Here is a 121,178-nt window from a genome sequence, read left to right on the forward strand (position 1 = left end):
GTGTAAGGACACAAGTCTGGCTGGACCCAACAAGCTGAGCCAGTCTTCAATGCCAAGTGTTAGGATAGCAGTCACCATTAGGTCTCCATCAATAAGTGGCAAGATTAAGCTTTGTGGAATTGTGAATCCCAGCAGCAGCAGCTGCAGCAGACTCCAGTGTGTCACACGTAAAAGAGAGGCAAATCAGCAGAGGATGAAGCTCCACCACCGGAGAGCAAGGCCACCTAACCCACGAGATCAAAGAGAGCTGCTATCTGCCTGATCAGTCATCAGAATCCTGTGCTTTCAAGTCAGGTAGTCTGACAGCAGAGCTGTCCAGCGCACAGGGAATGTGGAAGGCTGAATGCTACTCCACCTTGCCCGTTTCTCTTATCTGATGCTGCTCATAGAGAGGAGCCCTGAACTACATGACTGCATGGCTTAGATCAAAGGGAACGCATTTCTGCTGGATTTATCTCAAACATAAACAACAGCTTGCTATGGGTATGCATTTATGAAACATCAAAGTTATCTTAACCAATGTATTCTTCTTTTTTGTTTCGATGCACTTTGTTTCAGTCATCCCATCCACTTTTTAAAACACGAGAGTTTGAAGGAACTTCAATCCCCAAGTCCATCTGGTACACCAGAGTGTGACCAGCAGCCTCCCCCCTTCGCAACAACTGAATGTCACCAAGTGTTAATAATGGGTGACTACGAACAGCCCACAACCGCCCCTAGGTGGCAACACGAGTCACTAATTGTTTTAAATAATTAAACATTTACTTTAATGGGATTGCTAATTTGGGCATACCGCCACCTGGTGACTGATACTGGAATTGCACCTCTGGTCGATACTTGTTGTAAAGGGAAAGACAAACTCAAATCTCTCACCGGGATATCTGTGAAGCATACTTTTCTAATGTGATTATTATATTTTATTTTTGTTATTGTGTCTGCAATACTCTGGGAAAGCAAAGTAAATGGGAACAGGCTATATGAGTTTTCTTCAGGGTATTATCGAGCCTGCGTCTGTGTTTCTACACAATGAAATCCTGTCACTGAACTCTAATAAGTTACAATGGACTGTGTGAATTCACTCTTAATGCAGGTGCTTTTGAATCCTAGGACACTCATTGAAGGGTGAGACTCTTGACTGGATAATGTCCACAGACCTGGAGGATATCTGGGAGACGCAGGCTCTTGGTTTTGAATCCTAGGACACTCATTGAAGGGTGAGACTCTTGACTGGATAATGTCCACAGAACTGGGGGATATCTGGGAGATGCAGGCTCTTGGTTTTGAATCCTAGGACACTCATTGAAGGGTGAGACTCTTGACTGGATAATGTCCACAGAACTGGGGGATATCTGGGAGATGCAGGCTCTTGGTTTTGAATCCTAGGACACTCATTGAAGGGTGAGACTCTTGACTGGATAATGTCCACAGACCTGGGGGATATCTGGGAGATGCAGGCTCTTGGTTTTGAATCCTAGGACACTCATTGAATGGTGAGACTCTTGACTGGATAATGTCCACAGACCTGGGGGATATCTGGGAGATGCAGGCTCTTGGTTTTGAATCCTAGGACACTCATTGAATGGTGAGACTCTTGACTGGATAATGTCCACAGACCTGGGGGATATCTGGGAGATGCAGGCTCTTGGTTTTGAATCCTAGGACACTCATTGAATGGTGAGACTCTTGACTGGATAATGTCCACAGACCTGGGGGATATCTGGGAGATGCAGGCTCTTGGTTTTGAATCCTAGGACACTCATTGAAGGGTGAGACTCTTGACTGGATAATGTCCACAGACCTGGGGGATATCTGGGAGACGCAGGCTCTTTGTTTGGCTGTAGTTCACATGCTACATGACCACAAGTCAATAAAGCATTCTTATTTAGCTAGATGAATTGGTCTGGTCATTTATGTGTTGGTGCCAGACTTTATTTTTATTATTATACTAGTAAAAGATGTGTGATTAAAATACAACATTGTAATGAAGTTAATGTAGCATAATGCATTATTAATATAATTTCATTTGGAGCAAAAAAAAGTCAATAGCCATAAAAGCAGATTAAGCATGTTTTGTTCTTTAAATGATAACCTGATTGTTATATTATTATTATTATTATTATTATTATTTTGTTTTTTTTATTAGATTCTCAGTATGACTTTTAGGAGATTGACATGCATAACAGTTAGAACACTGCAAATCAGACACTAACTTGAAAGATGCCAACAAATGGAATTTAAATTCATTCTTCCCTTCTTAAAAATAAATAAATAAATAAATAAATAAATAAATAAATAAATAAAGGAAATATAAAAGGAGAGTCCTGCTGGATTTGGACAATCATGTCGGGATTTGGAACACATTTCTATATGAGATGGTAATTCAAATTCCATAGGGAAAAAAGGGATACAACTTTCCCTATTACATTTGACTCGGGACTGCCTCCCTTTTGATTCATATCACACACTCATTACCTGGGGACGAGGTTATCACTCTCAATTATCACTCCATTAGCACGACTTGTCTTGGCATTGTCTCTTAACAATGAACCGTGCACTGCACTCTTAGGAATTCCGAATATGCAGGCTGCGCGTTAACGATATTGCCACCAGACACAACAAGCCTTCGGCAAGCAAAAACTTGTGCGCATTTTTAACCTGATCACAGATAAAAACAAAATTAAATAAAATGAAAAATAATATGCAATATTAAATAGATAAATAAACAAAAACACAGGATTCCAATGTCCAAAACGCCGTTTATACTTAATCTCATACTATATACAGTTACTTCTAAACTTACCATAACTGAAGAACTGTCTGCGCCGGTCATTTCCTTTAGTGCACTCTTGCAAACTTAAAGAAAGAAAAAAACACAGCCAAACAATAACTCCCTTTTCTTCAACTGTTTTTAACCAGCATCAGCCAAATTGTTGAGGAGTCTGGAGTGACTTGTATTGTATTAGCCTTGCATTGCTGTGCTTGCGGAGTTATGAGTGGGTTATTCTCCCAGCTGTTCGCTCCAGTGACCTGCCTGCAGCCTCGAAGCCGTCTCGCTGTCACTCGCCGCTGCTCACGGGATCTCTGCACGACTCTGTTCTCTCGCCCCGAGGCAGCGCTGAGATTTGGAATGTGAAACAGCTGTACGCCAGGTTGCGTGCCGCCGGGGCAGTAAAGGGCGTGTGTACTGTGACTGTTATTCAACTTGAGCTGGAGCTACTACAAACACTTTCTTACTGAATTTAAAAAAAAAAAAAAAAAAAAAAACCATTATATTTAATGTCAATTATGCCTTCAGCTTTTGCAGCCTAATGAGAATTGGGGGGTGGGGGTGGGGTGTGGGGGGTCTGTGGTCCAACAATGAGGATAAACTACAAGAAGTCACATGACTCACTAAGGTGTCCCCCTTTTCCTACGGGAACTAGAGCAAACTAGACCTAAACAGATGTCATGTGATATATGATCCTCCCGCCTAACTCATTGAGTTTCCACTGGGCAGGGAATCGGTTTTATGTGTCGCATAAAGGGGTATCTATGTAAAATCCTTCACCAGCCATTCCTAATGCATTCTTTTGTGGGCGGTCATAGGGTTCTGATTACACCATGGAGTTCCCATGAGCACAAGTCACATTAATTACCTAATGAATTAGTTCTTTAAAAAAAGAAAATCTACTCACACCTCAGAAATTGAATAATTAAAAAAAAAACATATAGGGTAACCTCATATGTTATTATTTTAACGAGACAAATACTATTCTACAAAGCTGCGATTTTTTTTTTTTTTTTTTTTTTTGCAGCCTATTATGGTTTCTCTATTTAAAAAAAAATAGCACCAACATGTCATGACGTCATTGTTCCCATCTGCGCAATTACTGAATAGGACAGTACATCATTACAGAGTAAGACTGACACGTTGGTAATTTACGAACTTATCAGGTCTTTTGGTGCAAAAAGACGGGCCAGGCTTTTCACCGCGGGACTAGCTGAGAGAATTCGAACACTTAGTTTACAATTTAAATAAGCCCTAACTCTAACCTAAAACCCCCATTTTAATTAAGGTTATGGTTAGGGTTAGGGCAAAGGTTCAAAGAGAACGTTTCATGTGTTCCAAGAATGTAGTTTGCTTTTACATTGTCCCGTCTTTCCTCACCAGGTAACGACCGCGGCCCGTCTGTCTGCACCTGTCAAAAACATTTTCGTTTGAAGTTTTTCGACTTGAGGTAGCTTTGGCTTTTTCTCAAAGCAACAAGTTCACATGGTGTTTAGCTGCAGCGTAATAGAATCTGAGGGAACACGACCGAGGCCTGCAGAGTGTGTCACACTTGCATTGTTTAAATGGATATAGTGAAGCACTGATTCAGTTCTGATGAAACTTGGTTTGGATATTCTTGTGCACAGTTTATTGATATTATTAGAATGTGGGGGTGTATATGGAAGTATCTGTCTGTATGTTCATTTGTACATATTACTGATAAGTGTAATGAGGGGGTGAGTCTGTCTGACGTGCTTCTTTTCTCATGTAAAGAGAATGGTGCAGTCCAGTGGATAATGTGCAGTACTATTACACTGTAGCTGTTTCGCTTCAGTGAAAATAAATACAGCACACTGTACACAATATAACTGGTAGAAATACCATAGTATACTGTATGCAATAAAATGTGTTTTTTAATAACACACTTTTAAAACAAATCACTCAACAACACTTACATAGATAGTTTTAAAATAATTTATTTGGCAAATTCACAAAATGTAATTTAACAATGCATGTGAAATTGATAGAAGCTACTCCGGTTCATAAATCATGTAGATTTAGACCAGCCATCTTGTGGTGCTTGGTTGTTAAAGTGTGCCACTGAAATCCACAGTGAGTGTTTTCATGAACACAATATATTGAGATTCTCTGCTAATCACTATTCTCCTCGTTTTTATTTACACTGCTGTTAAGACAGTGACCCCAAAACCTATTCTTAAAAACATAACCAAGCCCCCAATGTGCTCTATTAACAGGACTGCCCAGTCCCTGACCACATTCCGGCGCCTCCTTAAGACTCACCTCTTCAAACAGCACCTGTAGAACTCCTCTGTTGTATCCTGGGACACTATCACCCTTCATTTAAATATGCTTTATTTTGCTCTTATCTGCCCCCTATTTTACTGCATTTAATCCTGTACCTCAGAATATTGTAATCTCCCAAGTGTTTAATCTGTAGTATTTTGTACTTAATCATATCCTGATGTAACTATCACTACTTAATCATATCCTGATGTAACTTTCACTATTATCTGCTGTATTATTGAATTGTGGTTTGTCACACTTGAGAATTATTGTATTTCTTGTTCTTATTGTATGACTTATATTGTAACACTTGAATGTATTTGTATTTGCTTGCGATTGTAAGTCGCCCTGGATAAGGGCGTCTGCTAAGAAATAAATAATAATAATAATAATAATAATAATAATAATACATGTACAAGATAATCCAGTGCATGCAAGGGGTCTGGGGAAAGATCTTGACTTGTCTTCATATACAGTACATCTCACCTAAACACATTATTATTATTATTATTATTATTTATTTCTTAGCAGACGCCCTTATCCAGGGCAACTTACAATTGTTACAAGGTATCACATTATTTTTACATACAATTACTTTATTTTTTTACATACAATTAGGTAAAGTACCTTGCTCAAGGGTACAGCAGCAGTGTCCACCACCTGGGATTGAACCCACGACCCTCCAGTCAAGAGTCCAGAGCCCTAACCACTACTCCACACTGCTGCCCCGTTATCCAACTGGCAGCAAGATACTGGCGTTATTCAATACATACACATACACTGTGTATATATATATCTACAAGCTGTACATTATTTATAAAATACTTTGGTATATAAACAACACAGACAGTGTTGTCTTTCAAAATGTCTCCTAAAACAACGGTCTGAAGCGTTGAGACCCTGAGATAATTACCTTGTGATCTTGATGGAACTAATTCTGAGTCCTTTTCATTCTCAACCTCAATCAGCTGCCCTACAGTACAGATACACTCACTGTTCAATAGCTTACTGATGGATTTCCCTTCTCTTTGTTTAGTTTATAGATACATGTAATACATCTAAAATGACATATTTATCTTTACAAGGCATAGATTACAGTATTGTAGGTGCAATGCCAGCTGCCCATCTTTAGATATAAATGACTCACAGCCTCAGCTTGCCTTTTAACCCTTATACAGTCTATAGTGGCATGCTCTGCAACGTTTTAGTAAAAGTGGTACAAATTGCACTACAATTACACAAACTATCTAGTAAGATTGTAGTTGCTATTTAATTATCCATAACTTTAAAATGCTCAATTGGAATTCAAGGGTAAAACTATAACAACACAAATTCAAATAAGAAAGTTTCCGATAGTGCCCTTCCACTGTACTAGCTTGTCTACTTGACTTAGTTTCTTACAGTAGAACAGTTAAGTGAAAGTTTCTTGAAAGTTGGTAACGTTGTAGTAACTGTATAACTACATGTGTGTAATTACTTACTGCATAATAACAATGTACTGAGTGTTATAACGTGTTACTCTGCATCAAGTCTAAGTCCAACTGAGGCTGACTGGGTGGCCCCTGCATTGATCCCCATTTAGGACACGTTTAGATTATAAGTGCATAGCAATTAAAAAGATGAGCCTCATTCCTCAAAAAGAAGACCCTTCCACCCAGTCTCCTCCTGCCAGACAGAGTTGATGCTATCATGCATTTGATTGTTTGCAGTAGCAGCAGTGCTACCCAATGCATTCGCTGTGTGCATATCTTATATATATATGCAGTATTTTTAAAACAGCAGCAGATTCTCTCCAACCCTCCCTGCCAAGTTAAAATCAACGCCTGCCACAAAGTATCTGGGCAGAAAACAGATTTCTTCTTGAAACCACTCTTTTTGGATTCAGGCGTGGGTAAAGATTGTTGCGCATGCAAACAGTCCTCTTTGACAGACTAAAACGCCTCCCTGTTGCATAGCAGGCAGGGCTATTCCAGGCTTTACTTTGAGCTCGGACCACTGTGCTTGGAATCTGCTTTTCTAAATCATCTAAGACATGCTGCCGCTCTCACTAAACCCTGTAGGGGCTCCTCCTCCTGTACCTGCCTTGCAATGAGAACACCATTACCACCCCTGTAGTGGCTCAAGTATCCCACACAAATACATTTCAACACTGTTTTCAACCATTTGAAATGTGAAACTGGAGGACAGTATGACTGCAGCACTAAGTATGATATGAACAGCTGTTCAATTCCATCATTAAATTACAATAGTATACTCAGTGGAGTCAATACCTAGATGGAGTCAAAACCTTAACTCATCTATTATCACAAACATATATATATATATATATATATATATATATATATATATATATATATATATATATATAACAACTTGGACCCATTGGCAGCGTGTAACGTCATATCTTACAGATCATTTCGACAATCATGCTCCTCTATTCTTTATTAAAGAACAGCGTCAACTAGAATACAAATCAATTAATAAACAAACAAGCAACTAACGCAATACGCATTGCAGTAGCCTTTGCTGTACTTTCCATCCCTAAACGCGAAGCCTCGCAAAGGACTGTTCTCATGGAAAGGCTGGCTTGTATTTTAACCCTTGCACACCCAACTCTTTCTGTGGACACTGCAGAACCCAATTCAGAACTAAGACCGCAGATGTGTCCTTACTGCTGGTGCATGAAGATGGACCTTCACTCATCTGATGTTAGGGGTTGCTCTGTTACTGTATACAGTATCACCTGAGCAATGATTCTGCAGCAGACCATCACAATTCAGTCCTAAAGGAGTGCTGGCCAAGGCATAAACCACCTTGTCAGTGGTCACCTTTTTTTGGCATATTTGAGTCTTTCAATTTCATTATAACAGAAAAAGAATACGGGGCGATCTCAACACTATCTTCCAGCTAGTAGCGTCTCCTGCTGCGTTCCTAACAATGAGGGGCGAGTTGAAGCTCACTTCATGTAATGGCCTTGTCGGGAAGCAGCAGGTTGTTCAGCTTGATTACAGTCGTTGCAAAATCCACCAGTTCCACAAAGTCTGAAGTGATGATGTTGACCCCGTTCACTCCAGGCTTCTGCGCTTTCACCCAGGTCATAATCGTAGGGAGATTCCTACACAGGAACAGCAGAGGAAGAAAGACCCCTCATTATTATTATTATTATTATTATTATTATTATTATTATTATTATTATTATTATTATTATTATTATTATTATTATTATACTGGGCTATTAGTAGTACTGTATTAGTAGTGCTTTCCATCAGAGGGATTCACTGTTACGAGCTTAGCAACCACAAACTACAGGAGTTCACATACTTGCTATCAGTTGTTGCACAGCCCCTGTAAGATAAAAAGGCAAAGTGAGCGCCACCTGTGGCGGCTGATGAGTTAATAATACTGACATCAGGCATCACCGGGACCTGCCTCTCCACTGCACAGCTTGCTCTTTAGCTGAATGGTAAGACGCTGGTCTTTGAGCCGTATGGTTTGTGGTTACTTAACTTTTGCAATTAACAAAATTAGAGTAAGTTATCATGACACTACAGTTAAAGAGTATCAAAATAAATGAAATATCTGCACTCCTGATTAGTCCCATCAGAGGCGCGTAGGAGAGCGCATGTCAGAATGAGAAATACAACACTCTGCACACTGGATTGTTCCATATCTCACTTCTTTCATTCTTGAAAAGAAAATAGAAGCTAATGTTTCGGTCGTGCTCTGACGACGGTCTTACGACTGAAACGGTAGCTTCTATTTTCTAGGGTCTCATTAAACATTCTTCTATCACTGGGAAAAAAGCAGGTTCAGTGTTTTCCACAGCAGTCTCTGAGCAGTGAGTCACAAGGGAGTGCAACCTGCAAATCTCATTATAAACAGCATCCAATTAGGAAAGCAGAGGGCTATATAAGGATCACAAGAGGGCTCAGGCCACCTGCCGGGATGGTTAGCTGTATAACAGTGTGTGTGTGAACTGAATGTCAAGCAGGTTTGTACAAGATACAGCAGAACATATTAGAGGTGCGCTGATTCTCATACTCTTAAGCATTCATCAGCAGGTGTTCAATAATTCCATTCATAATGTGTTGATTTCAAAACAAGAAAACTGTCCTTCTCTCACCTTTACAACTGAGCACCAATCAATGGCAATTGAGTGTTTTAAAAGAATTTCCTTCTCGTCTGGGGTGCGGACATTTTTACTGCTGTATCGGTCCAAGAGGACCCTTCACAGATTCACAGCACTCAATATAATTACGACTATAAGCGCATGCTTGTTGCTTGTGTTCACAGATCGGGGTGTGTGTTTATATTGGCGGGTGGAAAACACTACTGTTTTTAGTGTGTTATTCAGGCTTTTGATTTGATTGACTCTACCGCACATAAGTGGGTATATTCAAAAGACCTAAAAAGCCCTTGAAAATAGGATTGTATATTCCTGATTGTAATACCGTGCTAAACCTCAAGGGGGCGCTGCCCTTTGTAACAGCGCGAGGCGGCGCATACCTTTCCACCAGGAAGTTCCTCAGGCCCTTGATCAGTCCTCTCACAATGGTCTTCACCCGGGGGGTCAGGATGGCCTGAGACACGTGGAAGGTCCCGCAGCGTGCCCGCTCCCCGAGGGTGGTCTCCAGGAACTGGATGAGTTTGCATGCGTCCGTGGTGTTCGCCCACGGGGCGGGGATCTTGGTACCGGGCCACATGAGGGGGCAGCTTTCTGCTGAGCTGTGATGATAAAACACAATAACCTGCGGGATAAAGAACATAACAGCACAGAAATCATGCCTGCTTTTCACATGTTTCTACTATGCATTCATCATAGTTTACCATGCCATGTTTATTAATATGCTTTACCAAACCTCTCTGGGCTTATGCTTATCTACCATGCTTTCACTATGCTTTAATACGCTTTGCTAGAACTTTACTATGGGAATCTTTTAGAAGGGATATTATACATTCTCTATTACAATAGACGCAGCAAGCACATGTTACGCTTACTTTAGCTGTAGACACAGTTACATCATCAGTATGGTAATGTGTAAACAGTGCTGAAGATGTTCCATTAAAAAATGATTTACTGTTACATTTGTGTTTGTCTGAACAGCCCCCAATGCTTTTAAAAGATTATAGCGAAGGCTATGGTTGACTGTATGCAATTCCAGTAGGCAGTACGGTACAGTGTTGTTTTTCAGAGGTGTGTCGTGTTGAATACAATAGCTGAATATCATAGTTCACTGGAGTTCACAGCATTCAAGACAAACAGATCAGATCTGAATACTGGAAACAATGCGTACAGAGTACTCCAGAGTACTCCACAGTACATGTAGTTTTTGTTTTACAATAAGGAAACTTAGGGACCAAATAAAGGTGCTTACATGGGCTGGATGTTGGAGGGATGGGTGGATGGATGGCGTGCACATGACTCATTTGTGTTGGCCTCGTTTTACGTAAACAGTCTCTCTCTAGCTGCTCATTTCCTGTGTGTGCCTCTCAATGATAATCATGTGATTAGGTCTGGCCAATGGCCTACTTTCTGGGCTTATTGCTTGCACGCATTCCCGCCCATGTGACTCCTATGAGATGGAATCCTGACAGCATGAGGGCTCTAAGGTCTGTCCTGTAATCTCATAAGAGACTGGAATCGCTGCTCAAGAGCGACTGATCTCAGCATTGTGGTCTGTGGACACGATTATGCACACGATGATGGACAGAGCCCCTGACTCTCCTCCTGCAGCACCAAAGTATGATGCAGTTTATCTCTACTGTATCCTAACCCTGGTCCTCAAGTACTCCCAGTGGTGCAGGTTGTTTTTGTTTCAACCAGTTCATGAATTTGTATAGGCCACTGTGGCAAAGTGCCCCCCCTGTGTATGTTATATGTTACGTGTTGTGTGTAAATGTTGGTGTATAGGCATTGGTACACGGGATATAAGCGGTCTGTGTTTCACGTGTGTGTGTAAATTGTATATTTGTATTTAGGCACGGGGATGGCACATCACATCACGTGCAAGTAAAAAGTAATATGTGAGCACGGGGAATTGCACTTTAATTAATTCACGTGCAGTTGTACCGAGATTCCAATTGAATGATTGACTAGCAATCGAATCTCGGTACAACTGCATAAAAGCTGCATGTTTCACTCACTGGGGGTTGGTGTTCGGTGAGTGGAGAACGGGTTAGGAGACGGAGGGTATGGTAAAAGTAATAATAGTAAAAGAAGCTCACCGTGTTTGTCTGTGTAGTTCGTTTTGTTTGTCTGTTTATTTTGGCTCAAGTGCCGTGTCCTGTGTTTTTGTTGCAAACCTTTTTATTTTCTGTATTAAATGCTGAGCGCAATCACGCGCTCAGCTCAACCAAAACCCAAATCTCTGTCTGTTTGTTACTTCCTGCATCTGGTCTGACGCCACCCACTCTGGCCGTCTTTGTGACACGTGGTGTCAGAACCGGGACGACAGCGCCTCCAGGGCTCAGGCCAGAGCGGGAACCGCAGTTTTTTTTGGGGAAAAAAAAAAAACAAAAAAAAAACAAAAGGAGAAGAAATGGGGAGAAGAGGCTGGAGAAGAGCACAGGAGGGCAAAGGGAGAAAGGCGGAAGCAGGGCTGTGGTGTTTCGACTGTGGCCAAACTAGCCACACCACCATACCCTGCTCCGTCCACAGGACCCTACAGGCAATGGCCCAAAGACTGGGATGGGGGGAGTGGTGCCCTGGCTGTGGGGCATATGGGCACCCGTTGGCCCTATGCCCCATGCAGGATGAAGAAGAGGAGCCCTTGCTGCCACGTCCTATGCCTGAGCGGGAGGAGCCTGAGCGTCCACAGCCCGAGTGGGAGGAGCCCGAACGTCCACAGCCCGAGTGGGAGGAGCCCGAACGTCCACAGCCCGAGTGGGAGGAGCCCGAACGTCCACAGCCCGAGTGGGAGGAGCCCGAACGTCCACAGCCCGAGTGGGAGGAGCCCGAACGTCCACAGCCCGAGTGGGAGGAGCCCGAACGTCCACAGCCCGAGTGGGAGGAGTCGGTGCGTCCACGGCCCGAGAGGGAGGAGTCGGTGCGTCCACGGCCCGAGAGGGAGGAGTCGGTGCGTCCACGGCCCGAGTGGGAGGAGTCGGTGCGTCCACGGCCCGAGTGGGAGGAGTCGGTGCGTCCACGGCCCGAGTGGGAGGAGTCGGTGCGTCCACGGCCCGAGTGGGAGGAGTCGGTGCGTCCACGGCCCGAGAGGGAGGAGTCGGTGCGTCCACGGCCCGAGAGGGAGGAGTCGGTGCGTCCACGGCCCGAGAGGGAGGAGTCGGTGCGTTCTAGGTCCGGAGGGGAGGAGCCGGTGCGTCCTGTGTCCGGAGGGGAGGAGCTGAAGGCCCAAACCCCTATTTTTTTTTGGGAGGGACGAGGGCGTGAAGCTCAGGCTCCACAGCAGCCGCTGTTTTTGCTGCTGAAGGGAGCCCAGCGGAGACGCCCGCCACCAGCTCTACCCCCGCTGTCGGAGGAGCCGGCAGCGCCACCAGCACCACCTGAGGGAGAGGAGCAGGAGCTGCCTCTGCCTCCACCACCTGAGGGAGAGGAGCAGGAGCTGCCTCTGCCTCCACCACCTGAGGGAGAGGAGCAGGAGCTGCCTCTGCCTCCACCACCTGAGGGAGAGGAGCAGGAGCTACCTCTGCCTCCACCACCTGAGGGAGAGGAGCAGGAGCTGCCTCTGCCTCCACCACCTGAGGGAGAGGAGCAGGAGCTGCCTCTGCCTCCACCACCACCACCACCTGAGGGAGAGGAGCAGGAGCTGCCTCTGCCTCCACCACCTGAGGGAGAGGAGCAGGAGCTGCCTCTGCCTCCACCACCTGAGGGAGAGGAGCAGGAGCTGCCTCTGCCTCCACCACCTGAGGGAGAGGAGCAGGAGCTGCCTCTGCCTCCACCACCACCACCACCTGAGGGAGAGGAGCAGGAGCTGCCTCTGCCTCCACCACCACCACCACCACCCGAGGGAGAGGAGCAGGAGCTGCCTCTGCCTCCACCTCCCGAGGGTCCGCTGCTGCTGCCGTCGCCTGGGGTCGCCAGGGATCCTGCTTCGCCTGGGGTCGCCAGGGATCCTGCTTCGCCTGAGGTCGTCGAGGGTCCTGCTTCGCCTGGGGTCGCCGGGGCCTCTGCTTTGCCTCGGGTCGCTACACTGTGGCCGGAGCTCCATGAAGGGGAGCTGCCGGCCATAAAGAAAGAGGGGGAGGTCAGGAGACCAGCTCCCCCAGCCGCATTTCCGTGGCAGGAAACACGGTGGCCGGAGCCCCACGGAGGGGAGCTGGCGGCCACAAGGAAGGGGTCAGGAGACCAGCTCCCCCAGCTGCACTTTCGCGGCAGCAGATAGTGTGGCTGAAGCCCCGGAAGAGGGAGCTGCCAGCCACGAAGAATTGGGGGGTGCCAGACATTCCACCATGGCCACCCCCAGAAACAACTTGCTTCCCCCTCTTCCGGGACTTTGGGACTGAGGGGGGAGGTGGCCATTGAGGCCATGTGTGCGCTGCACAAGGGGGGGTATATGTGGCAAAGTGCCCCCCCTGTGTATGTTATATGTTACGTGTTGTGTGTAAATGTTGGTGTATAGGCATTGGTACACGGGATATAAGCGGTCTGTGTTTCACGTGTGTGTGTAAATTGTATATTTGTATTTAGGCACGGGGATGGCACATCACATCACGTGCAAGTAAAAAGTAATATGTGAGCACGGGGAATTGCACTTTAATTAATTCACGTGCAGTTGTACCGAGATTCCAATTGAATGATTGACTAGCAATCGAATCTCGGTACAACTGCATAAAAGCTGCATGTTTTCACTCACTGGGGGTTGGTGTTCGGTGAGTGGAGAACGGGTTAGGAGACGGAGGGTATGGTAAAAGTAATAATAGTAAAAGAAGCTCACCGTGTTTGTCTGTGTAGTTCGTTTTGTTTGTCTGTTTATTTTGGCTCAAGTGCCGTGTCCTGTGTTTTTGTTGCAAACCTTTTTATTTTCTGTATTAAATGCTGAGCGCAATCACGCGCTCAGCTCAACCAAAACCCAAATCTCTGTCTGTTTGTTACTTCCTGCATCTGGTCTGACGCCACCCACTCTGGCCGTCTTTGTGACAGCCACTTATGTATAACTTACACCTATGGACAAAAGTTTTGCATCACCTAGAATTTTAGTATTAAGAAAAAATGAAAGAAAAAAACTATATGAACATAATTTAGATCTTTTATTTAACATCATGTAATCAAAGAAACTACAAAATGATATCGCAAAAGTCTACTGGAAGCCATAATAGTAGTACAGTATTTCATGTTAGACTTTGAAATGTCGCATTTTTCCATTTTTCGTGAAGTATATGAAAAACTACAAAGCGGTGTGTAATTCAATATGTTAGCGTAACATCATTCAGCAGGTTTCATTCGACTTTATGAAGCAACATTTGTTAATTCTATTGCAAATCTTCTGGCCATAGCTGTAGCTACACTGTTTCAGTTCTCAAACACTGTCTGGCTGCCTGTAAGTGTTGTTTAATTTGCACCAGAAAACAATGCATGTTTAGAACACAATTTGAAAAGTTGAAATCTCTACATCCTCACCTGCAGCTGTTAGAGATTCATCTTAACAAAGAGGGCAGTACAACAAGAAGCAGAGCTGACAGCCATGGCCATGGCCTTAAAGCACTCCTTTAAGAGGGCCTGTCTCCTCCAAGCATCCTGTCCTTGCCTGGATTAAAGCTTGTCACTGTGATTCACTCGCACCACTGCCTCCAGATAATCTACACACGTCTTTCCTGCAGACCTTTGCTCTGCCAAGCTGTCGGGATTAGCAGCAGAAATAGGCAAGGTTTATTTATTTCAGTGACACAGCTAATGAGCTTCTTGTCTTATCGATGAAGCGCTGCCAGGGTACCTGGGCAGCGGCATTTAGACTTTGAGTTTCAAAAGAAAATCAAACTAGCCTGACTGCAGGGCTTTGATGCAGTTCAGTTTTACACTGCACTCCCTTCACCCTTCTGTGCATTGAAATTTGTGGAAGAGACAGTTTATTTACATTCTCCATCAGTACTGTGCTTTTAATTGTAGAGACACATGCTTTCTCCACACCTGAAACCTACAGACATGTTCCTGCTGCTAAATGACATTATAACTCAGGAAGAAACTGAAATGTAAAACATGTTGTCTTCTCTGTGTGTTTAAAAGCTTAACAACCTACTTAAATAGCCTCACACCTCCGGAGAAGCTGGATATGAATCTGCAAGCTTGCTGGTCTCAACAGAAGCTCATATCATAAACTACCACACAATTTAGCAGAACTGGCACTGTTTGTGGGCTCGATTGCCTAGCGCCCAGCTGTACTGTGCCTGAAACACTCGCTGTTTGTCTTTTCCAGGGCGGCTCAATCCATACATTTGAGGATCATGACAGCACTGTACTGGCGGTCTTTTCCTCAGCCTATGACAGCTAATGAAACCTCAAGTGACGTTCTGCCCAAGGTCTCACCTGGTACTTCTTCTGCCACAAATACTCCAGAGTGATCTCCTCCTCACAGTCCCTTCTGCAGAGCTTGCGTCCAAAGACCTCCTGCAGCATGGAGAGCAGGTACGAGTGGTGCGCTTCGCCCATGGCGTAATGGTGGTTAAAATCCAAAAAGATCACCTCCTTGGAGTGAGCGCTGAGGAAGCTGTCGATTTCCATCAGTCCATCCCGCACTTTGTGGCCGAACAAGCCGTGGATGAAATAAATCTCGTGGCCACGCTCGCCGGGCTTGGAGGAGACGCGCAGGTCGAAGTAGCGGATGCCCGCCTCTAGCTGCTCCCTGAAGGTCAGGTTCTGGGTCATGGACCACTTCTTCATCACCTTCTTCCCCAGCGAGCGGAAGAACCCGGCGAGCCGCTTGACCACAGGAGCCTGGTCGGGTCCCACCGGAGCTTTCTCATCAACCCAGAAGCTGAAGGAGTCGTGAGATCCTGAACAAGCAACAACAAAACCCAGTGAGAGATCTCCATAGCCTGCTGAAAACTGACCAGAGCTTACACCAAAGGACAATTTGCTCCTTCTCAACGTTTATTTTTCAGGGGCTCACAAAATACAGTAATAAATCACTCACATTTTAGAGGACGTATTTGACTGGGGTTCTTCATTGGAACACCATGAAACTTGTTAATAACAAAACAGGTTTGGCCATTTCAGTTTATGAGTCGTTTCTGACCAGTTGAGCTGACGACACGCCTTGACCGAGTTGATCACCTGCCGGTCAAGGAAACAAGGAATTGACTGAAAATATCGCAGTAGGAAAGCCTCTGCAGACCTTTGCACAATTAATAGGTTTCATGAGTGATTTTATTATGGAACTCCCAAAATAACAAGCCAAGTTACAAAGCTAGTTAAAACACATTACAATTGCACCCCCTAGTGGCCACTTTACCAAAGAGAAGGAGAATGGTTGCAGCTAATGAAATAATTCCACATTCTTCTTTAAACATTGAACATTATAGACCTGCACAGTAAGATCTGCACAGTGAATATCATTAGAGACCTGCACAGTGAACACCATTAGAGACCTGCACAGTGAATACCATAAGAGACCTGCACAGTGAATACCATTAGAGACCTGCACAGTGAATACCATTAGAGACTTGCACAGTGAATATCATTAGAGATCTGCACAGTGAACACCATTAGAGACCTGCACAGTGAATACCATTAGAGACCTGCACAGTGAATACCATTAGAGACTTGCACAGTGAATATCATTAGAGACCTGCACAGTGAACACCATTAGAGACCTGCACAGTGAATACCATTAGAGACCTGCACAGTGAATACCATTAGAGACCTGCACAGTGAATATCATTAGAGACCTGCACAGTGAATATCATTAGAGACCTGCACAGTGAATATCATTAGAGACCTGCACAGTGAATACCATTAGAGACCTGCACAGTGAATACCATTAGAGACCTGCACAGTGAATATCATTAAAGACCTGCACAGTGAATACCATTAGAGACCTGCACAGTGAATACCAGTGCACAGACTTACAATGTGTGGAATTATTTAATTGGCTACATTAAACCCCTTTAAAACTTTACTCTGAATCAGCAGTTCTCAAACCTTGTCGAGTTGGGACCCCGTTATAGTGACTTTGGTCTGGTGCGCCCCCATATTGAATTATTTTCAAACTAATAAATGGTAGAAATATTTAAATCTAGATTTGTATTGAATAATCAGGATATATATGAATAATAAACCATCACAACCTTTCCAGCCAATCAGATTGCTCCGTTGCCGCTGCATAGGTCATGATACACTAGAGCTTTTGAGTTCTGTAGTGCATGACATTTAAGTAGTTTAAGCTGAGAGCTGGCTATTGTGTTTTTGTGTCTTCCACATGTCTCCTTATAAAGACTAAAAGGTTTTTTTTTATCCATCCCCATATGAGGTCTCCATGCATGAAAGGGTACAAAATAAATGATCGCCTAAGTATTCTTAATCTGACAAGAGTTTCAAAATACAAGGTCTGCTTTCTGTGTCAGACCTGCTACAATGCAGTAGAGCCAATGTGCACTGAACAGGTGTGCTTGTGTTGTGCTCTTTACAACCCACAGGATCCCCCAGTTTGAGAAGCACTAATCTGGTGACAGGGTCAGCACTGCCGAGATCAATACAGACCGCCAAAGATCTTCTGGTAAAAACCACAAATACAGCCACTCGAGAGCCCAGTATTCCAACAGCTACAAAAAGCCAAAAGACATTTATTGTCTTTATTTTTGCTGTAGGCTATCAATGTACTTTGCAATGAAAATAAAAAGCCAAACAAAGCGGGATCTATTCTGAATTGTGAGACGCCAGCACAAAGTGCTAGGTCTGTGACTGACAGTGCTTTTGAGAGGAGGCCCGCGGAGTGACTCGTCCCGTGCTGACATCGTTTCTGCTTCATGGGGTCTCAATGAGACTGCAGTGCTTTTGTTTGGTTGTTATTTCCATTGTATTTGGGAATGGTAAGTGGAGCAGGGAGGGCTCAGGTGGGTTTTTGGCCCCTGTATACCATGATCAGGTCTTCTTATTCCCGGGAATGAGTTCCTGACGGTTACCAAAGTCAAAGTGAAAGGAACAAGGTGAAGGCCATCGCTGCTCAGACACCATGTGGCATCAATACAGGATTAGCCCTGGTCTGCACTGGAGAGAGAGGACCCTGGAGAGGACTTGAGATCTGTTCCATGCATCAACCTGCCTTCCTCATTGAGTGTTAGTACACTGGGGGGTTGTTTCAGGGACGCTGATAGTTCAGAGTCTAAACAGTTCAAAATTAAGTCTTAAAATTTCAGAATTTTTCCTAAAGGCATCAAGTATGACAATATGTAGGTCAATAGATGCTTGCTGTAGTAGCTTTCAGTAAAAGGCTAAGCATGTGATAGCCCTCTATAAAAACATGTCTTTAAAGTCGACCAATTCTAACTGACAACCTATTAACTACAGTGTCACTTTACATTGCGTGTCTCTGTTGTGTATTTACATCATAGTTACTTACTAAATACATGTGTGCTTACACATCATTATGCATAGTTACAATGTACTTAATGTGCCATTTGTTTGCATAACCCTGACCCTTTTCTGATACAATTTACATATATCCTGCAAAAACATTTACACGTTAAGTACAGTCTCCACAGTGTGCTGATAGGAAGCCCCTGTTTTGAGAGCAGCGCTGCAGTTTAATATATAACTCAAGTCATAACTGTCATGTTGGCATCACTAGTCCATCCATATTACCACCCGATATTTCACAAGAGTGCATTTCCAAATAAAAAAAAACATCTGAACAAATCTCTGGTTCACTTTGCAGAAATGTTAGGGACTGTTTATAAATTACTGTATCCAACTGTAAGTCAAATTGATGGGCTTGCAATGCACATTTAAAAATATAGTACAGATTAGCCATTTAAAACCAAAAAAATAATAATAAATACAATGAAACTGCATTAAGTAACTATGAGAGTGTGTTATTTATTATATACCAACAAACATTAAAGAAATGAATAACTTCTTAGATAAAATGTAAATAAACGTAGGTTATTATTATTTCAGACAACATAATAATAATAATAATAATAATAATAATAATAATAATAATAATAATAATAATAATAATAATAATGTACATTAAGAGCTTCTTTTTGCCTTGTACTATTACTTTTTATTATTTAATTATTTCTTGTTTTCTTTCTTTTACAGATTCTAGTTCAGCGTGATAAATAGAGGATAGAAGGATTGAAAAGGAACGCATACCTGGCACAGCCAAGTGCTTGAGCGGCATGGATGATAAAGCCGGTGACAGGGACCCCATCCAGTCCGCGTTACAGACCGGGCTGGTTACTGCTGCCGTCTTCATGGCTCGTTTTCACAAATGTATAACATCTAGCTATCTCGTTACTCTGCAGCCCGCCGCTGTCCCGAAGAAGAGACCCGAGGGATCATTGTCTCGAGTGAACATCCTGTCCTGTGCTGTGCTGTGCTGTGCTGTGCTGCCCTGCTCCAGGTAATCTGTGTGTGCAGTCGACTGTGGGTAGGAACCGAAGCAACGCTTCGTTACTGTTTGTTAAATCCTCTTAAGTCTGAAATGACACTCCTTATCCCCCGCTACACATTTAGAAAGCTGTGTTCTAACACAGCGCAGGATCATCCGCCTCTGCGTCAGACGGACAGACCTGCTGCACTTCACCGACGTTATTAGGATGTGACTTTGTGCTCGTGCAGTGGCTGTGATGAGGATCTGGCAGGTCTTCACGTTTCACCTGGCGTGCTTGTCACCAGTGTACAATGCGCTTACACGTGTCGCTTTTATTTAGTCAAATAACCCAAAAAAAGAAGCCCTTGTTCTATAGACAAGAAACTCTACATTCTTCAAAAGTAAATAGTCTATACTCAAATCGAGTATTATTATTGTTAAGGAAACATGTCCGCCCTTTGTCTGTGTCTATTCAGAATCAAACGGATACAAGAGTGTGCTGTGTGCATGGAGTTGGGATCCTGACTCGAGATACCGGGGTGGGATCCGTATGTTACTCCTGTGAAAAACCCATTCTTTGTTCTTGCGAGCTCCGCTCATTTACAGCAATGAATAAAGCACTTAAACATGTCACAATGTCAAATCAGAAGTGTGTTTAGATACTAAGGGAAGGCTTGCTAAACATGTATGTATGCATGCATGCATGAATGTATGTATGTATGTATGTATGTATGTATGTATGTATGTATGTATGTATGTATGTATGTATGTATTATTATTATTATTATTATTATTATTATAAATTACCGAAGAGCTAACAATTAAAAGGTAGCATTATATTATGCAAGCCATCATCATACTACTACGACTACTACTACTACTACTACTACTACTACTACTACTACTACTACTAATAATAATAATAATAATAATAATAATAATAATAATAATAATAATAATAATAATTTGCATTGAGGTACAATGTGGGTTTCTTTGTTTTGCTGTGTGCTCCTCAAGCAGTATGTATGCGGCCCCTTTCTGCCATTCTGTAGTATTATATGATTTTTCTCCCCACCTGTGCCTCTTTTATTAACTGTTATTTATGTATTTTACTAAAACATGAATATTGTTCTGATAATGACATATTGCACTCGTGAGTTTCTGCCGTGCAGAATCTGGCCAGCAGATGGAGCCAGTGGTCCACTAACGCAGTGGTTCCCAAACCAGTCCTGGGGACCCCTTGTTTCTGCTGGTTGTCATTCTAACTGAGCTCTCAATTACTTAACTAGACCCTTAATTGAATTGACAATTTGCTGAATTAAACCTTTTTAATTGTTTTCAGCTCTTAACAGTTGCAGATTTCAATTAGCTGTACCATTCTATAAGTAACTTGAACTCTGCAATTGTTTGAGAGCTGAAAACAATTAAAAGGGTCTAATTAAGCAAATGATCAGTTCAATGAAGGGTCTAGTTCAGTAATTGAGAGCTCATTTTGAATGAAAATCAGCAGACACCGGGGGTCCCCAGGACCAGGACTGAGAACCACTGACCTAACGGAAGCAAAATAGTTTGACAAATATATATACTCATCATTTGACCACATGACGAAGCCCTCAAGAAGTGAAAGCCATGAAATGAATGAGTCTGAATAATGAGGTTTTCTCAATGCATTGCTGATATCCCATTGCAAACCCAGTTGCTGGCTGCATCAGTAAAAGTACATATATGGAAAGATAGATAGATACTGAAATATTAACATGCATTATCACATTTCAGTATCTTAAACAGATAGATACTGAAATATTAACATGCATTATCACATTTCAGTATCTTAAACAGATAGATACTGAAATATTAACATGCATTATCACATTTCAGTATCTTAAACAGATAGATACTGAAATATTAACATGTATTATCACATTTCAGTATCTTAAACAGATAGATACTGAAATATTAACATGCATTATCACATTTCAGTATCTTAAACAGATAGATACTGAAATATTAACATGTATTATCACATTTCAGTATCTTAAAGACAGACAGATACTGAAATATTAACATGTTTTATTACATTTCAGTATCTTGTCACAAATTAATCACCTTTTTTGAGAGAAAGGTGTATGCGGCAGAGATAGATGTCTCTTTGATAGAAACAGTTTAATTTATTTGAAGTCTTTCCACTGATGATGGGAATGAGAATGTAGAGATGGAAGCTCTGCTAACAAGATTTAAGTTTTTGCAGGTATCAGGCTTTTAAAGACACACCTGTGGTGGCTTTGACAGACTCACTGAGAGCAGAAACTGACCCAAGACTGTGACAGCTACTGGAAGCAGGCTGATCTTTGGAATGCAAATTGAACATTTGTGAAACTGCATGTGTGTTAAAATGTTGTAATAACTGTACTGTGTTTTAAAGAATATAAAGCCAGAAGAAATACTAAACACATTGTTAAAACACACTGTTCATTCAAAAAGTTATAATATGCTCTGTATTAACCTATAGCTATGCTAGAGCATTCTATATTCCTGTCTATTCTGTTATAACAGTAAAAATATTATTGTATCTTTGTAAGTCTGAGTAAAAAGGAAGCTAGGCTGGGGTCACGCTGACCAAAACACACCTGTGAAATGAGCTAAGCTTGTCCTTGTCTGAGCTACTGGTGCTAAGGTTTATAACCTTGAGGAGAAAGGCAGAAACGAGAATGTCATTTAATTAACTCAAATGTTCACAGTCAAGCATCTTATTTAGAGAAATAAGCTTGATCTGAAAGTAGTCTTATTAGTGTTTAAGCTAAACACAGGTATTGCTATAAGGTATATGACTTATGTTTTAGTCTATGAGATTGACATATAGGATGCTTTAGGACTTAACGGTGGGCGTTTTTAGTTTTATGCATGCGTAGCCTTAGGGCAAAACATGTTGTAACCATAAATGTATTGAAGTATTAATGCTAGTATATCTGTTAAGGCACTGGACCTCCCAGCTTGCGTGTCAGCTGGGATTCGACATAGTCTGTAACTACTCAATCCATTTTTAAGCACTTAATAAACCGAAGGGGTACTAATACTGCTCTGATTCATTAAAACTTCAAATCAAATGAGTCTGTGTGAGCTTCTTGATTATTAAAAGTCATCTGGATACGTTACAAGCCCAGTGCATGAATGATCTACTTACAGGAGTCTGAAATATCTTTATGTCCTCCTGAACGTCTCCCCTGAGTTTAAGAGTGTGCTTAGAGTATATATATATATATATATATATATATATATATATATATATATATATATATATATATAGTACATGTGAATCTGACAATCTTAAAGGCAGGTTTTCACAACTCTAGCTAAGAAAGTGACTAACACCCTAACATCGCCCCACCCCACCACACACACACACACACACACACACACACACACACACACACACACACACACACACACACACACACACACTCCAACCCCCGACCCTGTTACCACAGGTCTAAAAGTATCGGTTGACTGATTTCCTGTTTAAAACATTAAAATGAAAATGAATATGAAACAACTGCAGTATCCGAATCAGCCCCAGTAAAGCATGGACTCTCCTGTATATCACGGGAACATTGACAAAAAGACTTGTGAAGAACTGATGCTGAAAAAGGGAAAGGATGGGAGCTACTTGTTACGAGACAGCGAGACTATTGCAGGAGCATTCTGCCTCTGCGTTTAGTAAGTAAACCACACTGCACATTATTATTATTATTATTATTATTATTATTATTATTATTATTATTATTATTATTATTATTATTATAATAATAATAATAATAATAATAATAATAATAATAATAATAATAATAATAATAATAATAATAATAATAGTAGTAGTAGTAGTAGTACTGTAGTAATTACACTTTATCATAAGCACCATTAATAACATTGTAATTACGCTTTAACTAGACATGTTGTTGTGTTGTTACAATGTAGTTACTAGGAGTTAATTATGGCAGAAATACATTATCATAATGGAGTATTATGTTATGAGAACCAACGCAACAGTGTGTAATAGGTTCTCTAGGCGAATGGGCTAGCCAGAAACAGTTTAGCACTAACATGTTTGAGCTACAAAATAACACTCTTGTTTTTCTAAATCTTTGCTCTAATATGATCTTAATCTATATTCACTGGCTGGCTGCACTTCTCACCAGGGTATTGATTAGATAGATGAGAAAGAAAGGTCCTGGAGAAAATGAAGATGAACTGATCATGTAACTTAGCAAATAGCCAACGCCCCAACGTTTCGCTATGTTTAACATACAGGACCTTTGTCAAGGGAAGGTTGCTTTGAAAACAAACATTGGAGGCTTTGGATGGCATGGTAAATACACTCAATTATTCCTATTTAAATGTATTTGACAATGGTATGTTAAACATACCGGAACGATGGGAAGTTGGCTCTTTTGAGCAATAACTTATATATAAGGCCGCGGAAAATTCACGATTTCAAGGAAATCGTGTATTTGACTGCCTACCCTGAAAAATGCCAATATTGTTGATTTCTGGGTGAGGTATGAAATCAGATTTCGAAACATGGCAAAAATTGCACGCTGTTTTTTGTCAATTCCACCAAACTCTGTGGATGCAAAACGAGCAGTTTTGCATATGGACAGATATTTACACAACAAAGACAAACCATGAGTGTGGAAACTGCAACAAGATGCACAATTATTTGTATTTATTTTAGTACAGCAGCAGTGTCCTCCACCTGGGATTGAACCCACGAACCTCCGATCAAGAGTCCAGAACCCTAACCACTACTCCACACTGCTGCCCATCCTAGCCTTTAACAAATAACTAGTCTTCTGCTCACGGGTCAGATATTTTGTGTGCGTGTTTGTGGGTGTGTGTGTGGGTGTGTGTGTGTGTGCGTGTTTGTGAGTGTGTGCGTGCGTGTGTGTGTGTAACACGCGAGATGGATAAAAAGCCGCACACGATTTCTTCTCGTTTTTCCTGTTCTTAAGATTTTTTGTATAAGTTGATTCGCTCACGTAGCACGATGTTATGTTGTTTAAAACGTCATGTAATTTAGTGTGTGTGTAAAGAAAAACACAACGTTTCGGTTTTGTCACTTGCACTTAACCCTGTTTTTTAACATTTTGTTTTTCAAAGTCAGCATAACGCTATACAACACAGTCCGTTTAATTACTGTATGAACACAGTTTCAAATGTTTACAAAACTCGACAATGTTGCCGAATTTGTCATTCAAACTTGTTTTGTCTGCCTGTTAATTTTTACAGCCAACACATTTAAATGACCCTGTTTGTTACATTTTAAAAGATTGTTTTAAACGTTACAATGTAAATGTTGACTCAGTAGCTAAAATGTTTCTACCTCGGTGACTTTCTTTGGTGCGCTATTAATTTTAGTCAACTTGCAATAGAAACTTTTTTTTTTTTTTTTTTTTTTTTTTAATAAAATGGCACTTTCGTGACAATCCGTACAATGTATTTTTTATTTTTTTAATTATTATTATTGTCATTCGTGAATTTCTTTAAAAAGTACCGTGAATTTTCCGTGGCCCTACTTATGTGTAATGGAGATCTGTCTTTTTTGCAGCTTGAAGAAAGTGGTTTACACATATAGAATCTTAATGGACCACCGTGGATATTACACCTTACAGGTAAGTTCATTCTTCACTTGCTTATTCAGGACCCCTCTGTCTCTGGGGATGTTAAAAAAGTCACGAGTCGCTTCATTTGAAAACCAGGCGCAGAGCAAAAGTGTCCTGCAGATCAAATCAGCGTAAGAGGGTAAAAGAAAACCGTCTCTGCCCTAGTTTGAGTTTTATTTTTCTGGGTGGGGTTACGGGGAGACCACATGCGAAAAATGACGACCCAACAAAACTCTCTTTAAAGCATTTTAAAATGATGTGTACAGCTCTGCGATGCCCTGTTTGCACAACGCGCACGATATATTAGGAAGCAGTAACGTTTTAATAATGTGCATGGACAACACTCGTACATCTGCTTCAGTAAAGGCGGTATAGAAAAGTGTGAGTTGCCAGATTGGACTGGCACTACCGTACTTACCCTCAGATTGCATGTTTTGTTTTTCAGCTAGTTTTCACAGCTTGTACTTTGCACCTGCCCTACTGTGAAAACGACTGCATGGGTGGGCTTTTTCTTTTTTTGTACAGACGCTTGCTTGTTGGGTGCACGGTCGCTGATTTGCTCCCTCCTCTATCACGAGGATGCAAGTATTTCGATCACAATGTTTGTCTGCCTTTAAAAATATAACCGTGCATATACTGCAGCTGGGATGAGGAGCCTTCAGTTTCTTATCCTGTGGGAGAATGATCACATACTGCTTTGTGAGAGACAAGTAGCACACATGATATAAATAACATTATAACAAACATTTCTCAGAATAAATATTGTGTTTCTGCTTGCCACAGAACCCCCAGATAGATACGCTTTGAAGACGTATTGATTGCACGCTCTGATATACCACTCCGTTTCGTTACAGACTGCTGGCGGTGTTGAAGAAAAGTTCTTTCCGAACTTGAAGGACTTGATCGCGAATTATAAAAGACGAGGGCAAGGCTTGGCAACGCCACTTCGCCACCCTGTAAAGAAAACAGAGCCTGCAGGTGTATATCAAAACGTGAGACAAGAAAAAACGGATTATAGAGGTAGGTTCAAAGGAAATTCTCTTTGGCCAAACGTTTTGCATCACCTGGAATTTAATTATATATAGTAGCGATCCAGCCAGCAATATTCAAAATATATATTGTTTTACTTTATCAGAACTTTTACATATAAATACACACTATTTTACAGATGATTATGAAAATTTTATAATATCCCAAATTACACATCCCATTGTTTTGCTCAATATTTATGTCACATTGGTGAAATGCTAAATGCTAAATTCTTAATTTGTGGTATACGAAGCAGAAAGGTGCACCAGTGAAAGATCATGTTGTGCTAAATTCACAGCTTTGGAAATGCAACATTTTTAATAAACTTGACTTTCTTCCGGTCACAATTTTATAATTTAATTTTTGAAGATGAAATTGGATTTTGAAGTAACAATAAGTTCCCAGATGTTTATTAAACTGGTCTCTGTGTTTTTGAAGGGTGCTGAGTAGGTTTGGCAGTGCTGTGTAATAATGCTGGCTTTTACCTTGTTTATTAAACTGGTCTCTGTGTTTTTGAAGGGTGAGAGTAGGTTTGGCAGTGCTGTGTAATAATGCTGGCTTTTACCTTGTTTATTAAACTGGTCTCTGTGTTTTTGAAGGGTGCTGAGTAGGATTGGCAGTGCTGTGTAATAATGCTGGCTTTTACTTTTTTTGGAGCGGGTATATCCATGTCCTGTTGGTCAAAACCTGCAGGAAACAGAAGAGAGAGAAGAAGAGAAAAGCAAGAAGCTGCTTCCACAAGGGATGATGCTGATGAATATGAAGGTAGGTTTCAATTAAACAATAACAGTAATACCATGGGAATAACTGGGACACTGCGGTGGTTCCTACTACTGCATGGTAGCTACTGGGGGAATGCATGTGTAATTACACGATCATAGCATACCCTCTGTTATTACCATGTAATTACAACATGTAACAAGCTACACAAAAACAATGGTAACATTTTACATTAGGTATCTCTAATTACTGTTAGTAGCTACTTAGTAAATACATATGTACTCACAGAATTACATTCTTATGCATAGTTAGAATGTACTTAACATGTACATATTTTTACAGGATATATGTAAGTACACAATTGTATCAGAAAAGGGTTAGAGTTAGGGTTAGGGTTAAGGATAGGGGTAAGGATGGATTAGGATTAGGGTTATATCATGCAAACAAAACAAATTAAGTGCATTGTAACTCTGCATAATAACTTTGTAATTCTGTGTAAGCACACGCGTATTTAATAAGTAACTGCGGTGTAAATCCACAGTAATTAGAGACACTTCATGTAAAGGGTTACCCAAAGAAGATGGTTCTACTGCGTTCTGCATGAACCTTTAAATGAACCAAAAAAAGAGAAGAAAAGTTTAAAATGTAAATAAAGTGATTTAAGCAAAGTCCGGGATGTTTCGGACAATATGTTCTTCTTCAGGTGACAGCAGTGCAGTATGTGTGGATTTTCAAATGAGAATTGTGATGAATCATGGTGCCAGGGAATGCGGCTCACAAAGCCATTCCCTAACGGAGCATATGTTTTTTTGTGTAGCCAGCGCTATGAAATGATATGTGAACAGGCCACTGTTATGTTTTAGTATCGAGCATTTTAAAGAATGCATTTTCAAGTTTTTGTTTTCTTTTTCAGAAATACAAGATGAAGACTACGTGGTTGTCCTGCCCTCCTGAGAAACGCAAGGATTGAAACGTTTTTACAGAATGGACACCGCTGTCATTCTGAACCGAACTGAGATTCAGGATCCCATCACGCAGATTCATACTGCATTAGACAGACACTGTGTGAATCAGGGTTCCATCACGCAGATTCATACTGCATTAGACAGACACTGTGTGAATCAGGGTTCCATCACGCAGATTCGTACTGCATTAGACAGACACTGCATGAATCAGGGTTCCATCACGCAGATTCGTACTGCATTAGACAGACACTGCGTGAATCAGGGTTCCATCACGCAGATTCGTACTGCATTAGACAGACACTGCATGAATCAGGGTTCCATCACGCAGATTCGTACTGCATTAGACAGACACTGCGTGAATCAGGGTTCCATCACGCAGATTCGTACTGCATTAGACAGACACTGCGTGAATCAGGGTTCCATCACGCAGATTCATACTGCATTAGACAGACACTGCGTGAATCAGGGTTCCATCACGCAGATTCGTACTGTATTAGACAGACACTGTGAATGTACAAACACCTTTCAGATGTTATTGTAAATTTGCTAACAAAAGCAGATTATGGACTTCTACTGAAGATAAAAAGGTGCTGTATCAAAGAAAGTGACACGTTTGTTCGAGGAAGACTGTCTGACTGGTGGATGAAAGCTCTGCGGTTTACATTAGAAAATGCATGTGTGTATTTTTAGTTGAATAGAGACACAAGTATGCTGGATTTCTGTATTCCCAATTCCAGGTTTACATGTTCTTGAAAAAAACATTACACCAGTGAAAACGTGCTGTTTTTGCATATCCTTCATTTCCTGGTTGAAAACCAGTTTAGCATTTCAAGAAACTTGAAGAAAGTAGTTTCACTTTATAAATAACAAAGTTATGGGTGAAAACAGAGTTTACAAGACAACACGTCCCTGTTAATTGTTAATTCAATGTTAATTCAATGACCAGAATTTCAAATCAGAATTAATAGAAACAGAATTCCCCGTGCATTCTACATGTCATCACAGTATTTAACATACAGTGTGTATATATATATATATATATATATATATATATATATATATATATATATATATATATATATATATATATATATATATATATATATATATATATATATATTCTGCCTTATTCTCAAAGCTATTTAACCTTGATGGATTCAATAACATGTGGCATTTGTGAAACTGCTTACAATGGAAACTCTGCTTTGTAATGAAGCAAAGTGTCTGCAATGTTATTCCAGTGCTGCTCTTCCCTAACAAGACGGAACACATGACCTCGTTTGTAGCATATGCTGTAAACTACAAGATCATTTTTCAAATTGTATGTATGTATGTATTGTAGTTTCATGAACCACACACTTTAAATTATATATGGTTTCAAAAGTGAGACAGACTGTAATTTGTGACTTATTTTCTTCTATTTTTTTGGTGTAAGTGATCCTACACTTGAATATGATCCTTCTTAAGATTCTTTTTTGTATGTATATTATGAACTAAAGTGTGGTTGGTCACCTCTGAAAATAAAACTGTGCTTCAAAGAGTCTTTGCTGTGTACATGCTTAATAAATGCTGTAGATAAGTATAAACATGTGGAAGACATGTGAAACATCTGGTCACCTCGCTACAAAATAGATATTGCTGCTCTAGAAAGAGTGCAAAGAAAAGTGACCAGAATTATTGGCATGGCATATACAGACAGGCTAAAATAATTAAATCTATTCAGTCTTGAACAAAGAACACTACGCAGTGATCTGATTCAAGCCTTCAAAATCCTAAAAGGTATTGACAATGTTTACCCAGGGGACTTTTTCAACCTGAAAAAAGAAACCAGGGGTCATAAATGGAGATTAGATAAAGGGGCATTCAGAACAGAAAATAGGAGGCACTTTTTTACACAGAGAATTGTGAGAGTCTGGGACCAACTCCCCAGTAATGTTGTTGAAGCTGACACCCTGGGATCCTTCAAGAAGCTGCTTGATGAGATTCTGGGATCAATAAGCTACTAACAACCAAATGAGCAAGATGGTCCGAATGGCCTCCTCTTGTTTGTAAACTTTCTTATGTTCTTATGTTCTTAATAACTGTAGCCTCCAGTATTTGTGTGTTATGCTTTATATAAAAGACAATATGCAGCAACAATGAAAAACGCTGTATATATAAAAGTGCTATAAATACAGCACAACAAGCACGTGTAGCATGTCTACCAAACTTTCATCACGAGACGCACATTATTAAAGAATAATCTGAGTTTAACCCTTATATACATAGGCATATATATATATATATATATATATATATATATATATATATATATATATATACTGTATATGAACATTAGAACATAAGAAAGTTTACAAACGAGAGGAGGCCATTCGCTGGAAGACGAGTAGAGAACGGAACTGAAAAGCTGTATTCATTCTCTAACACCTTGACCTAAGCCTTGACCTCACAGAAACATGTCCAGCTGCACACTCGATGCGAACCTGTTTTCACAGCCACTGTGTAAGTGAAGTCACACTTATGTTTCAAAGTCCCCCTATCTGCCGTGTTTACTTGTTATGTCACAACAGTATTCTCAAAAGGCATCCGGGGCCCTGGTCAAGTGTGCATGCTGTTTTCTCTTCAGGGTAGACAGGAGAGGCCCGGTCTCACTTCAGCAATGTCCAATCAGAGATCAGGGCTGAACCTTAAGCATTCAAACGCCTAGGACATTTTGAAGAGTTCATTTTCTTAGAGTATTACTGTCCCCTTATCTTTCTATGAGGGTTGCAATCGTTTTGAGTGCAGTTTCTTCAGTCCGTGATATGTAGTATCTGTTAGCAGCTTGATACGTAGATGTTTTTATGCCTGTGTAAATATTTATAAATGTCTCGCGTGAGAGTGGCTGAGGCTTTCAAGCCCAACATCCTGGTTGAGGTGGAAAAGAGGCGCTAAAGAGCCGTGACCGTGCTGAATTTATTACAAACCATTTCCATTGTTTAAATGTTACAAAACCAACACGCAAACAGACCTGAGAGAGTGTTGAAAAGACACTGAATTACATGAGCTACCTTAGTTTGGTTCTAGTCCTGGGGAATTGTAGCAAGTACCACACATGTGCATTCCATGCATTTGTGAGATTTTAATTTCTATTCAAATTTTTAGTCTGTGGAACAATGTCACCAGTTCCATTCTATGAATCATATGCACCCTACAGTGGGTGTAGCCGTCGCAGAAATCCACCAGATTGCCTATCGACAGAAACAAGCTCTCTTAGAACCACATTCACAGATCCTAATCTGCACACACATGGTTTTTGCATGTCAACGATTCCATTAACAGGAGTTCATAAAGATCAGAGAAAATGCTTGGAAGATTTCCTCCTGCAAAATAAATTAAATGAAATTCAATTGAATTAAATGGATATGTCTTTCTTATTCTGGTCTTCGATTTCTGTATGTTGCTGATGAAGTGTGAACCACACACATGTTTTTATTGTGTGGTTTGTGCATTGTAATTGTCTTTTTATTGTTTTCCAGGACCCCTTTGTAAACAAGGCCTAGGCCTCAATGGATGAATCTCCTGGTTAAATAAATAAATAAATAAATAATATAGTAAATTAAATTAAAATGAATTCGGACCCCTAGCATTTAGGTGCTGGCTGGATAATATTTGAGATGTGTTTTGTTGGCTGTACCAGTGTTCTGTCTGGTAAGTTTTAGAAAGGGATGTTGAAAAATGTCCCGTTTCAGAGGATCTGCTCTGAAGAAGTACAGACTGGTAGGTTTTGCTGAAAACACCTTTCACAGAGATGCAGGAACCAACAAAGCAGAACGAGAAAGTGAAAAAAATGCACAAATCAAGAGGAAAATGGGCATTACATTTGTATCTAGAGATGACCTGGAAAGAGTGTGTCCTGGAAAGAAAGACACAATCACACTGAGGAAAACTCAGAAACGCAAGAGGCTCCAATGACAAAGCTCTTAAAGTTCAAGCAAGAAAACACAAAGACTAAATACCTCTTTCTTTTTATTTGATCAATTTTTAAAAGTAAAATGGAGTACAGACATACCGTTGTCTTCAACGACACAACAAGATCTTCACCAACATTTAAATGTCCAAACACTATTTATCACAAATCTGCTTTTTAATATGCAGAATGTCCAACTAACATGTTTGTAGTTGCATATGATTTGCTTAATTCTACCTCTTTATTATATATTTTTTGTATTTTATATTAACAATGCATTTCATATAAAAACATTTCCCTCACATTTTTAAATTGGCATGTTGGTTAGGACATAACCTTCTTAAAAAAAACAAGAAAAAGAGAAAGAAAGTGAAACTAATCAATCTATTTGTAAAGTGTACATAAAGAGAATCTGATTGAAGTCTGTTTCATCCATATACCTACTAAAATATGCAAAATCCTTTCATTTTAAAATGACGTGTCGGTGAGGACTTTTCACTCACTTTGCATTTCAAGGGTCCCTTTTTAAGAATATAACACTTAAGGTTGTGGTGATTATAAAAAGGTACTTATCTGAACAATTTCAGAAGAAAAACTGTTTTTTGGTCTTTGAATATCGGCATGTTAAATGAAAAATGCCCATTGATGCATTGTAAGTACACTATGTGAGTAATGGGTGTGCTATTACACTGTTAATACAATCTAGTTAGAGACTCTCAGAGTGGTGTTACTGTACCATTACTGTCCTTTACCTACTTCTCATGTTTGAATAGCAATAACTCAAATAGTGTGGTTTCTTAGCCTGTGTTAAGGTGCTTTCACTATATGTAGGCTAGATCAACCAAAGTGTCTTTATATTAGTGAGCGCAAGCGCCATCTAGTGCACAGCTAGTGTATTGTCAACAAAACTAAATGCATTTTGATCCACGGTGGCAGGACACTAGATGGAGCTGGCTCTAACATCTACAAGGCTTCTGAACACACGGTCAAACAGCTTCTCAACTTAACACAGACTGCTGTTAAAGATATTGCTGCAGCAGTGAGAAGCACGCAGGAAGAATGATTGAAAACGTCACAAGCAGGCAGTGATAGAATCAGAGGCTCTTTGAATGTGGTCAGCACTGTCTGGAACCTTGGTTTCCTTTCATCTCTGTGGCCACGCTCTCTTTGCTTCCGTACAGATAAGAGAGAAGAACAACCAAGAGCATTCTTTGGTGGCATGGTTTCCTTTATACAAAAAAAAAAAATTTTTTTTACTTTGCCTGCAAACAGATGGTGGTGCAGAAATGAGATATACAATTGATTTTAGACTTCAGTAAGGATATTAGATGTGTCCAAAAACTTTGAGAAGTAAGAAAGATCAAACGTTGGTAACTAGTTCCTTAGTGCACTTGCTCAACACCCCAACATTTCTAATAAGAAACATTGCTGCTAAAGATCGCTCTGTCCAGCACAAGAAGGGGACATTTCAGTGTCTGTTGTTAGTTTTACATTTATTATTATTATTATTATTATTATTATTATTATTATTATTATTATTATTTATTTATTTATTAGCAGATGCCCTTATCCAGGATTACTTTCAGTCGTAAACAAAAATACATTTCAAGAATCACAGTACAAGTACTACAATTAGGAGCAAGTTAAAAAATACAATGACTTTGGTTCTAGCAAGTACAAGTATAACAAAATACCATTTAATAACGGAGCAGATAACAGTGTCAGTGATAGTTACAACACTTGTGACAGATTACAGTACTCTAAAGTACAGGATTAAATGCAGTAAAATATGGGGCAGTTAAGAGCAAGTAAAGTGCATTTAAGGAAGAGTGATAAGTGTCCAGAGGAGAATATATATATATATATATATATATATATATATATATATATATATATATATATATATATATATATATATATATATATGTGTGTGTGTGTGTGTGTGTGTGTGTTTGTTTTTATTTTGTTTGATAATTCACTGACAGTGAAAACAGAATGTCTTTAAAAGGTGGACATAAAAAAAAAAATCTACAATTTATCATTGACTGTTTTTCGGGTAAGCATGGCAAGGAAACAAGGTCATGATTTTGGCCAATCAGAGAGCATTATAATACTATGCACATGCTCTTGCCTGCAAAGGAACCATATACTGTATCTGGAAGCAATGTGTCAGTTAACCCTTATATGCATGGCGACCTCATATGGGGATGGATGAACAAACTTCTTGTCTTTATAGGGAGACATATGGAAGACGAAATGTGCACAATGACCTCATCAGAGGATGCTATCAACTCCCCCACCCCACCCCCATATAAAGCAATGGAAAAAAGTGAAAGAATTTTCAGTGAAAAATATATTTATTATGTGTCCAAAACTACTTTTTTCAGCTATTTGCAATATTTCATACATTAAAGGGTTCAAAAGCCTTTCTTCTACCTTAAAAGTAACCACATGGTTTTCACAAAAAACAAACAAACAACTTAACAATTGCGTACCAGAAGCTGGCTTCTAATACTGAGAGCAACAGCACAGGAAGTGTGACGTATGCTTAGGCTGACCACTTTCCATGATGCAAACATGAAAAGGTGAAAGCAAGCGTCCACACTGAAAACCTCTAACTGGGGCTGTGTGTAAGAGGTGGAACACGGGGCTCATGGAACTGATGACTCAGGTCTGAGTGCAAAGCCGTCTTTTAAAGCAAGGCTGTTATTTAGAAAGACAATTTGTCATGTGAACATATAAAAAATATTGTAACTGCATTCACCAAAAGGGCAAGGTTTGGTAAGCTCCAATTTGTTTTAGTTTCACTTTAGATAAACCTGACTTTGGAGAAGTAGTGCAGGAGTCTTTCCGTCTGTGCAGACGTACAGGTACAACAATGCTGTATGATCCTACATGGCTTGCTTGTTATAAAGGGACCTGCAAGGCCAGTGAAAACCAGGAAGGTGTACACAGCCTGTGCATGCATTATACTATGGCACTGCTATACAGTAATAAGAATTTCCCCATTTTCAGTTTTAGGTTGAAATATGCAATTACCTTAACTTAAAGAGAATATGGTGACTGAACTGCTCCCTCACCCCAGGACAGGCTTGAGGAATGCTCCCTTATACAGCCCATCCCAAAAGAACTCCAGTAAGGTTCTCTGTATTTCAACAGAGACACAGGGGGGTCTGTGCCACAGCATTGAGGTGACCAGGTTATTGATTACTCTGCCCCTATAGCACAGTGTGGTGACGAGCCACTTCCAGCTCTGCAGTCTGCCCTTCATTGGGTAAACACATCCCATCTCAGTCACTGTCTGAACATTCCGATTATCAGTCACAGCTACAGCGATGTCATTTGCATAAGCCACCACTTTATTGGGTTCAATAATTAAATTGGGAATAGACAAACCAGTTGATAGTCTATGAATGAGGGGCTCAACGGAGGGAATATAACATTCCAGACTGGGAGCAGCCCTGCCGGATTCCTCTCTGCACTGGGAGCTCAATAAAAAAAAAAAAAAATTATTTCATTTTGGTGCCCTCCGAATTCTGCCTACTCTGCCTATCGCTAAGGCCGGGCCTGCATGTGGTCACTGTGAACTGGGAGAAGACCAGACAGAGATGCACTTTCTATTACACTGCAGTAAATAAGGGACACATTCTTTTAAAAAATTGCAATTTCTCTCCAGCAATTCCAGTAGAGAGAGGCAGTCCTGCTGGGGGAGGGACACACAGCCCCACGTTTTACATTCCTATCTCTTTATTTAATTATTCCTTTTCATTATTTACTTTTGATATTGATGTTCATAATGTACTTTTTATATTATATACTGTACTTCGTAACTGCTTTGGCAATACCAGTACCGCTAATATTGTCATGCCAATGAAGCACCTTTGAATTGAATAAATACAAATTTAGAAAAACTTCAAATCCCATTAACGCTTTAGGAGGCTCTGTTACACAAGTGGCAACCTCAGTGTCTGGCCTGGATAAAACTGCTCGACTTGCAGTTGTGAACACGGCCGGGTACTGCAGGTGAAGCAGATAGCAGAAATGCTGCTGCTGTACTATGCCACTAGAGACACCTAGTGGTGGACAGTAATATTGCATGACAGCTCAACCACCTCATTTACCATCCAATGAAACAAGACATCTGTAGCAAAAACATCCGTACATACTTAATCACAATTCTGTTTGTGTAAAAAATACATAATACCGTTTCCTGTAAAGGTTATCAGTGTAACAAAGACACAATGTACACCGTTCAACTAAAGACTGCCGCATCATTGGTCAATTCAGACACAGAAACCCGCCTTCCTACGTCGTTATTGGGCCACCATCAATCACTCAAAAACCGGACTTACAACCTTTGCGTCATTATGTCACACAGGAAAAACTGCAAAACCGAGGGGTGTGGAAAAAGAGAAAACAGTTGAATGATCTTGATTTATTAGATTAATGGCCCACATTACATCAAAATGTTCGTTACTTAGACGCAAACACATTTCTCTGAATTAGTTTAGAAAGGGTATTCCATCATAAAGTCTTATTTACATTGTCCAGATTTCCTCGGCCCTTCCTATTTCTGCAGTGGACTATACCATATTTCAAAACCAAAGCGGGGATTTATCATTCCGGTTAGGAAGTGAAACGGTTGTTTATTTCGGTTGAATTTGATCAATAACATTAGTGGAATTGGTGTAAAACTATTCATGAGAATTGCTTTAAATGTAAGTCATTTTTATTTTATTTTATAGTTTTTTTTTATGACTAGTAATATCGACCATTTATTATTCTTGGAAACATTTGTGTGAAAACTGTCTTTGTTATTCATTTCTAGAATGGATGCCACGTCGTGCTTGAAGTCTCTGTTACTGGCGATCAATCAGTATAAGAACAACAAGTCTGTGTCCAATGCAACGCAGCTTCAGAGACAACTGGATGTGAGGATTATTATTATTATTATTATTATTATTATTATTATTATTATTATTATTATTATTATTATTATTATTATTATTATCAACACCGGTCTGTAACTGCTTTGGTGTCAGCGTTACAGCGGTGTTAAATTTTGTACTGTAATTATTCTGCCAGATTATTTACGTGACGTGCTGGCCATGCTGTTGACAGTTTGAATTCAGAATGCTATTTCTGTTTCAGATTTTATGGCTGTCCTTGTCTTTGTTGTTGTTCGCGAGCTCAGATTGAATGAATTGCTATTCTCGAGCTGCAGGTGCGGTTTACACAGGTTTTTTTTTAATGATTTGTTTTAGGTTATTTCGGGACTGAAATCCACCAGACTGTTTTCATCAAACCAAGTTCTCCCAAGTGAATGTCTGAGCTGCCTCATTGAACTGGCTGGAGACCCGAACACCAACACTTCCTTAACTCTGAAAATCATTGGGCTGCTGTCTCATTTAGGTATGATATGCTTCTATTTTTCTATTAAAAACACATTTATTAAGCTGCAACGTCTGATCTCCCTCCTCTATAAAAGCTGCCCTTCAATGTTGTTCCTATAACAGGATTGGAAGTATGGAAGTTCAAGAAGGACTCTTTTTTTGGCACTAATATTAAACTGTTACAATACGTTTCCTCTTTTAATTTAGCATCAGAGGAGGAGACCAGAGAGGCCCTGCATACCAGCTACAGTCTCACCAGTGCACTAGCATCAGTCATTCATTGCAACAGTTCAACTCCCAGTGAGCCGGTTGTGTTGCAGGTATCCTGTGCTATTTTTTTCCCCTTATATTACTAGCTAACTAAAACTCCCCATTCCATGCCCACCCCGGCTTCAGCTGCAGCCAGGCTGTGAGTCGGAGACACAGATGTGGGTATTAATGCTGTTGTAAAGAAGATCCAGGATGAATTCCACAGGTTCTGCCAACCTGAGACTACTGGCATTGATTATTATTATTATTATTGTTATTGTTATTATATAGTCCCTGTGTTTAGTAAATCGACAGGCTGTGTGTTTGAAAGCTGTCTCTGTGTTTTAATGTCATTTTGTTTTTCCATGCAGTGTATTCAGCTCTTGCAGAGAATCACCTACAATGTAAGGGTCTTTCACTCAAGCGCGAACATCGATGAGCTGCTAACGTTTCTCATGTATCACATGTAAGTACAGCATCCTGCTGTTTTTACTTGTTCCCGAAAGCATTGGCAAAAAAATATAGGCTTCTATTCAGTAGGAATAATAAGTCTAGCAGGTCAAATTGTAGCAATGCATGAAGCATCATCAGATTAATTTACAAGCCCAAAGATAATATGCTGTTTACTGTCTGGAACGTGCATTGAAGAGTTTACACTGCCAGCATTTATGATGTCACTATTCTTAGCATGTCCTGTTGCCCACAAATTGGCAACTGGAGTTGGTTGTCATCTGCACTTAAAGTGCCGGAAGTTAACAGTACTCCTTTCCTGGTAGATGAGATTTGGGTAGTGTTGAAATGATACAGTTTGTAAAGAGGACCTGTGTTGGTAACTGTTTGTTTGTTTATTTATTTATCTGTTTGCTCCGTAGCCAGTCTCCTGATGATGAATTAACGATGCCTTGCCTTGGACTCATGGCAAACCTCTGCCGGCACAACATGTCTGTTCAAGCCCATATCAAGTCTTTGGTAAGAGTTGCTTTTGTTGTGGATATTTAGGATCAATAAGAAAAAAATAAAAATAGGAAGTGAAAGCCATTCAGTAAAATTACTTATCAAGTGCTTTCTGAAACTCGTGCCTGTATTTATTCATATTGAGGTCCAGTATGCACATTTTATTACCTGCAGCAAATGATTCATTGATTTTTTTTTTGTTATTGCCTCTGTTCCAGAATAACGTCAAAGGGTTCTATCGGACCCTGATCACTTTTTTGGCCCACAATAGGTTGACTGTGGTGGTGTTTGCACTTTCCATACTAACAAGCCTCACTATAAATGAAGAAGTTGGTGAAAAGGTAGGTGGTGCTTTCTTCGCCATGAACGTCTTTCTGTAAAGTTAGTGAGAAAGAGTCCATGTACAATCTCTTAAATTGTCTGCAGCAGTGTAAACAAAGTTTAAACACATTTAAATACATCTTTATTCAGTGTAAAAACAAATTGTGATATTTGTGATTTCTCATTGCAGCTTTTTCATGCAAAGAATATTCATCAAACCTTTCAGTTAATATTTAATATTATTGTGAATGGAGATGGGACGCTGACCAGGAAATATGCGGTTGACCTTCTGGTGGATCTTCTGAAGAATCCCAAGATTTCAGATTACCTGACCAGGTGCAGTGATACAGTGAAGGGGAAGCAGGCTTGTATAGTGTCTGTATTGCAAGTGTTAATGCCATGATTTCTGGGGTTTGCACCAGGGCAAAGTTTATCTGTCTTCTTTTTTAAACCAGTAAGATGAAACAGGTTTAGTGTTTTATTAGATTGAATCCACTCATGTATATTTACAGAGTAAAGCTGTGAGTAGTGTATTTTAATCATGTAACCTCTTTATTGCAGATATGAGCACTTTAATTTATGCCTCTCCCAGGTATTGGGTCTGCTTCATGGGAAGGACCCTGATTCTGCAGCAAAGGTAAACGAACATTTAAAATCTGATCTCACTGTATATGTATAGCTGTTTTAACCAAACTATCTTACTCCTCTGCGACGTTCTTGACTTATTTCACTAAAACCTTGGAATCCTCTTATCCTCGCATTATGTAATAGACAAAAGTGTACACAACCATTAGCATGAACATGTGAATTGATTTTGTGTAATTAGATCTTTTTGTCCTGTCATGTACAAATGTAAAGTAACTGTCCTAAAAGGGAGCACACACTTGGTGCAAGCAGTAACAGCAGTGCTGCTGTTTGTAACCGTTCCCGTGCTTTCTGTTGCAGGTTCTTGAGCTGCTGATTTCGTTTTGTTCCGTTGCGAGTCTTCGTAGGCTCCTCTGCCAGGCGCTGTTCACTCCCCCCTCTGTGCGAGCCCCAAGCAGTGGCAAGAACAACAAGACTCTGGAACCAGTCATTGCTCTGATACACTGCTCCAGCCTGCCACTAGAGGGCCCCGAGAACTCCACTCTGCAGGCACTGGAGCTGCTCAAGGAGATGCTGGAGGTGTGTTACGCAGTGTAGGAACTAACGATACCAGAGCATGTGAAGTACAAGCTTATTGAAAGCTTCATTTCCACTGTTTCTGCGACTGTGCTGGTCCCAGCGCTTCACAAAAACACATATAAAATGTATGGTAATGGTTTAAAAGTTTTACAGAAACAAAAATCTGTTTTGAACAACTGTGTGACAACACTGTAAAACCCAGGAGAATTACAGCAACTGAACGCCTAAAGTTTGATTAACTTTATAATGTGAAGATGCCTTTTTAAATTCGAAACCTGTTTCCATTCCGTCAGTGCCTGTATCTGGGCAATTGGAAGAATGTATTTCAACATTTCTTTCATTTCTATTTAAATGTAGGAAGCAATTGACTCGCCCTGTTGCAGTACGATGCATCAGTTTGTGGATCTTCTGTTGCCCGTTCTTCTGGATTTGCTGCAGACACCAGGGCAGATACTCGACGAGTCGCTTGCAAAAAAGAAATGTGCAAGAACAAGCAGAGCTATTGACATCCTGTTGGATATCCTTTCCATAGAGGTAGGGCCCTGCGAAATTCACAGGAGACTCAAAACGACAGGATTAACCTGTAATTCAGTCCTAAACCTCCAGGTGTCCGTGTAGCCACTCCAGCTAAACTGATCTAAAGAATAAATAAGAATCGACACATTCAATTCTGCATAATTAGAAAACACCCCCTAATCACGAGGGACAATTATGGCCATTCTAGAAATTGATGCATTTAAGAAAAAGCTAACCTCGAGACTTGCTGTTTTAGCAAAATCAAAAAGCATTGCTTTGAGAGATCGCACGCAGCAATATCACCGGGTGTCTCAACTCTCCCAGACTGCATTGCATGGTAAGGGGCTAATGGATCTGATACAGTGGGTTGAAAGCTGTAACTTTGAGTTCATCAAACATGTAATCAGGTTGCAGAGTTAATAAATACACACCAAGCACTCGCACAAGAGTTGCACAGCACAGATACCAGTATAAACAAAGTGTGTTAAAACTTTCCACAAAGTTGAAATAATATTGAAAAAAACTTCCTTTTAAAATCCTGTTATAGGTATTCACAGGGCTGTAAGGGGTTAAATGAATGTCAGTAGCCATCGGCAGCGTTCTGTTTATTAATCTGTTAATAAGTACTTTGTTGTAATGGGATGAGCAATTCAAATGGTTAATGTAATGGGATTGATTGCTCATTACATGGCTTACTGTGGAGGCTATAGCGACATCTTTGGGCTGTAGGACTAAATTACAGGTTAACAAACAAGTGAAAAATGCAGGGTGCTACATATAGTATATGATGTCTTTATTAACTTCACATTATCTGTTAAAAAGATCCACTTTTTGTACATTTCAAATAAACAAAATGTGACCTGTTTCATATTCCTGCAGATACAGTGGCTGAAAGAATTATTGTGCTGAACTAAATGCTAATTGTATCTTTAAAAGTAAAAGAAGTCAAGAACTGTTTTATGAATAGTAAACGTGTTGTGATATTTCCTTAATTCCTTTACTGCTCTGTGGAGATGAGTCATTGAAATTCCAAGTTTCAGAGAAGCTGACTGCCAGAGCCTGCGTATCACAATTGGAGTTCCAGTTTTCATCCAGTTGGATGGACGTAGGCTTTGTGAATCCTGTGGCTGATTCAGACCATGGGTACGTTTTTAAATCCCATTGTTTGCATCCCATGAATATGTTTTGTATGACATGCCCACCAATGCTCGTCCGAGTCCTTGTGTATTGATCTCAGCAACACCGTGGCTTGGTAAACCTGTTCCGTATACTCACCACTCTGTTGCTGTGATCCACTGTCTTTAGCTACAGTATGTAGTTAAGGAAACATAACTTGAATTAAATGTAATCATCTGAGAGTACACATGGCTACAATTCAAAAACAGATACAATGCTAATCTGTTGCAGTGAGACGTTGTTTTTTGTTTTTTTTTCTGTACTATTTTTTTTCAGTTATGTTTTAATCAATAGCCAGGTTGGTGCTGATGTTGTGCTGAAGACATTAGATCTGATGAGCAAAATCAAACAGTTTGTGCCAAACATGGAAACAAGCTTCTACAAAATGCTTCAGGTACTTATCAACCTGCTTGTTGTTTTTCTAGAAATCCATTACTGTCTATATTGAGTAACGGCAATTGTAAGGTACAGGTATGTTCTCAGCAGTGGTTCTCCATACAGATTTTTGTTTTATAAATGTCAGTAAAATCAGTATTGTGTGATTTCCTGTGGCCACTTTCATGCCTGTCCCCCTTTCTTTGCAAACGTGTGTGTCCATGTATAATGCACGATTCACGTTCAGGCCATGCTGACAGTCCTTCCATTGTACTTTAGCAATGTGCTACTTCATTGCCTTCATCAGACCGTGCAGTAAAGAGGTAACACTGTTGATACAGTTGTGATGAAAATGTTCTCCGGAGAGGTTATTGAAAGGATCAGAATGCCGTGATATTACTGAACCTGTTTGTCACATTTGTATGTCTACATACAGTGGTTTAAGGTTATGCTGATCTACTGTTTTCATGATTTTGAAATCTCTAATATTGCATAACGTGCTGATTCTCATGTCATTGTAGCAGGCAGCTGTAATAATTATTTTTTCAGCTTGTGATATAAAACATGATCTTTTGTTTCTGTTTTTCTAGGACCAGCGTCTCATTACACCCCTGTCCTTTGCTTTAACATCAGATCTCAGGCATCGTGTAGAGGCTGCATTGAGGATAGTGTTTGAAGCAGCTCCTTTACCAGACTTTCCTGCCATCATGTGAGTAATGTTTGTAAAACCGTTTAAAATAATAGCCTTGTTTATCATAGTGCCGGCCGGGATACACGCTTGAATATTCAAACAAACCACTGCTTGAAATGCATTGGTATTCGTTCATATAAAATACATCCTGCAGAGGAAACCGATGCATAAATGAGATCTGAAATAAATAAGACAAATTCTACAGTACAGAAGAGTGTTCCTCTCTTTAATAGGTGATCTGAAATAAATAAGACAAATCCTACAGTACAGAAGAGTGTTCCTCTCTTTAATAGGTAATTTGTGTGTGTGTGTGTGTGTGTGTGTGTATATAATTTTTATTTATTTATTTTAATGTAACATGGTACAAATTAGTTTTTCAGCAGTTCAAAATTTAAAAAATAATATTTGAAAATCAAAAACCCATGTTCATCCCAGCACTTGTTTATCATCCCCAGCCCTTGAGATTTTGAGGTTTTGGGGATTGGATTTATTTATCAGATGCCGATTTGAATCACTTCCTAATTCAGCCACACCAAGTCTTAACTCTTTCAATGGGGGATGAGAGGATCCACCCTTACAGTGGCCTCTTACACCTGCCAACCACTCAAAACCCAAGAGTAAGTAGGCCAGCTAAAGCTCCTATAAATGGCAGGAATGAATCGGTCCACTAGTACTGCCACTAAACTATCTATGATGCCTTTGACAGCGAGACCTCAGAGGGGGGCAACTCCCAAGGAAGAAGAGTTTAAACTGATCGCAAAAGCTGTCTGTTAAACCCCCAGACGTGTCTGTCGCTCTCTCTAATGTATGATGGCTTACAGTCCTTGTTGTATTAAGTGCTCTTTGGTTGGATCTTTGCTCTCATTCACACTGCAGTCCTGTAAGTAGTTCTGGAGAAGATAACTCCCCTCGAAACTGGAGCTGCACGAAACACTAATGTGGATTATGCTCTGTACAGCAAACAGGCGCTGACACCCAGGTGAGGGTCAGTGGTGGAGTAACTGACAGTGAAAGAGTTGTAATGACGTGCTTTACAAATGCCTTGATTTTTTGCAGTGCAGAATTACTGAGTAATTGATTAAGTGGATGAATGATTGATTGGTTGATTCCCTCTGTAGGCTTGGTGAAAGCATAGCTGCAAACAACGCTTACAGGCTACAAGAGGCACAGTATTCCATCAGCAGAACCCCTGCACACGAGCTGCACGAGCAGCCATCGACGCTGGGCAAAGGATGTTCTTCACCGCACTATACCAGCAACAGCCCACAGAGATCAAACATCCAGAACCTCATCGAGAAACTGCAGGCTGGAGTGGAGGTCAGTGTTCTTTAAAAACAGTCCAGACTCCCTTTATGAGACTTTACCACAGTCATGTAGCAGTTTTCCCATGGTTTTTTAATTTGCTTTACAAGGCTTACCTATCTTTTACCATGCTTTCACTGTGCCTTATTACACTTTGCTGTGCTTTTTACTGTGGTAAAGTTTCCTAGATGAACGATGTCACCAGCATGAAATTATTTGCAGGAGCACGTAATCAGACTTTTTTTCAGCAGGGGCTTATTGGGTATCAACCGTTTCAAACACGTCATGTATATGTATATATTGTATTGTTTTGGAAGGATTACCAGTTTAAGTGGCTGTAACGGATTCATTCAACTGCTTTGCTTGTTCTTGAAAACCTTTGCTTTGTATTATTAAAAATACTGAAATGAAACTTCCTGTGATGTCTCAATTCTTTTAGCTGAAAGAAGAAATCAAGGATGTGAGGGTTTCAGAATTAATGGATGTTTATGAACAGAAGATATCTGCCCTCGCTGTAAGTGTGCAGTATTTCACCTGCTAGACCAAAAGCATGTCTGTGTATAACATAGCAATTATATAACAGGTTGTGGTTCGTGGGATTGTACTGTACTTGTACTGCAGCTCAGAAGAGTTTGGAAACTGAACTTCAACACAGAACCTAAACAAACAAATCAAAATTAAATCTATAATCCTTCCTGCATTGTTACTCAATGTTACCACAAGAGGGAGCCGTTTGCAAGCTCTGTAAATGCACTGAGGATGAGTAAAATAAACCTGGCGCCTCGTTAATGACCCTCTTAAGAGAGAAGAGTTATTTATTTCAGACTCCGTTTTATGTATTTGTTTTGCATGCTATCTTTTGGATAGTCGTTTATTTTACAGAGTATTTCTTTGTTTTTCAGTCAAAGGAGGGCCGGTTGCAGGATCTTCTGGAAGCGAAGGCTCTGGCTCTAGCTCAGGCAGACAGACTGATTGCTCAGTACCGGTGTCAGAGAGCACAGGCAGAGGCAGAGGTCAGCAGGTGCTCAGTAATCGCAAGGATTGCCCTTCTTATTGAAGCTGTCTGGTATTTCCAGGGCTTGAAACTCACACTAGCTCTGCACCCTGTCAGGGGTGTTTCGGTATGTTATTGAAATGACCGATGGCAGGAGTTTGAACAATCAGGCCCCTTGTAAACATGCTCTGAACTGATTGCACTTCTCTGCCTGTAGTTTTACTAACAGGAGGTGCCCATTCAGCTAGAAACAATGTGTTTAACATCCAACTCGTGGATCAGGTAAGTAATATACTTAATTGAAGCAAGTTCTGAAACCCAGGGCTGGGTGCAGGACTAGTGTGTGTTTCAAGTCATGTATATCATTTGAAAGTACGCTTTTTGAACCTGTTATTGTGGGAAAGTTAAAGCAGTAGAGAACGTCTGATTTTTGCAATAAAGGTATTACTTAATTGTTACTTCTCTACGCAGTCAACATTATTGTTATGCTTTTTAATTATGAGCAAAAGTCAGAATGCTTTGTCTGTTGGCTTAGTAATCATCAATAGAAGAACATCTTCAGACACCACTGGCTGATCTTGCAATCAGTGAGGTTTTGTTACAGGCACTGTAAGATGCTGAAGGGCAACACAGATAATCCAGTGAAGTCTGCTTTTATTGATGTTCTACTTACAATATTGTTATCATTGTTGTATAAGGCGCGGAAGTTAGCTGCACTCCTGAAGGATGCTGAGCGGAACAATGAAGAGCTTGGTGCGCTGCTGAAGAGTCAGCAGTTGGAGTCTGAGCGTGCAAAGACTGACATTCAGCAGCTTTTCAATCATAACAGGAAGCTGCAAGCAGTGGCTGAAGAGCATGAGTCCTTGAAGGGGTCGTTCACTGAGGTGGTGCAGAAGTAAGCAGATGTTTTGTTCATTTTGAGTCTAGTTGAAGTTGATTATAGAGGGTTCAAGACTGTGACGCATTTGGACATGAAATAGAAGATCATATGAAATAAACACATTTATAAAGTAGTTTATAGTTCACTGTATACCCCTACAGAGGTGTACCTACTTGCATCAGTGCAGAGCTGCTACAAACAAGGCATTAGGAGGAGGTTCCTAGAAGTAGTGAAGCATCACAACCATGCTGTTGCCTGTAGCTGCAGCTGGACTCTGTGCCCAATAGCCTGATATGTCATAAACCTTTCTTTTAAAAATTGCTTGCATTGACTAAAGCATTTTATTTTCTTGTCCCTGTCCCCCGTCCCTCGTCCCCAGGCTTGACGCATCTGAAAAGCAGTTGAAGGAGCTCCAGGTTTCTCACAATTCCCTCAGCAAACAAGCAGAGGCGCTAAAGAAGCACAATGAGAATGTTAAGCTGCAGCATGACAAGTGAGTCCTGTTGCATTGTGAGCGTTCATCACGAGGAACGACAGCACGGGCCAAACAAGTCACCTGCCATCTCATCAGCAGCTTCTCCAGGCATTGCTGAGCTGCTTTTGATATGCATGGAGAAAAGACACATTGTTTAAAACATATAAAACCAAGCCGTGACACTCTATTTATATATATATATGTATTATTATTTTTGAAATTTTTTTTAGGGGTGGTTAATGTCATTCAATTTGAAAGAGAAAATGAATCGTTCTCAAACCAATATTTTAAACCGCCTTTCATAGTGCGTAATTGATTTCTTAGCAATGTAATTTCCTGAATCTATCCTGAATTGAAATTGTGATTTTGTATTATATGTAAATATGCATACATTTTAAGTACACCACTCACACACTGCAGTATATTTTAATTTGTTTTGCAATCTCTTTTAGAACCATGGCACAACTTACAGAGATGGAAGATAAACGTAAACAATTAAGCAGGGAGATACAGGAAAAAGAAAGCAGAATATCAAGTAAGTGATCTCTTATTAAACTTTCCTTCGTCCTCTGGTATGGTTTAAAAATCAAAGTGGTAGCTAATAGAGCAGACTCTGCAGGGTATATATAATGTATATACACACGCATACAAATGGCACTGAATTAGTTTAATTCTATGTTTTTCCATTAAAGACTTGCAACAGAAAATCAGAATTCAAGAAGAAAAAACAAAACAGCAGGAGAAAGAAAAAGATGAAATGGAAGAAACAATTGAGATCCTCCGGAAAGAACTGAGTAAAACGGAGCTGGCAAGAAAAGAGCTGAGTATCAAGGTAGCGGATCAGAATAAGAGCTGCATGTTGAGGCAGCACAAGCAACAGATGCACTGTGGGGTCCTTTCTCTCTAAAAGAGCAAGCTGATTAACTTCTGTTCTGCAATAGTGTAGCTACTGTGAGTGCTGAATGTTGGTACTGGCACAGGATGTTTTCAACCTTACCAGTAGAGGGGGCTGCTGGTCTCATGGTTAATTACAATGAGTGTTAATATCCGAGTGATGCAGCACTGCAGGAGCTGAGACCATAGCCATGGATTCATATACACTCCATGTGCAGATATTGTTTTTAATTTGTTTACCATGCCAGTATCCAATCCGCACTCTACGTTGATTACAGCATGTGTGGATATATATTCCCAAGCCAAGTAACTTCATGTCAGCCCCAATATGCTTTTATACTGAAAGCAATACTGTATCTACATGTGGTTGTCTACACCTTTAGATGCAGCATCACTTTCCTGTTCTCATTGTTGCAAAGGAGAGGTGCATTTCTATTTGTGTGTTTTCATTTCTTTCCCGGTGGTCTGTGCTTTCGTAGGCATCGTCTTTGGAGCTTCAGATGTCTCAGATGGAAGTCCGTTTAGAAGAAAAGGAGGCTGTGATTAAATCCCAGAGAGAAGAAATGAACAAGCATTCCCATATGATAGCCATGATCCACAGCCTGAGCAGTGGGAAACTCAAGACTGACACTGTGAACCTCAGTCTTTAACACTTCAATAGGAGTCTTGATGTGGAACGGGAGGTTTGGACTAACTGTAGATGTGAGTTAGCGCTAACCCAGCACGATATCACAATGCCGGCATCGGAGATTGTATTTTCTCAAGGGCACAAAACCATGCATGAAGAAGAAGTATGACTGTCTGGCAGCATTTCTTAAAGAAACAAAGCTGCTGTCCAGCTTACATTTTCTATTCCCTAATCCTGTGTGTGTCTCATTCTAATCTCTCTTGAAAAATATGCTGTTGTTTTTATGTTTGTTTTTTCTTTTCTTTATTTACAATAAAACCTTTTTGGCCGAATGATTTTAATAAACACTTGAAGAAATTCAGTGTCACCAAAACAGTTTTAGAACATCTTAAACAAAAATGAAATCACAGAGGATTGGTATAAAGATCAGTTTATCAATATGCGCATTTGCGTATACAGTATAGCGCACATTGTAAGCAGATGCTGCTGCTGCTGTGCTATACTTTATGTAAGCAGGGGAGGATGGGTTTATGTAAGTATAGCATAATCTTTAGGGTACTCTTCCTAATCTGTCCTAACATATGGATTAGAGCAGAGTAAGAAAAATATATTTTACTGAAAAGCAGCTGTCACATGCTGCTAGGAATCTGACGTTCACCCTGAAATTATTATTTTATTATCATTATGATAAATAAATAGAATAGACATGCATTTAGTGAAATCCGTTCAATGGAAATTGCTATGTATTCTATGAAAATCTGTGATGGTTCATTCTGTCGTGTAATATTAATAGGGGTGGTGTAAAACAGCAGCTTGTGAGAATACTGTCGCATGTTTTTCTCTGTTTGATTATCCACTTCCTGTGTGTTTTTACACAAGAGCTTGCCGTTAATCTAACAATCTGCCATGTATCGCTGCTGCATGGTGTTTTTTTATTATTGTATACTCTTAGAGGAAATTAACCAGAGAATTAGCATGGTTTGGATTTTAACAATTTTAAATATTATTAAAATGTATATATTAACTTGAATGTATCTTTGTTATTATATGGAATTTGAAGTCTTCTTTCTGAGAGTGTACACCTTTCTCTGCAGCTTATTGTAACAAAGCAGCACAAGGGTCAGCCTCCGTGCTGAGATCTCTGCATAATCAGATCAGTGTAATCTTGTTACAGGTGAAATCTTGCAGCACAGCACATCAAACAAGCCCCATTTCAACCACCAGAATCACCACAAAATCCTGGTCTGGATAAAAGTAGCTAATACCCTGATAATAATAATAATAATAATAATAATAATAGTAATAATAATAATAATTAATTTTTTTATTATACCTGTTTATTTTCTTTTTAATGTCTTATGATTATACCTCCAAGCCACAGAATAAACAACATTCGATAGATAGATAGATAGATAGATAGACGGATAGACAGATAGATAGATAGATAGATAGATAGATGGATAATATAAATATATCTCACCTAAAGGTATTATCTCTTGAGCTATTGATTAAGAAGACAAAGAATCAGTAATTGTAAAAACAGACACAAGCATTGCCTGGGCTGTAAACAGATACACAGTATATAACCTAAAATTAAAACATTAATTACATACGTGATTACACACTGAAAATCATTCAAACTTATACTTGTAAAACTGTCATGATACACAACATTTATTCAGCTTTCTCACTATATATCATCGGTCACTTTAAGAATTCAATCACAAAATATAGGAAAAGTACCAACAAGAAACTGTTGTCCTAAAGCACATGATGATCAGATCTCTGATAATAAAGCTCTGGAACTAAAAATAAAAAATCACTTATTAAACATTCACTGAGCAAAACAGTGAATACATTTCCTTTCAATCCAGTGAGCCAGTTCTGAAAATAAGGCCCTTAGTACTGCATATACAGAGCTGTGGATATCTTGAGTTAAGGGAAGTCCTTTTAAAAGGTAGAATTAGTTACTACACAGTTTTAAATAACAATGCTGTTTTAGTGCAGGTGGGGGTCATTGTATTTTAACTGCTGTGCTAATAATTCTGGAGTCACGGACATCAGTGCTGTGATTATTCAAATCCCAAAAAGATTTATAATTAAACACTAAACCGTCTCATTGTCAATCAGTCAGTTGCTCTCCTGTTCATGATGTTACTGTGACTGTGACAAGCACCAGCCATTCTGAAGACCTCAAAGTTTAACAATCTGGGAACAACTTCATCTCAGCTGAGTGTATTTGCTCTTGCTAAGCAAGGTCTTAATCTTTTTTTCTAGGATGACTTTTACTTATGTGTGCCATTTCCACGATTTCTTCCATTTTGAGAATTCTATGCTAAATAAGAATAGAGGTTAAAACAATATATAGTAGGGAAATAAATCTGACAATTTTTTTTTTTTGTTATCAAGAAATACAGTATATGTATAAAAGAAGATAATGTTAATACAATCGTATAAACATTAGATACAAGCAAGCAAAGACGCGCAGGTCACAGCATGCCCTAATGTATACATTTGTATCATAACACAGACCTCCATGGAGTCAAATCAAAGAATTGACTGACGATTCATTTCCACTCCATTTCTTATACTCTCTTCCAATCAGTATGGATCCACCCTGCTATCACACACCTTCAACACACCTCCTGGTAAGGGGGGAAACTCACCCAAATCTCACATTCTATAGTGCGTCACATTTAAGCAGTTTCTAACAGATTAACCTAATCTGTTAGAAACTGTTTCAAACTAGTCCTTTGTGGTGTTCTGTTTTCATACTGTCTCCACTCCTCTACCCATCTTGATTAGACACCTGCTAACTTTGGCGCTCTGCCCATATATATATATATATATATATATATATATATATATATATATATAAAGGGCAGCTGGCTCTTTGAGCTAAAATAGATATAGATATAGATGATTGTGGCAAAGTGGTTTGCAGTGTGCAGGTGTAGTGGTGATGTGATTGTGAAACAGAAGACAGACAAAGTTCACAATCCAAATGGGTTTTGTTTTATAATCCTGGTCTGGTGACCACAAAGAATAATCCCAGGCAATACACAGCAATGTGTATTGCACTGTTCCAAAACAACGGGTTGCAGTCCCTAAATAATAAGACACAGTTCTTAATTAATAGAACACAGTATAACACACACAAAGACACCTGTCCAGAGTGAGGGCTATCGTGCTCGTGGTGAAAACACAATTTCTCTGTTAACAATGGTGCAGTGTTGTCCGGGTTTAGTGCGGGCCTGTAGCGACAGCTCCAGATCGTGTTAACCGTCTAATAAATAACAAACAGTACAATTAGAACCGACAAAACAAACAAACAAACAAACACTAGGCACGGTAATATTTCGCTCGTCCTTCATCATTATCTTAACCATAAACCAGGAACAGATCATGTAGCCACGTCCCCTTTTGTACCTTCAGTCACGCCCCCTTGGTTAGCGAGTGCAGCCGTTTCTCCTCCAATCCGCGGTTGCCACATCGCTTTCCCTCTGGAGCGATGACTTAATGTACCGCAGCGCTGCCCCCTTTCTAGATGTCTGACTTCCACCTAACCTTGGGAATTAATTGTCAGACCATCCAGTCCAGGGCCCTCTGTTCCCTTTACGCAGAGCCCTCACAGGTCAGAAGAGAGATTTATCATCAAGAATCATTCTGTCTCTGTCACAATGATATAAATATATCTTACCTAATTCTGTCCTCTCTTCATCTATTAATTAAGAAGAAAAAAAATAGAATCAGTAATTGTAAAAACAGACACAAGTATTACCTGGGATATAAAAAAAACACAGTATATAACCTAAAATGCAAATATTAATTACATACGTCATGATATCAACATTTATGTTGGTTTAAAAAAAAAAAAAAAAAAACACGTTCTCGCTACATATCAGTTGTAACTAAAAATTAAATCACAAAATATAGGAAAGTATGAACAAGAAACTGTTGTCCTAAAGCACATGATGATCAGATCTCTGATAATAAAGCTCTGGAACTAAAAATAAAAAATCACTTATTAAACATTCACTGAGCAAAACAGTGAATACATTTCCTTTCACTGCAGTGAGTCAGTTTTGAAAATAAGGCCCTTAGTACAGCCTGTACAGAGCTGTGAATGTCTTGAGTTAAGGAAAGTCCTTTTAAAGGTAGAATTAGTTACTACACAGTTTTAAATAACAATGCTGTTTTAGTGCAGGTGGGGGTCATTGTATTTTAACTGAGGTGGGGCTGTGCAAATAATCCTGGAGTCACGCACATCAGTGCTGTGAATATCCGAATCAAAGATTTATAATTAATCACTAAACAGTCTCATTGTCGATCAGTCAGCTGCTCTCTCAGCATTGACACTGGCTGATTCCTGTTCATGATGTCACTGTGACTCACAAGCACCAGCCCTTCTGAAGACCTCAAGTTTAACAATCTGGGAACAACTTCATCTCAGCTGAGTGTATTTGCTCTTGCAAAGCAAGGTCTTCAAAATTGTTTTCTTGGCTGAATATTACTTACTTGTGCCATTTGCACGATTTTCCCCATTTTGAGAACCTAAATAAGAATGTTAAAACAAAATATGATTTGCTATCCCAATAAATAACACATTATAAAATCATACCATCAATTATAAACTCTCTCTCTCTTATCTAACCCTTATGAAAGTCTGGTACATTTTCACACAGACTTAAGGCTTGCCTTTTTAGTGGCTCTGATTTTGGTGTTTTATCTGATAAAGCCCTGGAATCAATATAAAATCCTGTTTTATGTAAAAGTCACTGATATCCTGATCAGTTATTACCCCCCTGTTTATTTCATTTTTTATTCACAGATCTCTGGAGTTTTTTAATTATATTTTTGTTCTGTACTGTAGGCTTTCCTGTTTCACATTTATTTATGTGTAGTTATTTACAAGATTATAAAAAGACATGTATTTCCTACCTGTTTGTCTTCTCCTCCTCTCTTCATAAAATACTATTCCCCCTACTATAATAGCCAATACCACTAAAGGCACTATAATACAAACTGCTAGGTAGCTGTTGTCCTTAGTTTCTTCTTTTTCTGTAAAACAAATGAAGACAGTTGGTAAAAGATGAAAAACAAAAAGCAACATTTAACTGATGTATTATATTTTGTTTTAACTTGGCTTTTGGTTTAACTTGCACAGATTCATAGCTTTTTTTATATCCTCATATTCTACATTTTGCAATATTGTTATGAATAGTAACAAGAACAGAAAGACACCCCTCAAAACTGCAGACCATTAATATAATATACTAGTATGTAACTCTATTGACACAGTAAAAGACACTGGAAATATTGAATTAGTTAACCCAGGTTAGTCTTTTTTGAAATGTTATTTAGGGGTTGTGATCACCTGATATATATATATATTAGCATTTCACAGCTGAAGATCACCCTAAATTCCATCAACCATTTTAAATCCCAGGATAACCTAGGAAAGAAGCTTTACGAATTCAGAGCAATTCCCCAGTGGTGTACAATGCTCTAGAAACGCGTCTCCTCTTGGTGGGGTATAGGTTGATCAAACCAGCCCCTCAGTGCTGAAAGAGTTCAGGAGAAAAGGGTGACCCTTCAATTCTAAATCACATCGAACCCCTCTCTCTGCCCAGAAGATTTCTGTTTAATGTAACTTGCTTCCATAGCTCACAATGCAGTATTCCAATCTGTGGCGACGGCTCAAGGATTTAGCATGACATATCATCTACAAACCCATCAACAAACTCAACCTAGAAAAAAGCTTTCTTGCCCCACATGTCGGCTTTGCAATGGCTTTGTTTATAATTGATGACTTTAGATCGAGTACCTACCGATGTTCAAATCTGTCTGAATGAAATGGGTTACCCCCGAGGCGGTATATTTGCAAGTGTATGTTCCTTCATTTGATGAGAGCAGGTTCTGAAGTATGAGGGAGCCGTCACCAGTATTGATCCTCTCTTCATCCACATGTGCGTTATCCAGAGAATTCAGAGAGGTTTTAGTGCTGCTCTGGTATTCCACAACTGTAGACAGGTTTCCGTCTCTCATCACACTCCAGATCAAAGTGAATTCCTGGTGATTTTCAGAAATATTGCAGGGAATAACAGCTGTTTGTGTTTCCAGACTCTGAATGCTTTCTAAAAAGAAAAAGAAAAAACACATAATAAGCACCAGAAATACAATTTACAGGATACAGCACATCAAACAAATTAGGTTGAGTTAACTCATGTGTGTTTGTGTGTACTGTATATTCAATAGATAAAGATTAAAAAGTGACCTTGCTTTTTCCATGAACCTTCCCACGTTTGATCGCCTGAAGAAACAATAGTACAGATATACTGCTCTGTTGCATTTTGATCATGTGGTATTCTCAAGGTGCTGGTCACTGAATACAGCCCCTCCTTGTTTAATTGCGTGTCGTTTTGTGTTGGGGCTGCATCGTCGTGACTGGCGGTCCATCTCAGACTCGGTTCAGGGTAAATGTCACGTGAAGAACATGTCAACTCTTCTGTCACGCTGTTATATACCAATGACAGGGATCTGATTGGGGCTGCAAGGAAACAGAAGCAACATCAGATTACTTCATTGGACTAAATAAAGGAAAAGAGTTGCACACAAACATCAATAGATGGCAACCTATTGTTGTAGAGAATGAAACAATGTTGATAATGGCATAAAGTATGTATTGATCTTTTTCATTATTTAAATAATATTTTTAATAAGTTAATATGTACAGTTGGTCCTGTCTCTTCTGGTATAAGACTGGTGCTCAGCTTCAGCTTGGCTGTCCTCTTCGCCACCCAAAATACGACACGAATATTTATCTTTCATACGGGATCCATATTTATTTAACTATTAAAAATTAGCATTTCTTGAATAAGATCCAAGAAATGCAAAAATGACTGACCTTTCACCTCCACAGTAACATGAGCTTCATTTTTCCTTTGGTCTGTACTGACGTAGCAGTGGTAAGTGCCTTTGTCTGCCATCCGGATATCTCTGAGAAGTAGAGAGGCATTGCCGTTGTCGAGTTCTTCCTTAAAAATGGAAGTTCTCCCCTGGTACTGCTCATTTTGAGTGCCCAGCTGGTCTTGTTCGTAGTAGAAACTGTGCACAATGATGTCCCTGGGAATCTTCTGCCAATGAATGACGATCCCACTTCCAGGTGTAAAGTCGCATGGCAAAGTGCACGCTTCGGAATATCTGCACACGAGTGCTACAATGGAAATCAGTACAGGTTACATAACAGAAGAGGTGGGTCGTCATCTCACAGGATTTCTGTGCCCCCTGCATATGTTCGCAGCAGTGTGGAGTAGTGGTTAGGGCTCTGGACTCTTGACCGGAGGGTCATGGGTTCAATCCCCGGTGGGGACACTGCTGCTGTACCCTTGAGCAAGGTACTTTACCTAGATTGCTCCAGTAAAAACCCAACTGTATAAATGGGTAATTGTATGTAAAAATAATGTGATATCTTGTAAGTTGCCCTGGATAAGGGCGTCTGCTAAGAAATAAATTATATACACTGATCGCCCTCTAGTGGCTAATGAGTATAACGATTTGATCTTCTGGAGCAAGTTCTGCTTGTTTAAACATGTGGAACATTACCATAGCTTCTGCTCACACAATTCCACTTGTCCTAAGGGACCGACTGCACAGGTCTGTCAATAAAAAAGTGACCTCCGCAGTCTTCTTGTGTGACACAAGATTCCACACACACCTTAGGAATCTTGTGTGACTCAGTCCCTTTAACTTCAATGCAGTTCTACTGTTCTGAAAAGAAAAGTGAAAGCACAAAGAACCTCACCTTGAACGTCCAATTCCGTGCACACAAGAATCCATAGTAAGATATGGGTATAAGGAGTCTTATTGACCATATTTACTCTTCTTAGCATATCAGATTTTCAAATCACCTAAACCGACACACAATAACACAATTATGAATAACCTTAAAACAATCAGGTAACAAGTTCTCAGAAGTGTGTGGGGGGGGGGGGGGGGGGGACTCGTTCACATTCATTCAGTGCTGTAACATCAGCCACTCAAAGTGTGATGACGGTACCGCAACCAGAGACACTTCCTTTTCTTAATGTTGCGTGAATGATGTTGAGGTCAACGACACTTTGCCTCATTGCTGTTGTGAATGAAAGCCATAAATTATAGATAGATAGATACATTTTTTTCTATTTGTATAGACTAATATTCTTTATGTAGGTATGTGACGGTCATGGACAGTTAGTCTGCATTTATTAAACCGCCCCAGCTCTGGAGGGATAGCTGCAGGTAGAATACAGGCCTACAGCACAATATGGTTAAGAGGTGAAGTATGATATCATATGGTAACCCTGGGCAACGAGAAACAAATGCATTTGACCCCTTTTACACACTTTAATGAAAAGTGTAATGACTTTGTTATTTGTTTAAACACTAGTGTTCAAGGAATAAACATACATTCATACATTCATAATTCATAGGGCAGCAGTGTGGAGTAGTGGTTAGGGCTCTGGACTCTTGACCGGAGGATCGTGGGTTCAATTCCCAGTGGGGACACTGCTGCTGTACCCTTGAGCAAGGTACTTTACCTAGATTGCTCCAGTAAAAACCCAACTGTATAAATGGGTAATTGTATGTAAAAATAATGTGATATCTTGTAACAATTGTAAGTCGCCCTGGATAAGGGCGTCAGCTAAGAAATAAATAATAATAAATAATAATAATAATAACTTACTGTTAAAAGACCCTGAGTTTCAGAACTCAGTTTATTGTTACATTTAGACATTCTGTATGTACAGTTAGTGGAAAATAAAGTATAGTCATATGGTGAACCTAAATCACAACGACACAGCTGCAGTATACACTAACTAGTACAGACTGTACTGAATTACATAACCATGCAATTGCTTTTTTATTATTTGCTACTTCTGTCCATAATAAACTACTGTGGCAACTATTCTTTACATCATGACAACACGCCTTTCTTCTAGCTTGTGATCAGATTCATGGAAAAGTAAAATTGCCAGGAAATCATTTAATCAATTTAAATTATATACTTACCTTTTATATTCAAAACATTAAGAAAAAAAATAAACTTTCTGAGTTGAAATGCCAGGTCATCTCACTAAGCAAACAGGCTGATTTAAATATGAACAAATAGGAGTGTTTCATGTTCCCTAGCAACAGATTGCTAAAATTGCCCCTATTTCTAGGGACCAATGTTTTTTTTTTTGTTTTTTTTATGTAATACTTCATAACTAGGGCTGTATTTCTTTCACGGTAAATAATGGTTGTTTCGAGATATTTCACGATTAAACATACAGTGTATTTAAAGCAAAACAATAAAGAAATAAATAAATTGCGTTGTCACACACAGAATTGAAAATGTTTTCTAGAGTTATTATACAACAAATGTCCTTCAATATTTAAACGCTTACCTGAAAAAACAGTACTTGCTAAATTGTAGAATACTGTATTTAGTTGTTTATAACCACCTTTTAATGACATTGTATTTACACTAATCAGTCAATAATCACACAAAATGAAAACATAAATACACGTTAAAACAACAACAGACACGTGAAATGTCCCTTCTTGTGCTGGACAGAGCTATCACACCTTTAGATTACTCAAGTCTACCTGCACACCGGACGCTCTCTCAAGGTAGAGCTGGGAGTTTTATCCTCTAGATCGGAATTCTCCACGGAGAGCGGCGAGGTCCAGATAGATTCCTCTACTTTAAATATCAACTGCACAGCTAACTTCAGCGGGCACCCTGACCACACTGATTAGCAGTGTCATTGTCATTAACCGATCACCTTGTTTCACCTCCTCGGAACTATTCTTTCTGTTGCATAAACAAGTTGTATTGCTAAACTCATGTGTTGCCAACAAGAAATGTACCGATAACAGAATGCTCAAGTTGTACTCGTGACAAACGCTTCTCAGAGCTTAGTACAACTGCCTTTTTTCCCCTACTGTCAGAGTATGATTAATGTGTGATCCCTTTATTTTTTGCATTGCTTTGTATGTAAATTGTAGGTTTAGCACCTCATTTTTCCTTAAGTTAAACATTTTATGACAATGTAACAGACAGGGGCGTCCGTCGCCGAGTAGTGAAACAGGAATAGTGCAATTAGAAACTCTTCACAACCCTGCTGTAGTCATGCCACGCCATCATAATTTTAACGAGTATAGGGACTCAATTGCAAAGGGAACTTGGACGAGGAGCTTCTCACAGTTGCATTTTATTTGAATTTCTTTACACGTTAGTGTTTAAAATGCAATCAAACCACGGGTGAGCGTCATGAACTATTCATGCCCTTTAATCCGAAGTGCAACCGGAATCTATTTCACAAAACAGTAAGAGAAGACAGTCCAGCCTTGTCGTTTAGGAATTCAGTGTGGACTGCATATAGTTTACTGTACTAGCTTCAATGTGGACTGCATATAGTTTAATGTACTAGCTTCAATGTGGACTGCATATAGTTTACTGTACTAGCTTCAATGTGGACTGCATATAGTTTACTGTACTAGCTTCAATGTGGACTGCATATAGTTTACTGTACTAGCTTCAATGTGGACTGCATATAGTTTAATGTACTAGCTTCAGTGTGGACTGCATATAGTTTAATGTACTAGCTTGAATGTTTGTTGTCCAAGTCATGGTAAGAATAATATTTTATTGTCTTCAGATAAAGTGCAAACATATTGAAAATACGACTCTAAAGTAGCCAATGTAATAGACAGTTTAGTTCATGTAAAAGCACTTTGAAACATGGGATACTTATTTACATCAAGCCATGCGCTTGTGGGGTGCTTGATTATTCAGACTGCTACACGTTATGTTGATTCTGCAATTTTAAGTCCTGCTAACACAGCATTTATTCTCTGTAATGTGTTTTAGATATTTTGTCAAATGTAAATACTGGATTGTTTTTAAATTCAAATATTTACCAGCTACTATTTTACATTTGTAGATAGATTTGACAAGTAAATACAAAATAAAATAAAATAAACCTGTGGTTTATTGGTTTTGTCCACTTTATATCAAGGTCCCATGAAGAGTTTACTATTTTTAAAAACTGCAAAGTGTATTACAGACACAGACAAAGCCCCAAACTTTTAGGCACTACTGAACTAAAAAATACCTAGGCATTCCTTATAATGAATAATTTGTTTGTAAGCACAGGCACGGTCTAAAACACGGACCATTACTCTGTGTGCTCAGCTGACTCAAAGGAATGCTGCCTTGCTAGATTGACTGTTTTACCTCGTCACGTGGCTTCACGATCAGGCACGCCTTCTGTCTGCATTCTTCTTCTTCTTATTATTATTTATTTATTAGCAGACGCCCTTATCCAGGGCGACTTACAATCGTAAGCAAATACATTTCAAGTGTTACAATACAAGTAATACAATAAGAGCATTCTTATATCAAAGACGTCCTTATCCTTAAAGGAGTGATGAGGAAACTCATAAAGCTGAGGCAAGACCTCATGACAAGGCAAATCTGCTATTGACAGCAAGATGCATTCTCACCTCAGCCTTTATGTTTAAAAATGAAATGAAAAAGACTAAACAATAAACTTCATTAAATAATATATAATTATATAATCTATACTTCTGTACAATATTATTTTATATTATTTTTGTTTTACAAACAAAGGATTTTCAACATTTAAATATCAGCCTTTGAATAGCTGTTGTTGGCAAAAGGCAGTAAGCCTCGCATACCTACTGAACTTTACAAAAAAATAAATAAAATGAAGATATTAACTGTGCAAATTGTATTGTCTTATTCTCTAATACTTCACCTTCAGTTATATCACAAAACTTAAAAAACAAAACTAAAATAAGTTTGCTTTTGTCTTGCATGAAAATGATTCACTTGCAAATTGTCTGAATAATGGTTAGTTTGTAAAATACAGTAAACCAGGCTGATGTTCTGATAATGACAACATCATAAAATATATATAATTATATTCAAAATACAGCATTTGTCATTCATGATACAACATCCTTCACATTACACAGCATGTACTAGAACCCTGTAATAGAACCCTACATGGTTTCTTGAGCACAGTTCCGGAATCCTTAGATAATAAAAAGTAATACAATCCTATCCTTGTTTTTATGTTGCGAAAAAAAGAAAAAAAAATAGCAGTAAATACAATTCCCACCAGATCTTGGTAGTAAGAGAAAAAAAACTCTGGTGCCTTTTATCTTGTTTTTTCTGTAAAAACCAAAAAAAAAATCCCAATGCGTTCCTCTTGCTGGTGTAAATTCTTCATCTGGTCAGACATCTTCAGCATCTAAAGACACATGTGTGTTATCTGTGAACAGCATCACAAGCTTACATACAGCTACCACCCTCCCCAGTGAATCTTGCCCTTATAAAAGTTCCCCATGCTAGTGCTTTGCTTTCCCATGGTTTATAGAGCTTGCCTTCATTATCCCACCAGGGATGAAATCCCCTGTGGAGAGGATAGGGGAGGCGGTCCTCATACAGCCATGATCCATCTGCATGTCACATATACATTGCTGCTTATACATTGCTTATTACATTGTGATTGAACATTCTGTAATATTGTATGTCAAGGTCAGAAACTTCATTATACTGATGGCTCTAATTTGTAAGAATCAAGCATTTCTCACATTTACAATTAGTGATCTACTGTGTGTCTTGATTCAACCAAACCCTGCTTAATACTATTAGAAATGAACATGTGAGGGTGTCCCAATAGTGGACATGTGTCTAACCATCCTATAGCAGCAATGACCTGTATTTATGTTCTTCAGTTAATTCATTCATTATAGTTCTCTTGTACCTAATATGATCTTGGCAATAAACACAATTAACAATAATAATGTATTGAAAAAATAATCAAAGTACGGTCACAGTGTTACTGTGACAAACACAAGCACTTCTGAATACCTGCAGTTTAACAATCTGGGTATACATTCATCATATATCAGTGTGGCTTCTCTTGCTAAGCATATTCCTTAAGACTTACCTGCACCATTGTCACGATTTCTCCTATTTCAAGGATCCCCTCCTAAACAAGAATAATAGATGTTAAAACAAAATAATACAAAATAATATATCATTTACACAGACGTGTTGGCTTTACCTTGCTTGTTCATGTTAATCTGTCTGATTTGAGGGGTTTGCATAATAAAGCCCCATTTCAACCACCAGAGTCACCAGGAACTCCTGGTCTGGCTAAGAGTAGCTAATACCCTGATTATTATTATTATTATTATTATTATTATTATTATTATTATTATTATTATTATTATTATTATTATTATTAATATACCTGTTTATTTCTTTTTAAGTCCATACTCTCAAATCTTTAAGGACTGTTGTTGGTTTTTAATGAGTGATTACAAATTAACACTCGGTCAGGTAATATCTTTATGCCTCCAAGCCACAGAATAAACAACATATTGACAGATAGATAGATAATATAAATATATCTCACCTAAAGGTATCATCTCTTGAGCTATTGATTAAGAAGAAGACAAAGAATCAGTAATTGTAAAAACAGACACAAGTATTACCTGGGCTGTAAACAGATACACAGTATATAACCTAAAATTAAAACATGAATTACATACGTGATTACACATTGAAAATCATTCAAACTTCTACTTGTAAAACTGTCATGATACACAACATTTATTCAGCTTTCTCACTATACATCATCGGTCACTTTAAGAATTCAATCACAAAATATATGAATGTACCAACAAGAAACTGTTGTCCTAAAGCACATGATGATCAAATCTCTGATAATAAAGCTCTGGAACTAAAAATAAAAAATCACTTATTAAACATTCACTGAGCAAAACAGTGAATACATTTCCTTTCAATCCAGTGAGCCAGTTCTGAAAATAAGGCCCTTAGTACTGCATATACAGAGCTGTGGATATCTTGAGTTAAGGGAAGTCCTTTTAAAAGGTAGAATTAGTTACTACACAGTTTTAAATAACAATGCTGTTTTGGTGCAGGTGGGGGTCATTGTATTTTAACTGAGGTGGGGCTGTGCTAATAATCCTGGAGTCACGCACATCAGTGCTCTGATTATCCAAATCAAAGATTTATAATTAAACACTAAACAGTCTCTCTGTCAATCAGTCAGTTGTTCTCTCAGCATTTGACCTGCAAATGTTAATGAGCTTGAGACCGCACTATAAACATTGCAAGGCAATAGGTCAGTTACTGTGGGTTCCATGACGACAGAAAGTAAGTGGCTGAGGGGTGGTTTTATGGTTAGCAATGGTGTATGTTATTGTAAAGATAATGCGGGCAGCTTATTTACTTATTTATTTATCTATTTATTTATTAATATTATTTGTGGTGTGTGTCTGCACTTTCCCAATACCTAAGTGGGATTACGGGTCTGTATAAAAGCATGTTTCCAGGTGAGACTCTCTCGTGTCCCTGTTCTCTGTGCATGGAAACCACATTTTCCCAAGCTGTCTGCGAAAACACCGGGAGAACGCTACGCATGGCTAATTTGCATATCAACCTCCTCCTTTCCCCTTCATTTGCATGACGGCGGGTGAAAAGAGGGTCTTCTCATAAAATAAACTCCCCCATTGGAAACACAAAATGCATAGGGCCATTTTTCATTTGGCTCGAACACAATGTCTCGAGTAAAATTAGCACGCACATGGAAACTCCCCCATTGTCAGTCAAAGATTTGTAATTAATCACTAAACAGTCTCATTGTCAATCAATCAGTTGCTCTCTCAGCATTGGCACTGGCTGATTCCTGTTCATGATGTCACTGTGACTCACAAGCACCAGGCCTTCTGAAGACCTCAAGTTTAACAATCTGGGAACAACTTCATCTCAGTTGAGTGTATTTGCTCTTGCTAAGCAAGGTCTTAATCTTTTTTCTAGGATGACTTTTACTTACGTGTGCCATTTCCATGATTTCTTCCATTTTGAGAATCCTCTCCTAAATAAGAATAATAGATGTTAAAACAAAATATGTTTGCTATCCCAATAAAGAACACATTATAAAATCATACTTAAAACCATACATTTCTTATATATATATATACAGTACTGTGCAAAAGTTTTAGGCAGGTGTGAAAAAATGCTGTAAAGTAAGAATGCTTTCAAAAATAGACATGTTAAGATTATATTTATCAATTAACTAAATGCAAAGTGAGTGAACAGAAGAAAAATTTAAATCAAATCCATATTTGGTGTGACCACCCTTTGCCTTCAAAACAGCATCAATTCTTCTAGGTACACTTGCACAAAGTCAGGGATTTTGTAGGCATATAGTCAGGTGTATGATTAAACAATTATACCAAACAGATGCTAATGATCATCAATTCAATATGTAGGTTGAAACACAATCATTAACTGAAACAGAAACAGCTGTGTAGGAGGAATAAAACTGGGTGAGGAACAGCCAAACTCAGCTAACAAGGTGAGGTTGCTGAAGACAGTTTACTGTCAAAAGTCATACACCATGGCAAGACTGAGCACAGCAACAAGACACAAGGTAGTTATACTGCATCAGCAAGGTCTCTCCCAGGCAGAAATTTCAAGGCAGACAGGGGTTTCCAGATGTGCTGTGAAGCACAAAGAAACGGGCAACGTTGAGGACCGTAGACGCAGTGGTCGGCCAAGGAAACTTACTGCAGCAGATGAAATCATGCTTACTTCCCTTCGCAATCGGAAGATGTCCAGCAGTGCCATCAGCTCAGAATTGGCAGAAAACAGTGGGACCCTGGTACACCCATCTACTGTCCGGAGAAGTCTGGTCAGACGTGGCCTTCATGGAAGACTTGCGGCCAAAAAGCCATACCTCCGACGTGGAAACAAGGCCAAGCAACTCAACTATGCACGAAAACACAGGAACTGGGGTGCAGAAAAATGGCAGCAGGTGCTCTGGACTGATGAGTCAAAATTTGAAATATTTGGCTGTAGCAGAAGGCAGTTTGTTCGCCGAAGGGCTGGAGAGCGGTACACGAATGAGTGTCTGCAGGCAACAGTGAAGCATGGTGGAGGTTCCTTGCAAGTTTGGGGTGGCATTTCTGCAAATGGAGTTGGGGATTTGGTCAGAATTAATGGTCTCCTCAATGCTGAGAAGTACAGGCAGATACTTATCGATCATGCAATACCATCAGGGAGGCATCTGATTGGCCCCAAATTTATTCTGCAGCATGACAACGACCCCAAACATACAGCGAAAGTCATTAAGAACTATCTTCAGCGTAAAGAAGAACAAGGAGTCCTGGAAGTGATGGTATGGCCCCCACAGAGCCCTGATCATCGAGTCTGTCTGGGATTACATGAAGAGAGAGAAGCTACTGAGGCTGCCTAAATCCACAGAAGAACTGTGGTTAGTTCTCCAAGATGTTTGGGCCAACCTACCTGCTGAGTTCCTTCAAAAACTGTTTGCAAGTGTACCTAGAAGAATTGATGCTGTTTTGAAGGCAAAGGGTGGTCACACCAAATATTGATTTGATGTAGATTTTTCTTCTGTTCACTCACTTTGCATTTTGTTAATTGATAAATATAAACTATTAACATGTCTATTTTTGAAAGCATTCTTACTTTACAGCATTTTTTCACACCTACCTAAAACTTTTGCACAGTACAGTATATATATATATATATATATATATATATATATATATATATATATATATATATATATATATATATATATAAACCCTTATGAAAGTCTGGTACATTTCTACAGACTTAAGGCTTGCTTTTTTAGTAGGTCTGAATTTAGTGGGGTTTTTTTCTGATGAAGCCCTGGAATCAACATAAAATCCTGCTTTATGTAAAAGTCACTAATATCCTGATCAGTTATTTCCTGTGTTTATTTCATTTTAGACCATATTCACAAAACTCTAAGGACTATTTTAATTGTTGTTTTTTTTCTGTACTGTAGGCTTTCCTGTTTCACATATACGAGATTATAAAAAGACATGTATTTCCTACCTGTTTGTCTTCTCTTTATGCAGAATACCAGTAATACTATTATAATAGCCCCCCCTATAATAGCCAATAAAGACACTGTAATATAAACTGCTAGGTAGCTGTTGTCCTTAGTTTCTTCTGCTTTTGCTGTAAAACAAATGAAGAAAATTGATAAAAGCTGAAAAACAAAAACCAACATTAACTGATGTATTCTATTTTGTTTCATCTTGGCTTTTGGTTTAACTTGCACAGATTCAGAGCTTTGTATATCCTTATATTCTACAGTCTGCAATATTGTTATGAATAATAATAAGAATAGAAAGATACCCCTCCAAACCGCAGACCTTTAATATAATATACTAGTACATTACACTAGTAACTCTTTTGTTCTATTTCAGTAAGATACTGGAAATATTTAATGCTCTAGAAACGTGTCTCCTCTGGTGGGGTATAGGTTGATCAAACCAGCCCCTCAGTGCTGAAAGAGTTCAGGAGAAAAGGGTGACCCTTCAATTCTAAATCACATTGAACCCCTCTCTCTGCCCAGAAGATTTCCGTTTCATGTAACTTGCTTCCATAGCTCACAATGCAGTATTCCAATCTGTGGCAATGGCTCAAGGATTTAGCATGACCTATCATCTACAAACCCAACAACAAACTCAACCTAGAAAAAAGCTTTCTTGCCCCACATGCCGACTTTGCAATGGATTTGTTTATAATTGATGACTTTAGATCGAGTACCTACCGATGTTCAAATCTGTCTGAATGAAATGGGTTACCCCCGAGGCGGTATATTTGCAAGTGTATGTTCCTTCATTTGATGAGTGCAGGTTCTGAAGTATGAGGGAGCCGTCACCAGTATTGATCCTCTCTTCATCCACACGTGCGTTATCCAGAGAATTCTGAGAGGTTTTAGTGCTGCTCTGGTATTCCACAACTGTAGACAGGTTTCCGTCTCTCATCACACTCCAGATCAAAGTGAATTCCTGGTGATTTTCAGAAATACTGCAGGGAATAACAGCTGTTTGTGTTTCCAGACTCTGAATGCTTTCTAAAAAGAAAAAGAAAAAACACATAATAAGCACCAGAAATACAATTTACAGGATACAGCACATCAAACAAATTAGGTTGAGTTAACTCATGTGTGTTTGTGTGTACTGTATATTCAATAGATAAAGATTAAAACGTGACCTTGCTTTTTCCATGAACCTTCCCACGTTTGATCGCCTGAAGAAACAATAGTACAGATATACTGCTCTGTTGCATTTTGGTCATGTGGTATTCTCAAGGTGCTGGTCACTGAATACAGCCCCTCCTTGTTTAATTGCGTGTCGTTTTGTGTTGGGGCTGCATCGTCGTGACTGGCGGTCCATCTCAGAGTCGGGGCAGGGTAAATGTCACGTGAAGAACATGTCAACTCTTCTGTCACGCTGTTATATACCAATGACAGGGATCTGATTGGGGCTGCAAAGAAACAAAAGCAACATCAGATTACTTCATTGGACTAAATAAAGGAAAAGAGTTGCACACACACATCAATAGATGGCAACCTACTTTGTAGAGAATTAAACAATGTGGATAATGGCATTAAGTATGTACTGATCTTTTTCATTATTTAAATAATATTTTTAATAAGTTAATATGTACAGTTGGTCCTGTCTCTTCTGGTATAAGGCTCAGCTTTTTCAAAATACGACAGGAATATGTATTTTTCATACAGGCTCCATATTTTTTCACTAGTGGATAAAAATGTTTATGAATAACATCCAAAAAATGCCAAAAATGACTGACCTTTCACCTCCACATTAACATGGGCGTCATTGTTCCCTTGGTCTGTACTGACGTAGCACTGGTAAGTGCCTTCGTCTGCCATCCGGATATCTCTGAGAAGGAGAGAGGCATTGCTGTTGCCAAATTCATCCTTAAAAATGGACGTTCTCCCCCGGTACTGCTCATTTTGACTGCGCAGCTGGTCTTGGTTGTGGTAGAAACTGTGCACAATGGTGCTCCCGGGAATCTTCTGCCAATGAATGACGATCCCACTTCCACGTGTAAAGTAACATGGCAAAGTGCACGCTTCGGAATATTTGCACACAAGTGCTAAAATGGAAATGAGTACAAGTTACAGAATAGAAGAGTTGGCCCCTTGTGATAGAAATACAATGATTCTTGGTTGTAAATCTCCCTCCCAACCTGTGAGGGCGCTAAGCAGTGAGAACAGAGTTCCTTGGACGGGCTGGCCTGACAGTTCTTTCCCAGGGTTCAAGGGAAGTCGGATAGCTAAGAAGGGGGCGAGACTCTGCTGCAATAACGCATTGACCCGGAAGGGAAACAACGTGGCAGCCACAGATTGGAGAGGTGGTTGCACACGTTTACCAAGGGGTCATGTGTGACAGCATAAAAGGGGACGGAGAGACGTAAAGAATCTGTTCCTTCGCACTGTTTTTTGTAAATAAACTGAGAAGGACTGTGAGAGACCACGTTCCATAAGTAAAAAGTACCGTGAGTGTTTTGTTTATTTTGTCTTGTAATTGTCTTGTCCTGTCTTTGGAGGTAAATGCCCACACAGTAAGGGTTACATTTCTATTTCAGGGAACCAGGGTTATGATAATAACCTAACGTCCTGCTTCTTTAAACAGCACCATCATTTCTACTCAAACAATTCAACTTGATGACAGGGCACTATTGTGAAAGATTGTGTTAAAAAGTCAATTAAAAAAAAGTGACCACCACAGTCACAGCTGCATAATATGTGTTTTTCATTATTTCCACTTGGGCTGAGAACACAAAAGCAACATGTTTCTATTGCATTTGCACATACCAGCAGATCAGCAGATTACTACAAGATTGTAAAACTTCCCATTCCCACAATATAAAAGTTAAGTATCAAGGGCAGGGCATTTTTTATGTACTTATTATATCTTAAGAACCTTGTGACTCAGCTCCTTTAACTTCAATGCAGTTCTACTGTTCTGAAAAGAAAAGTGAAAGCACAAAGAACCTCACCTTGAACGTCCAATTCCATGCACACAAGAATCCATAGTAAGATATGGGTATAAGGAGTCTTATTGACCATCTTGTTTCTTTCTTCTTAGCATATCAGCTTTTCAAATCACATCTAAAACGACAAATAATAACAACATTATAAATAACCTTAAAACAATCAGGTAATTCTCAGAAATGAGAGGGGGGGGGCAAAGGACATTCATATTTATTAACTAACAAAACAAACAGGACTTATGTATGTGGACTTAAAAACAAACCTGGACAGTATAAACTGAAAAGCAGGGAGTTAGGGACCTATATCCTAATTATAGAAGGGTTAGTGGGGCTATTCCACCACATAGTCTGATTAACCCATTCAGTGACACTGTGCTCATTTGAGGACAGGCTACTTTGTAATTTTTTGGAACATTTTTAACTGGCATCTACCTGTTCTTCTCTCTAACTATACTGTTATGATCATTTACTCTCCTTTTGTTAACAGCAAAAGTCTAAATACAATGTAAGAAATGTCCGCCCCCGGCTTGTGTTGTGATATTTTCAAATAAAAATGTATTTGGTACTTAATGGGTCACCTCTGAATCGCAACAATCCTGAAATGAAATGTTGGACTGTCAAGAGTTGAGCTTTACGATTTCTCAGACTGGATTTAAAGGGCGCCTTCCCCTATTAGAATCACAACAGAGCTGGTGGAATCAAAGCAGCTTTCCAATTGAGAAATTGCCTTCAATTTGCACAGATATAAATGGGCCACAGTGTTTATAATTTAGTTATGATGTCTCATGTACACCAGTGATTTAGGGTTCAAATCTGAGGTGGCCTCAATCCCTGATAAGGTAACATCGAGTTGAGTTGTTCAGTTGATATGATATGTTAATACAGTACACCCTCGCTATAATGCGCTTCATTAGAATGGACCTTGCCCATGGACCCAGAATAAAAAATGTTTAAAAAACAAAAAAACACACACTGTCAACATCGTGTCTGTTTGCACGGGATGCCGCCTCTGCAGAGAAGGCAACTCGTTTTTGTCTCAATAAAAAGCGCGCGCTGTGTAACTATGCCTCACAAACGAAAATAATTGTAAGTTGCAACAATGCTGGAAACTATATTGACCGTTTGAAAAAAAGCAGTAACGCAGGCATATCTCTGTCGTGAATATAGGTTGTAATTCTACTTGTATGCACAATATCATCTCATTAATTTACAGTTTATCATTTATTCTGATTGTCCATAACGAATCCCTCGATATTCAGACAAAAGGCTTGGACCCCAAAAGGTTCTTATAGCCAGGGTGTGTCACCAATCTGCCCCACTAAACGCGGGAAGCAAAGGTAATGCATTTTTTAAAATTATTTATTATTATTATTTTTAATTTTCAAATACGTATTTATGTAGATATATATTAAATAGAGTGCATAAATAAAAAACGTACATGCAAATATCACATCCAGTGCAATTCATTGGTCAACCCTTACTTGAACACATTACAATTCATAGCAAGATATGCAACTCTTGTAAACACAGAACATGTATTATTACTACTCGCCTAAATAAAATACCTAGATTACATCATTTTCGTTTTGAGAGATTTGTTGAAATACAAGTTTTTTTGGTTGTTGATTTCTATGAAGGCCGGGAGCACGAAATCAAATGACATCAAAATACGGATTTATCAACCGCCAGTGTTATAGACTTACCAAGTCAGTGACCGGCTCACCCCTTGAACAGTTTTTCACTGCAACGCGCGTCCTAGCAGGATGGAGACAGTGATACACTATCCATCGACATCGGCGGTGTCGCTCGGACAGTAGTTTTCAATACAAGTATTGATTTGTGTTAACTCATCACGTGGCGCTCAACGGTACTCAGCGCTGAGTAATCAGAGTGGCGTTGGTCACTTCGAGGAAAACAACAGTCAGCTTCATTATTTCTTATAATTCAGGCTGGAATTCAGTAGTTGTTGTTGGTGATGTTAATAATATATAGATCTTTGAACTTTACTTATTTTTTAAGTTGGGCGAATGATGTTGAGCATTTGTACATGAGCAAAACAGCAAGAATAAGCAGAAAAGCAGAGCTGCACAATATACTCCAGAAATGCATTTCAGGAAAGCGCGGGTGTGTTTTGTTTTGTTCAATTTGAAAGGTACCAATAGATTACAGAGGTAAAGCAAGCTGTGCTAAACAAAAAATGTTGAAAAAGCATTTTTATGTTTTATATGTGTGTATGTATGTATATATATATATATATATATATATATATATATATATATATATATATATATATATATATATATAGTAGCGTGCACGGGGAAGGCAGCAGCATGGCTGGTAGGTGACGTAATCACACACAAAGACATGAGCCCCATATACGCTCCTTGCAAGGGAGCTGGGTTTTTTGTACAGCGGTATCGGCGCTATGCTTTAGTGATGGCAAAGTTCCCTTTTATTTTGTTTACTTTATGAATGATTTGTAGATACATGGTGTCTCAATTTTGCACGTTTAAGAGTTTCGTTTGAGAAAACCTCCTGACAAACCGAACTGGCGCTTTGGGTCGTCCTGGGATCCAGTACATGCAGTCTCAAACTTACATGGAGTCACATGATAACCCTGCACATGGGTGCTATTAAAAAGTTACATAGACAACTGACACACAAAAAAATACTATACAATAATGGATCTAAACAATATGAATACAATAGGTAAAACATCTGTGGAATGTCATACCTATGACAACCAACAAGGTCTTTAGATTCCTTAAAAAGACACTCCATGGTACAGCTTAAAACACCACTCTTTGTTTTTTAATAAACTTTGAATCTAGACGTACGGACACTAAACTTTGGTAAAATAAATAAATCAATAAACCTCTATAAAACTAGATAAAAGTGGCATCATTAAAAAAAAAGTCTTGCCCCCTTTTACAGACAGAATTGCACTGAAGAGACTGACAGGCAATGTCAAACCAGACACACAAGCACACACTGACACTGACACTGATAGAGATCAAGGTTCAAAAGGACAAGAAAACTGGGCAAGGAGAAACAAATGCATTTGACCCCTTTTTCACACTTTAATGAAAAGTGTAATGACTTTGTTATTTGTTTAAACACTAGTGTTCAAGGAATAAACATACATTCAACTTTCTGTTAAAAGACTCGTTGAGTTCCAGAACTCAGTTTATTGTTACATTTAGACATTCTGTATGTACAGTTAGTGGAAAATAAAGTATAGTCATATGGTGAACCTAAATCACAACGACACAGCTGCAGTATACACTAACTAGTACAGACTGTACTGAATTACATAACCATGCAATTGCTTTTTTATTATTTGCTACTTTTGTCCATAATAAACTACTGTGGCACTATTCTTTACACCATGACAACACGCCTTTCTTCTAGTTTGTGACGATATTCATGGGAATCAAATGACCCATTCCTCAAATCACAGCACAGGTTCTTATACCAAAGCACTGCTAGCACTAACTCTAATCTGCTGTATACTCCTGAGAGCTACACAGCTATACAGAAGACTGGCAGGGTCACACAGTGGTAGCACAAGTAAAAAGTGCAATTGCCAGAAAATGCCTCAGAATTGTAAAACAAAATGATAATAATTGAAATGAATTACTTACATTTATGTTGACAACATTAAGGAAAAAAAGAACCTTGCTGTGTTGAAACGCCAGGTTTTCTCTTTAAATAAACAGGTTGAACTTGAAACAGAGTGGGTGTGCTTTTAGATACTGCTTTACTTATTAACACACATACCTGGTAAGTGATTTGCACTTAGATTTGTAAGTGATTTGCATCTAGAATTGCACTGGCCTCTGGACAGGGTCCAACGCTTTTAGTTTTTTTTTGTAATATTGGCTCTGGCTGAAGCCCTGTCGAAGTGTATTCAGTGTGTTCTGTATTTGTGTTGTGTTAATTTTTATTTTGTGTTGTTGCAGCTATTAATAATTTGAGAGCCTGTCTTTATGGAAGAAACCAAGCCTTTGAGCACGGTGTGTGGAACTGGGATCAAGGTTTTAAACCTGCATGGAGTAGGGATTAGGGATTTATAATCCCAAAAACGGGGTGTCACAGCGGGGCCTCAGTATAGCCAGAGCAGCGATGGTTAGGCCTAGCAATAGGTCAAAATGTCGTTGACATGGCACCTTTTGTTTTCTCACAGGTTCTGATTTAGCCTGTCTTGTACACTTGTTGTATGTCGTCATCACAGCCATCATAAAACAAAAACAACTATACACGAAATAACTTCAACAAATAAAAAACAAAAACAAGACTATGCTTGGAATGTATGTTTGTGGGTCACAGCTGCACTGTGTAAGTGCTGGCCTGAATAGAAAAATAAAAAAGAGAATAATCCCAGCTATCACAGATTAGCAGCCGCTGTTAGCTTCCCAGGATTACTTGCTGTGAAGTGCAATTTGATAAATGCATTTCCTCGGCTCTAATGAAAACCATTGTATCTGTGCATATTAAGTTGCATTGCCGTTCTATGACTTTGTAATCTCTAGAATGCAATCAGGTTTTACACACTTGGTCTTTTGTATAATTACAACAATATAGTCATATATCAAACACCAATGGATTATTTCACAGCCCTTCTGGAGTAGATGCAGCACTGGCAGTGTTAATCAAAAATCATCATCACAGGGGCTCCTGAGTGCGCATCCAGTAAAGGCACTCCACGTGGAGTGCAGGATGCGCCTTATAGCCTGGAGATTGTCGTTTCGGGTCCAGGCTATTCCACTGCCGACCATGGACGGGAGTTCCCAGGGGGCGGTGCACAATTGGAGTGGGGAGGGCTTAGGTCAGCCAGGTTGTCCTCGGTTTACCGTGCATCGGCGACCCCTGTAGACTGGCCGGGTACCTGCGGGCCTGCCAGCAAGCGGCCCAGAGCTGTGTGGTCCTCCGATGCTGTAACTCTGAAGGTAGCTGCATGGCGGGCCTGCAGAGTGAAAAGAAGTGGACGGCTGATGGCACACGTTTCGGGGTACTCGTGTACTCATCTTCGTCTCTCCCGAGTTAGCCCAGAGGTTGCAGCGGAGAACCAGGCTTTAAAAAAATTATGCATTTCAAATTGGGGAGAAAATGGGGTAAAAAAAACAGCATCACAAATAGGCGAAGGATTTTAATGAGCAAGTGTAACAGGCAGTGTTGTGTGATACACTGCCGCTACGGATTCTGTCACTGTCTTCAGATACATGCAATGCATGTAAATAAGAAACAATCATGCATCTGGCTGTAAGGGGAAGGCTCTTACTCAATAATATTGTCTATTCTCTGCAGGAATAATCCTTACAAGAGGAGAACAATAGGTCAAAATGTCATCGACTGATCCAGTATTTCACATGTCACAGGGATTAATGGTCCTCCCCTACCACAACCCCCCAGGCTTACCCGCAGCAACCAGGAGTGGATTTCAAATAGGGTAAGGGCAATAATAATAGCAAGAATAATTATAGAGCCGTAGCTTGAATGCTCTTTCGTCAATAGAAACCCCATGTGTTTGTAGCATTGCAATTGTTAGCGTCAGCTCGGAACAGTATAAAGGCTAACCCCTACTTACAAAAAGCGGGTTAGATCCTAAAAGTAGGTTCTTTTTATTTATTTATTTTTGGAAGCTATGATTAAAACTGTGATCTTTTTTTATTTCCTTCTCTGTTTTATTCCTGACATGGTAGGTTATTGAAAGATGTGGGTGCAGCGGCCCAGGGATAAGAAGATTAAAAAGAATTAACGTCATTCTTCTGTCATTATAGAAATAAATTGAGTTTCGGTTTAATCGGAAAACAAATCATGTTACACAAACAATGAGAGGAATACCCAGCGGGACCGCCACACTCAGCTTCTCATTCTGAACCTCGGGGACGGGGAGTATGATGGAGAAAACCTGCACTGCCAAACCGGGGAATACTGGGCTGAGGAAAATACTGCAAGAATAAAGAGGACTGTTGAAAACTGTGCTGAAAAAAAATGAAGTAAAACTGAGATGGCGAGAGCGTTACTCAGAGCTAGCAGTCCAACGGTTTGTGAATATTTAGTGAAGTTGCCTGTTTCGAATGAGGTGAGAGGAATATCGCCGTGTCACTCGCTGTCCTCTGCCTTGTTGTGAGCACCATGCCGTTCGCTTTTAAACTGTTTCTCCTGACCTGGCTTTGGCCAATAGCTCTGCTGAATGGAAGTAACTTCCCAGACAGTAAGAAACAAACTGAGGTGCCTCTGAACGACCACAGGAAACAGGGCAGGTGAGCCAGGCTGCTGTTGCTGTTGCTGTTGTTGTTGTGAGAGTAATGAATGTCAAATCTGTTCACTTGTTCCCAGTGAGCAGTTTGGACCTGGGGTTGGGGTTGGGGTTGGGGTTGGGGTTGGGGTTGGGGTTAGGGGGTTAGAGTTAGGGTTGGGGTTAGGTTGAGAGTTTGAGACTTCCTTTCCCTTGGTTCCCCATACAGAGGAATGGGCGTCCAGGGAAAGGAATATGCACTGGCCATCTTACATGTTTTGGATTGGGTTAGGGTTGGGGTTAGGGTTATAATTTGAACCAGAACTGAATCTGAGGTGGTATTTAATTAAATGTTTTAGGTATTCTTTAGCCCCGTCACCTTGTGTGTGCAGGTCAGGCCAGTCTGGGGACCTGCTCAGCTTTGTTGTGTCTCTGTTGATGACCTAGAAATGGTTGATTTGAGATGCACACTAAGTAGGTCACCATTTGCTGAATGGCTGTGTATAAACGATGTCATGGAACATTTAATTCTAGGACTTGAAAACATCCATTATATATATATATATATATATATATATATATATATATATATATATATATATATATATATATATATATATATATATATATATGTATCAGAAAAGGGTTAGGGCCTGGTCACACGAGTGACTTTTGTCTATGGCAACAAGGGGACGACAGCCGTTGCCTGCTTGTCGCTTCGTGTGACCACCTTGCAACACCGACGGGTCTCCCACTTTAGGACGATGTTCTATTTTTCAGACGACATGAGGGCAACATTTTCAATACGAGCCATAATAAAATGGCGATGTGGATGCATGATTTGGAAGTGAAGCCAATAGATTATTTTGCTGAAAAACGATTTTTATGGTATCCAAAACATAAAGATTATTTCAAAAGATGATTGAAAGGAGCTGGATCCATTCTCAACCATCTTTGAAAACCTACGACATCCTCTCTCTGAAGCTCCATCATTAAATTATTATATCACCCCAACTCTTTACGTTTCCTCACCCAGGGCTGAACCCAAAACGTTCTTTTTTCATCTACTCTCCTCCTCTTCCTCGTCTAACATGGCTATTAAAGCAGCGGCAGCGACCTTCCTTCGCCGCATGGTTACGTCTTGTGACAGAATCGTGCATTATGATTGGTTTGGTTTGCATTACGCTGTTGCCTGTGTGTTGCCAGCTTGTGGACCGCATGCTTGTCACCCCTGTGTGACCAGGCCTTTAGGGTTAGGGTTAGGATAAGGATTAAAGTTATATCATACAAAAGTACACATGTATTTACTAAGTAACTAGTATGTAAATACAAAGTAATTTAAGACACTTACTGTAAAGTGTGACCAATGTTTGTGATATATTAAGAACCTGTGGCTGATGGCTGCCAGGTATGAGTTCTATTGAAAATGTTAAGTTCATAATGACCACCCAATACCTGCTGGAGGTGTGTGTGTGTGTGTGTGTGTGTGTGTGTGTGTGTGTGTGTGTGTGTGTGTGTGTGTGTGTGTGTCCTGAGGCCAGCTGTACGAGACACTGCAAGTGTAATAGAGACTTAAAAGAAAGTTAACTGCAGGTAAAAAAAAAAAATGAAGTTTGATCCTGACCTTTGATACTTCTAATCTCTACCAGTGAACAGCAGAGACGGTGATGTAACACTGAGGGGAGGGGCACTGGAAGAGTCAGTGAACAGTGCTGGAGGGGTTGGGTTTGATAATGGGTGGAGCATTCAGGTATTTATATCCAAAGTGACCGTCTTTAATATATATCCCAACTGACCACATCATGTTGAATTGTTATTTTTATTCTCTAGATGAATGCCTTCCACAGTATTGTTCTTTCTGAACCTCTATTAAACAGTTTTAGTATTATCATTGTCCAGTCTGTTATGTTGAACCCCTGTAACTGTATTTGTATTTGCAGCCGGCCAGAGTTTCGGATGAAAAAATCAGACAGCACTAAATCAACGCTGATAAAATCAGAGCAGCTTCTTCGCATCGAGGAGCACGACTTCGCAATGAGGCCCGGATTCGGAAGTAGGGTTTCTCTCCTCCTTTAACTTAGCTCTGCGTTCATGTATATGTTTAGAAATGCGGAAGCTTCATTTCAATAATTAAAGCAGACCCCATTACCAAGGTTGATATAACATTGCTATGTGTGTTCTTTCTGTTATAGTTTGTCATTTACATCCAGTGTCTATAATTGTGGTTTGTTACACAGTAAATACCCTTATGATTGCTCAGTTATTACCGTACAGCATGCAACGTCATGTGTAAATACCCTTAAAAATGTATCATAACAAAAGTAAAAGCATGGCAAGCCACGGTAAGCATGGTAAATGCATAGTATAACCATGGCAAAAGCATTGGTTATACTGGGGTCAACTTTTAAAAGGGTAAAAACATATATGTTTATTAGATAGTCAACTGAGGCAGTGTCTGTGTGCAATGCATTATAATCTAAAGCAGAGAGGAGAAAGCAGAACTCTGGAGTAAAGAAACTACAAGTTTTTAATTTTTATTTTCAATGTGAAATTTCCCAGTCGTGATACATTTCCGATGGTCTCTATTTGATCATTGGGATTGTATTGCTGTGAAATACCCCCTCCTGTCCTCTGATGAGGGATTTCAGGACTCCAAAGGCACCTGAATGAAGTGAGGGGCTATTTTTAATGTTATCACTATATGACCCAGCCACAGAAACTGGCCCCTCCACTTTGGAACCCAAAGTTCCGCCCCTGCCCTTGGATAGCGTTGAGCAGGGTTCATAACACTATTCATTCCATATCAGACCTCTTTTCTCTACGGAACATTCGCTTGCCCCAGTTCTATATGAAAGAAAATCCCTCCTGGACTACTTTTGCCATAACAGAAAAGGTTCAGTTCAGTTCAGGATGTAAAAGAATTGGAGCATTTTGGGTTATTTGATTAGATTTTTCTTTTTTATGTTTTTTTTTTTGTTGTTGTTGCATCACTGACATCTGGCTTAAATGCTTAGCAACTGGACTAAAAGCGAACGAGATTAGATTCCTAAAATCAAGAGGCTTGGCACGAGAGAGGCACACTCACGCTGATCAATTCAATAATTGCATTGTACTGGTGTACTAGAAATTGAGGGTTGTATAAGAAATAAATACTGTAGCTCAAGTGACTCCAGCCCTGCAAGGGCAATATTAAAATATATACATTATCATACAGCAAAGCAGAACTTGACGGACAGTGATTCTGTCTTGTATCTTAAATGTTGTTCTTGAAACACTAAGCTCTTTTGCAATCCTATTTCCTCTGCAAGCTTAAACACAGTGTCACCACACTGCACAGCATGTCTGAAAGCACACATTCTAAATGTAGTTCCATTTTGTTCCGTTTTGTTCAGTATTTACAAACCACATCCTGCACTTGGCTGGCTACTGGCTAACAGAACAGCATAGTTTGTAGAATCTATTTTCTGCAGTGTTTTGCCTCGAGAATGCAATATACAATTGCAGTATAATCTCATAATCATTAAAAATCCCAATGAACAGGCTTGCCCTCATGGATATGAATAATTCTATGCTGCATAGTGCACATGCTGTAGCAGTACTATGACTGACAATTCGCATTGCAGCAAGCTGTCCCTAGAGGTTTATATAAGAAGTGCGGGCTGTATTGATTGGGACTCCTCTTGGGATTGTTGGGTGAGTAGAGCAGTCCATGGGCCAGTGGCGTTCCTCCTGAGGGTTTAACACTGTAAGTCTGCCAACATACATGACATAGGACTGTATGAGCTGCTGTCATGAGTTCATTATAACCAGCATTGCAGCACTGCACCAGCAGTATTGTGGTGGACCCCCATCACCATCATCATCATCATCATCATCATGTGTTTCTGCTGTTTTGTTCCGTTCCAGGCAGTGCTATTCCAGTTGGGATTGATGTCCAGGTGGAGAGTATAGACAGCATTTCAGAAGTCAATATGGTAAGCTACATCAGAGCAATCAGAAAGCTCTATTACTGCACAGTATGTTGTGTAACCCATCAGATACAATCAGATAAGGGCTTTAATCATGCACTAATCCTATGAAGTAGCCTTCCACATTACTAATGGAAAAAGTGTCTATGTATTATTATTATTATTATTATTTATTTCTTAGCAGACGCCCTTATCCAGGGCGACTTACAATTGTTACAAGATATCACATTATACATTATTTCACATTATACAGATATCGCATTATTTTTACATAGAATTACCCATTTATACAGTTGGGTTTTTACTGGACCAATCTAGGTAAAGTACCTTGCTCAAGGGTACAACAGCAGTGTCCCCCACTGGGGATTGAACCCACAACCCTCCGGTCAAGAGTCCAGAGCCCTAACCACTACTCCACACTGCTGCCCCGTATCAGATCAGATGTTACATAACTCGTCAGGAACACCTTTGAGTCCTGAAGTTAACCTAACACGTTTCTGCTTTATTGTTTTGTTTTGAACTGAAAAGAGCAAACTGCATCTGGGATTAAAGCCATCCTGTCCATCCTGTCCCTGACTTAGTGTCTCAGGCTGTTGTCTGAGCTCGTGTTGCTCTTGTCTGAGTTCGTGTTGCTGTTGTCTGAGCTTGTGTTGCTGTTGTCTGACTTTGTGTTGCTGTTGTCTGACTTCTTGTGCCCCTGCAGGACTTCACGATGACCTTGTACCTCAGACATTACTGGAAGGACGAGCGCCTGTCCTTTCCCAGCACCAGCAATAAGAGCCGGACCTTTGATGGGAGGCTGGTGAAGAAGATCTGGGTTCCTGATGTCTTCTTTGTGCATTCGAAGAGGTCCTTCATCCATGACACCACCATGGAGAACATCATGTTGAGAGTCTATCCAGATGGCAATATTCTGTACAGCGTCAGGTAAGAGCCTGTCATAATGATCTGCATGTATTTGTATAAGAGAATTTGTATACAGGGTGTATTTGTATATCGGGTGCAGGCATGTATTTCCTGATGCAATTGGCAACAGAATTCTTAACCGAATATCGGACTGGAAAAAATTAACAATAGATTCATTAGATTCTGACATTTCTCATCATGAAATAAATATACAAGGAAGAGCTTTAGTCTAGTAACACGCAAGGGAAGCTTGTGCTACTGGGAGACTAACTACATGAGGATCCAAAGAGGGTATCAGGGTAATTCGTCTATCAGTGAATGTTTAATTAAGGCTTGCAAAATCAAATCCTTTGCAATCAATAGTCTCTGCTGAACTCCGTTTGTTTCATCTGATTCCCCTTTGCATTCCCCACTCTTACTGCCTGTCTCCTGCAGGATCACTGTGACAGCTCTGTGCTCCATGGATTTCAGTAGATTCCCTCTGGACAAGCAGAACTGTTCTCTAGAGCTTGAGAGCTGTGAGTATGTCAATATGTACTATTTTCTGTAGACCGTAGTGGTGTAGTTGAGCCGGAACTCACATAATAGGTAACGTGACTCACATCTCCCGCAGAACTGTCTGATTCAGTCAGCAGTCCTCTTGATGCAATGAAAAGAGCATTAGGAACTTCTTCTATTACAAACTACTGCTTAAGAAGGCTAAAACTGCTGATGAAGATGACAGCAACAGTGCATCAACTACGACTGTGGACACAAACACAAACAAAGCTCTTCCACGTGGAATCCTGTCAGCTATGCCAAAACTTGGCTCCGACATCATCGTTCTGCCACTGACACACAGACATGTAAAGACAAGCATTCTGAGAAAGACACTTTGTGGAAATACTTGTAGAAATGGGATAAATACATCACTTATTATATGTGTTAGTAGGCGTTCAGATTTAAAATCCACTACTGCCCCCCAGTATGATTATCCACGAATCTTATCGCTCGCTGATTCAAACAAGCTCTCAATCACATGACCCACTCCACGCGTCTGTGTGTCGCCTGTGTCTATCCTGGATGAACCACTGGGGATCTGTATGATGACACAGGAGATGTTGTCAAAGACTTAACATTGAAACACCTGTCTAATTTTACCTAAGCATTTATGTTGTAGTACTACATGTTTCCACAGTGTTTTTAATCATAAGACGCAACTTATTGAAGGGTTGAACTTAATTGAACCAATTATTTTCTTAATTGGTCAATGCTAAAACAAATTCCAGGTCTTTAGCCATTGATGCATTAAGATACCCAGAAAACCTACAGGATTGTGGATCTCCAGGACCAGGGTTGGCCACCCCTGATATTTAATGTAGCAAGGAAAAACAGTGCTGCTATAACGACCCTTTCTGTAAAATGTAAGAGTTACTTTTATTTCCAGATTGCGTGCCTCTTAAACTGGGAGATTTCAAAGAGCATTTTCAGCACAACCTATTAAGGGGAGGTGAAGAATCCAGCCCGTTATCTTCACCTAAATATTCACTCTTTCTTTTCACACTTCAAGATGCGTACAATGAAAAGGATCTGATGCTCTACTGGAAGAACGGGAATGATTCTTTGGGGACAGAGGAGATTCTGCTGTCCCAGTTCTTCATTGAACAATTCAATCCTTTCAATGGGCTTGCTTTCTACAGCAGCACTGGTAAGTCTGCAGCATTGCATTCTGAAAAACGTGTTGTTTGCATACAGTCACTTACCAACAAAGACCAAAGACACGTTCAGCATCCACCAGTGTGCCAATGTTCTCAACTGTTTTGCTGGGGGTCGCCTTTGTAGACAACTAAACGATTCAGCTATGCAAGTCTTCTTTCATTTTCATTTTTGTTGAAAGTGGAGAGGTATAGAGGAATGCAGAAAGACTACATGTTTTAAATACCAGCAGTGGAATGCCAAGGTACAAAAACAAGAGGTAAAACTACGTCAAACGTAGACAAAGCTAGAAAAATCTTTCTTTTAATACTATAGTCGATACTATATAATAGGGGTGTGCCAACTAACGAGTATACATGAGTATCCATAACGTGCATGCTTATTTTTTTCATACTTGTTTATCATGGCACTTTCGGTGGTAAAAACATGCATTAGAACATCAAAGCAATTTAAACCACTGTCAACTAACATTAAAACACTGTTACACAATACGCATTCGGACTTCAAAACTATCAAGATGAAATGATGTGAAAGTATGGTCTGGTGCCCGTACAAGCATGAGGCCTCCCAGAACAAGTACAAAAACAAATGCCTCCTCTACACTGAATGCATGAACCTTTCATTACAAGATCATGGGTCAGTGTGTGTGTGTGCCTGTGTCTGTGTGTGTGTGTGTGTGTCAGTGTGTGTGTGTGTGTGCGTGTGTCAGTGTGTGTGCCTGTGTCTCTGTGTGTGTGTGTGTGCGTGTGTGTGTGTGTGTGTGTGCGTGTGTGTGTGTGTGTGTCAGTGTGTGTGTGTGTGTGTGTCAGTGTGTGTGTGTGTGTGTGTGTGCTTTAAACACAGAGCAGCTACTACGTTCATTGATCATTTCTCCTTCTTTATGTTACAGGGTGGTACAACCGGCTGTATATAAACTTCATACTCAGGAGGCATATATTCTTCTTTATGCTGCAGACATACTTCCCGACCATGTTAATGGTGATGTTGTCCTGGGTTTCTTTCTGGATTGACAGGAGAGCTGTTCCAGCCAGGGTGTCACTAGGTAACGTTAAAACTCCAGTCCTGGTGCCATTGATACACGGATATGGCTTCTGACCTGTAGCGCCAGTCAGTATGACCCATTTTTGCGTGTTGCCCAGGCTGTTGATTTCCATAGGAGTGGCTCGTTTTTTTTTTAAACACCCAGGATTTGTAAATTGAAAAATGTGTTTAATTTTGGAACTGTTACTAGACCGGAAGTTACATCACATTGCAGAAATGTTGGTTGACTAGGCTAATAGTTTTTCTTGCATAGGCTGTACTGGGATGCCCATGAACCCATCCAGGAGAGTTGCTGAGAAACGTGTTGATTAATGATGGCTGACCATGTGACTTGCCCTTATACATTTGCATTTGCACAGGCATTGTTAGTTTTCTATGCTTTCCCAGTCTTGTATTTACCAAACTGTACAGTGGTCAACCAGGATGTTTGCAGTGCCACTGCCTGCTATATATGCATACAATGTGCTTAGCTTCTTTTAGTAAACTCTTATGTTAGCACTATGAAGTTATGGATGAAATCTCATATATGTGATTCACCATGCTTTACCAGTAGTTTAACAAGCATTCCCAGTGTTTTAACTATATCTTGATATGCTTTGACCTTGAAACACTGCAGTAAAGGCTTTTAAGGGTTACTCACTTATTATTCATCTTGCAAATATGTGTTAGGTGTGTTCAACTAATGCGCCAGTAAAGTAAGTTACAGTAAATTCCATATTAATACTTCATGAGTCACCAGCTATAGTTGCTCCCGGAACTGGCTCAGTGTGTAGCCTCAGTATGAATCTTTCTACACTGACAGCTGTCAACAAAAATAAAAACCAGTGTGCGCACATGTGAGGGCCCTCGTACCTGCGCAACAAGGTTAAAAATAGCTTGGATTAACACTAGAACCGCCGTGGTTATACTCATACCTAAAACCACCGCCGGCAGTCATGATGACGAATACATTTTAAACAACATCAATATTAAAATGAAAGACAAACTATGGGATACAACTCAAAAGCTTTATTCAAACACATCATATCAAACATCTGCACAGTTGAAACACCGTATTTAAATGAACAACTAAACATAAAAGGGTTTATTTTCTAACTAAGCACATATAAAGCATATAAATGAAAAACTATAATAAAATAAACATTTCAAAGAAACTAGTGTGTAAACAGGTATATGTACATACAAAACTGTAAAAACAAAAGTACTTTTTAATTTAAAATGAAACGTTTTCTCTTGCGTGTGTGTCACGCGGTGCAGCACAGAAACCAGGTTGAGCTGCTGCAGCCTGCAGCTTTGCAGTCTTCTGATCGAAATGTTTCTGCTGAAGCGCTGTGGCTAGCCTCAAGATGAAATCTCTCCTACTGATATTTTCCCCGGTGCATTCCTTGTACAAAACAAAAGGATTGATGGCTGCCAGGTCCAGTAGAGATAACAACAGTCTTGTATATAAAATATAAAATAGAATATTCAAAATAAAAACATGTATCGTAAAAGGCAGTCGAAATGACTGCTCTGGCTGTTCTAGGTAGAGGGGATTATAACTTTTTTTTATTTTTGCGATCCTGCCTTTCAAACGCCATCAGGGTATTTAATACATGTATTTAGGAAAAGTCAAGAACGGACAACCGTGGTATCTTTCACACACGCAGAGTAATTTAAATTTTAAAAGTGAAAACTGTCAAAATGACTGCCGTGGCGGTTCTAGTGTTAAAGTCAAAAGCAATCCAAAACATCTATAGGAGGATCTGATACTGCTGCAAAATCGTGGCAGTTCTCATGTTCACCAAGTAGAGTGTGACAGACAAACAGACAGGATGGATGGACACCATCTGCGCACGAGTCCCCGTTTTTAGACCCTGAATAACACCAACAGCACCACAAAAGCCTTTCTCCGTTGTCTGCTTCAGGAATAACCACGGTTCTGACGATGACCACTATAATCACAGGCGTGTCAGCCTCCATGCCGCAGGTCTCCTATGTGAAGGCTGTGGATATCTACCTGTGGACCAGCTTCCTCTTCGTCTTCCTCTCCGTCATCGAGTACGCAGCCGTCAACTACCTGACCACCATCGAGGAGATGAAGAAGCTGAAAAGCAAGAAGGTTATTGGTTCTCTTTTTGCTTTTTTTTTTTTTTTTTAACTCGAGTAAACCGCCCGTGATTGCTTTATTTAGTTAAAACAATGTGGTCTGTTTCAGTGGTCTAAACTAGTTATCCCCATAATATAACTCGAGGGCCACATGCACCCCTCTTGGGTACCCAAGACGTTTCCCATCTGCTATCCTCCAGGTACTAGCTGACGAAGCATTCTGATCTACAAGACTGGGGTTACCTGCCATACGACTTCATGTACACTAGGACAGTTTGGGACCTCACACCGCAATGCATTCTGGTAAATGTAGTCCTGCTGTGAAAGGTACCTGAGACAGGTAAAACGTACCAGAATGAACTGTCCTAGTGTACATGGAGTCATATGGTAACTCTATATAATACTGCCAAAGGAGTGGTCAGAGAGGCAAGATTCAGTAACAGATGGCCAATTATTTTAGTGTGACTTATGTGGCCCTTCACACATTTTTAATGAGGACCACCAGTCTAATCAGTGCTGTTGTTCTGAAATACAATAATCTGGTCCTGCTGTTGCTTCTCCCCCCAGCCTTAGAGCTTTATTATAGACCTGCTTATTACAATACAAACAGTGGAGTGGGGCTGGAACAGGAGCTATAGGAGAGAGAGGGTAAGGGTAAGGTTTGTATGCTGTTGAGAGCTGTGCGCCTCAAAGTTTGTGGTCACTGGCACAATGCTGTAGGTATTACTAATACGATAATACGCCAATAAGATTGACCGAACAGAGACTGAAGGCGATTCTTAATGATTGCTACTGTGTTTCTGTACTCCATCACTGCTGCAGTATTCCAGCTGAAGTCTGTGGGTGTCTCAGTCGCAACACTCCAGTCTTGAGGGCACAGGTTTGCAGACAGGACCCCTGTTACAGTTCACTGTGAAGTTCGTTTTGTTTCCGTTTGAACAAATCTGAAATCAAGTGTTTCACTTTAGCAAAGCATTCTCATGCATTGGTAACATTGTTTGCTGTTGAACAAATCTGAAATCAAGTGTTTGACTTTAACAAAGCAAACTCATGTATTGATAACATTGTTTGCTGTTGTAGTCAGCAGGTGTGAATGTGATTCATAATATCCAGGGGAAAGATCCAGTGTGGCTCTGTAGCTCCCTCTGCTGGTCAGAGGATGTCACTGAGATTTTAATGAATTACTGTTGCAATAATATGAAAAGCCTTGAAAACATCACAGCTTGATTGTTCTCAGGGGCTGGAATGAGACAGCTGCTGTGTTGCTGCTGCCCTCTGCAGTGTGAAGACAGTACAGGTGCCGCTTCTGAAGCATTGCTATTGGGGCTCGGATAGTGTGGGTGCAAAATAAAATGTTGAGGACTCAGACGTGTCTCGTGTTGTGACCTGTATTGCAATCTGAGCATGATACCAGGGTTCCTGCACCCCCAGACCCCTGCCTGCTCTTCTTTGAAGAGATTACCATGGAATCTTTATTGCTCATGCTATACTCAACTGGGCGCTGGATTCATGTCTGACCCAATGAAATCATGATTATTTGTCAATGGCTGCAAATCCCGCAACTCCTCTTCAATCAGAAGCTGGAAGTGATGTCCCTGTGCATCACAAGTGCCAGCTATCATTCAGCTACCATACCAGCTACCAAAGTGTGTGCTTTGAATTTACCCCCTTACCTCTTCCAGCACCCAAAGGCGAGTGCCTAATCGGAGCAAGTCAAAATTCAGTGTTTATGTCAACTGTGATTATTCTTTCATGAAAAGGAGGTTTTAAATGGCAAGAGAGTTGTCCTGACTGAATGCTGCATGACACATCCTAAACTGCCATTCACTTTTCTCAGACAGTCCTTGACCTCTTTGTATCTTGCAGATTCCAGTGACCTACGATACCACGCAAGCCATGGCGTTTGACGGGTGTTTCCACGACAACGACATTGACCTGACGGCCTTCTCTTCCATCCCTATGAACCCCGAGGGGCGCCCCCCTCCGCGGAGGAACACTGCAGTCAACCTCCCGAGCGAGGGCCATCGCCTGCGCAGAACGAGATCGCTGAAGCGCAGCGTCGAATACATCATCAACAACAGCCACATCATCGATTCCTATTCCAGGATTCTCTTTCCGTTTGCTTACGTTCTCTTCAACATCATCTACTGGAGTCTGTATTCATAGCTGTCACTGCCAGCCAGCATTACTCTTCATAAACTCAAGACTGGATTATAGTACGAAAACACTTTCTACAAATTCCACTTGCACATGTTAATATGTATCCAATTCCAAATAAATGTATAATTGTAAATCCATCCGAAGTGGCGGCTGATTTCTGTTTCTGCACCAGCTGTGTACACCAAAGCAAGAACATACTGTGCTTACAGTGCCTCCTCGTTATAAAGCAGTCCTATATACAGGGTTACCATATGACTCCATGTGCACTAGGACCGTTTGGGACAGTTCATGCTTTTCAACTCACATCGCAATGCATTCTGTATTACCTGTCTCAGGTATCATTCACATCAGGACTACACCTACCAGAATGCATTGGGGTATGAGTTGAAAGAGTAAGTAGCTTTCAATGTCACTTCAATTGCTTATTTTTTATTGTTTTTTGTCACCTCCTAAATCGTGGTATTTATTTCCCCAAGGGAGAGCAATGTAAATGTAAAGAGCAATGTAAAAACAAATCTATTTAAATGAATTTAGAAGTTACGTACTCTTTAAAATGAATAGTCTGACTGTAACTACAGTATCTGACATATGTGAGAAAAAACAACACAAGTACAGATTCAGATTTGTTGAATGCAATTTATCACATTACAGTACAAACTACTATTTTACATGTTCATAAATACAAAGTAAGAGATTATTATGGATGCCTACCATCACAATAGACAGTATGTACCATTTACCAGAATATATAAATGTACAGTACAATGCTATTTTTATTGCAATATATATATTTGGAAGAAAACATGACATTAAAAATTCAAGTACAAACTGCACAAAAGAGCTAGAACTCTATACCTGTGTTCCAGAACATCTAAAGAACACGCCACAGATTTCAAGTTCTATTTGTGTTCCATACTGTCGCATTGGTCTGTTCAATTGCTATAAACAAGGGGAGAGTAGGGTGCATTGGAACAGGTTTGCTCGAAACATACTTCTTACTATTATACTGTACTAACGACAATATTTACAAAGAGTTTACTCCAGTCTTTAGTTAACTCCTATTTTATTAAAGGAAAAAAACACCTAATGACTGAAAGGGTTAAGCACACTCCCGTTGTTTAAAGGTATTCCCTTCTTAAACCCTGTTTTAAAGAAAAGAAAGGAGCACAATGCAAAACTGATGGGATTCTCCGTGCTTTAGCTTTGGTACTTGGTTGGTCGTGTACTGTGTGTAAGTGAGGCGACACTTATGGCACAACGAGATGTACGAGTGTTGGACCTAAATCTGTAGAATCTTCAGATCTCTTCAAATCTAATACTCAAATCTATCCACTGGGACAGGCAGGAACCCATAAAATGGCCAGCTTGTCAGAATGCAAACGATTCTGGGGAAAAGTCATGCACAGCTCACAACAGAAGCATCCTAGTACAGCCTGTTTGAACACAAGGCAAGCTGTGGGGAATATGTAAGGCTGTGTTTCCACTGCCAGGAACCCAGTTCTGAACACCAGTCTCAATGAGCACTGTGCTGTTCCAATGATTGCCCTGCCCTCCCTCTGCAAGCAGGCTCACTGAAGTTTTGACAAAAACTTAGGAAGGCTTAATTATCATATCAGCTTGTTCGTGAGACAGAATCACATTCTAAGGAAACGGTTTGTGCAAGTGTTGCAAATATTCCACTTTGTATTCATTTTACTCCTATAAAACTTAAACCATTACATTTATAAACATATGGCATGTACCACAAACAAACAAACAAACATACAAACAAACAAACCCACTTAGAAATACAACATCTTTTGTCGACCGAATGGTGGAAATGTAACGTCATGTCGTTTTAACGTTTAACGTCACTGCACTTCGCTGGACGTCATGTCTCCCCGTTTCTTCAAAGTCTTCCTCAGGGAAAGGCTGGCTGTTTCGTAATCGTTTTCCTCCTTCAATGACAGCTTATATCTGTCGTGGGAGATCTCATTGAGCATGACATCTCCATTTGGTGTATTGAGCGACACCCTCTCCCTCTCCCTGTAGTGGTTACCTGAGGCACAAGCGTCAAGACAGACCAGAAACTTTACAGAAATGCATGAACACCAGTACTTTTATGAGAAATTAACCCAAAGAGATTCGCTCAATACAGCCATTAGTCAGTTTAATACTAATACATTATTAAACATAGAGAACAGTTCTGGTTACACTTCCATTCCATTTGCTTTGAATCTAGCAAAACAATTCTGCTTCCCACCAGCACTGGACATTGTGGTCTTTGCAGGTTCAGCCACTATTTACATGGACCCCCTAAAACTCATTCTCTCAGTAACCTTGTGTCCAGTTTATACCCCTACATTCTCCTTTATCTAATCCTGCATTGAGCTCTGGCAGCTTTATATATCTGCAAATTAAAAACACACACGGTTATGGGAGTTGAAATCTTACACAAGGCTATTTCATTAAACAGCTACACGTCGCTGTGCAGCCGCTGGCTAGCAGTGCAATATCTTCATAGGCTGGTTACCATTTCCAGTGACAGGAGCGGTGTGCTCGTTGCTGACGAGGAAGGTCTTGGAGCCGCTGGAGGTTATGTTGGAGTGCAGGGAGCTGGAGGAGCCAGAGCAGAAAGATGTGACCGGCATCACTGATCGCTTCTTCGTGTTGGTGGCTGTCCTGCTCCAGTCTGGCAAAAAAAAAAAAAAAAAATCAAACCATCAAAAGTGCAGGCAAATACAGAGAGGTGCTCATAATCACAAAAGAACAGCACAGCATGTGAAAGGTTAAACACGTATGATAAAAAGTTTGGTGAAGACTGATCTGTGCAAGATCAAGGCAGTTATTGTGTTCATCATGTAGGGTGTGACAGACATGATCGCATGATGATTTATTGAAGTTAAAAAGAAGCTGTATTTACAGATTCACCTGCTGTCTTCTAAGGCACGACGACGTGGGCTTGTGTCTGTGGAGCACATCTCTCACATGTGCATGCTCCGTGTGTCTGTGGAGCACATCTCTCACATGTGCATGCTCCGTGTGTCTGTGGAGCACATCTCTCACATGTGCATGCTCCGTGTGTCTGTGGAGCACATCTCTCACATGTGCATGCTCCGTGTGTCTGTGGAGCACATCTCTCACATGTGCATGCTCCGTGTGTCTGTGGAGCACATCTCTCATATGTGCATGCTCCGTGTGTCTGTGGAGCACATCTCTCACATGTGCATGCTCCGTGTGTCTGTGGAGCACATCTCTCATATGTGCATGCTCCGTGTGTCTGTGGAGCACATCTCTCACATGTGCATGCTCCGTGTGTCTGTGGAGCACATCTCTCACATGTGCATGCTCCGTGTGTCTGTGGAGCACATCTCTCACATGTGCATGCTCCGTGTGTCTGTGGAGCACATCTCTCACATGTGCATGCTCCGTGTGTCTGTGGAGCTGCACCCCTGACTGTCCTGTTTCACTGCAGGCGCTCTGAAGCAATAACAACTGAAGGGGACAGCCAGTTGGCCATTTGTTTAAATGAGATCCTCAACAGAATCTAAGACCATATACGAAGAACGAAGAGCACGTTTTTAAGGCAATTCTTTCAGTCAGTGTGAATCAACCACAGCGTACCTGCACATGGCAAGGAAAATAAAACAACGACGAGCAGCAGCCAGTCATCTCTGATAAGGAGTGAATATTTGAATACATTGTAATAATGCTGTTCAGTAGCTGGTTCCTGTTGTGTTGTTGCAGTGGTCGATTCCTACCTGAGTTTTCAGCCAGTCGGAGTTTTCCACAGCACAGATACATCCTCCACTGTTTCCGGACATTCTCCTTGGCCGCGCAGTGGAACACGAAGATAAAAAACCCTGCAAGAGCAAGAGCAATGAAAATAAAAACCAGCAGCTTCCAGCGTCATTTGGATGACTTTATTTGAAAAGTATCCCTTTCGACTGGATCATGTTTGCAATCCTTCTACGTGGTGCTTGGCTCTGCTGCTCCAGGGCTGAGTTTTTTTTTAAATGTCTCTGAATCTACCTTTACCTGGCTTGTCTGGAGAATCCTAAGTGCCAGCACTGAACTGCCTTCCTCATTCCCGTCAATATAAGAGTATATATACAAGTCACATAACCCTAACCCTAACCATAACCCTGACCATAACCCTCATTCCCTTCAATACATACAAAGAGAACCAGTGGCAGAGTTGACAAGTCACATTGTCATTAATTTGAATGGAGTGGAGTGGGAAAGGCTGTTCAGTGCCGGTATTTAGGATCGATCGATTGATCGATAATAACTAAATACTGAAGAATCCACACCTCTCAGAGCCACTCAGAATGACTGCAAACATCGTAAAATAGGGACGGAAACGAGAAAAAGCAATGAAAATGACATCTGAAGCAAAGAACAATGAAAAATGTTTAATATAAACGCTCCTACATTTAAACAATCACATACCGGCCCCTCAACTACTTTATTGTTTCATAAATATAAATCTGTATAAACAAATTCAAAAAGTATGCATTGTGTATTGTGCATCCAATTCCCCATTTTGCACATTACATACAAACAAACTGAAGACTGGGGCATGTAGAACAACGGGTCAAAACAAGCACAAATGAAACTCTAATATCAAACATTAAATTACAATTACAAATACTACCAATTCAAATATAAAATGTCTATTTTCCATAAGCTTGGACAAAACAGTAATGCACACAAACACACACATGCACACGCACACACACGCACACGCACACACGCACACGCGCACACACACACACTCGCGCCTACCTCTGACCTTCTCTGTGAGTCAGTCTGTGTATCTTACAAACTACAGACCGTACAGTAAATAATGGAGTGGAGTTACTACACTACAGGAGCTCATTACCTTGCAAGGTGTTGAAGATAGCAAACAGGTACATGAAGGCCAGCTGCACGTCTCCCCAGGCGAAGAAAGCAAAGCCCCAGGTGATGCCCAGCAGGAAGGTGAGGCCGGCCACACTCTTGATGTCCCGGAAGCTGCTGCCCCGCTGGCTGGTGTGGTGCTTCTGGTTCTTGATGCGGCACAGCTGCACCAGCACCACAATAAACATGCCCATATTCAGCAGGAAGATCACGCTGAAATACCCCACGACTGAAACGTAAAAGGCAATGTTGCTTTTGATCCAGCAGCTGCAAAGGGAATTGAGAAACCGGCGTGAGGTCTATTCATTCAGAAACACTTCATCGCTGCTGTGTATTGAGAAACAGCAGCATTAACAGACAGTCGGGAATACATTGTAATTAAATTAATTCATTTGATGTCTGCAAATAAGTGCACGCAATACCAATGGCCATGTTGGTACGTTATCATTTATTGATTTTAATATTCAAAAGTTAAATCGCTAGACACAACAAATATGGCACCTAGTTTTAAACAGAAATCAGATACTGATCAGCTACCTAATTCTCTGGGAGAAAGCCCGGTTACGGAGATGGGCTGTCTTCAGGAGAGGATTCAGGTTGCTTGTCTCACTCTCAAGTGCCTGTCTTACACATCCTACCTAACTGTGTGTGTGTGAAGCTGAACTTTGTGAACTCCGCTTCCACTCTGTTTATCTGTTGGCGTGAGTGAGGATGTTGTTCCAGATGCAGAACAGTATGCCAGGTCACAATGTACCCGGTTTATCAATGCCTTGGTAATGTTCAGGTAAATGGGTTGCAGTGGAGGGTAGAGATTCGATGTGGCATTTCAAATAGTGTGGGAAAACAGATATGAAATAATCGTGCGATAACAAAAAGGGGTTAAAACAATAAGATCCACTCACAATTCATCCAGTGAGTTATCCGGATATTTCCCATAGGAACTGAGCCCGTAGTTTTCTCTGCTTATAGCTATTACTATAGCAACCACAACAGCAGGGACTCCTACAGCAGATAACAAACAGAAGGATGGTTTTCATTGGCTGCTTCAAAGCTTCGGAATGCATAAAGAAACAGGCGTGAGCTCTGTGGGGTTTGAGAAGTTGCCCTGCCAAAGCTTTGAAAAAAGATCTATACATTATAAAATAGAAACTGAACATGGTGCAATTGTGCACTCAGTGACGGAAGGGGATAAAGACAAATGATGAATCTGCATCAGTACTGCAAAAAGGGAACAAGTTTCATGAATAGATATCCTGTCGTGAGGTGTGCATTGTGCTGCATTACCAAAATACTGCACGGCTGCTTGCAGTTCAACCAATGCTTCCTGAATGATGAACCCATGTGATTTACAGTTGGTATGGAGACAAGCCCCCCATCACCTAATAGTGCATCCCTAATGATCATTTGATTTGATCCCTTTAATCATACAAAGCAGCCGCTCTGTACCCTAGAATGTATCATGTCACTTTCATGCAGGGGTGTCCAGTCACGGTCCTGGAGGGCCATTCCACTCCAGGTTTAACAAGTGATATAAGTAACTACTTCAGGGTCTGGATGGAGGTTCCATTGGGTCAATTAAACAATTTAGAACAGGGTTGGAAAAAAGACCAGGAGTGGAAGGGCCAGCTTTGGGACACCCCTGCTTTCCATTGCTGAAGGCCCTCCACCGTTACGCACGGACGTCAATCCCACATACCCCAGCCGACGATGCAGAATTTCAGCATGTACTTGCGCACGTAGGTGTTGAAGACTTTGACCAGTGCCAGGTACATGTGGAACGCCTCGAGCCCCATCCAGGTGAAGGAGGCCAGCAGGAAGTAATGGAGGAACACAGCGACGGCCACACACAGCCCCGGCACATCCTTGTACAGCGCGATCCATGAGTCGATGAGGAACACCAGGTTGAGGAAGAGCAGCGCGGTGCACAGCTGAATCAGGATTTTGGACGGGTAGTCTTTCCGGATTTTCCTGGAAATAGAAGCCAGGTGTAAGAAAATCAAGAGTGATGTTCTTAAACTTTGAGAAATGACATCTTCTTATGATGAAGACACCCTGCAAACAAAATGTATAAATATTTATAACATTCAACATAGCATTATTAATACTTATATCACAATTCTAATTCCTGTTTGAGAAATCAACCACACAGATGTCATGCAATGAACACATGGCACAATTCTAAAGTAAAAAAATGAAAACACAAGTGCAAAAAATTACCTTTAAAGTGGCAAAAAAAAAGCATTTCTATGAATTGTGTTTTATGGATGTATTTTTTTAACCAGAATATGCAGCTATACTTACTCAAATGAAAGGTAGGTCACGAGAGTCACAGAGAGGAAAATCGCTGAAATGCCGCAGCCAATGTATGTGATGAAAGTAAGGATTCTGAGTTGTTCCGGATCCGTTTGGTTACTTCTCGACAAATCCTAAAAATGGAAATGCAAAACTTCAGTCTGCAAAGCCCAAGATTTCTAACCACAAAACACAGTTTAGTAAAGGAATTACAGTAACCTGAACCAAGGCCTCCCCTCCTCTAACCAGGCAATACAATACAATACAATACAATACCATACAATTCAATATAATACACTACATATTAGTGCACTACACTACAACACCACACAATACAAGAGAACCCTTATAAAAGTTTACCATGGTAATTTTGCATGGTAATATTGCAGTCCTCTTATGCTTTCCCCATGGTTATACATTTACCATAGTCTATCAAGGTTTGCCATGTTTTTAATATGCTTTACCATACCTCTCTGGGCTTTACAATGCTTAGCTATGCTTTGCCATGCTTTCACTGTGCTTTATTATACTTGCCATGATTTTACTGTGGGAAACGTTTATAAGGGTACTAAAGAGTCTATATTTGAAATGCAAGCATTAAACATGGTGGTGCCAAGGTGTTGCAGTTCAGACAAAGATCCGTCCCTGTGTGTGTTCTAATGGAAGTGAGGGCTTCGTTATGTATCAAGCACACCAGGGGTCCTCCACGGTGAATCAAGGGCAAAGGCAGAGTGAAATCTGAGGGGATGATTAACAGCAAGCGACCGATAATAATAACTCAACTGCTCCTATCTGCTAGTTTTTAATCAATTTATTGCTTTAAAATAGGGCAAAAAAATTGGCATTGTTAATCGTATATCCATAGCTGTGAACAGCTTGGGCATATTTTCCATTAAGTGTCTCTAATTACTGTGTATTTCCATGGTAGTTACTTAGTAAATACATGTGTACTTACACATAATTACAATGTTTACTAAATAACTACTATGTAAATACACAGTCATTAGAGACACAATGTAAAGTGTTACCCACTTTTGGAGTTCTTAAATTGGAAGAAGAAGAAGAAGAAGAAGAAGAAGAAGAAGAAGAAGAAGAAGAAGAAGAAGAAGAAGAAGAAGAAGAATTTGCATTGGCTTACTAACAGCACAGCAAAGCTTGTTAGAATTTGCATTGGCTTACTAACAGCACAGCAAAGATTGTAAGAATTTGCATTGGCTTACCATCAACACAGCAAAGCTTGTAAGATGGTTGCATCCGCAGACGGTTTCATTGGTTGTATTCTTCAAAACAGTACAGCCTTTTTCATTCCAGCCTCCTTTCCCTTCTGTTGCACAAAAAAGAAAAGCACAGATGCATGTATGGACGTAAAACAAAGAAGAAATATTGATAAACAAACATGCCCCTTTTTGCTGTGGGGAGCTCTATTGTGATGTCACACTGCTACAAGCTGGCCGGTGAAATATTAAAAAATAAATCTGGTATAAACTGCGATTATTAATGTGTCCTCATGGGGTTATTCTTTTTTTCTTCGGTGAGGGTAAACCAAACAAAGAGTTGTGAAGAGTAGTTGTAAGTTTGACCCGCTCTCGTGAGACTCAGCAAAGGTCAAAGGACTTTGGACTCAGGAAGGGGACGTGGGGAGTTTTAGGGTAGGTTTTCAAGATGGCAAGTTCCAAGAGTCTGCATGCCTAACCTGTGTAAAGTTCAACAAACATTTTTGAAATTGGAACCTGTAGTCTGGATACATTACAGTGAACACTTACGGTTTATCGTGGAATCCCAGAACACACACACTGCAGTGGAGTTCTCCTGAAATGAGAAAATAAGAAAAACCAGCATGTTCACTCTGTGCTTCCGAATATACGTTTGCTTACACCCAGGGGTTAATTTGCAAAGCAAAAAGGTACCAGATGTCATAATTAAGAAAGAGGGATAACACTCTTGTTTCTAGACTAATGTCATGACCTTGATTTACAGCAGCTCCCACGTTTGCTTCAATTTCTCATCTGCTTGTGGATCAGGGTTTCATGTCTTATGGTTGGTATGGGTAGCTGCATGCCCACCTTTGCTCGCCTTGCTTCAACATAATCTTCAGGTCTTTTTTGCATTCAGTTCATCATTTGAAAACTGTTTCATTCTCAAATTAGAATTAGGTGCGATCTGCACAAAGAAACCCCTGCTGACGTGTGAACATGCATTCCAGTGAGTTGTTAATACACACCTGAACAGGCCTGGTGTTCTTCAAGGTGATGATGACACTCTGCTGCAGATTGACTATCGATAGGTTTGAAACGCTAGCTCCAATCACATAGCTGTTCAACAATCTGTTCGGATTCGACTTGTCCTTGAAAGAAACAACATTTGTTATTGAGCTTTTCTTTTTCAAGCAAACAAAATCCTTTCTGGAAAAAGAATGACAAAAAACAGAATCTTGCAGAACCGTTGCATCCTGGACTAGCACTGGACAAGAACAGAATGCAGGACCACATTCAAATAGTGTCAGCGCCCTCATCTTCAGCAATGGACACATAACTCCCGTCACGGTCAGCTACCAGACAGGAGAGCTTTCATCGACAGGCACTATCACTCAGGTAGAAAATACAAGCGAGAAAACCAGGAAATCTTCTTGAAAAGAGAAGGGAGCATTGAGAATATTGCTGGAGACAAGAAGAGAAGACCATGGATTCCGAAGCCTTGGTCATCTAGTTTATAAAGCACACAATGATCGCTGTATTGACCTACCACAAACACAGTGCTTTTCTCATAGAAGCTGAACTGGACTCTGGAAGCCAAGGCCTGGTTGTCCAGTGATAAGTTAGACATCAGGGAGGCTGGCAGAGTGATGGCTCCTACACTGGAGGAAGAGTTAGGGCTTCTTGGCGTGATCTAAACAGAATCAAACACACAGGAGTCACACTGCTGCCCCCTGCTGCTCTGGATGCAAAGTCCAGTCACAGGCTGCATAATTAATATAGTAAAGTGATCCACAAACAGGGCCGGTGTAACTACACCCTTATAAAAGTGTAGTAAAGCACAGTGAAAGCATGGTAAGGCATAGGTAAGCATAAGCCCAGAGAGGTACAGTATGGTAAAGCGTATTTAAAAAACATTTTAAATGCATGGTATAAGCATGGAAAATACATAGGAAAACTGCAAAATGTAAATTTACTGTGGTGAACTTTAATAAGGGAATGTTAATCTTCCAATTCCCAGATAGTAAATGTGACACTAACAGACAGACAGACATCTTTACCTGAAAATTGGACGTGTCTGCAATGGAAAAGGACGACTCCTCAAAGTGGCTGCCATTGACTTTCTTTACAGCCAGGCTCAGTGCGGGCGAGGTTATGTTCACTGACTCTGTATCGAAGACCAGATTCAGGCCCACCTTGTCCACTACCTGTATGACTCTGATAGGACAAGACAAGGGTGCAACAAAAAAAGTCATCATTGCACTCGAAGGTACAGAGAAGGGCAACTGGTCTGATCCCAGGACTTAAAGAGTAAATAGCGGGGTTCCACATCCCCACATGTGCTACAACTGTTTAAATAGCATACCTGTCATTGTTCTTTTCATCACTAACATCCTGACAACTTTTACACATAACCTTAAAGTCTGTTTCAATATGTTCTAGTGCATTGGGGATTGAGAGCTGGGGCCGGTTGCGTAAAACATCTTAAGTGAGTTTTTCCTTGTAGTGCTACTTAAGTATAAAACTTAAGTGAATGATTTAGGACCACTTAAGGGGAAATCACCCAGTTCTACCTGAGTACAGTAATCCATCACGTATCCGCCCGTCACATACCGCCCTCACCGTTTATCCACCACGATCAATCCCTTCAGCAACGTTAGTTTATTATTGAACAGAGATTAGTTCACACATTCTAGATCCCAGTTTTCATACACTGTTTTGTATGTACTCTGTGCGCTGCCATTGCTGGTAGTGTCACGTGAGCTGCTCAGTGTGTTGACATGTAAATAAATCCTGTTTGCCTGCGGGGGGCATATCAACTTCAACCTCCGTCTGGATCTCCTGCCTGTCACCAGCAGCGAGTTTGGGTTTCATTTCTTTTCTGCCATAGTTTTACTTTACTTTAACTCCAAAAGTTTGAAAATTAGAAGAATTTTGTTGCCATGGCGACTTGGCATGATCTAAACCAAATCAAATCTTCTTGAAAAGAGAAGGGAGAGTGGTTTTAAGGTGTTTTGTGCAACACCCTTAAGTTTTTCCCTTAGCTAAGTGAACAAATATACTTAATTGTCATGCTTAAGTGAAATACTTAAGATGTTTCATACAACCGACCCGTGTCCTCTAAATCACTGCAGGAAGAGCGATACATTAAAAAAAAAACACTACAAGTGCTCTGGATTTCCTGTTCCGTACCACATCATTGATCATTATTGCTGTGTTACCTGTTTGACAATGCTGGCAATAATCCTTACACTGTCAGTGCAGTAGAGCAGCCATTTTGAAATGAGCTATGAAACAGACTTTAAAGTTTTAGTGTAAAAACTTGTCAGGATGTGAACAATGAAAAGAACAATGACATGTACGTTATTTATCGGAACCCCGCTACTTACTCTTTAATGAGCCACAAAGACAGGTTCAAATTATGAAATCTCTTCAGCCTAGAAAAAAGAAGGGAAAGAGGGGACCCGACTGAAGTCTTTAAAATCATTATTGGTCTAGATAAAGTTAACCCAAGACACTACTTCAAATTTAGCACAGAGAGAAGGGGGCATAAATGGAAGCAATTTTTTTACACAGAGTTATAAATGCACAGAATAGCCTACCAGGTGATGTAGTAGGACCGACAACACTGGGAACATTTCAAAAAAGACATCTAGACACTGTGCTTTTAAATTAGACCCCCCACCCCCAGTAGGGAAGACTGGTGTGCTAAAGGGGCGAGCCTTGATGTTCTTATGTCCTTAAACACTGCCCACATGCTTGCTGTTACCATTGCAGGTATAATGCAATGCAGCGAGCAATGTTAACACATGGGAAAGATCATTACTTTTTGGAGGACGAGGCCACAGTTTCTGCAGGGGCGTTGAGCACGTTGCTGACGACGTTGACCACTATCCCGGCTAGCTTTGTGTCCACAGGCCCATTCAAAAGGGCATCCAGCTTGTTCATCAGGTTTTCAATATCCGCTGAGCTGAGGTTTGCCATGTTTTCTGTGATGTTTAACAGAGCAGATGCCTCCCCTACCGTGTTATTGACTTCCATTGTGGAATCGACAGTTAACAAAAAAGACAAAAACAAAATTATGAACAAAGACATTGAGTTGTGTCGCTTACAAAATCATTCCCTAACTCATCCCTGTCTGTCGCTTTCTTTCGCTATTTTTCATTTTAAAAACATTTAAAAATCTGTTACCGTTTCAATTCTAAAGTCTTTAGGATCTTATTGGCTGCAAAGCATGTCACTGGAAGCAGCTGATTGCTTAACAATATGAATCAAGGAATTGAAGGGGAGGGGACAGCTCCCTCTCCAGGTGAAGGCGTGGCTTCAGGGTAAGCTTTCTCTAACCTAGTGTCGTGACAGATATTCACTATTTCATGTGTTTCTTTCAAAACTGTGCAATAGTGAATGTTTAACTCCCTCCAAAGGGCTAACTGCAATCAGACCTTCTGCAATCTGCTCCTTCTTTTTTGTTATTAATTAACGCTATACTGAATATCTATCGGGAGCTGATCTACCCATTGGAGCTATACCTGGAGCTGTAGTGGGAGGGTCAGGGGCAGAGTTAGGAGATGTACCTGGAGCTGTAGTGGGAGGGTCAGGGGTAGAGTTAGGAGCTATACCTGGAGCTGTAGTGGGAGGGTCAGGGGCAGAGTTAGGAGATGTACCTGGAGCTGTAGTGGGAGGGTCAGGGGCAGAGTTAGGAGATGTACCTGGAGCTGTAGTGGGAGGGTCAGGGATAGAGTTAGGAGATATACCTGGAGCTGTAGTGGGTGGGTTAGGGGTAGAGCTAGGGTTAAGCACAGTTGTTCCAGAAGATACAGTCGTTCCAGAAGGTTCCACTGTAGTTCCATTTCCATCTCCACAGTTTACATCAGATTCCTTCAGAGGTACCCAGATTGTAGTGTTGTTATTGCTAAAGGGAATTCAGAAAGAAAATAAGTACAATAGCGAGATCTGAGTTTAGATTTTATTCACAGTATCAGACTGTTACGATTCACAAGCTGCATGTTTCCGCAGAGCCATTCTTAGGCCTCAGAGCTTGTTCAGCAGCAGATATGTTATGCTTTGCTGGTGAGATACTGATTTTAAATAAAGGAAAGCAAGTTAGCCCAGGTGACAAGTAAACTCATGGTAACACTTTACATGATGTGCCTCTGATTCCTGTGTGCTTACATATCAGTAAATACAGGTGTACTTACACATTATTATTGTTATTATGCATAGTAACAATATACTTAATGTGTACATCTCTTTGCATAATATAACCCTAATTAACCCTAACTCTAAAACTTACCCTGAACCCCCTAACCCTTTTCTGATACAATTGTGTTCTTACATATACCGTGCAAAAAGATTTATAACATGTAATGATGTGCAAGTGCACATGTATTTACTATGTAACTCCTATGTAACTGCACAGTAATTAGAGACACTTGATGTGAAGTGTTACTGAACTCACCATGTAAGGTTGAGCTTGTTGTTTGCAGCGCACACCGCAGTGGAAGTGACAGGATCAGGGACCCAGATGAACTGGGAAGCCTGCAGTGGATCAGCTCCGGAAGGAACACCGTACCACGCTTCCACAAAAACAAACAGAGAGTCAAGAACCAGCAGCAACAGCAGCAACATAACAAAAGAAAACATGATTTGAAAAGGCTGCAGTCAAGTTATATGCACTAGTGATCGGGAGGGGTGTTGAGGAGGGGTGATCGGGAGGGGTGTTGAGGAGGGGTGTTGAGGAGTGATCAGGAGGGGTGTTAAGGAGGGGTGTTGAGGTGTGATCGGGAGGGGTGTTGAGGAGGGGTGTTGAGGGGTGATCGGGAGGGGTGTTGAGGGGTGATCGGGAGGGGTGATCAGGAGGGGTGTTGAGGAGGGGTGTTGAGTGGTGATCAGGAGGGGTGTTGAGGAGGGGTGTTGAGGGGTGATCGGGAGGGGTGTTGAGAAGGGGTGTTGAGGGGTGATCGGGAGGGGTGATCGGGAGGGGTGATCGGGAGGGGTGTTGAGGAGGGGTGTTGAGGGGTGATCGGGAGGGGTGATCGGGAGGGGTGATCGGGAGGGGTGTTGAGGAGGGGTGTTGAGGAGTGATCAGGAGGGGTGTTGAGGGTGATCGGGAGGGGTGATCGGGGGGAGTGTTGAGGAGGGGTGTTGAGGGGTGATCGGGAGGGGTGTTAAGGAGGGGTGTTGAGGTGTGATCGGGAGGGGTGTTGAGGGGTGATCGGGAGGGGTGTTGAGGGGTGATCGGGAGGGGTGATCAGGAGGGGTGTTGAGGAGGGGTGTTGAGGGGTGATCGGGAGGGGTGTTGAGGGGTGATCGGGAGGGGTGTTGAGTGGTGATCGGGAGGGGTGTTGAGGGGTGTTGAGGAGTGTTGAGTGGTGATCAGGAGGGGTGTTGAGGAGGGGTGTTGAGGGGTGATCGGGAGGGGTGTTGAGGAGGGGTGTTGAGGGGTGATCGGGAGGGGTGTTGAGGGGTGTTGAGGAGTGTTGTGGGATGTTGAGGGGGACCATGCTTATTTTTTAATGGGCTCATGTACAGTATTTATTTCTAAAAACAGATTTTTACATTTGTTACTCTTTACCATACAAGATACAACATGCTTAAGATCCGCTCACGTCTATCTGCATTGCATTACACAGGGAAGGTCTGCACACAAAAAGCACTTACCCACTCGTAGCACTTTATCAATATAATTTAACTGAGGATTGATATCATCAATCTGATTCAGTATGGGAATAAAACATCCCTCCCACACTCGCGATATTTTCAGGATCACAGTACAGTTGTTCACACTTAAAAGAAAAAGAATATATTTGATATAAATATTTAATACAAACTGTAACCTGGGAGCATTGCCAAAGACTGATCTTACTATCGGCATAATTTAATCATTTCACGTCTCCCCATCAGCACCATGTACAGTTAGTTAATCCTAGTTAGTCCTGACAGCTGTACTGTGTGCATTCAAGTTACAACACCCTGCTCTAGGGATGCAAAGCTGCAGACAACTCAAGAGCTGGCTCACCTGTCTTTTTCTGCACAGTAGACACCAACACCCTGCTCAAAGAAAAGAAAGAGCGTTAAGCCCTCCTCATGCACATATACAGCCGCTTACTATACAGTATCATAATTCAAGGCAACAGATTCAGCACAAGCATTGAGGAAACTTACAGGAATATATTGATTTCAATGGGAACAGTCACACCAGCTGGGGGCATGCAATCAGAACATTTAAAAAGGGATTGTTTTGATGTTTTTTTGTTATTTATGCTCGCTTGAAGCATCTGCAGATCCCAAATTAAAGTATAAAGAAACAAACAAAGAACCAAACTATGGTAACACTTTACATTACATGTCTCTAATTGCTGTGTATTTACACAGTAGTTACTTAGTAAATACACATGTACTTACACATGATTGCAATGTTATCATGTATAGTTACAATGTACTTAACATGTAAAAACAAGTTCATGATATAACCCTAACTCTAACCCTAACCCACTAACCCTAACCCTAACCTTAACCCTAGCCCTAACCCTAACCCTAACCCTAACCCCCTAACTCTAACCCTAACCCTAACTCTAACCCTAACTAACTCTAACTCTAACCCTAACCCTAACCCTAACCCCCTAACCCTAACCCTAACTCTGTTCTGATACAATTGTGCACTTACATATAGCATGCAAAATGATTTCCACATTACCCTTATTGAAAAACATATATTTACATATGTTGAGAAATATAATGTAATATATTGATTAATGTATTTCAATATAGTGAAGGTTACAAAATATATTCTACAATATATACCAATATATCATTGGTTATATTGCACACTATATAAAACATTATGTTATTGTACTTGTTTTTGAATATGTTTGGTAAGTGGTTGCTAGTCATACGAGTGCATAAAACAACAAATAGGCATTTAAGAGAAGTAAAAACCTCATGACTAAAATGACAATATATTGTATGCCAATATATGTTGACATATATATTTTTTCCCGTAAGGGTAAGTACATTGTAACTATGCATAATAACATTGTAATTATGTGTAAGTGCACATGCATTTATACACAGTAATACACAGTACTTAGGAACACTTAATGTAAAGTGTTACCCAAAATATGCTGGTGCTAAACCATGGCTAACCCTCCTTTAAATGGCTTCTTATGATAATGCAGCTTTAAAAATATATTTTATTATTATCATCAGTATCATTATTAGTAGCAGTAGTAGTTGCTGATGACATCTCATAGCATTGCTGATAACATCTATTTTAGTATAGTTTGCTATTCCAGTTTAAACTCTCATAATTCAATTCATCTATAAGAAATGTGCACATCCCCACACAGTAAGGCAGAAGCAATTTGAACTCATTTACCTCAATTTTAAAAATCTTCGGAATCCTAGTACAGGTCCTAAAAAACAACGCAGTGCCCATGCTGTTATTTGTGCACATCTTAAAATTAAACTGCAGACATATGCTGGTGTGTTAAATGTATTAGTGAAGGGAAAGAAAGAAAAAGAAAGAAAGTTTTATAAAAAATAAAACACCTACATAAAGTTCTGAATAAAAACTACTACTTTAGACTAAATAAAAAATGAAAAGATTTAGAAAATAAAAAGTTGAAAGAACTGTGTTTGTTTAAAACAATGAAGGCTTGTTACAGAAACGTCATTCTAATGTGCTCCTGTACGTACCCTTTGGTGGAGTTGTCCAGTCCCATCTCAATGCACTCGGAGTTATTCAACACCTGATAAAACTGAGAAAGGGCAGGTCAGACAGGAAGGACAGCATGGAGCACGTTTTTACAATCCGGGAGAAGGATTTTTGTAGTCACCCCTTAGTTTTCAAGCACTAATAGAGGCTGCACAAGCATCCAGATCTGAAAAGAGGACATGTCTGCACACTGCATACAGCATTTAACTGTGCATTATACATTAGTACAAACAAACAAGAGAGTGCTATCCAGCCCATCAGTGCTTGTAGCTGGTGGGTTTCAAATAATAACATTGCAATTCCAGTACTTCACAGTGACTTGTTACATAGAGATTATTATGAAGTAAACATGAACATTCCATATACTAACCCACATCCACTTATTGTACTGTATTGCATGTGGAGGATTATCCCCTACATAAAGCACTATACTTTCACTGGAGTTTTTTCCAGAAGGATGCACCATTAAATGCAAACTTACCCAGTTCTTAACATCTGATTCCTTTACATTGCGAGTTTCAGGCAATATTTGTATTCTTATCATATAGTATGCACCTGAAAAATACAAACAGACAATGGGCTACTTTAGCAAAGCTATTTACTCCAAGGTGTCATCAGCACGTTTGTTCTGTAAGGACCAAAGGTAACCCTTTACATGAAGTGTCTCTAACTTACTGTGTATTACAGAGTACTTACTAAATACACAGTAATCAGAGACACAATGTAAAGTGTTACCGGAACAAACACCAGTTACTGAAACACATTAAAAAAAAAACAGCTAAACACTACTTCTAAAGCCTTCAATGAAATGCCTGATTGGTTTATTTCTGGGCTGTTAATTTTATTGTTTGCATTTTCCCTTTCTAAATAAATTGTGTCAATGACGATTTTAAATGCAAAGAAAATATGATAATGTTTCCGACACTGTTTCCGACACTTATTTAACCCACTTTCTATATGATTATAGCTAAAATCTTAACATGTATACCTGGCAAGGAGCAAACCATTTTGATTGGATTAGGTTTACTTCATCCACACTTTTTAAAATGATATTTCATGGCACAATCACATCTCATAAGACAGATAAAGCCATGCACTCACTTTTTTCACGGCAGAATTCAGAAAAATCACATTGTTTCTTTGTTTCTGTTGTGTTCCCTGAAACACAAAATGCAGTGTATTAAACATGAGCTTCGATCAAAGAGTGCATTATCTTTCAATGCTAGTGTTTTAAAGCAGATGAAAGGCTAGACCGCAGTGTAAGAAACCGTCCCTGTGCATGTAAACCTGGCCTAGCACAGCAAAGGGGTATTCAAGAGTCCAGAGCCCCCTGTAGTGTGTACAAGACACTCATCACTTTACCTTTGCTGTAGCCTGTCTAGTCCATATCGCATAGTTTCTTTCAAAGTTTCTTTTAAATGTTGAGAATGTATTGCCCACTTCATTTGTGACCAATGATGTGCAATTAAAAATTTTAAAAGAGTCGGCAATAAGTTTAAAAGTCTAACACGGGACACAGCAAAGGTAACATGATGTGTTCCTTGTAGACTTTCAAAACCTTTTTGTACCTGAACATCTACTGTAGGAAGTGACACACAGTACATATTCCCTGCCACTGCTTCAAATACAAAATAACAGGCTTCAATATCAAGCACTTTCCTAGGCATAAAGAAACACCAGTTGTCTGGCTATTACAATCTGGTCCCTATCTTTTAGAGAACAGATATTGTTATTTAAAGCAAGTACATGTGAACTTTGTGGATCTAAGATCCATTTCAGCAGGACAGACTTTCTTCTGAAAAATGAAATTGCAACACAACTGTTCTTTCACAAGCTGGGCTGCCTGTTTTCTGTGTACCTGGAATGTTCTTCTGATCGAAGTAGTATTGCACGCTGGTCTCATTTAGAGGAATCCAGATCGTTTCTCCATTTTTACTAAAAGAAAAAGAAAACAGTCAATGAAACAATGGCTTTTATCAAGCTAGGCTACAATTCTGATGTCGCTGTTTTGAAGATTTTACAGACATCTGAAACTAAAATGGACTTGCTCTAAAACTATTCCATGACATCTTTCACATGTGGATTACAGTTGATAACTTGAATCCCTATGCAGTAAATAAGAAGGCTGGACCAGAATGTATAAGCTAGTCCCCCTGTCCCCCCCCCCTCCCTTATAATGCTATCGTTAGGAGCCATAGTTTACGAGAATGTGCAACTTGTCTTTATAATGAGAACGAAAGTGCTCGTGGAATGGCAGTATTGGGCAAATGGGAGCCATGAGCATGCGGTCTTACAGCAGCTTCTGTGGTATAAAGGCAAGCCTTATAAAGGAGGAGCACTGCAGCTTAACTTGCTACGTAATATCAAGTGCAACATGAACTCACCATGCCATGCTGAGGCTGCTGTTTGCAGCACACACACTGGAGAGATTATGTGCCATGGGAAACCAGGAGAATGTTGTGGTGTGCTCATCATTCTGGGGACAGTAGCACCTGGCTATAATATAGAAAAGAAAACACACAGTAGTCATTATGTGAATGCCTGTAGGACTTTTAAGACGATATAATAAAAGAATAACAAAAAAGTGCATGGGTTTTGATATTGGGTTTTTCCCAGTACTACACTGGCCAAGAAAAGTGAGTGGCCTCCTTCCAAAGCCCATACTGCACAGCTCCCAGTGCACGGGGTGGAAGCGGATGTGTCCTGTTGTGCCCATTACCCACTATCCTGCCCCTTGTGAAGTCTCAGAGATCCTTCTGCTTCCCCGTGATTGTTGCTGAATAGTTGCACACAACGTTTATACAGCTTATATAGTGTTCTGCTGACGTGTCACATGACCACATGCATTTGCATACATGTTTTCTCATTTTACTTACATTCTCTGTTATTTCTTTGGCAAGTCACTATGACATTACAACATATAACGTTCCAGTAACATGTTAAACTGGTGACATTTCAAAACAATGCCTTCTCAGTGACACTCACCTGCTTGAAAGAGTTTCCCAGTTGATGTTAACTGGAGTGTATGATTCTCAGGATTTGTGAGCAGGTACCAGATGAGACATGCGTTAGTCCCCTTCTTCAGCTGCAGGGCTATCGAGCAGTTGGTCATACTAGCATGACATATAAATAACATGTAAATAACATGTATAAATACCGTGGTACACATATACAGTACATCAGATGCATAGCAGCGTAATTCCTCTCCAGTGAACCCTTTCATTACAGTTCTTCATTTGACCATTTAGGTATGATTTGATTCCAGCTTAATTAAAAATAATGACCACTTGTAAAGAGTACTTCTAAAGATAACATGTGGACTCACCTAATGTTTTCTTTCGTCTCACAGGTCACGGCAATAGCCTATACAGAGTAGAAATGTATTGCATTTGTAACAGGATCCAGAATAGCTTTGAAAATCTATCTACACACGGATTGCTCTTCTTACTGTTGTTGTGGAGTCAATGAAACATGTCGTTGAATACACTGCAGGTAAAGCTGTACTATGTACTGCAGTACTGCTCTAATAATGACTTCAATGACTACTCACCTTCAGAATGTACTCTAAAGATGCAGAGCAGTTAGCAGGGTCGCTGCAAAGCAACAGGACATCAGGGTTATTTTTGCTGGCATGGTTTAGAGATATAGAACCAAAAGTCACGTGAATCTTATGAAAACTACACAAGCTTAAGCAAGTGCAACGCTAATCCATGCTTGGTACTTGTGGGTTTATATGCTGAGGGGCTGAAAGCTGCAGTAAAAACGTGTGTGAGATTTAAAATGAGAAGCCATGTTTGCTATAATATGTGTTTCTTTCAAAACTGCACAATCGGTAAGATTTGGGTAATTTTTTTGCAAGCTAACACCTCTTTAAAGATCATATAAAATACCATATACTCTTATTAATTTAACAACAATGAAGACTGGGACACCTGTCCAGCAATCTCAATCTTACCCCAATGCTGACTTGCTGTCCTTTACAGTGTCATTGCTGGACACAGTTGTGAGGCATGTTGAATTAGATGAGATGTTGAATTTGTCAGTGAGCTGTCACAAAAGAAGAACAGGATAGGTTCTCAGTCCTGGTGTGAATGTGACAAGTTCACTAATAAGTATTTATATTACTGAATACTAGGGGTGTAATGATTCAAACAGCTCTGCCATCACAACAGCCCTTTGGTAACCCGTCTTGTGTGCTGAGCTCAGTTAGTTCAGAGAATAGAGATCTAACTGCACATCAGACTGCCTGTGTATCTTTTACATATATCACTGTGGTTGACTTCTTAATGCTATAAACCTCTGAGTACACATTCAATGAATAGTAGGTTAAACCGTCCATCAGACTTACCCAAACTTTAACATCTGATTCCGTTTTGTTGCTGGCATTAGATGTGACTTCTGCTCTTACCATGTAGAAGTCATCTGGAAAACACACCCAGGGGCATTAGCACCAGTTTGAGACTGTGATCAGAAAATGCCACAATAATAATAATACTAATAATAATAATAACAATACTGACCTGATTCAACGCAAAATTTAGAAAAATCACATGTACCATCTGTACCAAAAACAAATGAATATCTCACGGTTAGGGGCTAAGCTTAGGGATTACATTAGTATTAAAAAAAAAACAAAAAACATTTGTGTATTTTGTTCATTAACTTTAGATATTGTCTAATTCATAAAAAAGAACTTTATTTTAATTTTGATTTCGTTTTTGCTCCTACATGTCAATTGCAGTGCAAATGTGCATGTAAATAATTTGATATCAACTTGCATGAAACATAACTGGTTGTAGTACTACTTCCTGTGAAAAAGAGAGCACCGTTTGAATAATATATTAGCACTGCACATAAAATCAAATGCTGGAATTAAGATCTCTAATCTACTGAACTACTTCTGCACTGCTAAGATTTTTGAGCATACTCTTGCCTGAGGTATAGGAGGGGAAAGTAACATAAGTAACAATGGAAGCATTGACTACAGAAAGAAAAACAGGTTGGGTTAGTATGAGATTTAGAGAAGACATCCATGTTCTGCTACACAGTCTGGTAATGTCTCAGGGTGTTGACATAAATAAACAAAAACTAATCTTCCAAAGTGTCATCAAATTCACACCCATTTTTGTATTTGCTCTTATCAGGACTGAAGTCATTGTATTTTGTATCTTGCTCTTAATTGTACTGTAATTCTTCTATAATAATAATAATAATAATAATAATAATAATAATAATAATAATAATAATAATAAATCAATCCATCATTATTTCTTATATAGGGCCTTTCACGATAAATCGCCTCAAAAGCACTTTACAGGTAAAAACAACAAAATAACAATTTCTAACTACTGTACAATCCAGATTGATAATCAGAGAAAAAAAAATCCATACAATTGTCTTTTGAAACTTCTAAAGTAAAAAAAAGATTTCTCGTTATTTGTCTGACGGCCCATGTATCTAGTCGACCACAATTTCAATGAACAGATTTGTAAATGCAATGGACGGTGGAATACACAGAAATGACAACAGCATATTCTATATTCCAAATCTCTGAGGGCGTCGACCATCTACTCTGAACCTGATTGGTTGAGCTGATCCATGAATTGCATTCAAAGACTTCAGAAACCACTTATTACCTGTTGCATTCGGACGGCTGGCTGTTGTTGACACAGTTGCAGTCGTCGTGGATTCAGAGAACTCTGCAAAGGAAGCACAGAGCAAGTGCTTTAGAATATGTACTAACATAACCAGAATGGGACGGGCAGAGGAACAATAGAGTTCAGCTGTGTGCCAAATATGAAGGCTGTATCTCAAATCATCACCGCGCCTTTACTAAAACAGAACGGAGAGGCTTACTGACTACTGTACAATGGCCATCTTTTTTTACTGTACTTCACAAGGACTGTGGAAGACACAGAACAGATAGAGACCCACATTTCACACGTCAAGCCAGCTTGTTCTCTGGTCATGCCTACCCGTTGAATCTTGAGGACTGACTGCAGTTGACAGAGTTGAAGATCCAGTTCTATCACTGTGCCCAGAAGCACAGGGCTGAAAACCTTCATTTTGCAATGTTAATACATTGTGTAGTTGGCATGACGAGCAAAGTCAGGCAGGCAGTTCTCATGTTATAGTGACATATGTGATGTATGTATTTGTGTACATAGAGCAGTACACATCAGCAGTGCCAGGGATACTGTATATGCACATTCACAAATAGAAAATACAGTATGCATTCATTATACATTTATTTGATTTAAATATTCCAGGTTAATGGTGACAAGTCACAGCCACACTGTCCTTCGGAGCGATGTGGTATTAAACAGTGACACTAGCTTCATTGCATACATACTTTTACATTAACATTGCTATCAGCTACCTTCCATCTCTACCAGTTCATCCTACCATATATTAGACCAGGCTAATAAGAATATAAACTACAAAAGGGTTAAACCCGTCTTGCTGGCTGACCTCCTGCCAGACTGTTAAACAGTATACATTAAACTACAGTATCATAATAGTACAGAGCTTTGCCAGTGCAATAATAGCAATCCTCTGGCCCACAAGCAATACTGACGCAGTGCACACTGTTGGCACGAACAAAAAGCGTATTAGTATTTCAACCACAAGTCAGGTTCTGCCTGTTTATGCTTACCTGTGACATTCAGAGGACCGGATGTACCTGCAGCATTTGCTGGAGCAGCTGTTGGGGCAAACATTGTTGCATTAGTTAAAGCATTTGTTGAACTATTTGTTGGGGCAGCTGTTGAAGCATTTGTTAATTTAGCCAATTAATTATTCTTTGGAAAATAGACCCAGGGCCTCAATTAAATCAGTGGGTTTCACCACCATAGCTTTACTTTACAATGGCTACAGCGCTGCTTTATTTTTGATTGAATCCAGGCCCAGCTGTGTATGAAAGGCCACAGAAATCCAGTCAGGGGAGGTGGACTGGAGGAACAGTTTGGACTGTAAGATTTCATTTTAAAAAGTACGTTTTCAACCATGCTTTAAAACTACCGACATTTTTGAAAGAAAAATACAAAACGACAGATATTAATAAAGACATGTAATGCATGATATACATTAGATGCAGCTATTGACCCGTTTACGTCTCTGCCACGGGGTCTTCAATGGGAAACACTGACAGCAAAGTTATTCCTAACATAAGAGCCATTGCTTTGAATTGTGACTTAGAGACAATGATTTGTTTTGCGTTTTTTTTATTATGAAATGAGCGCTTGGATATATTTGCCAGATAAAGACTTGATAAAGACTATCTAGACTATCTGCTTGAGTCAATAAAGACAATCTAGCTCTACGTTTAATTAAAACCCAGAGCAGCTGAGGAGGCGGTGGCTCCCACAGAGCTTGCTGTTGTACTTACTGCACTGCAGAGAGGGGTCAGGGATGAGAGTGCTTCGATTGAAGCTCCACTGTCTGTCATCCCAGCCAATGACATTGCCGTTCTCGCAGGGGCTGGCAGGGTGACCGCTTGATGTATCCCACAGCCTGAATAAGTACATTTCCCCCAGGCCCGCGGCTGTGCTGTTTCCTGAACAGCCCAGTAACAGCGTTCCATTCTCGGGGATAGTATCACCAGTGATGTTTTTCTGAAACTGGCTTCCGTTTACTCTGAGCAATAGCCTGTTGTCTCTTCCGTTCCATTCCAAGCAGAGGGTGTTCCACGTCATTACAGGTAAGCTCTGGGACACGTTGAAAGATTGACCCAGCAGCCAGACAATGATCAATCCATCGCTCCCAACAATCCCCAGGTCATAATTGGTCGCTTTCAAAGTCTTGTAAGTAAAGGCTTCCCAAGGGCCGGGCGCAGTCAGTCTGATGTCCAGACACACTGTGAGATTGGAGAGCACAGGGACCTGGGTGCCTTTACTCAACCCCCAGGGCGCACTGCATCCACCGGGAAAAACGACTTTGGAGCCTCCCAGGAACCCAGTTTCACCTACAAGTTAAAGCAGAGACACATTGCTTTAATAAAGACATACAACATATGTTCACCTGTGACATTCAGAGGACTGGATGCACTTGCAGCATTTGTGGAAGCATTTGTTTGGGCATCTTTTGCATTTGTTGAAGCATTTGTTAGGCAGCTGTTGGGGCAAACCTTGTTGCATTAGTTAAAGCATTTGTGGAGTAGCAGTGTGGAGTAGTGGTTAGGGCTCTGGACTCTTGACCAGAGGGTTGTGGGTTCAATCCCCAGTGGGGGACACTGCTGTTGTACCCTTGAGCAAGGTACTTTACCTAGATTGCTCCAGTAAAAACCCAACTGTATAAATGGGTAATTGTATGTAAAAATAATGTGATATCTGTATAATGTGAAATAATGTATAATGTGATATCTTGTAACAATTGTAAGTCGCCCTGGATAAGGGCGTCTGCTAAGAAATAAATAATAATAATAATAATTTGTTGAACTATTTGTTGGGGCAGCTGTTGAAGCATTTGTTAATTTAGCCAATTAATTATTCTTTGGAAAATAGACCCAGGGCCTGAATTAAATCAGTGGGTTTCACCACCATAGCTTTACTTTACAATGGCTACGGCGCTGCTTTATTTTTGATTGAATCCAGGCCCAGCTGTGTATGAAAGGCCACAGAAATCCAGTCAGGGGAGGTGGACTGGAGGAACAGTTTGGACTGTAAGATTTCAGTTTAAAAAAGTAAGTTTTCAATCATGCTTTAAAACTACCGACATTTTTGAAAGAAAAATACAAAACGACAGATATTAATAAAGACATGTAATGCATGATATACATTAGAAGTGGCTATTGACCCGTTTACCTCTCTGCCAGGGGGTCTTCAATGGGAAACACTGACAGCAAAGTTATTCCTAACATAAGAGCCATTGCTTTGAATTGTGACTTAGAGACAATGATTTGTTTTGTGTTTTTTATTATGAAATGAGCGCTTGGATATATTTGCCAGATAAAGACTTGATAAAGACTATCTAGACTATCTGCTTGAGTCAATAAAGACAATCTAGCTCTACGTTTAATTAAAACCCAGAGCAGCTGAGGAGCCGGTGGCTCCCACAGAGCTTGCTGTTGTACTTACTGCACTGCAGAGAGGGGTCAGGGATGAGAGTGCTTCGATTAAAGCTCCACTGTCTGTCATCCCAGCCAATGACATTGCCGTTCTCGCAGGGGCTGGCAGGGTGACCACTTGATGTATCCCACAGCCTGAATAAGTACATTTCCCCCAGGCCCGCGGCTGTGCTGTTTCCTGAACAGCCCAGTAACAGCGTTCCATTCTCGGGGATAGTATCACCAGTGATGTTTTTCTGAAACTGGCTTCCGTTTACTCTGAGCAATAGCCTGTTGTCTCTTCCGTTCCATTCTAAGCAGAGGGTGTTCCACGTCATTACAGGTAAGCTCTGGGACACGTTGAAAGATTGACCCAGCAGCCAGACAGTGATCAATCCATCGCTCCCAACAATCCCCAGGTCATAATTGGTTGCTTTCAAAGTCTTGTAAGTAAAGGCTTCCCAAGGGCCGGGCGCAGTCAGTCTGATGTCCAGACACACTGTGAGATTGGAGAGCACAGGGACCTGGGTGCCTTTACTCAACCCCAAGGGCGCACTGCATCCACCGGGAAAAACGACTCTGGAGCCTCCCAGGAACCCAGTTTCACCTACAAGTTAAAGCAGAGACACATTGCTTTAATAAAGACAAAAGATATTTAAGTAATAACCTACGCCTGCATGATAAGCCATCCTTCATTCACCGCCGGTACATTATTACTGTTAGTACCCCTTTAGTTTGTAACTTACCATTTCTGTGTTTTGATATCCTTTTACCTGAGGATAGCAACGGTTTTATCCCTTGGTTGTCTCGAGATGCTTCAATCACTTTTGAACGTACAGGAGACAACCGATCAGGGGAACAGATTTTAGCCAGCTATGTTTGAATTAACAATACTATACACTCGTTTTTTTGGGTTTTTTTTTTAATGTTATTGACTCCTCACTCCACAACACCGAAAGATCACCTTTATAAAATACCCAGTTATCTAGTAAATCATGTCTTCTGTTGAGTAGTGGAACTAAGCCTCTGCCATTGGGAGCAGGCTCAGTGTGAAGTTGGTGTGAAAATGTGAGAAGTTTGCCCTGAAGGTTACTGCTCTTCCTCTGTCATTACTGATTCCTGACACCTGCTTGAATTTACATCACTACCTGCTCCTGCTATTTAACAGTATAAAAAAATCAATAAGTAGTCCTTATATTTTGATTTGTTTTGTCGCGGCGAGGACGTTTCACTGGGAACACCAACGAAGAAGACGTTTTTGACATTCTTAAATGTGACAAAAAGCTGATGGCACACGAACAAACATTGGGTTTATCATGTTTGAAAAATCTTTCAAAATTCTAACGAGCTTTCGAATATTCTTTCATTCTGAATAGGCCGGAAAAGAAAAGTATAATTTGTACCATATTACAGTATATCAAATCTCTTTGGAGGAAATCATAACACCTGTTAAAGAAGGGAGAGAAACACTCTTGTGTTCAGTGGAATGCGTGTTGTTTATTTCAGACATCATTTCTGAATTGGTCACTGTTGCGTGATTTTTTTTTTTTTTTTGTATAAATTCTGTAATGCTGAGCTAACCGAACACGGGGAGTTGTAACTTTGCAGCGCCTGGTACGCTTTGCTGCACTGTGGTTTGCTTTTCCAAGGATGCTACGCTCTGGCGTGCGGGTTTACTAGCAGATATGCTTTATGTAACCCTGCTTAAAGGACAGCTCACACAAAAGGCAGGGTTACTTGATGTCATTTTCTTTTCTTATTGTCATTATTCCGTAGCGGTGAGCTCACAGCATCAATTCATAGCCTTAGATGAAATCTCACAAAAGGCCAATGCCACTTCAAATCATTACTAATAATATATCACCGCTGATTTACTCATTATGAGGTCACAATGCATCAAAGGAAAGACACATATTTGCAGTACATTTTACTTTTGATTATTATGAAAATGTGATCTGTCTTAAATACACATATTTTGCCTCTGGACGGAAACAAACACCTTCTTACACTCTCTGAACTCTACCCTAGCTTATTACTGAACAATAGCTTCATCACAACTGCACAGTGCCATGAAAGAGAAACAGGTTTTTCTGCCTTTTCAAATGCCTGTCGATAACAATGTTGCATGGTGAGTATTAGTTGCCAACAACAGTGCTGTCAAAATATTGAGGTTCATCCATTTTTAGAATACTGTATGGGAATATGCCTTTGGGGATATAGCAGTCTTTTTCAATGCCTGTGTTTATTGGTGTTTTTGTCATTCTAATGTACAGTGAACCCTCAGTACAAAGGCCACCCCTCAATTAAGGCCCTATTTTTGCGCTCCCGATTCCATTGAATTCAATTTTAATAGAGCTTCAATATTAGGGCCATCCTACCATTGATGTCTCACTTTGGTGGTCTTAATAGGTTTTACATTACTGCATCAAAGCCACTAGAGGTCACTAGAGGACACCTTGGGACTAGAAAATGACCACTCTCAACACCATAATCTAATATTACTTTATATAGGTATCTCAGATTGCTTTAGTAAGCAAATCAAAGACGAAACAAAGCACTGTCATCTGAATTATCAGCCGCAGACAGGTGCCGTGCCTGCGGCAGGCTGTGCTTTACTCATCATGGACCTGTGTAAACTCAGTGAACACACTTCACTTGTTGGACTAGACCAGAGCCAGGTCCTGGCATGAAGCTTTAAATGGTAACCGTGGCAAAAGGCATAATCTAGTGTCACCCACAGGGGTTAGGGTTAGGGCTAGCACCTTAACCACTGTACAAAAGGCTTGAGTGCCTCTTGTCATTATTGGTAACAGCAGAGTGCCTGTTGTGAGAAGTGCTGTGTGACACGCTGCCGTTATGGAATGTCAGTGAAATGAGTTCCGATAACTGCTAGTCCAAACAAGCACTAGTGCTAGAGCAAAAACATGCAGCCCACTTGAAATGAATGGGTGCAGTGCAGTGGTGAGGCTGAGCCCTTCTCTGCTATTCACTCTGACCTTTCTCTTTTTAGTTGTCTGTGGGTTCTACCACATTCCATCGAAATCAAGTCAAAGTATTTACCGGTAAACAATACACCAGTTTAACATCAATGCATAACAATGACAACATGGCATGACATTGACGTATTTCTTTATCAGGTTAGTCACAACAACACGGGATATATTCTCAAAGTGATTTACTCCAAAACGTCATTAGCACCGTTTTTTACTCTTAAAGGAAAAAAAACCCACTCATTTTAATTTCAAAATGATTAAGAAACAAAGCGAGAATTACAACAAAATGACAAGCCCCTATATTAAACACGTGAGCTACTTCATTTCAAGCTTCTTAACTTTATTGGGTGATTTTTTTCTTTTCTGAAAAAATTGTGCTAATGATGATCTGGAGTAAAGAGCTTTGTGACTGCCCTATTGTTTTTAGTCATTAAGTTAGCCTCCACTTCTGGGGTATAGACTAGATAAGATGAGACTACCACATAGTGAAAAAGGTAGATAGTGTGATTATTGTAATGGGGTCTAAACAGTAAATACAGCCACTGTTTAAATATTAAATTAGTATCCAACCTGCCACTTTATTTTCCATTAAATATGAACATACCCTAAAGGGACTCGAATTGAGATATTTGATGCTGGTTTTCAGATCTCTTCCTTTTAAGATTTAAAACGCAGTTAGATCTACTGATAAATTCAACAGACCCCGATACGTCCATTTAAACTTAGAGGGAATAACAGACTGGCTGCTTTTGTGACATGATTCACAAAAAGTCTCACTAAAGAAACTTGTTTTAAAGAAGGTTTCTTTACCCAGATGAAACATATTGGGCTGGGATAAATAAATCAATTTGTAGGTTTTACTAACTCTTCCCAACAAGGGCAGACATTGCTTGATTCATATTGAGGTGTTGGTTTTGCAATCCAAGTTCCAGAGCACACATTTGGGTGCTGTGATCAGGATAAATCTATCACCGCATATCAGGAAAGGCATTTCGTTCTTACCTGTTGGAGCATTGCAGAGGAGGAGAAACAGCAGGACACAGTGGAGAGGAGTGATGTGTTTCCCGACACGTACTCCCCTGAGATCCTGCACCCTACAAGTAAGCATTCTGGAACACAAGGGATAAAGAGCTGAGCAGTGTATTGCAAACCGGACCACACAGACAATCTTCCACACCCACCTTCCACACCAGCCTCTCTGTACTCACACTGCTCTGGAGAGATGAACTAACCCCAGACTTCTCTATGTATGAAATACAGGAATCACTTTGGTTGGCATCGTAAAGACTTTGAATCGTGGTAGCTGGCTTACTTCATAAAAACAAACTTAAATAAAATAAAATAGGTAGCACTTTACTTAACCCTTTTCTGATACAATTGTGTACTGACATATATCGACACATTAAGTACATTGTAACAGCAGTGTGGAGTAGTGGTTAGGGCTCTGGACTCTTGACTGGAGGGTCGTGGGTTCAATCCCAGGTGGGGGACACTGCTGCTGTACCCTTGAGCAAGGTACTTTATCTAGCTTGCTCCAGTAAAAACCCAACTGTATAAATGGGTACCTGTATGTAAAAAAATAATGTGTAAAAAATAATGTAGTTGTATATAAAAATAATGTGATATCTTGTAACAATTGTAAGTCACCCTGGATAAGGGCATCTGCTAATAAATAAATAATAAAAATAACTATGCATAATAACATTGTAACTGTGCATAATAACATTGTAACTATGTGTAAGTGTGCATGTATTTGCTAAGTAAATACACAGTAATTACAGACACAATATAAAGTGTTACCATACAATTCTTAAATACAGTTTTTGAATAGGTTCCACTAAATCGACAACATGACTAGAGATGTAATTGATACACTAACCCTGACCTGATATGCATCACGATACAAAAGATATAGACCTATATTACAATATGATATGTAAAGATAGTATCTCAATTCAGCAATACACCATGTATCATTACACCCCTAATCATGACCGGACATCATATTATTTTAAAGCCAGTTTCAGTGTGCCGGTATTATAATATACCGTTGATTGGATCATTTTGATTGGTAGACAGGGGAACGACTAATTCTAGCTGGGGCATTGTTTTATTTTAACTATCCTGAAAAGGATTCTAAAGACATAATGGTAGATCCCAGAAGAAGTATTCATAATGTAAGAGTTAATAAGTTGAACACACGTGGAGCTCGTCCGTTGCTGTTATACTGGTCTGGTGAGTGCAGAGTCAGTAATGTGAGTTCAGAGTCGGTAATGTGTCTTGGGACGGGGTGGTGCTGAGGAGAATGACCTCTAGACAGAGTTTAAGGAGAAGGTTGGAATCGTGTGCTCATGGGCTGTAAGCAAACCAGAGACGCATACTGCTCTGGACAAAGGGTTTGCATCCCCCTATAGTCCAATTAAACCACATGAATAATGTTAACATATTGAATTACATACCGCGGTGTAGTTTTCCATATACTTCAGCTCAATTCTAAAATTCTAGCTGATGCAAAACTGTTGTCCATAGCTGTAGACGTCTGGAGAAGTGATTCAGTGGCATGAAAAACAGGCAGAAAAAAAAATATCCCAGGAAGTTCCCTATTTCTACAGCATGCTTTTAGTTCTGTTTTTTTAAAGATATGTATAATTTACTATTCCAAAAGTACTGTTGTTTACTTCTCTGCTTTGTTCCCTTGTGTTCCCCAGAAAGACAGATTTAGAATTGTTTTAAACTGAACTGAAAGCAGGAGGGCAATGTCACATCACACTTACAAAATCAGATTACAGTAATGCGTTACTCCCCCTCGTTGCCAGTTACCATGTAGATAACACACAACCTTTTAGGTATATATTGTACGGACTCTTACTGAGTGTGATTTAAGTGACTCCCATTGTGTACATCACTTCTGTACATCAATGGAATTATAGTCAAATTCTTCCTATTAAGATTGGTATACAGGTGCTAGTTGTACTGTTTGAGTCATAAACACCAACACACTACACAATTCAGTATCAAGGAATCTTTTTTTTTCGTAAGGGCAACTGTTTATCAAAAAAAAACATACTTTCATTTTACAAGTTATCATATGGCTACTGATTTCAAAAGGCAACTCGTGCATGAATAGCTTTTGAAATACAGTAGTTGTGTATTTAACTTAAGCTCCATTTTAAACGTAACTCGTTAAGCCACAAAACCTGTGACGCTCCTTCGTGCCTCGCCTTCCAAGAAACCTCACCTCGTTGTACGGCACACCTTGCACGGAGCGAGCGGACAGTAATTCTGATGAATATTCCAGCTCGTGTACAGTGCAGTGCAGCCCGCGGAGAACTCACCTCGTTGTAATTCCAAGCAGCAGGATCGATGCAGGCACAGTATTCAAAACATTCACAAATCAAAGAATATAAGGATACTCCTCCAGGTTGCGGCTGCTACTAAAAACTAAATCGCCCCATTTACACTAAAATCCCGAACCGCGTCTTTTTAATTTTGATTGATTGGAGCTCCGTATAGTAGTAGTCAACTTTCTCTTAAAATCAAACAGGACCAACAAAAGTATTGGTTAGGACACACACGCCGAATTAGGATATCCCTCAAACACCTCCCTGCGACAGAATGGAAAGCCAAAAGTTGAGAGGAGCAGGTAAGGTAGGCTACACCTACTGCATTGGCTGTGCAGATTTGAACAGTTTGAATGACAGTTAAGCTACACACAGCTTCTCTCATAATAATGCAACAAATGCCACGCCTCCAATGACAACCCCATATCAAGGAATCAGCTGGCTTTAGAAAAAAAAAATTCTTTGTGAACAAAAACAAAGCATTGCCGGGGGCATAATATGTTCTTGATCGAATGGTTTGTAAACGGGAGCAACCGAAACTTTAGAGGGTGCATACAAACTGAAGAGACAACAAGGTCTGCTGGTGTTCTGCAGTGTTCCCCATTCGTGATAGCGGAGTCTGCATTCTCTACAGCCCTCTGTAATCGCAAACAAACACCCACTTTTTGAAGAGCAAAACCACAGAATCAGAATCGTGTTTGGATTAGCAGTTACCACGCCTTGGTTTTAACAAAGGGGCCGTTACACGTATTATCATTTATTAGCAGGGTAAAGCACGACATCTTAAATCGTAAATGAGCTGCCACTAAAACGAGCCATGCTTTGAGATCATTCAATAGAGTGAGTTCAAAAATAACACTCGCTAGAACCAGGGTCTGTTCAACTGATCAGAATAGCGACGGTTTAAATACTACCCGCTTTGAAATGATCACATTATAAACCTTTTTAATGGGGTTTACCCATAACTTTACAGTCTAAATGGGTCTTCCCAGATAAAGGTTTTGCATAGTAAAAGCAAAGTGTAGTAAAGCATAGTAAAAGCATGGTTAAGCACAGGTAGAAAGGATAGAGAGGTATGGTATTCAAATTTTAAAACACGGCAAACCATGGTAGACTGTGATAAATGCATAGTACAATGATTTTTAATACCCAATCTAAAGACCCATGGGTCACTGTTTAGTGAACAGGCTCTATAGTAGAGATATGGTTAGTTACATAGATTAGAAACAAATACATTTCCAATAGAAAAACAAGGATATCTGGTACAGAGAATGGGTGTGGACACTGTGACCAGGAATGGTTGGTAAAGTCTGCTTCCTAAGTCATGCTGGCTGCTGTAATTGCTTTTACTCATTGGGTGATGGTCGCTGACTAAACAGGAGTGCTCCTGTCATGTTGACCCTCGCAGTTTGACTGAAATGTTCTCTTTAGGGAGCTGTAATTACCCACAGTAACTGGAGTCGCTGTAATCTGGCTTTTGAATGTTATCATGGCTTTCTCTGAAGATATAAAGGGCTGCTTAGAGAAAGGAACTGAAGCAGAAAATATTTAACTGACCATAAAATAGGATGTTCAAAAAAAAGAAGAGGTCTGTGTCTGATTTATCCAAACATATTTAAATAAGAAATGGCATTTTAAGCCGCTTTAAAACACAGTACATTGAGGATGCTTTAAATTTGAGAAGCAACAGCTGCAGCATCCAGCTGATTCAGAAAGCTATCCCATCGGTCAACAACTGGCTCTCCTTGTGAGCGCATCCATCCTGCCAATAGCTTGGAACAAGAGCGAGCAAACAGTGAGGCGCCCAGCTGTGCTAATGCCTGCGTTTCATTTCCTGAAATGAAGGACCCCATGCTATCTGACCCCTATCGCCCTCTTCTATTGTGAGGAGAATCCTTTAGTTCTTCGCCTGGGTTTTTTCAGGATATGCAAATGCATCAGTACAACATGACAGATAATCTGCAGCATCCTGGTACATGGGCTGAAAAAACGAATGTTCAGATCCTGGTTAACAGTCTTTTACGGTCTGGTTCCATCACCATTCCATCATTTAGGCATATTGAGAGGAACGGTAGTCCCTCACACCAAGTTATCAGGGAAACGCGAGAACTGCCAGACTCTCTATACAGTAAATCAGGCAGAAGCACCATTTCACTTTTAAATGGCTGGGCACTTTTGATAACTTGATGTTTTTTCACATTTCCAATATGTTTTTGTTTCAGATCCCTTATCAAGTTTACCACTGTATTTTTGCACTCTACCATCTTTATACCATAGTTATATATCATGCATTTACTACAGTTTTCCCTGATTTTCCATTGTTTGAATATGCTTTACCATACCTCTCTGTGCTTTACAATGCTTCCCTATGTTTTCCCATGCTTTCACTGTGCTTTATTACACTTTGCTGTGATTTTACTGTGGTCAAGTTGTATAAGGGATGGCTTGTGTTTCAGAGTGTGCTTTAATAATGCATTACAGATTTCCATTAGGACAGATGAACAGATTCAATGCAGCAAGTGAAGTATAAAGTGGTGAAGTGTTTGCAGCATTCAGCAGTGGTAGCAGGTTTTTGGCCACAGGCACAGTTGTGTAATTCTCATAAGATTGAGGGTGTGATCATTTTTCTCTTGTCACGTTTAACTTATTACTTTTTAAGTGTAAATGGAATATACAATACAGATTAATCAAATCAAGGCAGGGGCTGGAAACACTGAGTAAATAGACTGCAATGACTCAAGCTCCATCTTAATTCTTTGTCCCGGTGGGAAACTGTTATTAAAATTGTAACT

At 40.0% G+C, this 121,178-nt stretch overlaps 6 protein-coding genes across 9 annotated transcripts in view; 3 read left to right on the plus strand and 3 right to left on the minus strand.

Annotated features, from left to right (window-relative positions):
- The window catches only part of LOC117407362 (pleckstrin homology-like domain family B member 2), a 66,996-nt gene extending 63,897 nt beyond the window's left edge, over window positions 1–3,099 (minus strand). For 2 of the 3 annotated variants that reach the window (XM_059028022.1, XM_059028021.1), the window contains exon 1: window positions 2,801–3,098. In XM_059028022.1, the coding sequence (XP_058884005.1) occupies window positions 2,801–2,830 (30 nt within the window). In that variant the 5' untranslated portion in view covers window positions 2,831–3,098. Of the gene's footprint in view, window positions 1–2,800 lie in introns of all 3 variants that reach the window. The other variant, XM_059028020.1, reaches the window with a different exon arrangement.
- Window positions 3,100–5,117: 2,018 nt separating this feature from the next.
- On the minus strand, window positions 5,118–19,733 carry LOC117405245 (PI-PLC X domain-containing protein 2-like). 2 transcript variants are annotated; one of them, XR_009329305.1, is made up of 5 exons: window positions 19,323–19,733; window positions 15,534–16,000; window positions 9,560–9,801; window positions 7,747–8,168; window positions 5,118–7,607 (listed from the first exon to the last, which is right to left on the minus strand). XR_009329305.1 is itself a non-coding variant. In XM_034916006.2 (4 exons), exons 1-4 carry the CDS (start codon window positions 19,423–19,425, stop codon window positions 8,015–8,017), a joined length of 966 nt encoding a protein of 321 aa, XP_034771897.2. In that variant the 5' UTR covers window positions 19,426–19,733; the 3' UTR covers window positions 5,118–8,014. The 2 variants fall into 2 exon arrangements, 1 of the variants encoding a protein (XP_034771897.2); XM_034916006.2 differs by having other exon boundaries at window positions 5,118–8,168.
- A 3,355-nt stretch (window positions 19,734–23,088) lies between these two features.
- On the plus strand, window positions 23,089–29,382 carry LOC131737673 (SH2 domain-containing protein 1B-like). The gene is made up of 5 exons (XM_059028023.1): window positions 23,089–23,256; window positions 25,145–25,208; window positions 26,054–26,219; window positions 26,886–26,993; window positions 27,862–29,382. The coding sequence occupies exons 1-5, from the start codon at window positions 23,123–23,125 to the stop codon at window positions 27,900–27,902; spliced, it is 513 nt and encodes a 170-aa protein (XP_058884006.1). The 5' UTR covers window positions 23,089–23,122; the 3' UTR covers window positions 27,903–29,382.
- A 6,847-nt stretch (window positions 29,383–36,229) lies between these two features.
- On the plus strand, window positions 36,230–48,938 carry LOC117405550 (protein CIP2A homolog). The gene is made up of 22 exons (XM_034008704.3): window positions 36,230–36,580; window positions 36,691–36,793; window positions 37,127–37,274; window positions 37,463–37,575; window positions 37,876–37,970; window positions 38,377–38,473; window positions 38,677–38,799; window positions 38,970–39,115; window positions 39,341–39,416; window positions 39,725–39,943; window positions 40,301–40,460; window positions 41,461–41,602; window positions 41,930–42,029; window positions 42,601–42,719; window positions 43,820–44,018; window positions 44,443–44,517; window positions 44,906–45,016; window positions 45,696–45,892; window positions 46,257–46,370; window positions 46,805–46,887; window positions 47,045–47,184; window positions 47,726–48,938. Exons 2-22 carry the CDS (start codon window positions 36,692–36,694, stop codon window positions 47,894–47,896), a joined length of 2,730 nt encoding a protein of 909 aa, XP_033864595.3. The 5' UTR covers window positions 36,230–36,580; window position 36,691; the 3' UTR covers window positions 47,897–48,938.
- Window positions 48,939–73,163: 24,225 nt separating this feature from the next.
- LOC131737674 (gamma-aminobutyric acid receptor subunit rho-3-like) lies at window positions 73,164–86,058 on the plus strand. Its single transcript, XM_059028025.1, has 10 exons — window positions 73,164–73,277; window positions 73,531–74,094; window positions 76,010–76,122; window positions 77,976–78,043; window positions 78,741–78,964; window positions 79,379–79,461; window positions 80,493–80,630; window positions 81,528–81,680; window positions 83,587–83,780; window positions 85,634–86,058. Exons 2-10 carry the CDS (start codon window positions 73,967–73,969, stop codon window positions 85,931–85,933), a joined length of 1,401 nt encoding a protein of 466 aa, XP_058884008.1. The 5' UTR covers window positions 73,164–73,277; window positions 73,531–73,966; the 3' UTR covers window positions 85,934–86,058.
- Window positions 86,059–86,549: 491 nt separating this feature from the next.
- On the minus strand, window positions 86,550–118,719 carry LOC117405720 (uncharacterized). Its single transcript, XM_059028024.1, has 35 exons — window positions 118,381–118,719; window positions 116,048–116,154; window positions 112,084–112,659; window positions 110,397–110,972; window positions 109,665–109,712; window positions 108,646–108,708; window positions 107,530–107,568; window positions 107,358–107,431; window positions 106,965–107,056; window positions 106,560–106,602; window positions 106,335–106,372; window positions 105,995–106,122; window positions 105,394–105,505; window positions 104,868–104,944; window positions 104,111–104,167; window positions 103,491–103,564; window positions 102,991–103,052; window positions 102,671–102,707; window positions 101,312–101,343; window positions 100,954–101,078; window positions 99,752–99,869; window positions 99,048–99,205; window positions 98,120–98,327; window positions 96,354–96,510; window positions 95,843–95,986; window positions 95,322–95,444; window positions 94,864–94,909; window positions 94,321–94,424; window positions 93,110–93,234; window positions 92,505–92,776; window positions 91,711–91,810; window positions 90,792–91,075; window positions 89,668–89,769; window positions 88,440–88,598; window positions 86,550–87,965 (listed from the first exon to the last, which is right to left on the minus strand). Exons 2-35 carry the CDS (start codon window positions 116,151–116,153, stop codon window positions 87,778–87,780), a joined length of 4,647 nt encoding a protein of 1,548 aa, XP_058884007.1. The 5' UTR covers window position 116,154; window positions 118,381–118,719; the 3' UTR covers window positions 86,550–87,777.
- Window positions 118,720–121,178: the final 2,459 nt, after the last annotated feature.

Source organism: Acipenser ruthenus, chromosome 8, assembly GCF_902713425.1.
Source record: "Acipenser ruthenus chromosome 8, fAciRut3.2 maternal haplotype, whole genome shotgun sequence".
Lineage (NCBI taxonomy): Eukaryota > Metazoa > Chordata > Actinopteri > Acipenseriformes > Acipenseridae > Acipenser > Acipenser ruthenus.

What these genes read in the sequence shown, in the direction of transcription:
- LOC117405245 (XM_034916006.2), bottom strand. Translation starts at nt 19,425, where the DNA reads ATGAAGACGGCAGCAGTAACCAGCCCGGTCTGTAACGCGGACTGGATG. An exon ending in TGTGGCAGAAGAAGTACCAG is followed by an intron (nt 9,802 to 15,533) that starts GTGAGACCTTGG and finishes TTTATCCCGCAG; the next exon opens with GTTATTGTGTTTTATCATCA. An exon ending in AGGAACTTCCTGGTGGAAAG is followed by an intron (nt 8,169 to 9,559) that starts GTATGCGCCGCC and finishes GTTCCTGTGTAG; the next exon opens with GAATCTCCCTACGATTATGA.
- LOC131737673 (XM_059028023.1), top strand. Translation starts at nt 23,123, where the DNA reads ATGGACTCTCCTGTATATCACGGGAACATTGACAAAAAGACTTGTGAA. An exon ending in GCATTCTGCCTCTGCGTTTA is followed by an intron (nt 23,257 to 25,144) that starts GTAAGTAAACCA and finishes TCTTTTTTGCAG; the next exon opens with CTTGAAGAAAGTGGTTTACA. An exon ending in TGATGCTGATGAATATGAAG is followed by an intron (nt 26,994 to 27,861) that starts GTAGGTTTCAAT and finishes TTTCTTTTTCAG; the next exon opens with AAATACAAGATGAAGACTAC.
- LOC117405550 (XM_034008704.3), top strand. Translation starts at nt 36,692, where the DNA reads ATGGATGCCACGTCGTGCTTGAAGTCTCTGTTACTGGCGATCAATCAG. An exon ending in AACTGCAGGCTGGAGTGGAG is followed by an intron (nt 44,019 to 44,442) that starts GTCAGTGTTCTT and finishes CAATTCTTTTAG; the next exon opens with CTGAAAGAAGAAATCAAGGA. An exon ending in GAGCACAGGCAGAGGCAGAG is followed by an intron (nt 45,017 to 45,695) that starts GTCAGCAGGTGC and finishes TTGTTGTATAAG; the next exon opens with GCGCGGAAGTTAGCTGCACT.
- LOC131737674 (XM_059028025.1), top strand. Translation starts at nt 73,967, where the DNA reads ATGCCGTTCGCTTTTAAACTGTTTCTCCTGACCTGGCTTTGGCCAATA. An exon ending in GACCACAGGAAACAGGGCAG is followed by an intron (nt 74,095 to 76,009) that starts GTGAGCCAGGCT and finishes TTGTATTTGCAG; the next exon opens with CCGGCCAGAGTTTCGGATGA. An exon ending in AGAAGCTGAAAAGCAAGAAG is followed by an intron (nt 83,781 to 85,633) that starts GTTATTGGTTCT and finishes TGTATCTTGCAG; the next exon opens with ATTCCAGTGACCTACGATAC.
- LOC117405720 (XM_059028024.1), bottom strand. Translation starts at nt 116,153, where the DNA reads ATGCTTACTTGTAGGGTGCAGGATCTCAGGGGAGTACGTGTCGGGAAA. An exon ending in TGACCCCTCTCTGCAGTGCA is followed by an intron (nt 110,973 to 112,083) that starts GTAAGTACAACA and finishes TTTAACTTGTAG; the next exon opens with GTGAAACTGGGTTCCTGGGA. An exon ending in CAGACACGTCCAATTTTCAG is followed by an intron (nt 95,987 to 96,353) that starts GTAAAGATGTCT and finishes GATTCTGTTTAG; the next exon opens with ATCACGCCAAGAAGCCCTAA.